The 107,915-nt window shown below is 48.0% G+C and overlaps 2 protein-coding genes across 3 annotated transcripts; one reads left to right on the top strand and one right to left on the bottom strand.

Moving 5' to 3' along the window:
* The first annotated feature begins 1,603 nt into the window (after positions 1-1,603).
* SCRN1 (secernin 1) lies at positions 1,604-66,994 on the top strand. Of its 2 annotated transcripts, XM_043589176.1 has the most exons (9): positions 1,604-1,803; positions 25,471-25,610; positions 26,073-26,232; positions 40,480-40,661; positions 44,793-44,995; positions 48,173-48,367; positions 51,077-51,242; positions 60,135-60,315; positions 62,881-66,994. In XM_043589176.1, exons 2-9 carry the CDS (start codon positions 25,600-25,602, stop codon positions 63,037-63,039), a joined length of 1,257 nt encoding a protein of 418 aa, XP_043445111.1. In that variant the 5' UTR covers positions 1,604-1,803; positions 25,471-25,599; the 3' UTR covers positions 63,040-66,994. The 2 variants fall into 2 exon arrangements, with proteins under 2 accessions (XP_043445111.1, XP_043445113.1); XM_043589178.1 differs by lacking the exon at positions 25,471-25,610 and having other exon boundaries at positions 1,622-1,803.
* A 3,612-nt stretch (positions 66,995-70,606) lies between these two features.
* Positions 70,607-99,194, bottom strand: WIPF3 (WAS/WASL interacting protein family member 3). The gene is given in 9 exon segments (XM_043589544.1): positions 70,607-72,863; positions 74,892-74,968; positions 85,558-85,659; positions 86,670-86,819; positions 89,759-90,200; positions 90,202-90,515; positions 95,555-95,686; positions 98,180-98,365; positions 99,068-99,194. Coding segments are annotated over 9 exon segments (1,554 nt in total). The 3' UTR covers positions 70,607-72,839.
* Positions 99,195-107,915: the final 8,721 nt, after the last annotated feature.

Raw genomic sequence — 107,915 nt, 5'->3', positions numbered from 1 at the left:
CTCCTACACTCCATTCACTCTTGGGGCAAACCACAAGCATAGGAATAACATTCAAAAGACATGAGAAAAAAATCCCCCTCCCTTCCCCGCGTTCCGCCACTCAGTTCTCTTTCCTGATGGCACCTACTATTACAGTTTATGATTCCTTCCAAAGATATTCCATGCATTTACAAATATGAGTACAAGCATATTTCTTTCCCACAGATAATAACACGTGATATTCTGCACATGGTCCTGACCCCCCTCCCCCCACCTCCCTTGGTATAGGTTGCAAATCTTTCATATCAGTGCATAGAGATAGACCTTCCCCATTAAAAAAAGAAAAAAATTATATGTGGGGGGGGGGGGAATGTGCAAGCAGGGGAGAAGGGCAGAAGGAAGGAGAGAGAGAGAGAGAGAGAGAGAGAGAGAGAGAGAGAGAGAATCTCAAGCAGGCTCCATGCTAGGCGTGGAGCCCTATTCGGGGGCTGGATCTCATGACCCTGGGATCATAACCTGAGCCGAAATCAAGAGTCTGTTGCTCGACTGACTGAGTCACCCAGGTGTCCCAGATCCTCCCCATTTAAAAAATTTTTATAGCTGGTTTGCATTCCATTGTACTGATGTGCTGTAATATATTTAACAGTCCTTTATTGATGGACATTTGCTTCCAGTCTTTGCTAGCACAAATAATGTAGCAATGGGTAACCTTGTACTCATATCATTTCACACCTGTATCAGTGTATCTATAGGATAAATTACAGAAGTGGAATCCTTAAAGACTATATATACATATTTGTTATTTGAGAAGATATTGCAAAATTGTCCCCCGTTGAGGTTATAAAACTTTATTTTTGCGAATCTGATGGATGGAAAATTCTGCCTTGTGTATTTGATTTGCAGTTAAGTGAACTTGAATTATCATTTCATGTGCTGAGTGTGCGTTTGTTTTCTTCTCGTGAATTCTCTCTTCGTAGCCTTTGAGTTGTGCTTTTCTTGTCAATTTATAAAAGGTAGCGTCTCTATTCTGGTAACAGACGATGGTCAGGTCCTGACCATCAACACACCTGTCACCTGTCTGTGGATCTATTAACCCTGGGATGGAATCTGGGCTTTACTACTACTGCCTTGTGACCTTGGGCGAGTTCCTTAACCTCTTTGGGTTTCCATGTCCAAGGACCCAGGGTAGGGTCTCGTTTATCAACATGACGCGGGACGGCACCTTTAAAACCGGGAGTCGGCTAGGACATGTTTGTCAACAAAGTACAGGGCACGTTTTTCCGCGGGGAAATTTTGCTTAGGCACCGAGGCCCGCACGTAGCAACCCAACCGCCGAGTCCGGGAGTGCGCTGCGAGGCGGGGGGGGGGGGGCTGGCTCCGTAAAGCCTGAGTTCCCCCTTTCGAGAGAGCCGCAACCCCGGACGTGACCGAGAAATAAAAATCGAGCAAAGAAGGAGCCACTTTCTGCGGCGACAGTCGCCCTCCCGGCCGCTCCTCTGCTCCCAGGCGCCCTCCCCTATCGGGCCGAGCGCGGCGCTGCAGTCCCGGCGGCCCAGACGCAGCGGGTGCGGCGCGGCCCCGGGGCCCGGGTGGGGGAGGCGGGGGTGGGCCCCGCGGTCACGTGAGCCGGGCCAGCTGTTAGCGGGGGGCGGCGGGCCCAGGCGCCGGGAGTCTGGGGAGGGGGAAGCGCCCGACGGCCGCCTCCGCCACTGCAGCTGCAGCCCCCGATGTCGCCGCAGTAATCGCGGCCGCGGCAGCACGCGTACCCTCGGCGGCCGCAGCATCCGCGCCGCAGAGCAGAGCCCGGAGCCCGCCGCCCCGCAGGTAAGCCGCGGCGGGCACGGTTGCGAGCGCAGGGCGTCCGCAGCCCCTTCTCCCGGAGCGTTTCGGCCGCGTCCGCCATCGCCGTCCCCTGTGCCTCGTCGCCAGCCCCGGCCCCTCCGAACCTGCGGGAAGCGCTACTCCGGGCGGCATTCCGGCGGGTGGTGGCAAGGGCCGGCTGGAGGCTCGGGGGTGGCGGACGGAATCAGGGGAGAGATGGCCTCTGCCCGGGTGGTGGATGACTCGGGCTAGTAGGTTGAGGGGGCGCCGGAGAGGGACGCCCCACCCCGGGGCGCGGGCAGTGCCGCTTAGTTTGAGTCCGTCCCCCAGCTCTACGCCCCAACCCCATCCTTTGCCCCGACCTCCGGGCGCTTTTCCTGTTTCCATTTCCTGAGAGCCAAGTTGCTGCCCCGCTGGGGTCTGTGCCCGCACCCCCCCACACACACCCCTGCCACCCCTCGGGCTGCTCCCGGGGTTCGCAGCTCGCTCGGTGGTGGAGCGGGCCTGGCACCTTCCCAGGAGGTAAGGCACCTGCTACCCGGGTAGCGCGAACATGGCTGCCTGGTGGGGCCCGCTGTCCTTGACCTGGCTCTGCGCCCACGTCTACCCGGTTTGTGATCACGAATCAGGTCCAGGGCACTGCGCCCCCCCCCCCCCCCCCCCATTTAGGGCAAACGCGCAGGCTGTTGCTGTCTGTGCGGGCTGCAGGACTTGCCACAACTTCCCTCCCCCTCCCCAAGCCACCTCGGGGAGGTTCTTGGGAGTGGGGGGTGTCAGGGTAGGTACGCCGCGGCGCCGGGACACTTATTGGTAGAAGGCATCCTTGTATTTCTGCTACGGTTATACACTTCAGCCCTCGCTTCGCTTGTCCGTCCTGGAGCCGTTTACTTGGCGACATCACTGGTGAGGTCTGAGACGAGGGTGGTTTGCAGAGCAGGAGGGACGCTTGAACTTTAGAGAATTGATGAGAACTCAGATTGAGGGGTTTAAAATGTCCATCAAACCCAAGTGCATCTAGGGAAGCTGTCATTTGCTGTGACTCAAAACCGACTTGGTAAGGGTTCTTTCTGGATTTGCTGTTTAATTCTGACTTGCAGTTGTCTTGAATTACACTTGTGTCCAGCCTCCCGGTGGCCTCCTGTGTTCCCCGCCTGACCAGAAGATGTCATGGGTTGCAGAAGAGACCTATGTTAATTTAAAATGGCAGCATGAAAAATCAGGCCAGGCAGCAGCAGTACAGACAGACCACAGCTAACATCAGCTACCCCTGACTGATGCCTTGGTGGGGAAATCTGCAGCAGGAAAGGCTCTCCGGGGTGTCGCTGTGGCTGATCCTAAGGGGTAGGGACTGATTCTTGCAGCAGGCTAAATTTTAGCGGGCGGCGGGGTCCTGGGGAGGTGAAGTGGCAAGTTTAGGAAGCTGTAAGTATCTTCTCTAACGTACCAAATGTGGTGCAAAGACCCAATTAAAACTCCGTGATTTTGATCTGATTTTCTCCAGGCTCCACTAAGGACGATTTATGTGGCTGCTTATGTCTGTTCGATGCATAACTTCTGTGTGTTTTGTACCTACAAGTGGCTCTTAAACGAGATGAGTGTCTAGTGTAAACATCACCCAGGAACAGTACATAACAAATGCCAGGTTTTTCAGAGCAAATTTCATTGGAAGAACTGATACAGCTCCATGAGCGAGCACCCAGGCACCAGAGAATGATACATTCTTGAAAGGTGACTCATTTTAAGATTTTTTTTTTTTTTTTTTTAAACAGCGTTTCTTTCCGGTTTCACTGCTGTGCCGTCAGCCATCTTCTCATTTAGGAAGGAGGGGATGCCTGAGGAAGCAAGTGTTTTCAGGGGTAACGGAATAGATGAAGATTAGTGCTCAGGTCAGGAATGGCGAGCTGGAAGCCACCTAAGAGAGCACTCTGCTGGCACCCCCCCCCCCCCGCCTTTTTTACAGCCTGGGAGGCTGATTCCAGCAGGGTGATTGGGCTGTGCCCAAGGTCAGATGGCTGGTTGGCAACTGGCAGTGAGGATCGAACTCCAGGTCTCATAACTGCCCAGGTCATATTTAAGCACCAAAAACATAAGTTAGGCATATTCTTTAAGGGGAGAGATGCGTTCTCGGATGAAAAACATGAGTGGCTTTGTTTGTGGAGAACGATTAGGTGAATTTCTTTTTAAAAGAAACCAAAGTGGGATATGTGATAGCTTTTGAATATGTCTCATTTTAAGTAAAAGGTAAATAACGAGCCTGTTTTAAAAGAATGTTGAAACGGCACTGGGTACAGAGGGTTTTCTAGAATCTGAATTTGAATTCTCTTGGTCATATACCAGTCGCCACATTGGGAAGTGTGCATGGGTAAGTATTTGCGCAGAGGTGGTGAGGATATGAAAAATACTTCTGGGCATTCCGTAACGTTAACCCAAAGATCTGCAGAAGGACAGGGTGCGTGTGTTGGGAACAGGGAGAATAGTTTGGGATGGTGAAGTGGATAGGAGCTAGGTATGGATAGATATGTGGAAATGAAGACTGATGACGATGCCATGCATGCTGTTTAAAAAAGAATAACTTACATTAGAGCATGGTTGTCAAGATTCATTCACTTAAATTCCCCTGGTATGTCAAAGATATTTAAAGTCAAGCGTTTCAGGGGCGCCTGGGTGGCTCAGTCGGTTAAGCATCTGACTTCAGCTCAGGTCACGATCTCGCGGTCCGCGAGTTCAAGCCCCGCGTCGGGCTCTGGGCTGATGGCTCAGAGCCTGGAGCCTGCTTCCGATTCTGTGTCTCCCTCTCTCTCTGCCCCTCCCCCGTTCATGCTGTGTCTCTCTCTGTCTCAAAAATAAATAAACGTTAAAAAAAATTTTTTTTAAAAATAAAGTCAAGCGTTTCAGAAATACGTAAACATGTGCAGTTTGTGTTTGTTGGAGAACAGTAAGCCAAAGTTATTTTATTTTATTTTTTTAAGTTTACGTATTTATTCTGGGGGGGGGGAGGGGCAGAGAGAGAGGCAGAGAGAGCATCTCAAGGAGGGTCTGCCCCAACAGCGGGGAGCCAGATGCGGGGCTCGAACCCATAAACTGTGAGATGGTAACCAGAGCCGAAACCAAGAGTCGGACGCTTAACCTACTAAGCCACACAGGCACCCCTGCCAAAGTTATTTTTTAAAAAGTCACTCATGATCTCTTTATCCAGCAATAATCAGTCCTTAGGAAAGTTTGGGGCCATTTTCATTGGAATGAGAGTCTAGGTCTGTGCTGTCCAATTCAATAACCACTAACCACTAGCTACTACCCACATGTGGCTGTTGAGCGCTTGAAATGTGGCTAGTCCAAACTGAGATGTGTGAACTATGCACCAGATTTCAAAATTTATATGAAAAAAAGAATTTAAAATACCTCATTAATAATTTGTATATTGATTATATATGAATTTTTTTTTAAGTTCATTCTTGAGAGATAGAGATAGAGCGCAAGCAGGGGAGGGGGAGAGGGTGGGAGAGACGCAGAATCCGAAGCAGGCTCCAGGGTCTGAGCTGTCAGCACAGCTCAGACACAGGCTCTGTGTCCAGCACAGAGCTGGACACGGGGCCCGAACTCGTGAACTGAGCGATCATGACCTGAGCTGAAGCTGGACGCTTAGCCAACTGAGCCACCCAGGCGCCCCTTGATTATACATTAAAATAATATTTTAGGTCTATTCCAGAGGGACTCTGGAAACATTTTGCCGAATTTTTTAAAAGTTCAACTGAACTTGGGAAACAAATGGATGGAAGAGCCAAGAAATGTAAAAGAGTTATTGGGAATGAGATAGGATCTGTACTTGCTTTACCTCTGAGGTAGATTGGCCACAACCCTGGAGCACTTTGCACCTGCCCTGTACCAAGGATAGACACGTCCTTTTCCATCATTCTGTGTGTCTCTTCTACCCTCACTGTCATCCTTACCCCCAGTTGGGGCCTTATATGGAACTCTCTTCTCTGCAAACTCTTAGGGATGGTTACAAAGCTCTTGTCAGTGGAAGGGATGGCTAAGATCAAGTGATCCCATTCCCTTTGTGACAGGGAAGCGACCTGGCATCCGAGACGGCAAGAGGGATGTAGCCATCAGTCACACCCTCCCATAGAAGCTCCCCACGTCACCAACCCAGTCTGGGATGGCGGTGCGCCACACTGGATGGAATGTCACATGGCTCAGTCAGGGTGGCTGGAAGGGGAGGGAGGTGAGAGCCTCCCGGCTCGAGCCTTACCTAGAGAGAGGGAGCTTGAGAAGGTCAGTGTTCCCTTCTTCTGTTCTTAATAGTTATATGTTTAGCCTAAGTCTATCAGTGCTTGATATCCTCCACGAAAGTGAACTGCACCTGCTTGAAAACTCCCATAAGCATCTGCAGTCATTATTTTAATTTGGGTTGCTGCCCTTCTCTCTCGGTTGTGTTTATGAGCCCCTCTTCTAGGTGATAAAGATCTTGAAAACATCATTTTAGTTCCGTTTTCCCTTGGGTTGGGCGTAGTGCTTGTAGGTGGTTAGGGGCTCAAGATGCATCTTGGTAATTCATCCGACTTCTTAAATATTCTAATTAAAATAATGTAGCGACCCAGGCTCTTCTGAGTATTTTTGTCCTCTCAAAGTAAAATCTTAGTGTATTTTGAAGTTGCGCTCAGAAGCGCCCTAGTGACCTGAAAGAATTAAATGAAATGTCTTTGTTAAGCACTAAAGGAATCAGAGTTTTTAGAGAATGAAAAACCCAATAAAGTAATATGAGCTTGCTATAAATTTAAAACGACATAACTAGATAAAGTAAAATTTAAAGCTTCTTGCTCTGTATCCCATCTTTATTTTCACTGCCAATTCTTAGGTTAAAAAAAATTTTTTTTAGAGAGAGCAGGAGAGAGGCAGAGGGAGAGAGAGAGTCTTAAGCAGGCTGCATGCTGCGCATAGAGCCTGATGTGGGGCTTGATCCCACGACTCGGGGACCATGACCTGAGATGAAATCAAGAGTCAGATGCTAAACTGACTGAGCCACCCAGACGCCCCTGTTAGTGACATATTAATCCATTAATCCTGGTCCTTTCCTTCATTCTTTCTTTCCTCCCTTCCTTCCTCTCTCCCTCTTTTGTATATACTTATATTTATATAAATGTATGTGTATACATATACATGTATATACACATCCATGCATATATTCACATATATGAATATAAGTTTCTTTTGATAATAAAATGGGATACATTCCCTAATGGTAAAACAGAGCAAATGGCTCTAGCATTAATGGGTATTTACAAAGTAGTTTTAATTTTTTTTAATGTTTATTTTACTTTTGAGAGAGAGAGAGCACGAGCAGGGGAGAGGCAAAGAGAGAGGGAGACAGAAAATCCCAAGCAATCTCCGAGCTGTCAGTGCAGAGCCCGGTGTGGGGCTCGAACTCATGAACCATGAGATCATGACTTGAGCCGAAAGCAAGAGTTGGGCTCTTAACCAACTGAGCCACCCAGGTGCCCCTACAAAGTCGTTTTTAAATCAAATTTTGCTAGACCTAAAAAAAAAAGTAATCTCTGGTTACCAGCAAGATTTAACTGTTATTACTTTATGCCTTCTGTAGAAAAGGAATAGTTAGCTAATTTGTTTTACAGGGACAGCGTGTAAATCACCATTTTAAGAATGATTGAGAAGAGTTTTTAAATCCCAGTTTGCAGAGTTAACAGGTACATATCAAATTACATTAATGGGAAAAGATCAGAAGAGACAATGCATTATTTAGATGGGAGAAGAAAACAGATGGTGGGAATAGGAAGGTCATAATTCAAAGCAACCTTGCCAAATTAGTGGACACAATGGCAGCAATGTTAGAAATGAGAACAGAAGGAAATGAAAGGATCCTAGATGCGGCTTGCTTAGTAGCTTCTAGGTCTTTCCCACGGAGAGTGCTTTTGGCAGCTCACCAGATACCTGCCTATCTCGCACACATTTTTCTTCCTTCATCTCCCTTATCATTATGTTTCAAGAACACTGTTCTTTAAGAACAAGTTAAAGGACCAAACCTTGAGTGTTTCTCTCTTCTAGATAGGCTGCATATATTATCTCATTTAATCTCATACCAGCTCATCTACATTTTATAGATGAAGACTTTTATAGACAAGAACTCCACTTTTAAATGGAAGAACTGTACCTGGAATTGGGGTCTGTCTGATTCTTTCTTAAAAAGCTTGGGGCGCCTGGCTGGCGCAGTCGGTTAAGCGTCCGACTTCAGCCAGGTCACGATCTCGCGGTCCGTCAGTTCGAGCCCCCCGTCAGGCTCTGGGCTGATGGATCAGAGCCTGGAGCCTGTTTCCGATTCTGTGTCTCCCTCTCTCTCTGCCCCTCCCCCCTTCATGCTCTGTCTTTCTCTGTCCCAAAAATAAATAAACGTTGAAAAAAAAAATTTTTTTTAAAAAAAAAAGCTATAACGTAACCTCTTAGAGAGTTTATCCTAACTGCACAGTCTCACCTGTATTGTTCATGCGATGCAAGCCATTTTCTTTCTTTATGTTACTATGAAAGATGGAAAACTTCATCCAACCTATCATGTATTGGAAAACATCTTCTTTACCATGAACTTGATCTGACTATCTTTTTCTAACTTGGCTAGCTTGAGCGGAAAATTAATCTCTCTTGTGCCGCGTATCTACTCTTTCTTGCATTAAAAAAAAAATTGTTGTATCCATGAGAAATAGATGCCATTCAACTAATCTCTCCTCTTTCCTTCCCTCTAAAATCCCTAAACGGGGGGCGCCTGGGTGGCGCAGTCGGTTAAGCGTCCGACTTCAGCCAGGTCACGATCTCGCGGTCCGTGAGTTCGAGCCCCGCATCAGGCTCTGGGCTGATGGCTCAGAGCCTGGAGCCTGTTTCCGATTCTGTGTCTCCTCTCTCTCTGCCCCTCCCCCATTCATGCTCTGTCTCTCTCTGTCCCAAAAATAAATAAAAACGTCAAAAAAAAAAAAAAATTTAAAATCCCTAAACGGGTTCTTCTTTTTTCTAGCTCAGATTTTCACTTAGTATCCAAGGTAGAGGAGTCATGATAGCCGCCAATCTTGCTGCCTGAGTTTTCTTTTAAGTGGTACCATATTTTATTTTTAAAAAATTTTTTTTTTCAACGTTTATTTATTTTTGGGACAGAGAGAGACAGAGCATGAACGGGGGAGGGGCAGAGAGAGAGGGAGACACAGAATCGGAAAGAGGCTCCAGGCTCCGAGCCATCAGCCCAGAGCCCGACGCGGGGCTCGAACTCACGGACCGCGAGATCGTGACCTGGCTGAAGTCGGACGCTTAACCGACTGCGCCACCCAGGCGCCCCAAGTGGTACCATATTTTAAATGCACCAGAGTGATGGACAGACCACTGGGTGTGGTGCAGTTTTTGAGATGGTCCTCGAATTCACGTGTGTCCCAACCTTGAAGGTACACAGACTAAATAATGAGCCATATATATCTGCACCACTGTTTTTCAAACATGTAAGGATTCTGTTGCCATTTAGTACATACAAATCCCTTGGAAGTGTTATTGAATTCATAACATATATTCATTATGTCTTTCCCAGCCAACTGCAATGACTGTTAGGTGAGAGTTTCCATGAACATTTCTTGACATTTAAAAGTTGGAAAACATCATATTAGAATATTTTCTATTGTAGAAAAATTCTGGAAGGATTTGAAGAATAATTTTGTAAAGTGTCCATTTTACCACCTAACTTACCTTATGGATAAATGCAGGTTTTGATGTACAACGTTCTAATTGACTATGGATAGAAAGCTCTGCATTTCCTTACTTATCAGTCTGTCACGTGAATCATTACGTTAGACATTTTGCTTTATTCATATTTCTCATTGTGACCATATATGGCAAATGAAGCAGAATCAGATGTGGCCCAAAGTTAAAATGAGTTCATTGGCCATGACTGAGCTGTAGAGTTCTCCCTAATTCCCAAGCCTCGGCCCTATTGTAATATCATATTTATTAGCTGCAGCGAGCTAGGATAATAGATTATTCTGGTTGCCACGCTTCCTTTTCTTTTTTCAAAAAAATATTTTCGTTACAAATTCTATACTTTTACATGGGAAATTTGAAAATGCCTGAATATATAGAGGTTAAGAAACTGTGGTTCTTGGGGCACCTGGGCGGCTCAGTCAGTTAAGCGTCTGACTTCAGCTCAACTCATGATCTCACAGTTTGTGAGTTCGAGTCCCTCATCGGGCTCACTGCTGTCAGCAAGGGGCCTGTTTTGGATCATGTGTCCCCCTTTCTGTCTACCCCTCCCCAGCTCGCACTCTGTCTCTCCCAAAAATAAACAAATAAGCATTAAAAGAAGACAAATTGTGATTCTACAACCCAGAGATACTGCTACTCTTAAAATTTTTGTTACATTTCCTTATGATCTTCTTGCAACATCTGTCTAGATAATATACGTAACTTGAATGATACCATATGTAATTTGCGTGACCTCTTTTCTTTCACCAGCTTGATTCTGTGTACTTATATGTTTTCCAGCTTTCTATGATATGTATAGATAGCCATTTACATGTCCTGCATCTGTTTCGTTTTGGTTTTTGATTCTTACGATCATCTAAGCGGCTGTATTTTGGGGGAAGGGAATGCAGCAGGGGCGGTCCATTAAATTATTAGGGGTTAGGATGAAGTCGAAAAGTCATTAATTACCTGAACACTTGGTTTTACAGGTTTTAAAAAATTTTTTTTAATACATTTATTTATTTTTGAGAGACAGAGCACAAGTGGGGGAGGGGCAGAGAGAGAGAGAGGGAGACACAGAATCCGAAGCAGGCTCCAGGCTCCCGGCTGTCAGCACAGAGCCCGACATGGGGCTCAAACTCACTAACCTCGAGATCATGACCTGAGCCGAAGTCAGATGCTTAACTGACTGAGCCACCCAGGCGCCCCAGGTTTTACAGCTTTTAAATAGACACTGTTTTCATTTTTTTCTAGCTAGTCGCCTTTATGGCAGTATTTTTGGAACGGATAACAAGTAAGTGTGTTTGGAAAAAATCATTCAGGAGATATTTCTTAGCCATCTTACCGACTTAGAAATATTCCGTTACTTGAAATGACATTTAATTCTTCTTTTTTTTCTGGCTCAGATTCTCACTTTCTGTCCAAGGTAGAGGAGTCCTGATACTCTCCAATCTTGCATCTATGTTAAATGAAGAACACTTTTTTTTTTAAAGGCATTTTCATTTTTTAAATTAAAAAAAATTTTTAAGTATTTTATTTTGAGAGGGAGGGTGGAGAGGAGCAGAGAGAGAGGGAGAGAGAGAATCCTCAGCAGGTTCCCCACTGACAGGCTCCACTACCCCCGGGATCATGACCTGAGTGGAAATCAAGAGTCGGACTTCTAACTGGCTGAGCCACTCAGGCGCCCCTAAAGGCCTTTTTAAAGAATTGGATGAAACTTTACTTCTTGAAAGTAGTAAAAATTGCAGGGGCGCCTGGGTGGCTCAGTTAGTTGACTGTCCAACTTGGGCTCAGGTCATGATCTCACAGTTGGTGAGTTCGAGCCCCGCGTCGGGCTCTGTGCTGATAGCTCCGAGCCTGGAGCCTGCTTCGGATTCTGTGTCTCCCTCTCGCTCTCTGTCCCTTTCCCACTCGTGCTCTATCTCTCTCAAAAATAAAAAAAATAAGAATGTTAAAAAAATTAAAGCGGTAAAAATTGCAAAACAGAACAGTTAACCATCCAGGTCTTCCTGATGATCATGTATTCTGATTTCTCCATTTTATTATTTATTTATTTACTTTTTATTTTTTAACGTGTTTTTTTTTCATTTTTGAGAGACAGAGAGACAAAGCACAAGTGGGGAGAGGGGCGGAGAGGGAGACACAGAATCTGAAAGCAGGCTCCAGGCTCTGAGCTGGCAGCACAGAGCCCCACTCAGGGCTCAATCCCATGAACCGAGAGATCATGACCCGAGGTGAAGTTGGACGCTTAACTGACCGAGCCACCCACGCGCCCCTGATTTCTCCCTTTTAAAGCTAGAGACCAAGAAACATAGCCTCCCACACCTCTGTCATACTAGGGAAGAGGAAATCCTGCTCTCGCAAGTTAACCAGGGATGGGGTTCACCCGCCTTCTGCCCGAAGGCAGAGCGTGTGGCCGCCATTGCTGTGGCTGAATTCAGCAACATGCAATTAAAATTAAGTGGTTTCTGGGGCGCCTGGGTGGCGCAGTCGGTTAAGCATCCAACTTCAGCTAGGTCACGATCTCGCGGTCCGGGAGTTCGAGCCCCGCGTCGGGCTCTGGGCTGATGGCTCAGAGCCTGGAGCCTGTTTCCGATTCTGTGTCTCCCTCTCTCTCTGCTCCTCCCCCGTTCATGCTCTGTCTCTCTCTGTCCCAAAAATAAAATTAAAACGTGGAAAAAAATTTTAAATTAAGTGGTTTCCTTAAAACTCAAATTGAGAAGCAAGAAGGCAGCAGGCTGATGGCCTTTGAGGCTGGTGGATGCCTTCAGGGGCTTTGCTGCACTGTTCTGTGTGTGCTGAAACACATGGTCAAAGAACCAGGCACAAGAAATGACGAATCCTTTTGAGGAGCACAGAGGTGAAGTAACCTGTACCAGTGGGTTTTGCACACCCGTTCTGGACTGGCTGCACCAGAATCACCGGGGCATGGGTTAGAAATACGCTTCCTGTGATCTCATACAGATGCACTGAACAGAATCTACAAGCAGGGGGGTGTCTAGGAATCTGCCATTTTAACAAACTCCCCAGACGATTTGGATGCGTGGTTAAATATGGATACCGTGGATTGAACCACAGCATGGGAGCACCTTGGCCAAATTACGTTTTCCTGCTCTTTTTCTCTCACTGAAGATTAAAATACAGCTCTGTCCCGTCCCCTTCGTTCATTCAACAGACATTTATTGAGGTCTTAGTAGGTGCCAAAGTGCCAGGGAAATGAGGGCTTATGTAAGAGTCCTTGCCTCGTGGGTCTTACAGTCTGACAGGTATTTTGAAACTTGAGGGAGAGAAATAAAGCAAGGTAGTGGGATCCAGGGGCTCACTCCCCCCACTAATATACCTTGCACTAGTTAATATACCATGGCAAACTAAGCTCCCTCCCCGACCCCCTGCTCCAGTGATCCTTCCTCAAAGAGGTATTTGAGCCTCAAACAAGTTACGAGTAATAACTCCAAGAAAATATTCCCTGTCTTTGATCAGTCCAGTGCTATTTCTAACCTTAACAGAATTTTAAACATCTTATCATGTGCTTTACTTTAAAAAGTTACTTATTGGGGCGCCTGGGTGGCTCAGTCAGTTAAGCATCCGACTTCAGCCAGGTCACGATCTCGCGGTCCGTGAGTTCGAGCCCCGCGTCGGGCTCTGGGCTGATGGCTCGGAGCCTGGAGCCTGTTTCCGATTCTGTGTCTCCCTCTCTCTCTGCCCCTCCCCCGTTCATGCTCTGTCTCTCTCTGTCCCAAAAATAAATAAACGTTGAAAAAAAAAAAAAAAAAAGTTCCTTATTATATGGGGCGCCTGAGTGGCTCAGTCAATTAAGCGCCTGACTCTTTTTAAAAATAAAAAAAAAATTTTTTAAATGTTTATTCATTTTTGAAAGACAGAGAGAGAGACAGAGCATAAGCAGGGGTGGGGTGGAGAGAGAGGGGGACACAGAATCTGAAGCGGGCTCCAGGCTGTCAGCACAGAGCCCAACTTGGGGCTCAAACTCACGAACCTTGAGATCACGACCGGAGGTAAAGTCAGCCGCTCAACTGACTGAGCCACCCAGGCACCCCGTGTCTGACTCTTGATTTCAGCTCAGGTCATGATCTCAAGGTTCGTGAGTTTGAGCCCCAAGTTGGGCTCTGCGCTGACAGTGTGGAACCGGCTTGGAATTCTCTGTCTCCCTCCCTGTCAGCCCCTCCCCCACTCGTGTGTGTGTGTGTGTGTGTGTGTGTGTGTGTGGGTGTGTGTGTGTGTGTGTGGGTGTGGGTGTGTGTGTGTGGGTGTGTGCGCGCGCGCGTGCTCTCTCTCTCTCAAAATAAATAAACTTTTAAAAAGTTACTTATTATACAAAGTTACAAACATATACAAAAGTAAAGAGAACAGTATAGTAAATCACTGTGTACCCATCACCCCTTTTCAGCCATTTTTGTTATATAGCCAAACTTGTGGCATCTGAATGTTCACCCTTCCTTCCCACCTTGGATTACTTTCATCCTATCATTTCACAGGGAAATACCCCAGATTGTATCTCTAAAAGATTTGGGCTCTTTTTTCAGACATAACCAGTGTTATACTGTCTAAAACAAGAATTCCTTAATGACATCAAATATCCAGTCAGTGTTCACATTTCCCCAATTGTCTTATAAAGTTTTTGTATCATTTATTTAAATCAGGATCCAAATAAATTCCAGTCAGTGCAGTTGGCTGATACATCTCTTAAGTAACTTTGTCTCTTAATCTTTTTTTTTCCCTTGCAGTTTTTGTTGTTGTTATAGAAGAAGTCAGATTTGTCTTTAATTTCTCATAGTCTAGACTTTCCTGATTGCATCCCTAAGATGTTATCTGCATTCTCTGTAAACTGATGGTTAGATCTGGAGGCTCTGTCGTCCTAATTTGATTTTTTTTTTATAAGCTTATTTACTTAGAGAAAGAGAGAGAATGAGCTGGGGAGGGGCAGAGAAAAAGAGAGAGAATCCCAAGCAGGTTCCACACTGCCAGCATTGAGCCTGATGCAGAGCTCGAACTCATGAACCGTGAGATAGTGATCTGAGCTGAAAGCTAGAGTCGGCTGCCTGTCCGACTGAGCCACCCAGACTCCCCCTGGCCCGAATCGTTAAGCACATTTTAGTTACACCATGGAACGTGTATCTGATGTGCCAGGGTGCAAACCACTGGTAAGAAAGGGTGAAGGAGCCAGAATAGGGATTGGCGTAATGGTGGCAGACCATCACCAGTGAGTAAGAGCGAGGAAAGTAAACATTTATTTGTAAATAAAAGTAAGCTGTGTACAGCCACAGGCCCCGGTGCCTTCTGTATGCCTGCACATAAATTGGAGTGCTGTGTTGTATGTGGGGTATTAGTCCCATTTTCACATGTGGAAACTCTGTTTCAGAGAGCTCATGACCTGCTTGTCTCTTACAGGTAGTGGGTGGATTCAGGATATAAACAAGGGCCTATTTATCTTAAAGTGTATCATTCTCTTGCCTGTGTACACATGGGGCTGCTGGGCCAAGCGGGCATTGTAAAGGAGGACAACTGACCTGACAATGAAAAAAGAAAGAACAAAAAAAGCAATAGCCCGTGGGTGATGCTAAGTGGCACTTTCATTGGCCTCCGTGTCAGGGAGTGGAGGGGACAGTGGAGAGGACCCCCTCCTCAGCTCCAGTCTTGATGTCACACGGGAATGTGTGCCCAGTGTTGGCAGATCTTTTCTGAGATTTCAGAAGTCAAGTGTCTGAATTTCTATGAAAAATCTCTAGAATTGAAAATGTTCTATTTTTTAGTTGTTTTTTTTTTTTTTTTGAGAGAGAGAGAGGGCACCAGTGAGTGAGGAGAAGAGAGAGAGGGAGGGAGAGAGAGAGAGAGAGAGAGAGAGAGAGAGAGAGAGAGAGACTTCCACGCAGGCTCCTGACTGTGAGCATAGAGCCCGACGTGGGGCTCAAGCTCACAAACCGCGAGATCATGACCTAAGCCAAAGTCGGATGCTTAGCCGATTGAGCCAACCAGGCACCCCCAGAATTAAAAATGTTAGCTGCAAATTCAGATTAAACAAACAAACAAAACAAAACACTATCTAGGACAACACCCTGGGCCAAACCAGACAAAATGTGCCGCCTGCCGCCCCTGTCCCTCCTCATGCTGCCCTAAGTATGTCGGTTGAAGATTGGTTCTGCAGACCGCAGCGGGCAAGTGTCGCAGGGACGAGTTGCCCCTGAAATTAAAGAAAGGGGATATTAAGTAGCTCTTAAAAGGCATCCACTGGCAACGAGGCAAATCTTCAACAGATGAAAGAGCATTTAATACTTCAAGGAAAAAGCCAGTTTCTGAAGTCTGAACAGATCAGACGTTAACAAAGGGACTGCCCTCCTCATCCGTGTACCTTTTCTCATCCTCGTGAGGCTCGAGCCCTTGCGGTGGCCCACATGGTGTTCTGAGCACTTGGTAAGTATTTGCAAGTCTCTGCTCATTTCAGCCCTCACCATAACCCTGTCGTTACCCCGTCAGAGAAAGGTGACACGGGCCTGAGATTCACACCAAGCTTGGCCCCGAAGCCTGCTTACTTAACAACCTATATGGTCTTTCTTTTGTTAAATCGTTCCTCATTCAAAGCACAGAGTATTAGAAGCTGGGATTTCCTGGCTCTGGACTCCCAAAGCATATGCCCCACTATCTTGAGCTTTCAACAAAACACTTAGTAGGGTATTTCTTCCAGGCAGAGCTCGATGAGCCTTGCATCAGCTTCTGTTAGCATTTACATCCAATGTCTAGCTAGAGAATTCCTTTCCCGAACACCTTATCTGTTCTTTACCATTCCCACAGTAGACACCCGACAGAAAAACCAATTTGTAAGCGATTATTAGCATTTGTCCTGTTTTCAGTTCAGCAAGAATGCCGATCATTTAAAAAATGAATTTATCAGGAAATAAAATAACATCATCAAATAAGGTCGGTCTTCTTGGCTTTTCTGGAAGCCGGTAATTCACAGACACCGGATTTAAGCCTACCCGGTCCGTTCGGGAAAGCTGGGAGCTTGGGGAGTAAGGAAGCCTGGCCGGACATTTGGGTTTCGTTTCTGTGTGCAAGTAAAGGCACTTTGTCACAGTTACTTGCGAGACAGTTAATAAGCTTCTAGCTTGTAGAGGTAGTCATTTTCTTCCTCTCAGGCAGTTTAAGCCTCTCTTATTACTGGGTAAGGTGACTGATGAGGGACACTCAGGAGCCTCATTGGGATAAAAGGGCAGGGCAGTCTGGCAGTCAGGCGAAGAAAACCCCTACCCGGGCTCAGAGCATTCATGCCCTTCAGTAACAACTCCCTGAACTTGAGGACAAAGACCTCTTCTCGCTTGCGGCTTCCTCCCTCCTTGTCTAGACATTCTGCAAGTGGTCTCCTAGTTACAGGGGTGCGGTGCGCCAGCCCTGCATGCCTGTACCCAGCCTGTGGGCACCAGCCAGAGGGTGAAGGTGCAGATTCCGCCCCCCCCCCCCGCCCCCACCCCCTTCCTGTGCAGTGAACTCCAAGGAAGCTCAAATATCTTGTTCCCACGAGGAACTCGGGACTCCTAAGAAAAGTTTGATAAGGAGGACAATGGTGGTTAGAAATTGAGCTCTGGGGGACCTCACCACAGCTGACAGCAGCAATCTCTAAAGCTGTGCACCTGCAGTACTGTGGCCTCTAGCCACATACGACCATTTAATTAAATCTTTTAAATTGTGGTAAGATACACAGAGCATGAAGTTACCATCTTAACCATGCTGTTTAAGCGCACAGTTCATTCGTGTTAAGGGTGTTCGCATTGTCGTGCAACCAGTCTCCAGAATTTTTTGTCTTGCGGGGCTGAAACCCTGAAACCCTATACCCATTCCCCCTCCCCCCACCCCTGGTAACCACCTTTCTCTATGAATGTGACTACTCCAGGGCCTCATATAAGTGAGATTATAGTGTGTGTGTGTGTGTGTGTGTGTGTGTGTGTGTGTGTGTGTGATGGGCTTATTTCACTTAGGGTAATATGGGCTACCTTAATTTTAAGTTATTTAAAAATTCAGCTCCTGACTTGCACTGGCCATATTTCAAGTACTCAGTAGCCCCATCTGGCTAGTGGCCACTGTATTGGACAGCACAAATACAGAACATTTGCATTATCGCAGAAATTTTTTACTGGACAGGGCTCGTCTGAAGGAAGACAAATGGCTTATACAGAGAAGTGGCTGGAGGCGGGGGCTGGGAAAAGTACCGGCTATTTTTTTTCCTTACCATTCCAGCTGGTGAATAATCCGACTCCTTTTCTCCCCCACAGAAACAATAGCAGCTACCTTCTGTTTTTTTTTTTTTTTTTTTTTTTTTTTTAAATTTTTTTTTCAACATTTATTTATTTTTGGGACAGAGAGAGACAGAGCATGAACGGGGGAGGGGCAGAGAGAGAGGGAGACACAGAATTGGAAACAGGCTCCAGGCTCTGAGCCATCAGCCCAGAGCCTGACGCGGGGCTCGAACTCACGGGCCGCGAGATCGTGACCTGGCTGAAGTCGGACGCTTAACCGACTGCGCCACCCAGGCGCCCCTACCTTCTGTTTTAATAGTTGCAGCTTGTACCCTTAGCCCAGCCTCCAGTCTTCCTGTAGCATAGGACATGAAGAATAATCCAGTTTGAGAAAATACACACTACAGACTACGGATAAATGTACTTTAAAACATTCTTAGCAAGTAAGCCTTAGGAAGCACCTGTCAGTTTAACTATCCATGGGAGTTAAATTGCAGTGTTTCATTAATCGGAACTATTAGTTTATCGCTTACTTGGCAAGAATCCTAATTGGTATTTACCACAAAGAAGCCTTATTCAGTAGACCTACCCTTTAAGCCTGTTGCTTTTAAAGATTTTTGCTTGAGACCCACAGTAAGAAAGAGAAATATTGTATCTCCTCCCAGTTTATGCACACACTTACATGTTTACATGTATATACCTGAACTTAAAGTTTCTTGTAACAACACTTACCCTTATTAAGTGTGATGCGTATATTGTTTTATTAAAAAATGTTTGTCTATTAAAAAAAACCAACAAAAAACCACTGATCCTATCCACTGAGTCGATTTCGTAACCCTCAAAAGGGCCACAACATGCAGTTTGGAAAACACGGCTTTAGGTACAGCTAGGTTCCATTTAAGGCCTGGGGTGAATGCTGCTCCCCATCTCTCATGGGATGACTCAGAAAGTGGCTAAGAATTGCATCTCAAGGGGCGCCTGGGTGGCTCAGCCCGTTGAGTGTCCGGCTTCAGCTCAGGTCATGATCTCGCGGCTCGTGAGTTTGAGCCCCGCGTCAGGCTCACTGCTGTCAGCACAGAGCCCACTTAGGATCCTCTGTCCCCCCCCCTCCGCCCCTCCCCACTCCTCCCCGCTCAAGGTCTCTCTCCCAAAAGTGAAAAAACATTTATAATAATAATAATAATAATAATAATAATAAAAAGAATTGCATCTCAAAACAAGCAAGATTTTTTTAAAAAGCCATCAATCAGGCTTTATTTCTGAGGAACCTCTGTCCACTCATTTTAATGCCGGTTTAAGTAGAGAGTAGTCATGATAAAAAAAAAAACCGTTTTCAAATGGTTATACTGTTTTCTAAAGCCAAATATAAACAAATGAACACTTTTTCATGCAGTAAATTTCTATATTAGCATGTGCAATTGGGAGTTCATTGAATTTTAGTTTACTTTTCTTTGTGGAGAGGAGTATCACATCATAATACTATATAAGGTTATTGAGGGGAAAGGCAAAAAAAAACCCCTTAGTTTCTGGTGTCATGCATGAAAAATTGAATAGTTTATAAAAAATCTTGTAAACACAGATGTCAAAACGCATGTTTTATACGGTATGTAGATGAGTTAACTTGTCCGATTTTTTTTTCTTTTGTCGTGTAACTCTCTGGTATGTTAACTAGTGTTTTTGACAGATGATAGGGACAAAATGGAGTTTCCTTGAATCACGTCCAGAAGCATTTCATCTCAGGGTCAGCAGAGAATTGGCTTCCTGAAGAGCCCGTTCTTCTTTTTGCCTCAACAGAGGGGCAACGCCGCGAGAGGCCTCCCCACTATTTGTGTGAATAATAGTAATGAAAATTTGCATGCTCCTTGAGGAATTCTGAATTAGGCAGGCTGTAGAAAAAAGTAAAAGAAAGTATCAGAGCATAATTATGATAATGCCGAATAAAACATACCATCCTTAGGGAATGAGGGATGGGCAAAATGGGTGAAGGGGGTCAAAGGCATGAACTTCCAGTTATAAAATAGATAACTCCTGGGAATGTAAGATACGTCATAGCAACTATAGTTAACAATATATATTATACAGTATTGCATATTTGAAACTTGCTAAGAGAGTAGATCTTAAAAGTCCTCATCACAAGCAAAAAAGATTCTATGTATGGTGACAGATGTCACTGAGATTTATTGTGGTGATCATTTTATAATGTGTCCACATACTGAATCATTATGTCGTATACCTGAAGTTAATATAATGAATGTCAATTGCACCTCAATAAAAAAATGTCGTCCTGGGTGCTTGGGTGGCTTAGTAGGTTGACCATTCGACTTTGGCTCAGGTCATGATCTCATGGTTTGTGAGTTCGAGCCCCACACTGGACTGACTGACTGCTGTCAGCCCAGAGCCTGCTTCAGATCCTCTGTCCCCCTCTCTCACTTCCCCTCCCCTGCTTGTGCTGTCTTTCAACAATAAATAATAAACATTTCTTAAAAATGTCATCCTGATAAGAATGTCATAACTGATAAGAATTTGCCAGTTTTGAAATTTTAGATGTGTCAGGACACAGAAGTAGAGACAAAGTGTTTTCTTTAAAATAAAATTCTAGGGGCGCCTGGGTGGCTTAGTCGGTTAAGCGACCGACTTCGGCTCAGGTCATGACCTCGCGGTCCGTGAGTTCGAGCCCCGCGTCGGGCTCTGTGCTGACAGCTCAGAGCCTGGAGCCTGTTTCAGATTCTGTGTCTCCCTCTCTCTGACCCTCCCCCATTCATGCTCTGCCTCTCTCTGTCTCAAAAATAAAATAAAACGTTAAAAAAAAATTTTAAAAATAAAATAAAATTCTAAAATCGGTACTGTCCCTTGGATTTATTTTTTAAAAACTCATTTTTGTGTGCGTATATAAAGTGTAAATACTTGTAGGAAAATCAGAAATTAAGGGAAAATATGAAAAAATTAGAAAGAATTCAGTGGTCAGGCTCCTACTATTAATATTTTGGGCACATTTCCTTTTAGTCTTTTCTAGGCATAGTTTTACATAATTAAAATAATTTATTTTGGATCTCCCTCCCCAGCCGTTTCTCCATGCAGTTAAAAATTCTTCGGGGCGCCTGGGTGGCTCAGTCGGTTAAGTGTCCTACTTTGGCTCAGGTCATGATCCCGCCGTCTGTGAGTTTAAGCCCCATGTCAAGCTCTGTGCTGACAGCTCGAAGCCTGGGGCCTGCTTTGGATCCTGTGTCTCCCTTGCTCTCTGCCCTGCTTGTGCTCTGTCTCTCTGTCTCTCTCTCTCTCTCTCTCTTAAAAATCAATGAACATTGAAAAACTTCACAAACATTTGTAATGGCATTGATGTAGCATGAGTTTTCAGCTACTGTGATGCTGGACACTTAAGTTTCAGTTTCACACCCGTATAAATACTGCTGTGTTGAACATTTTTGTGCATAAACCTTGTCCGTGTTCCTGATCTTTCCTTAGGGTGAATATATGGAAATAGAATTACTTGTCAACCCCTTCATTTACATCTAAGGAGCTCTTTCTGTCACAGCCAACTTCTTTGAAAAATTGCCAGTGTGCCCTGGCTCCACCTTCTACCTAAAACTCGGCTTAAAAGCCTCCAGTGGGTTAGACATCCGTGTCTATCATGGGATAGACACTGAAATCCTTGCCGTGGTCTTCAAGGCTTAACATGGACTGGCCTGTCTCCCTGCTTCTCCAGCCTCTTCCCCATTCTCTCTGGCCTCAGCTCTGGCTTTTTGATTTATTAGCTCCTTGCCCTTTCTCCAGCCGCAGGACCTTAAAAGCTGCTTATCATATGTCTGACACCGTCTTCCTCCCCCAGCCATCTCTTCTTTGTGGAGGAGGAGGTGAGATGTCTGCTCAGAGGAGGTGGTTGGAGGTTTGAAAAGAAGTGAAAGTCTCAAAAGTTCATTTAGGAGATAAAAAGTGGAATTGTTCATTTAGTTCATTTGGCGGATAAAAAGTGGAATTGACCAGAGAAGTATCCAAAAGATTTCTAGGCAGTAATGGGAACACACACATGGTGTTTTCAGGGTTAGGAATATGAGACTCACATCAAGGGAAATGAATTGGTACCCAGGGCTTTGATCACCTTCAGCTTCTTGAGAGCAAGTTTGCTTAAACTCAGTCCACCAGGTGAGTTCGGTAGCTACTTCCTAATGTTTGTTTTCTGGGGTCTTCTCGAAACGTGCTATCTCCTCTTTGGTAATTCCGTTTACATGGATGAGAGCATATTTTGTCATTAGAATATGTGGAGCGCTGCCCAAGGAAGCACTTAAGGGATTATTGGAAGGCTTAATGTGAAAATCTTCATTTCTGGGTTTATTGCGAGGTTATGGTGACGCTCTGTCCAATAGCATTCCTATTACTTGGTAATGAGCTGTGTGGCTAATTACATTTAAGCTAATTAAGGTTGTTAATAAAAATTCATTTCCTTAATCACACTAACGGTGAGGCTAATGGCCACCATATTGGACGCTGGAGGTAGGACATTTCCACCAATGTAGAACGTTCTTCCGGACAGCATTGATCTAGAGAGTGGAAAAGGATCCAGCAGAGTCATCTCTGGGGCTAGTAAGTGTCTAGAATGGTGATCCAGGAAAAATAAATGGACAATTACCCTTGGCTGGTTTGCTACTGGGTGTGTTACACACTTTGCTGGTTCATTTAGCATTAAAAAAAAAAAATAGGCATTACAATTCTGCGCCCTTCTGGCATTCCCAGTCTTTCACAAGATTCAGTGGAAAAGCCAGCCTCTCTGGGCCCACATACCCCTGGGCTTGTGTTGCCTACATCCCGGTCATGGTCACGTGACCCATACATCTCGCTGACCAAGCAGATGTCCTGACAGAAGAATAGAATAGGTGCTTGTCAAAGCCCTGTTTTATTTATTTTCTACAGATACAGCTCATAAATGCAAGACCAGTGCATTGCTACCATTTTTAAGGACCCCTGCTCATAGGGGAGACACCAGCACTTTTGAAATGACCCAATGATAGGGGAGGAAGGGGAGTCGTGTCACATAGGAGAGGCATGACAAACGCAGGTAAATGCATCCCTTCCCATCTTATCTTCCGGATTTGTTTCACTTTATCTGGCTCAGCCAGCAATTCTTCCCACCCTCAAATTCTAGCAACTCGCTATTAAAGCATTTTGTCTTCTAATTATTCTAGGTCTTTCGTACACATACGGAGTTTTGGTTAACTTCTCCCTGCTTCTCAAGTCTGAAGATAATGCAGTTCTTGTGAAAATAGAAAAGGATAATTGGAGAAGGAACTGGAATTTTTTTTTTTTTTTAATCTCCCCGCCGGTTCTTTCTCACAGCGTGAACGGGGTAGTGTTCTGAGCTCCGAGGGGATTATTTTAGAGCTCTGGGCTCCTCCACTTGTCGGTGCCCTCGGGTGCCCAGTGCAGGGAAGGACTTTGGATAGCCCAGGGTGTGCACGTACAGACGAATCTGAAGCAGCCTGGATGCAGACATAGCAATATGGTCCCTCACAGAGATGTTGCCGACTCTGCGACTGGGTAACTGCCCCAGTTATGAGTGAGGTGGATTTGACTGGCTTGACTGGTAGAAATTTTGAGATGCCGCTCTGTTTGAACAGTCAAAACCCAAAGAAAATAGCTTATGCTCACGTAGCTTTCACAGCTTGTGAAGTATGTTCTCAAGCATCATGTCATTTGATACAATAACCTTATGGCCTGGGGCAAAACAGTTGCAGAAGGGAAAACCTAGGCCCAGAGAGGGAAAGTGACTTGCTCAAGCTCACACAGTAGTAGGTGGTGCGGCTGAGCTTTGAATCCCAGTGGCTTTGCTGGGATCATTGCTTTACTTCTCACTTGCATTTGGAATCATTAAATGAAACACATTGACGACACACATATGACGGTTGGCTTAATAGATAATGTTTGTCGAGGGCCTATAGTAAGGGTTTGGGAAAGGGGCTGCTGTGGTCGGGTGGCCTGCGTCCTGCCCTCAGGCATCTTTATTTGAAACATTTGAAGCAGTACATTTACAGACAAATGCACATCATCTTAGAACAGACTGGAGGCCTTATGGATGCTGAGGAAATGAGAGCCCTTTGTAGAAGGCATCCTGAAAGGAAGGGATTTTGAATCCGATCCTGAAGGAAAGGCACAGACCCGGGCAGGGAGTCCCAGCCAGGTGCAGAGGCATGGTGGTGAGAAAGAGCCGTAGAGAGTTGGCTTCGGTTTTTTTTTTTTTTTTTAATTTTTTTTCCCAACGTTTTTTATTTATTTTTGGGACAGAGAGAGACAGAGCATGAACGGGGGAGGGGCAGAGAGAGAGGGAGACACAGAATTGGAAACAGGCTCCAGGCTCCGAGCCATCAGCCCAGAGCCCGACGCGGGGCTCGAACTCACGGACCGCGAGATCGTGACCTGGCTGAAGTCGGACGCTTAACCGACTGCGCCACCCAGGCGCCCCCATGGCTTCGATTTTAAGAAAGACGAAAAGAGCACTTGTTTCTCATTTTCTGAAAATCTACCCTGCAGAAGACATTGCGCACAGCTGGGTTTACGGCGCTGCAAGAGAGACGTGGTTCCCCTGCCTTCGTATTGCTTAGCCTTTGGGTGGAAAGACCGAGTGTTGATTGTTGGTAGTAAAACCATTACATAAAGATTTCAGGTGGAGATTTGCTATAAAGGAAGACGAGGGGATTCTGCGAGAGCATACAATACAGCGATGTAAATTCGACTGATGTTTGGCGCGCGAAGGAGTCAGTTCACTAGGCAAATGGTTTTGGTATAAGGAACAGAGAGAGGAGTGCTCAGGAACAGGGGTGAAGCATGTGCAAAGGCCGTGGGAGGATCGGAGGGGCTGGAAAAGGGTCTGTGTGCTGGAGTTGAGAGAACAGAGTGGCGAGTGGCATGAGATGGGGCTGGGGAGGAGGCATGAGCTTGATCGGATTTTGGTGCTTTATTCTAAGAACCATGGGAAATCACTGAAGGATTTTAAGCAGGGTGACACAACGGACATGATCAAATCTTCCTTTTAAAAAACCACTTTGGGAGCGCCCGGGTGGCTCAGTCGGTTGAGCGGCCGACTTCGGCTCAGGTCATGATCTCGCGGTCTGTGAGTTCAAGCCCCGCGTCGGGCTCTGTGCTGACAGCTCGGAGCCTGGAGCCTTTTCAGATTCTGTGTCTCCCTCTCTCTCTGACCCTCCCCCACTCCCACTCTGTCTCTCTCTCTCTCTCTCAAAAATAAACATTAAAAAAATAATAAAAAGATCACTTTGGCTGGCACGTGCCAGTGTTTTGGAGGGGGAATAATGGTGGCTATGCAGTAACTTCTTACTACTGGTGGGGATCCAGGCTAGTATTGGAGGCTTGGTGCAGAGTGGTGGTAGTGGAGATGGGGAGAAGTGGATACTTTCCAAAGAGATTTACAAGATCGAATCTACCGGTGGAATTTAGTGGTATGTTAGATAACAGAGAAGCAGATGATAAGGATAGTTCTTGAGCTCCAGATGTTCCAGTGACATGGATAGTTCATTGGATGGCCAATGAGATAGAGATCTGTGGGAAGGGACCCAGTTTAGGGAAGAAGAGGATGAAGCCAGCTTTGGGTATCAGGGAGGCATTGGGCCTATGGGTCGGGAGCTCAAGGAGAGAACTTGGCTGGAGTCAGATGTGCAGGTCATGGGCACCTAAGTGACCAATGGTCATGGATGAGTTTTTCCAGGAAGAAAAGAGCATTAAATGAGGAAGGAAGAATCAAGCAGTGAGGACGCTCAGTGGCCAGGTAGAAGCGCACAAGCCAGCCCAGAAACACTGGAGAGGTTGGAGGAAAACCAAGAGATCCTGGAGTGTTATGTCATGGAGGTAGAGTAAAAATATACAAAATAGGGGGAGTATCTTTCACTTTGTCTCTAGACCCATTTCCCCATCACCACCCCCAAATCCGTTACATCCCGAGAAGCCACACATCTCGAGCTCCAAGACAGTTGGGGAGGACACTGTTACGAGTACATTTAATGATTTTTCTATTACTGGGACAGATTGCCATGTGTGTTTTCTGCCGGGAACAATAGGCTCCTTTCCGTTCTCTTACATCATTGCCCTTCGGCTGCCACTGCAGATTGTAGCAAAACCGAGCTAGTTTAATCCCACGGAGCACTAACCGCTATCTGGTCTCCGCAGTTCTGCTCCAGGCGCCCTACCTTCCTGTGCCAGCTGGGATCTCTTAATGAACTAGCCGCACACAGTTCGACACTAAAACTGCTTTCACTGGTGAAACTGTCGAATGTTCCACCTTAGGGCTGTTTCCATTCTCTCCCTTTGCAGGATGGCTGTCGCTCCTCCAAGTTACTGTTTTGTGGCCTTCCCACCACGTGCTAAGGACGGTCTGGTGGTATTTGGGAAAAACTCAGCTCGGCCCAGGGATGAAGTACAGGAGGTTGTGTATTTCTCGGCTGCTGATCATGAACCCGACAGCAAGGTTGAGGTAAGTCCTGTGCTACAGTCTCTCGTTACCACTCACTCTTGCCTCTGGCTTTGCCCAGCACACTTTCCTTAAGCCTGCTCACCGGTCAGGACTGTCCTGTTAGTTCTGTTGATTCCTGTTCCCACGTGGCTTTGTTCATAGCCTTAGAAACCGGATCGCGTGGAGAATACCACGTTCATTGCTGTGACCCTTGTTAAGTAAAATATTTACATGGCTCCCAAGTCGAATGTACAAAATAAGGTATATTCGTAGAAGTCTAGTATCTATCTTTGTCTCATTTACTCTACTCCCTTTTTCTCCTATAGATGTTCCACGTTTTGAAAAATATTTTCGTTTGCGCATCTAAAACACTACATATGGGGGCACCTTGGTGGCTCAGTCAAGTCCCACTCTTTGATTTCTGCTCAGGTCATGATCTCGTGGTTTGTGGGGTGGAGCCCCATGTCGGGCTTTGCGTTGACTGCACGGAGCCTGCTTGGGATTCTCTCCTTCTCCTTCCTCTCTCCCCCTCCCTCACTTGTGCATGCTCTCTCTCTTGAAATAAGTCAATAAATTTTTAAAAATTTAAAAGAAATTATCTGTGTACACAGTTGTGCACACGTGCTTGCATGTGCGTGCGCGCACGCACACACACACACACACACACAGACACACAATTATCCCAGTTCCTCTCCTTTCTTGAATGGGTAGCATGCCCTGTACACTTTTCCCCACTTTGCTTTTTTTTTAACTTAAATCATATCTTGGAGATCACTCCATACGGTAACTAGGGGTAGTATTCATTACTCACTTAGAGCTGTGGAGCGTTGGAGTCTATGGATGTATCCTAGTTTAATCAGTCCCATGTTGCTGGACACTTGGGTTGCTTTCCAGCCTTTTGTTATTGCAAATATTTTCTTGTTTTTTGAAGTGAATAATAGCCCGGTGTATCTGTCACAGTATCTGGTCTTGGTTTGTGTATGTGTATCGTTGTTAAAAAATGATCTATCCATTCCTGCCTTGAGTGCTGAAAAATCAGTTTTTGTCAGTCCTTCTTTGGGATATGTGCCTAGAAATGGGACTGTTGGATCACATAGTAGATAAGTCTGTAATTGCTTGGTTATTATCACATTGCCTTCCCTAGGTGGAGTACTTGCATTCCTACTAGGAGGGTGACAGTGCACTTCTCCATATGCTCAGAGTGCATCGTCAAGCTTTCGTGACGGCTATTTTAGTCCTGCTGTTTCACTACATTCTTTCACTGGTTGTCTCAGCTTTTATCGTGCATTCTCTTGGGTGTTCCAGGTTGATTGTTATCAGCACCTGCGAATAGAGTCTGAGTGTTCTTACATCTCTGCTTTCTTGTCTGATGGATTGGCTGAGCTTGGATCCGACGTTAATATTTAGTGGAGATAGTGGGTATCTTTGTCTTTGTTTGTGACCTGAGTGAGGCAGCCTTCAGCGTCTCTCCAGTCACTAAGGGGCTGGCTTTAGGACAGAGATTTATACAGTTTTATTTTAAGTATTTTAGAAAGTATACATCAGTTTCTGTTTTTAGTGGTTAAGAAGAACCCCCCAGGAGCAGGTGTTGAACTTTGTTAAAGGTTTTTTGTTTTTTTCCAGTAACATGGATTTTTTTCTTTCAACTTATATGACAAATGGAACCATCTTGTGTTCACGGAATAAACTTCTTGGTTATGGTATGTTTATTTGCGTGTGTGTGTGTGTTTTAATGGTAGGGGTTTTTTTTAATTTTTTTTTTTTTTTGAGAGAGAGAGAGAGAGAGAATCTTAAACAGGCTCCATGCTGAGCATGGAGCCCAATGCAGGTCTGTATCTCACAACTCGAGAGATCATGACTTGAGCCGAAATCACGAGTCAGAGGCTTAACCGACTGAGCCACCCAGGTCCCCCAAGGGTGAAGAATTTAGAGAAAAAACTCTGGGCGAGTAAATTAACAAGCTGTTTCCACTGACACAACTTCTGCTCTTTGGTGTTCTGGGTCTTGGAAAATAAACTGATTTTTCTGCTAACTGTGCTGGGTTTTAAATGGGCATCCGTCAAGGCGTATTTTATTTTCTTACCCGAATCTTTGTCTGTTTCAGTCCTTTAAAAACAGCTAAGCAGCACCGGAGAGCAACAGAACTTTACAAGGAGCTGCTTATGTTGGGTGAATGGAAGAGGGGCGAGGAAGCGGCCAGGCAGCATGGGGCATGACTTGGCATGGGTTGTGTGCCGTGGGGGAGGTGCAGACCGTGTCCCCAGGACATTCACCAGAACCACTCGCCTCTCCTCTCGCGCCACTAACTGGGTCCAAGCATCTAAGCTTCAGTAGGACGTTTCTTTTATATAGGCGGAGAAAAACACTGGGTTCTCTGGCGACCGTGCTAGGTTTTTCGATTCCTGAATGTTTGACTGTCCGTGTCGTTTGGATTTGAATGTTTCTCTCTTCCCGGAACAGAGTGGACTCTGCGTGGATGAAGTTTGCAGGTTTGAGTTGTGACAGGTTTGACTTATTAGTGACCTTCCCTGCCTGTCTTCCCTAAATGTTTCTTTTTTTCCGAAGAGTCATACAGACTGAAACAATGCTTGGATTTTTCACGTGGGCAGATTTAATTTCCCAGAGATAGCTGCACCAAATCCCATCCTACGTGCACTTCTTACGGTGTCATGAACACTCCTCCGTGGAGAGGTGAGGCTGATGCCCCACTCCCCTGCCCTGAGTCTGGGTGAGGGCTTGTGTTTGCTCTGACCTGCGTGGCATGCTGGAAGAGAGTCTTTGTGACCTCCAGGGCTGGGTCACGAAAGGATTTGGCGCCTACACGTGTCTCTGTCTCTTGGGATCTGGCCCTGAGAATCCAGGCACCAGACTGGAAGGAACCCAAAACCAGCCCACATACAGAGAGCGCAGGGAGGGGCCCACATGGAGAGGAACCGGAGTCCTTCAGCCAGCGACCAGCGTCAGCTGCCAGATGTGCGAGTGAATGGCCCTTCAGACGGGTCCAGCCTCAGACAGTGTGGAGTGGAGAGTGTCGTCTCTGTCGTGCCCTGTGCGATCTCCTGACCCATCGAGTTCATGAGCATAATAAATGCTTGTTTTACACCACTGCATTTGGGGATCACTTGTCAGTAGCCATAGTAACCACAGCATCCCACAAAAGCCACTTATAAATATGTCTGAAATAGAGGTTTTAGAAAAATTTGTTTTCTTTTGGGAGGGATAGGCTAAATAACGCAATATTTTCCTTTCACGGGCACCTTCAAGTTTAGAAAATAGGCTAGATTTCTTTCCCTTGTTGACTCAGAGTATATTGCCACTCGCATGTGCTGGAGGTTACGTGATGTGGTTCGACACACATCAGAATCAGTTTCGAAGGCAGCCTGACCTCTTTTCTGTGCTGCCCACCTGTGTCTGGAGCTGCCTCTGTGCGTTTCCACATCCGTATCCTGTGAGTAATAAAATAACGTCACGGTCAAAAACCAAGCTCATCTTCCCCATCTGCTCTGTTCTTCTTCCTCTGTCAGCACCACCATTGTCTGCCCCGTAGTTTAATGTAGAAACCAGGGAAACGTTGACCCTCATTTTCCCACACGCCTCTGGATGCATGGGGACGGCTGTCGCCAAGTCCTGTGGCTTCCTCTGCTGTGTCCCCATCCCCCCCCCCCCCCCCCCCACGGCCCCTAGCTCATTCGGACCCACCGCCACCTCCCTGCTGCCGTAATCTGCTTCTTCATCCCTGGCTCTCTTTTTCCTAGATTCTTCAGCCTGCAGGGTCACCAGAATTTTCTTTTCAGAGCAAAACCCTGTCCCTGCCTTGTTTCAAAAACGGTTGTGTTTACAGGATGAGAGTCCAGGCTGATTTGTATGCATTTCAGAGCTCTCCCTGACTGGCACCCGGCTCACTTTCCCTTTGTGTTCTTTTCTTTTAAATTGGTAGACTTAATTTTTTTTTTTTTTTTTTTACTGCAGTTGCAGAAAAATGAACAGAAAGGACAGAGAGTTCCCATATAGCCCTTCACCCTTTCACCTCCCAGTTTTCCTTATTATTAACATGTTGCATCCGTGTGGTCCAGTGTTATAATCCATGAGCCAAGACTGATACATTATTACTAACCAACGTCTATCATTTGCCTCAGGGTTGGCTTTTCGTGTTGTGTATTTCCATGGGTTTCGACAGATGTAGACAATGACGTGTATCCACCATTATAGCCGGCATAAGGTATAGAAAATATTGTCTACAGAATACTTTCTCAGCCCCAAACATCCTCTGTGCTCCCCCGATTCATTCCTCTCTTCCTGACCCCTGGCAACCACTGATGTATTCACTGTCTCCACAGTCTTTGCCCTTCCTGGAATGTCATATATTTGGAATCCTACAGTCTGTAGCCTTGCAGATTCTTTCGCTTAGTCGTACGCATTGAAGGTTCATCCATACCGTTTCCAGGCTTGATAGTGCAAGTTTAGTTCTGAAAAGTATCCCCCTGTCTGGATGCACAACAGCTTAGCCTTCCGCTCATCTGGTGAAGGACATTTTGGCTGCTTCCAAGACTGGGCAAGTATGAACAAAGGTGCTATAAACATTTATGTGCACGTTGTGCTTTGTTTTGCCTTTTAGCCCTGCTCCCCTCCTATGTGCGGGTTTTTATACGGACATAAGGCTTTTAACTCCTTTGGGATACTTTTAACAAGTAAAGATGCTTTTTTAATGTAATTTTACATTTTGAATAGGTAATGTATCCGTGTGGTATTAAAAAGGTTTACTCTCGGGGCGCCTGGGTGGCGCAGTCGGTTAAGCGTCCGACTTCAGCCAGGTCATGATCTCGTGGTCCATGAGTTCGAGCCCCGCGTCGGGCTCTGGGCTGATGGCTCAGAGCCTGGAGCCTGTTTCCGATTCTGTGTCTCCCTCTCTCTCTGCCCCTCCCCCGTTCATGCTCTGTCTCTCTCTGTCCCAAAAATAAATAAATATTGAAAAAAAAATTAAAAAAAAAAAAGGTTTACTCTCGGGCGCCTGGGTGGCTCAGTCGGTTAAGTGTCCGACTTCGGCTCAGGTCACGATCTCATAGTTTGTGGGTTCGAGCCCCGCATGGGGCTCTGTGCTACCAGCTCAGAGCCTGGAGCCTGCTTCGGATTCTATGTCTCCTTCTCTGTCTGACCCCTCCCCTGCTCATTCCCTCTCTCTCTCTCTCTCTCAAAAATAAATAATAAAAAAAAGATTAAAAAAAATAAAAAAAATTAAAAAAAAAGGTTTACTCTCCCGTATTGCTACTCAGTCTGATTCCCATCCTGCATCACCCTTTTTAGTAATTACTTGCACATCCTTCCACTGTTTCATGCAAATGCAAACAAGTGTGAATACTTAGCCTTATTTTCTTACTTTTTGCCACAAAAGTAGCACATTATATATACTATTCTGAAACTTGATTTAAAACAATTTTTTTTAATGTTTATTCATTTTTGAGAGAGAGAGAGTGTGAGTGGGGGCAGAGCAGAGAGAGAGGCAGACACAGAATCCGAAGCAGGCTCCGGGCTCCGAGCTGTCGGCACAGAGCCTGACTCGGAGCTTGAACTCACAAACTGTGAGATCATGGCCTGAGCCGAGGTCGGATGCTTAACCGACTGAGCCACCCAGGCGCCCCTGAAACTTGATTTTTAAATATAAAATTTCAAATGCCCAAAAAAGGTCTACATTTTTTAAATTTAGTAAATCTTTTCTAAAGATTCTTCTACATTTGTACACAGAGATCATCTTATTATTATTTGTTAAGGATGCATAGTGTCCATTGTGGAGATATTCCGTAATTTTTCAATCAGTCCTCTATTGGTGGACACTGGGCCTGTTTTCTAGTCCAGAAGTCAGTCATGAAGAACCTTGTATGTAAGTCATCCTGTACATGTGCGGGTATAGTCTCTAGATACACCTGGCAGATGTAGGATCGCTGGGTCGTGGGGTAAAGTTTTTGTACTAATTGCCCTCCAGAAGGGTTGTACAATTTCCTGCTTGCTTTTCTGCCCTCCTTCTTAGTCTTCCTCTCCCAGCTTGCACCATAGGCTCCAGCTACATTGAGCTGCTCGTCATTTCTGGAACAAGTAACACATTTGCATTTCTTTGTGCTTTTGTTAAGAATGCCCTTCCTGTCCTCTCCTCTCCTTGGTAGATGCATCCTTCAGGGCCCACATACCAATATCCTCACCTCCCTCTGGCCCGCCCTCCTTCTGTGAACATGTACTTTGTGCCTGTTCTGCCATTATAAATCAATGGAAATTTACAATTGCCTGAAACCGGTGGGATGAGTCTGGCCTCAGATACAAGGGTCTTGGCTTCCAGTCTTGTCTTCCCCATTTCCTGCATCTTGGGTCTTTGAGTCTCTTTGAGACTCAGTTTACTCATTTGCCAGATGGAGATCATAACACCCACTGTGTCTGCCTTACAGACTTTTTGGTGAAACACATGGGAGTTGATATTTGAAAGTACTTTATAAACTCTAAGGAGAACATTGTAAAAAGAGATTTTTTTTTTTTTTTTTTTAAAGAATTGACTAGTGCTGAGAGCTTCTGTGACTCCAGGTCTCAGTTCCCAGACTATCTTTAGCATTTGGTTCTGAATCTGCTTTTCAATTTTACTCTTGCCTTCTCTCCGCCCCCCCCTTTTTTTTTTTCAACGTTTATTTATTTTGGGGACAGAGAGAGACAGAGCATGAGCGGGGGAGGGGCAGAGAGAGAGGGAGACACAGAATCGGAAACAGGCTCCAGGCTCTGAGCCGTCAGCCCAGAGCCCGACGCGGGGCTCAAACTCACGGACCGCGAGATCGTGACCTGGCTGAAGTCGGACGCTTAACCGACTGCGCCACCCAGGCGCCCCTCCGCCCCCTTTTTAAAGTAAGCTCTACGCCCAACATGGAGCCCAACATGGGGCTTGGAATGAAGACCCTGAGATCGAGACCTAAGCTGAGATCAAGAGTCAATCGCCTAACCAACTGAGCCACCGAGGTGCCTCTACTCTTACCCCTTTAATTCCTTCTGTTACTTTCCCAAGTACAGAATGGCGGGCTCTTTTCCATAGGTGGGGTTATGAGTCCAACAACTATCATGTAACTTTCATAAAAGCTCTCATTGGCATACAGAAATTATTTTTCTAAACTGTGAAGAGTGAGAACTTCCTGTAAACTCCCATCTATTTCTTAGCCATTTCATTTCTTCCCTAGAAACCTCATACTTGAGTTTTGAGGTTCCAGGAATTCATTTTCTGAGAATAACTGTGCACTAAAAGTCATCCTGATTACTCATCCACTGACCCGCCTACCCTTCCAGCTGGCCCGTCCTTCCAGGCGGTCCTCCCGTCCAAGTTGTCCACTCACGCACCCGTCCTCCTTCCTTCTGTCTGTCCATCAGTCTACTCAGCCACCATCTACTCTCCGTCACATTCTCTTTGCTTGAGACAAAGGATAAATGAATAAAGAATAGGATCCTTTAACAGAGTTCCTCCATTTCTAAAATTACACTGCATGTTTTTGTTTAGCTCCACAGTTGAAAGATTGGAGCATTTTTAAAATGTTCTTTAGTTTCTCTCTTTCTCTCTCTCTCTTTTTTGTTTTAACAATGTCCGTTTGTTTGCAGAGTAGCATGGATCCGTGTATATCCATTTGTGCTCTCTGAGGATGCTATACCACTACGCATCACAGAGCACATCTCGACTTTTCCTCAAGCCCTGCTCCTTTCCGTAGATAGGAGTGTTGAGGAAGCAGATGAGTAATTTCCTGGATCATGATGTTCTCTGTGTGTATGGGATGTGTGTGTGTGTGTGTGTGTGTGTGTGTGCGCGCGCGTGCCTGTAGGTGGGTATGTATGCCTATTTTCATATGGTTGGATTTTCTATTTAGGAAAAAATGGATCCAACATTAGAATACTGCTCCAAAAACCAATGCATTTCTTTGTTTAAAAAATGTTTATTTTATTTTTCAGAGAGAGAGAGAGAGAGAGAGCGCCAGCGTAAGTGGGGGAGGGGCAGAGCGAGATGTGGACAGAGGCTCTGAAGCAGTCTCTGTGCTGACAGCAGAGAGCCTGATGCAGGGCTCTAGTTCACGAACCGCAGGATCACGACCTGAGCCTAAGTTGGACGCTTAAGTGACTGAGCCACCTAGGTGCCCCATACAAAAGCCAGTGAATTTCAATTGAAGTTGACCTGATTTATATTTGGTGCCCAGAGTATAATTCTGTCACCATTTGTGGAGACAGAATTCTTGATAGCCAAGTCAGATTTGACACATCATGCTTTTTAAAAGAGTCTCTTATTATTATTATAGTAACCCTCTTCTCCATTTTCCCCCTTCCTTTAAAGTTTAAAGTCTTCATTGTTTCTTTCTCTCTTTTTTTTAAGTTAGGTTTAATTTATTTATATTTTCCTCTATATAAAGTTCTGTTTGGGTTCAGGACCCCCAGTGAGATTATACAACTTCCACAGTTTGGGGCAGGCTTTTGGTAGATCACTTCCTTTTTTCCTTGCCCAATGAAAATACTTTCAAGAAGAATAGAAAATTACCCATTAATGATAGCTGGTAACATTGTTAGTAACATTGTCCAGATGGCAGCTATATTTGTGGTTCGTGGGATGTGTGTGTGTTTTGCGGGGGAGAGTGTCTGAATTTCATTTCCGAAGATTCCCTCTTACGGTGGGAAAGCACGAGTTATTCTGGAATCAAAGAGAGCTGAACAAAGCTCCATGTGGCCACCGGGGGGGACTGGGTGCCGGTCTTCCTATCCGCTCTTTGTCCCCAGAGCAGGAACCTCCAGCCTTGTGTAGAGCAGGCGCGCGTCCCCCCTCACCTCAGGGGAGCGTGGCTTAGCAGGGAACTTCCTTCACCAGTCCCCTGTCCCAAGCCTGTTTCCGACCCCAGGCCTTTGCATTTGCCCATTCTCAAAGATCTTACGTCCTCAAGGGAGTATAAGGCCCTGCTTCTAAAATGTGGCTGACACTCTTTGTTTGGTCATTATTTAGAGTCATATGAACCTTAAGGGCACATTTTCAAAAACCGGCCAAGTCGCCGGCAAGACACTGGGCTAAAGAAGATAAAAACAAACCCCAAGAACCTCAGTGATCATGAGCAGTGCTGCTTTAGAGTTGCAAATTGTCTAAACCTAAAAATATTCCTCCAAAGCGTCCCATTTTCCCTGCTTTCCCCCCCCCCCCCCTCCACCCTGGGAAGTCTGGCTGAGTCATCAGCTCATTTCAGAGTGCTTTTTCACTGGTGGTGCCAGGGCTGTGTTCACCATCTGAGTACAGTAGGAAAGCACAATGGTTGCATTTCATTAATTGAAACGTCTATTGTGTGAGTGTCTCTGTTCCCCTTTCACTGGGTGATATCCAGGAAGGGTGTGCACCGGAACGTGCAAGGGGTAGGCACCAGCGTGAAGCTGATTTTGCTTTTTCGTTTTTGACCCAATCACAGAAAATAATAAAGGGCTTGCCCTGCAGGGGAATTGTCTTTTGTCGCCGTCCCCAGGGCTTTGTCAGGCAAGGCTCATCTTTTCTATCCTCCAACCTGGCACGTGTCCCCTGGAGCCACCTGAAAGGGAGACAGGCTCAGTGCAGGCAGTACCTTTAAAACCTCAGTGATCAGCAGCAGACAGTGCCGACGTTTACAAGCCTGCCTCACCGTGCTCCCCGCTCCAGGCAGCCTTATACTGTTATGTGGCCTTGGCACCCAGAAGTCACACAGCTGACAGATTTGTTTTATGCGAGGCTGGTTGGGAGTGGCCGTGGGCAGCAAGACAATTTGCTCATCTCTGTCTCTCTCTCTGCAAACCTCTTAAGCGGCTTAATCACCGAAGCTGAGGCCAGAACCATCCCTGTAAAGATTGAGCTTTTGCGTGGTGAACGTGTTCTTTCCCCTTTTTGTGTTGGGTAGGAATTCTGGCTAGGAATTTTGACTTGAGGAGCGAAACTGCTTTTGTCACGCTGAAAGAACATGTCTTTTGTCACGCTGAAAGAGCATTTAGGATTTTTTTTTTTTTTTTTTTTTTTGGTGAGACCTTCCCTGCTTCCTGAGACCCCACTCCCACTTACCGTCTGCCTCCTCAATAGTGATGTGGCCGTTGTGAAGATGAGTGAATTTTATTAAAAAAAAAAAAAAAGAAAAACGGTGACGGGGGCACCTGGGTGGCTCAGTCGGTTAAGCGTCTGAGTCTTGGTTTTGGCTCAGGCCATGAACTTGCGGTTTGTGAGTTCAAGCCCTGCGTCAGGCTCTGTGCTGACAGTGCAGAGCCTGCTTGAAATTCTCTCTCTCCCTCTCTTTCTACCCCTCCCTGCTCGCTCTCTCTCTCTCTCTCTCTCTCTCAAAATAAATAAACTTAAAAATAAAAAAGAAATGACTGCCTGCAGAGTTCATGTTCTAGATGGCTGACTTTACACAGTTTAGCTAATTACATCTTGTGTTAACGTTCCCTATTTACGAGGTTTGCTCCCAGACAAGGATTTTAGATAAGCAATGGTGACCATCCTCTTTGATCTGGGTGTGATTCGTCAGATTTCAAACACAATGGAGTGTGTGTGAATTGTAGCCACAGAAGGGTCCTTGTTAGGCCCAGGCTGCTGCAGTCCGTGACAGAGATGCCCTAAGAGTGTGTGTGTTACAGGCTCCGAAGGGCTTGGTGCACCGCGCCCCCCCCCCCCCATCTCCACAACCCCTTTGCTCTGTAGCATATGAGGGGGATCTGTCTGGTGCATTGGCTTTCCGCCTGGTGTTTAGGAGGGGCTGATTTGGCCCATCTGGCTACTTGGGCCTCTCTTTTCTTCCTCCTCCTTCCGAGTTTGGCTAAAAAGTGTCAAGTTGGCTGCAAATATTTTGAACTCCCACGAAGACCATATGGTCTTTTGGATTCAGTTCTCAACATTTTTATCAGTCAATACTTACTGAGCTTTTGCAGTGCTGTTACTCAATGCCTTCGCAATAGCTTCTGTGAGTGGCACAGAGCGGGGAATGTTCCTGGCCCCGTCTCTGTCTCTCTCTTCCCTGGCTCTTACCTCTCTGTCAGGAGCACCTCGATGTCTGGCCCGTTTTTTCAAGATCAACTCAGATGTCACTCATTTGATAAATCCTCTGGCCACTTAGATAATTTCCCTCTTGAACCTGTATTATGTCCCTCTGTTCTTTGTTATTCACTTCTTCCTTCCTTCCTTCCTTCCTTCCTTCCTTCCTTCCTTCCTTCCCTCCCTTGAAAAAAGATCTGTTGATGCCTAGTGTGTACCAGATTTGGGATATATCACTGAACTAAACCACAAATATATCTCCTTGCCCGTATGGAGCTTACCTTGTGGCTGGGGGAGATAACATACATAAAGAGTATATGCAGTACATAAGCCAATTATTCGGTATTTGGAAGGGGATAAATGGAATGGAATGTGGAAGAAAAAAGCAGGAATGGATTGCTCAGATGTACAAGGTTGAGGAGGGGGAAAGATGGATTACACATTAACTTGACAGGCCTCGGTGATACCTGCTGAGGTTGGCCTGGTGGTCATGGTAATTTGCATGTGTGCTTTCTCCTTGTTTCCCAACTGAAAGAACAGGGATTAGGCATCCTTCCTGATTTATTTTTTTTTTCAACGTTTATTTATTTTGGGGACAGAGAGAGACAGAGCATGAACGGGCAAGGGGCAGAGAGAGAGGGAGACACAGAATCGGAAACAGGCTCCAGGCTCTGAGCCATCAGCCCAGAGCCCGACACAGGGCTCGAACTCACGGACCGCGAGATCGTGACCTGGCTGAAGTCGGACGCTTAACCGACTGCGCCACCCAGGCGCCCCAGGCATCCTTCCTGATTTATCTGCAAACAGTGCTTAGCACAAAATGCCTTCTGTGTAGTTGGTGCTCTGTAAATAATTGGCGAAATGGAAACGAATGTGTAAAAACGAATTTGAGAACAGGTAAATGAACCCATTCTTCTTTTTGCTTCCTCCCTGCCCGTAAAAATAACTTTATGATACATCTGCGCGTAAGAATCTTAAATTCCTGGGGCGCCTGGGTGGCTCAGTCGGTTAAGCAACTGACTTCGGCTCAGGTCATGATCTCGCGGTCCATGGGTTCGAGCCCTGCGTCGGGTTCTGTGCTGACAGCACGGAGCCTGGAGCCTGCTTCGGATTCTGCATCTTCCTCTCTCTGCTCCTCCCCTGCTCGTTCTCTGTCTCTCAAAAATAAACGTTAAAAAAAAATTTTTTTTTTTTAAAGAATCTTAAATTCCTTCCATATTTACTCATTCTTTTCAAGACAGAATTTATCACTGGAACTGACTCAGTGTACACAGAGGGGTTTGGAAAACGTTGGTCGATGCCTGAACTGCTTTTTACATGAAGAATACAATTTTAAGATATAAACTGCTATCACATTTGGAAGAGCACAGAGGACCGTAGTTTGTTCATGGCTCTGGCTAGGTTTTTGCTGTAAAAGAAGCGTTTTTCAAAGTAAACAATGTTCAGGAACTAGGGGAAACATTTCAAGAGTGCATTTCATCATCAATTTGCCGTGAAAAAACTCAAGAGCCTCTTGACAGCCTCTGGATTTAATTAGCTTTCAGTCTTACCAGGATTTATCCAGTGAAATAACATCATCCCAGTGCAGAGCAGCACCTTCCATGGATTATGAAGATACATGTGTCGCCTGACCAATGAGTGTGCATGCTGCCCGCGTTTTAGCTCTTACCCGAGGCTTAGACGTTATGGAAAATCAATGCAGAATAACGTCCCGGGCTGTGTTCAGTCGATACAACTGGGTCGCGAGTCAGAAAAAGATCTGAGGCCACAGTTGAGCCGATGCTTTCAGTGCCCAATTTAAAATGTAAATGGTTGCTGCAGGTGACGAATTTCTCCCTTGAGAGCCAAGTAGCGCTGTGCAGCTTAGAGCCCTGGATTCCGTGCCAGAGTCAGCAGGCCCCTTATGGGCCACCCAGGTTAACGTTTTTCTCATTTCTCCAAGGGAGCTGTCTGTGCCGTGGGCCCATCGTGGGGAGGGAAAGGGTAGAACGAGCAGGCCGGGCTTTGAGTTAGCTGGTCCCACCACCCAACTTCCATTTGCCTCAACGCACTGTGACCGCTTTTACTGTCTTCATGCTTCTACGTAAGAGTTCGTGCGAAGGCAGGGTTCTAAGGCTAAAAATATTTCGAAAACCAAAATCGCTTGTTCTCGATTAGCTCACTCATTTTCCAGGTAAAGACACAGCAGCCTGGAGAAGGTAAGACATATAACACCACGTAGTGTGGGTCTTGCTGTCCTGATCATAGTTAGAAACATGCCCTTCTGGGACTCTCTTCCCCTGTGTCCGCTGCATAGGCTTAGTGTGAGAATCAGATGGGACAGACAGGGAGGCACAGTGTATAAGAGAGCATTTACTGCATTAGTTAAATGTAAAGTTTTATCATCACGTTCCCTTTTCTACCATGAGAGCAAACGTGAAGGTTATGAAACTAGGTTCCAGGGAGCCCTAGGGATCATTGCCAGGAGCATAGGGACCACCCCCCCTCGTCCCAGCCCCCATCTTCGTCAGGCAACACATTTTCCTTTAATCTGCTTTCTATGTTAGGCCTCCGAGTAAAGTTTCTTCTATAGTAAGGTTCAGTAACTTTAAAGCAGTTTGAAAGCCACTGATCTGGAAGGAATTTTGCAGATGAGAATAAATGGTTATGTTTGTGTGAAATGCTTGTGCCCTGAAGCACCTGTGCCTGCTGAAATGACCAGACAGCGTATTCAGGGCACAGATGGGCTGCATACCTGGTTCAAGAAGCTGATTGCTGGGGCGCCTGGGTGGCTCGGTCAGTTAAGCGTCCGACTTCAGCTCAGGTCATGATCTCACGGTTTGTGAGTTTGAGCCCCGCGTCGGGCTCTGTGCTGACAGCTCAGAGCCTGGAGCCTGTTTCAGATTCTGTGTCTCCCTCTCTCTCTGCTCCTCCCCTGTTCATGCTCTGTCTCTCTCTGTCTCAAAAATAAATAAACGTTAAAAAGAAAAAAAAAAAAAGAAGCTGATTGCTATAAATGCGAGAGCACTGTGGATAAACTGGGCTTGAACCGGAGACTGAAACCTGATTGGCACAACTGCACCTCACTCTAGAGACCTCTGAGCTTGCGTTGAGACCTGGGGTATCTTTTAAGTCTTGTGTTCCCAAGGCCTTTCATTTTCTGGCTCTGTTTGCAACTGATGTAGTGGTTCTGCTTAAGTACCAAGATGGAAACTGAGTGGTTCCTGACAGGTGATGGTCCTTTCTTTCCTGTCTTTGTTTTCTAGTGCACGTACATTTCAATCGACCAAGTTCCCAGGACCCATGCTATTGTGCTAAGCAGACCTGCCTGGCTTTGGGGGGCAGAAATGGGAGCCAATGAGCATGGAGTGTGCATAGCCAATGAAGCCATCAATGCCAGAGAACCAGCAGCTGAGACCGAAGCCTTATTGGGGATGGATCTGGTCAGGTACCACACAGTCATTCTTTGAAACAACCACTCAGAACAGGTGGGGGAATGGGAACGGGATTTGTTTCCCTCCGAACCTCATATTTTTATAACACGGTCCTCCCAAAGGAGACCTGTGTTTTTTGATAAGTTTGAGGTGATAGAAAAAAAAAAAAAGGTAGATTACAGTGGAATATTATTGAGCAATGAAAAATAACCAAGTGCTTACACATGCTTCAACATGGTGGGTTTTGAAAACATCGTGCTAGGGGCGCCTGGGTGGCTCAGTCGGTGGAGCGACCGACTTCGGCTCAGGTCATGATCTCACGGTTTGTGAGTTCGAGCCCCGCGTCGGGCTCTGTGCTGACAGCTCAGAGCCTGGAGCCTGTTTCCGATTCTGTGTCTCCCTCTCTCTGCCCCTCCCCCACTCATGCTCTGTCTCTCTCTGTCTCAGAAATAAATAAATATTAAAAAAAAGAAAGAAAGAAAGAAAACGTCGTGCTAAGTAACAAAGCCAGACACCGGAGGTCGCATGTTGTATGATTGCATTTACATGAAATGTCCAGAACGGGCAAATCCATAGTAGCAGAAAATAGATTAGTGATTGCCTGTGGCGGGGGTGGGAAAATGGGGAGTGATTCCTTATGGATATGGGGCTTCTTTTGGGGGTGTTGAAAATGTCCCAATTAGGTTGTGGTGGTAGATGTGTGAATGTACTAAAAATCACTGAACGGTGTATTTTAAGCGGGTGGTTCATGGTTTGAAATGTAGCTAAAATACACGAAAGAGGGAAGGCTGCATATAAAATACATAACATATCAAGGAAGAAAGAAGAGATATATGCCCCTCCTGTCCTTCTTCATCTCACTTGTCCTCTTCCCTTTTCCTTCTCTACCGGCCACTACATAACAGGAGGCAGCAGGCGCGTCGTGGGCTCAGTGGGATGGGGGCCTCTCCTTGGTCACCACCGTGCCGTGAGCACTGGGACTTGTGTGCCTGGCCTGCGGTGGCTGATCAATGACCGAGTTTGGAGTGAACCACCAAAGGCGAGGGTGGGTGGGACCGAAACGACACTCCGAACTGGCTTTCTTTTTTTCGGAGACCGTGAAATGCAACAGACTCATGGCCTCGTTGAAAGAATATTGGGCTGGGAGCCAGGGGCCTTGGTTTTCCGTGTGAGTACACCCAAGTTACAGCACCCCTCGGGGCCACAGTCTCCGCATTTATTCGAGGGAAGGCCTTAGATCGGATGACCTCTAAAGAACCTCCCAGAACCAACATCTTACACCAAGCAATCGCGGTTTTGACGCTTTGTAGGACTTGCAGGGAGAAAGTGTGCATTTACACAGAGACCTCTGTGGTCCGTAGCTTCCGCCAACCGATGGATAGGTCTATTGACCTTCCAGGAATGGGCACACTGGGCCTGACATACCTGCATGAGAGTCATGGGCTGCAAGTAGGGATCCTTACAAGTAGTTTTCATAAAACAAGAATTTGAACTTGGGTGCATCTGACTCCAAGATCCAGAAAAACGTGGACCGAGCTCATATGTTCAAAGGATCTGAACGGCACTGAAGGTAGATGTCAGAGTGAGACTCTAACCTTGGCCCAGCTAATTCCATCCCTTTTCCTGCCCCGGTCATGCCCATAGTGAGGTGACGCAGCCAAAGGGGCTGTTCTCATTTGGAGTCGTGTGAATTTGCCCCATCTATGGGGCCAGAGCACTGTGAAAGGCTTTGGAACGGGTCTCTTGATATCGGGTAACTTGTGGCCCTAGACTACTGTGGCCCGGGTGCACCTGTCCCCTCAGTCTTCCTGCTGTTTGCATCCCGATACAGTGGAGCAGGCTGTCCTGTCCTTGGCCCATGGCACAGAGGCTAAGTGGGAGTGGCCAGGTGTATCGTTTTCCTTGGTCCTGGCACAGAGGGTAGGAGGGTCTGATCAGAGTGGTGTCTGTGGATGAGTGCTGAGGTCCCGCTGCCGCCGCCATACGCAGAGGGCACTAAGGAACCTCCCGGAGCCAAGGTTCTTGGCTTGTGGGAGGGCAAGTGCGCGTACGGGCGCCTCAGTGTGGAATGCAGCGGGCAGAACGGCAGGAGAATGAGCTAGAAGCTGCAAAAGAGAAGTCACGGCTTCCAAAGGTGGTGTGCCCCTGGCTAGGTATTCCCACGCTCCTAGCAACTGTTTGCCTGGGCAGATTGGAGCCCTGTGAAGGCCCCGGGACAAGGCTTCTGCCTGGAATGCATGCATGAGGCAATGTGACCAGAGGCTGCTAGGCATCTGTGAAAGGAAGAAGGGGGCCCTCCTCGGGGCACAGCTCGGGCAGATCAGAGAGGTGCTCATATAGCATGCTTGTTTCCTCTGGATCCTCAAGAGCAGATGAGTGCTTGCTTTGTTGGTCCTCTTTGGAGAAGATGACACCCACCAACAGAAAAGTCTACTTAAGCCAACTGTCTCCTAAGTTTATTTTGTATCACTCTGCTAAGGTCTTAGGGTTCAGCTTTGCAAATCAGTGCCTTTTCACCAAGTCTTCCTAAATAAGCTAAAATTGAGAAATGCCCAATAAATGGATATATAATTATCTGACTACGAAGATAAGCCTGTCGCGAGAGCAAGTCTGTCGGGGCGCCTGGGTGGCTCAGTCAGTGAAGCGACCGACTCTTGATTTTGGCTCAGGTCAGGATGTCAGGGTTTCGCGAGTTTAAGCCCCACGTCGGGCTCTGCGCTGACGGCCTGGATTCTCCCTCACCCTCTGCCACTCCCCTGTTTGCATTCTCCCTGCCTCTCCCAAAATAAATACATAAACTTAAAAAAAAAAAAAAAAGAGAGAGAAATAAGTCTGTAGCATTATCTTTTCCTCTCCCTGGCAGGACAGTGGAGGTTCCTTCAGCAAGAATCAGGCTGGGTGAGTTTTAGAGACGATTGCTCGCATGATGAAAATTCCCACAGAGCTGGCTTATGCTGCCATCTTAGCGGGCACCGTCATCTCTGTTCTAAGGCGCTTGTGTTCCTGCCGCCAGAATTATGATTGGAAACAAGAGATGAGTCAGTGGACATTTACTGAGTACATTTCAAGTGCCATCCTCTTTCACATCAGCCCGAGAGGGGCGTAGTCCCGTTTTGACATTACAAATGAGAAAATCACGTTCCCGAAAGCTTATGTTACTTAAGGTCACACTGCCAGTGGGTGGCACACATAGAATTGGGAGCCAGGTCCCCGTATCTCTGAGCCATTGTTTTGCGGCCACAGCGTGCTGCCTCTCAGACCTACTGACCCCCTTGGTCCTGGACAGTTGTGTTTGTATTTTCACAGTCAGTATGTCGTACACCTGTCTTCATAGAGCCCAGGGATTAGGTACCTGTTTTATAGGTGACATAACGCGGAGTTCAGACATATTATGGGACTTGCCCGAGGTCACGCAGAGGGCCGTATCTGTGCCCTCTGTAGGGAGCCGATTATTTGGAAGGGCTGGGAGCAGACTGCTGTTTCATTTCAGAAGAAATAGGTACTTTTTGATAAGTGACGCTCTAAGCCACACCAGGAGAGGCAGGCTGATAGGTAGGAGGAGAGATACGCAGAAAAGGATAGATCACGTCCTACCAGGCACCCATTCCCTGTGAGATGACGGAGTAAAACCTATGTACCGAGGACAAGGGCTGGCAATGGAACCCTTTGTTACCAACCAAAATGCCTGGTGTAGAGTAACAGAGATCAAGGCTGCCCTGCGCACAGGTGTCCTTTTGCCCGGAGGCAGGAAGGAGAATAAGCCACAGAAAGGGGGTCTTGACACGGCTAGAGCTGAGCTGGCCGGCATCATGGGAGTCAGAGTCAGAAAAGAAACAGAGCGTTGGCTGAGCTGCCTTTCACGAGAGAGAAGCCACTGGGTTCCTGAGTCTTCTGTTTGTGTGTGTGGGGGGGGGGGGATGGGGGGGTGCCCAAAGACAGAAAACACCCCCACGATTTGGAACCGAATGCGTGAGAGACGCATTCTGAGCTCAAGTGCCGTGAATCTGCGGATCGGCCTGCATATTTCATACATTTACACGTGACGGCGTGCTTCATAACTCAGCTGCACCCCAGGCTTTGGTTACTGTGGTGAGAACCACAGCGTACGAAAGGACTGAGGGAGACTTCCGGTCTTCTTACTTCAGGCTTGGTTTGGAAAGAGGGACAACAGCCAAAGAAGCCTTGGATGTCATCGTCGCCTTGTTGGAGGAACACGGACAGGGTGGCAATTATTACGAAGATGCACACGCCTGCCACAGCTTCCAAAGCGCGTATCTGATTGTGGATCGCGAGGAAGCCTGGGTGCTGGAGACCGTGGGGAAGTACTGGGCTGCTGAGCAGATCACAGGTGAGCGGTGTGGACGGGCGGTGGGGGGGGTGGGCTTCGAGGGCAAGAGAGGCTCAGGCGGATGCTGCCTGGACTCGTAGGAGTCACTCTGGTGCGGCAGACCCCCTCTGTGCCGTATCTTCACTTCTGGGCTCTGCTTCTAGAAAGAACCTGGGCTGCAGAGGTGTCAACACTTGGGAGACACGCTCGTGACATTTCTTATTTTCCGCTTGCTTTCTGGGCAGGACCCGGCTGTGGCTACCGGCCGTTTCGTGACCCAAATGGTTACTCTGTGACTTGGCCAAAGGAATGGTGATTATCCCATTCCATTCAGTGAGTGAACCCCTACAACAGGGAGCTGCCCCTCATCACCCGTAGCCCTGTGGCTCCTCACACTTGGAATGTTCCTCGAAAAGAGGCGTTTGGATCTGTGTGAGGACCGTGGACTGCCTCTGGGACAAGCTCATTTCTCTGTGAGACAGTGTTTCTAGAAGAGCAGAGGCCTAGGGGATCCATTCGGAAGGATCTTGTGCCCACGCAGTTGTGGCTCTGTGCTCCCTGCAGCACTTTGTTCTGAGACAGTTCCGAGGAAGGAGATGTTAGAGGGGGTTGTGGTTGTCCTGTCTTACCACTTAGCAGCCTCATATTGGAGACAGGATGAGGTCCCAGCATGGGTTAAAGGGTTTCCGAGAGGATGAAGGAATTCTAGGAGAGAATCGGCCAGTGAAGCCCCCCTGACGCTCCTCAGGACTGGATGACAAGTACCTAGACGGTGTGCCGCCATTTCTCCCCTCCTGTGCCCACGGCACACGCGGCTAGTGGCTCGCCACCCTCTTCTCGGGTTGAACCTAAACTTGGGCTTCAGTTTCTCAACTGAATTTGTCAGGAAGTCTCTTCCAGTTCCTCAGAATTGATGATAGGGATGAAACCTGTTTTCCAGACCTACCTAAGGGGTGATTGGAACCAAAGCTGACCTGAGTTAGAAGCAGCAGATCTACTGCGATAGTTGAGAGTCAAGGTCTTCTGTGGCCTGAGTCAGTGCAGTGATGAGGGTTTCTGTGGACGAGGGGTGTGTTGGATGCTCTATGTGGCTGGCTTACGGCGCTTGCCTGGAGGAGGGTGGCTTCTTCGCATTCTCACAAGGGCACCGAATGGGCTGGTGGCACCCTTGCAACAGTCTCAGAGAGTTTCTTCACCCCCCTGTGCCCAGCATATACCTCCTGGTGCCTGTGCCCCATCCCTATGGCACTTACAGGACTGAGACAGCCGGTGTGGCTGCTGGATCACTGAGCCTGCTGCAGTGCAAGAACTTTAAACTTTTTTATCAAAAAAGTTCTAAGCTGAAGCCTTACTCTCCAGTGTTTCCGGCAGGAGGGCTAGTGGTCCATGCTGAAAAAGCAGTCATATATTGCTTTTAAATAGAACTTAAAACTTTTTGATCTAGACCTGCATTTCAGAAGCTCAGTTTCTCTTCAAGATACAGCTTAAAAAACCCATCTCCTCAAAATGCGTGCTTTCACGAAACATTGAAATAAAAGCTCAGCCATTCATTCCTTGGACTCATTGATCTCATGCCCTCTGATCCCAGCAGCAGTGTGATTGCAATAGGACTTGATGAAACTAGGCCCTGAATGCTAACATTCTTGGGCGCAAACATATATTATTTTTAATGTTTATTTCCGTACTTTTGAGAGAAAGAGAGAGAGAGACAGCGAGTTGCGGGGGTGGGGGGGGGGGCGGGCGGGGGGGGGGAGTGGAGAGAGGGAGAGAGAGAATCCCAAGCGGGCTCTGCACAGTCAGCACAGAGCCTGACTCAGAGCTTGATCATGAAGCGTGAGATCATGACCTGGGCCGAAATCAAGAGTCAGACGCTTAACCTACTGAGCCACCTGGGCGCCCCGAAAGCAAACATACATTATAAATCAGCCCTTTAGGAAAATAATATCTGTGGCATTGCTCACAGGATTTTTGTGGATAGCTTAGCATGAAGAATGCCAAAAGCCCCTTTTTAGGCCAAAGCTCCTTTTTATTTTTAATTTTTTTAAGTAGTTTTATTCTTGTGTTGTCCTCTGAAAAGATGAGCGGCAGAAGGCCAATGCCCATCAGCTAGGAATACTTATTTTGGAAGAACAAATCAGTGGAGCAGAACATACTGGAAGAACCCTGTCCAGCACTGACCTTGTCTCTAGAAACTGGTTTTTAGGCAGTAACGGCTTGCAGCTTGTGGTTTGATCTCTCTCTCTACTTCATTCTCCCAAGAATTTTTAAAAGATCAGCACGCTCTCTGGAAGCAGCAAGTACGGATGGCCTCTTTTGAGCTACAACTTATAACTTCTTAGTGTTCTAGACAGCATCTTGAAGAATGAAGTCATCCTCAGTGTATTTGCAGCTGAGGCTTTGGAAGAAGCCACAGGAAGCCTGCCAGCCGATAGGGGAGTTTCATCAAGCTGGAGTGCACTCAGCATTCATGCGCTCCCGACTCTAGACTCTTTTAGCTGCACTTATATTTTTATGAGAAAAAAATTCCCATAGAATTTCTGCACTCATATACACGTACACGCATGTACACACACACACACACACACACACACACTCATACTGATATCCTCAGAGACGTATATTCGCAGGTACATTCCATTCTTTTAAAACAATTCATTATCAGTGCCGCTGTGTTTTTCTAAATGTTGGGACCTGAAAAAAAAAAAAAGTTGAATGAAGAGGTGCCATCTTTGTATTTTCCAAAAGTGATGTTACTTGGGCAGAGGGTGGAGGCGTAAAGTGTTCCTTCAAGTGGAGGAAGCCTAAATTGGGGAAGAAGCAGGGCTATAGTTGTGATGCTCATAAGTCTTGTAAGTCGCGTCATGTCTCTTTCAAGAAACCTTTCATTTTTCCTATGGTTAATAGATGCCTGGGGTTTATTTAGCCCTAATGAGAGCTGCACAGGTTTCCTTCTGAGTGTGAGCTTTAGATCCAGCGACCATTGCTCCTTTAAAATGTGGTAGTGCCCGGTCAGGACTGGTCAAACCTTCTGGGAGGTCTTCTTACGAGAGGACCAAGGATTGTGTTTCTCTCTTCGAAAATAGTCATTTCCTCTCTCTAAAGTCAAATTGCAGAGAAGGGATTCGCTGTAAATTTCCATTTCTTGATTAAGTCCTTCTAAGTATCTTTCCAGCTAACCGGACTTTGCACTCTCTACAGAGGGAGTGAAGTGTATTTGCAATCAGCTTTCGCTCACCACTAAGATAGACGCGCAGCATCCTGAGCTCAGGAGTTATGCTCAGAGTCAAGGCTGGTGGACGGGAGAGGACGAGTTCAATTTTTCCGAAGTTTTTTCTCCAGCTGATGACCACCTAGACTGCTGTGCAGGCAAAGACAGCTTAGAAAAGAAAGAAGGTGAGTTAGTATATCCCTTATGATTCTCCCTCTCATACCTGTTGTCTTGCAGCTGTGTTTCAGAGAACTTGTCTGAACTTCGGGGGGTGAGCAAGGAGGTGGAAATGAGAACGGACCTTGTACATAGAGACGAACTTGTGTTGATGTCCCTGATGTGCAGGCAGGATGATGTATATCTATTGTTACAGGACGCTTCCTCATCCACGAGGTTTTTCCTCCTTCTGATTCAAGTCATTGTACTTGTCTTCGTGACAACTTACTGTAGCCCTTCCTTCTACCTCAGCGTTTGTGTATTTCACTCATTGCCTTGTCTTCCTGTATTTTCCTTTCTCAGTGGCCTGCTGAGCCTGGAGGGCAGGACGCTATCTTTCACTCATACTGGGATCCCCTCGTGGTGTCCATTATAGTCTTTTGCTCCGTGAACATTTGTTGACTTGGAACTGTTGTTCTGAATTCTCTTCCCGAACCCTCTATCTCGCACCTAGCTGTTGACTTAATCAGAATCCATGTTGAGGCAAACGTGGTGACTGGATAGCTTATTACTTCTGTGCCCGAGCGGAAACCCTTCCAAGTAAACCACTGAGGCCACATTTTATAGTTGCCAGTGACACATGCGTTTTGTAAGTTAGACCTGTGATCATTTAGAACAGGGGTCAACAGACTGGGACCTGCTGGCAATCCCCTATTTTGCAAATAAAATTTTACTGGAACACAGCCGTGCGCATTTATCTAGGTGCTGGTTATGACTGCTTCCATGCCATATTGGCACAGTTGCAGAGTTGCGACAGGTAGGTTACAGCAAGGTGGTGGGGCCCATAAGCCTGAAATATTTACTGTCTGGTTCTTTAAGAAAAAGTTTGCCGATGCTTAACGTAGAAGAACACGTCACAACTTTGGCTGTAGAACTTAATGTATTAAGGGTAGGAAGGTAGGACAGTGATCCATTTTAAAATGGGAACTTCATGGGGCGCCTGGGTGGCTCAGTCGGTTAAGCGTCCGACTTCAGCTCAGGTCATGATCTTGAGGTCCATGAGTTCGAGCCCCACGTCGGGCTCTGGGCTGATGGCTCAGAGCCTGGAGCCTGCTTCCGATTCTGTGTCTCCCTCTCTCTCTGCCCCTCCCCCATTCATGCTCTGTCTCTCTCTGTCTCAAAAATAAATAAACGTTAAAAAATAAAATAAAATGGGAACTTCAAAAAAAAAAAACTCCAAAAGTTAACAAAAAAACAAACCCAGCTTGATAAAAGTATATAATACCATGTATGAAGCAGTCTTGCCAGAACATCAAATCTAAATCTGATGAAGCCTCTGGACCTAGCTACGGGTTTACAGGAAATGCAGAGGATGGGAGGACATACTAAGTAACACCAGGGGCTGCTGTCTGCAAAGTGCAGACTGTGGGAAACTCTATAGGAGAAATGGCCCCACAAATAAAATGCAAGGGGATAGGGGCTCCTGGGTGGCTCAGTCGGTTGAGCTTCTGACTTCGGCTCAGGTCATGATCTCGTGGTCTGTGAGTTCAAGCCCCGCGTCGGGCTCTGTGCTGACAGCTCAGAGCCTGGAGCCTGTTTCGGATTCTGTGTGTGTCTCTCTCTCTCTGCCCCTCCCCTGCTCATGCTCTGTCTCTCTCTGTCTCAGAAATAAATAAAACATTAAAAAAAAAAAATTTAAAAAAAATGCAAGGGGATAAAGTGAGAGGCAGAGATTAAAAAAGATTTCAGCTGTTATCAACCAACTGGGTCCTGATTTAAATCAATAAACTCATTCGTAAGACAATGAAAAATGTTTAACACCGGGTAGTTGAAGAAATCAAGGCTTTATTAATCCTTTTAGGTATGGCATATTACAATTGGAAATGTACAAAGAGAACGTGAGTTGTGTTAGTGAAGTTTAAGGCACCTCTTCTTTGTGTGACGCTTTGATTCCATCTCTGTGAACATAGACGGAAAGAATAGTGTTTTAACGAATCATGATCAGAGGGAGAAAACGTAAAACCGGGGTCCTTTGTAGCCAAGGAGTTGTTTACGCATTTATCTAAAGTCAGAGCCGGTACTCAAAATGGCTGTGAATGTTCTGCATGTTTCTGTGTCTCTTTCCCACTGCAGAGAGGTCATTCTCCACATACAGTGCTGACTGTAGCCAGCAAGTGTGTATGAGAGAACTTGCTTAGTGGATTGTGCATAGATCGCACATACTTTCCTATGGATATCGTTCTGTTGCATACTGTACTAGTTGAGAAATTGCTAAGTGCTACTTAGCACAAAGAGACTCCAAAATAATATGGCTTCAAGAAAATGGAAGCTTATTTTTCTCCCGTGTTATGGTCTAGATGTATATGGCCAGTCCAGGGCTGGTGGGTTACCCGGCACCAGAGGACAGCCACACGCGACGTTTGACTTCCACCTGTGGTCCGACTTGCGGGCATGTCCTGGGCAGCAGAAAGAGGGGCAAACAAAGTGAAGGGCGAACCGTCCCTTGTATGGAGGTGACGAGGAAGTTGCACGTAGCATTTCTTCTCCCACTGGTCAGGATTTATCATGTGACCCCGCCCGAGCCACAAGGGAAGCTGGGAAATATAGTCTGTAGCTGGGCAGTTATAGTCCAGGGTACTGTAACTAAGAAGAAAAGGAAAAAATGGATTTTGGTTAACAACTTGCCGCTATTAAAGCTTCTCTCTCTCTCTTTTTCTCTTTTTTTTTTTTCTTTACAGAAAGCATCACTGTGCAGACTATGATTGACATCTTACGGGACAAAGCCAGTGGAGTCTGTATAGATTCCGAGTCCTTCCTCACCACAGCCAGTGTAGTGTCTGTTCTGCCTCAGAATAGAAGCTCACCGTGCATTCACTACTTCACTGGGACCCCAGATCCTTCCAGGTTTGTTTGAGACACAGTCGTGCTGGCAGGAAGTATGTGCTCCTCGAAAGCTCATCCAATGCGCCCGCGCTGCGTCCCTGTACCTCTCTTTTCTATAGCCGAGTCGCATTTTTCAGTTGACCCCAACGTGGCCAATGCAGCACAAAGAGCTTTGACAAAGGGGAGTTCTTGGCTGGAGTCATATCATTTTTATGACATCCGTGAAATCAAATTGGTTTAAATTCAACCGATATTTATTGAGTTGATATCATGGGCCAGGCGTTGTGCAAACATGCATGAGGGATGCAAACATACATAACACACAGTGAGACAGATGCAGGAATGCCCAAGATTGATCAAAACAATCAGTTCCTGTAAGTTAGAGGACAAAATAGCCCAGAGGCAATGCAGATTGAGGCAACGTCAAGGGCACTGACCACTTTCTTCCTTTCTTTCTTTCTTTCTTTCTTTCTTTCTTTTAATGTTTTATTTATTTCTGAGACAGAGAGAGACAGAGCATGAGCAGGGGAGGGGCAGAGAGAGAGGGAGACACAGAATCCAAAGCAGGCTCCAGGCTCCGAGCTGTCAGCACAGAGCCCGACGCGGGGCTCGAACTCATGAACTGCGAGGTCATGACCTGAGCCAAAGTCGGACGCTTAACCGACTGAGCCACCAGGCACCTCCGGGCACTGACCACTTTGTAAGACATTGTGTTTTAGGGAGTTGCTTTCTGCCTACGTTCAGCAAAGGCATTGTACTGCCCAGTGTTTAAGAACACAGCCTCTAGAATCACCTGTCAGGATTTTGAGTTCCATCTCTCTCACTGAGTGGCTGGTAAGTTACTTAACCTCTGTAAGCTTCAGTATGCTGTACAGACCGGGGGTCCTGGGGATAATGTCAGCTCCTACTTCGTATGCTTGTTGGGAGGATTAAATGAGATAATCCAAGTAAATAGACAGTAGGCTTAACTTTTCTTTTATTAAGACTATCTCTGATTTGCCAGGCAGACAGCAGCCCCACTCCCTGGTAACGTTCGGTCATATACGCTGCAAGTCATGGCCTCAGTGGCTTAGACACAGCTTTCCAGTGGTTTCTAATTCAGTTCATTATCAGAAGCACTTGGGGGAGTTTTTGAAAAATACAGGTGCCTTGACCCAAACCTGTTGTATCAGAATCTTTAAGGTGGGCTTACGAATGTGTCAGGTTAAGACTGACCCTCAGCCTGGAAAACCATGAAGATGCCCTATTCTGATAGTTTCGGTGGTATTTTTTAGGGGTTCTCTTGGCTGAAAACACTCATCATTGTTTGTATATCGGGTGTCAGATCTTTGACTGCTATCAGGAAATCTGCAGCTGTTCAATTTCATTCCCTTTTCAGCTAAACATATTTATTCTCCTCTTACTGTTTCAGGAATAGAAGACAATGATGGTGTCTAGCTAGGGATGGTTTCTTAGATGACTCAGGAAAAGCCGAGTACCTCTCTTGACCTGTCGGACTTAACTTTTAAACTACTGCCAATATCAGTAGATCCTTTTAGCGGGACCTGACTATTAAATTCAGTATAAGCTATTCCTAGTTTTTCGTCCACTCACGTATTCATTCAACAAGCATGTATGAAGCACCTACTGTATACCAGATATCATGCTTATTGGGTATTGGGGATGAAGTGTATGCAAGGTAACAGGTGGCTTGGAGGAGATGATGAAGGAGCACGCTTCACTGAGGAAGGATCTCTTGAGCGCCGGGCATTGTGGGAAGAGGAAGAGTTTGTTAGGAATGAAAAGCAGGAATGACATTTTGGGTAGAGAGACAGCATGGACACATGCAGAGAGCCATGAAACGGTACCCTGTTGTAGATTATGTTTCCATCTCTCCTCTCCCCGCCACCCCCACCCCCCACTCCTCCAGTAAACAAGCCTGGCCACCCTCTCATGGCCTCCCACAGTGAACCTCCTCTCCATGGTATTCCAGTCGACCTCCCGGGGTGCGCTCCTGGTTGACCCCGGCTGCTTCCTTTTGACCTTATCTCGAAGCTCTGGATGCTTGGTCTCATGGATGGCCCTGCTCCCGCCCTCTTGTCCGTCCACCAGCTCTGGGGCGCGTCCTTCCTCTCCCTGTTGTCTGGACCTCCCTTCATGGACTCCGACTTAGCTTGCCCCGAACGCTGGTGGCTCAGCTGCCTCTTGGGAGCGCTCTGTGCCGCACCACAGGGGTACACGTGGGCACTTAGAGCCCTTCTGTAGAGTGACTAGAATGCCCTGCCGTGTTCTTTAGCGGGCAGGAGCCTTTGAAGGAGTGGGTTGAGCTGAGGAAGGCCTGAAGTACCTGCCTTGCTCCTCACGTCTCAGGCAGCGGCCCCCGCTGTGCTTAGAAGACAGGGCTGTGTGAGGCCAGAACACTAACACAAAGGAATGCCATTTCCTAGACTGAAGTGCATGGCCCAGTACGGTTCTAAAAATGGGCTGGGAAATAGCCTGCTTATATTTAATCTGGAAGATTTCAAGTAATTTTAAAAGAAAGTTATTCATGGTTAAATTAATTGAAAAGACCTTAAAGAAGATTAGGGCATTCATTTTTTATCTTTCAGGGCTAAGGGAGCTGCGTTTCCTACTGTGACTGTTCGAACTGTCACAGAAGCTTTTCTCCTATTCACCATTTCAGTGTTTCTCTGTAATTGGGCATGTTTAACATTTTCTATTTTGTCAGCAGGAAGCATAATTACCTCCTCTTGGGTTTTTAGGTAGTAAATGGGGGAAATTTTAGCTGGCTTCTGCTGACGCTGGAAACAGTAGAGAGATGTTTTCAGGAAATCATTTCAAAGCAGGGGGCTCGCGAAAGATTATGATTTAAGAGCGGGACTGTGTTCTTTATCCCTCCCAATTAATGTTCGGAACCAAAGGACACCATCTGACTGTCGCTCTGTCTGCTTTGACACGTCTCTGCCCTTTGCTCGGTGGACTCATTACAGATCCTTCTCTGGAAATAACTTGTTCTCGCGCTCTCTTTTCCTCTTTCTCCGCCCCTTCCAGGATGGACCGGGTTCTGTGCAAGTTTGAGGGCTGGATGGAGGTGCAAAAGTCAGAGTTTGAGAGCTAAAGAGGGAGATGCAAAAGACCTTTAATTAATTTTATTGAGGAGGCAGATTCTGTCCCATTAATATTCCGTTGAGTCAGCTGGTGCCTCAGTTATCCACGTGGTGACAGCGACTGACTTCAGTGCTCTGGTTCTGACCTTTGGAAGCCATTTCCTTCGTGGAAGCTGGCACTTGCCAAAGCCTCACTGATGTGAAGAATTGGAGAGGGAAAGGGGAGAGAGGGACCTTAGCACATTGAGACTGTGAAGTTCGGGGTCCTGGAGCCCGTGAGAGCCGAGCAGGTGCGTCTCTTCCCAACCCTGTGTTCAGTGACGTCACACTGGTAACGTGACACGGGTCACAGTGGGCACATTCACACCACAGAAGCCGGCAGACGCCATGGATCGGGGCTTACTTTTTCAGATACGGTTGCCAAACCGGCACATCGCCAAGAGGCCCCCACATCTGAGAAAGCCCACAGAAAGCCCACTCGGGGTACAGGATGGAGAAACCAAGAGGGGGAAAAAATTAAAAAACTTTTCCATTTTAAATATTAGAAGGCTGTGTCCCAACCCATTTCTCTCATCGTATGAGGCTGTGGACTTCGGCCCAGGAAACCGAAAATAGGGAAGAAATTCTAGGAAAAGGGACGTTGGGCCTAATTTAACTAGCGGCCAATAGCTGGGGAGTTGCAGGGGACCTGGTGTGTGTGTGTGTGTGTGTGTGTGTGTGTGTGTGTTTGCTTCTCTTCTCCCAGTGTGCTAAGTTTGAGAGGCGAAGCTGAGTCAACTGAGACTTTCTCATCTGGTTAATTCAAATGTAGTGACGAGCGGCCTGTCTGTTGGTGGAGATAACACTTGACAAACGTTAGACGTGGCCGCATAGGTAAATACGATCCCTGGTGCTGTTCAGGGAACAACCAGCAGAGACGTACCCAGAGGTGAGGGCCCCGTGTGAAATAGCACCCCCGTCAATTTCACTCTGAATGCGTACAGCACCAGATTCCTCCTCTCTCCTGCCCTTTGACCTCACAACCTTCCAGAGCATCTGGATCCAGCCCGAAGCTCATCCCATGCCCCAAATGTACGAGTTCTCTTTCCCTTTAAAATAGAAAGGCCCTTCGCTGATAGGTCCTGCCCTCAGCCAGATGCGGCTGAGATCGTGTGATTAAAGTGACCGACAGTAAAGCTGGAGCGACCCATTCAAGAGACACCTGCAATTGAGAGAAAACTGGTTATTGTGGGTTATTTTGAGCCTGGTTGAACGTTTAGCAGATTCACCCACGCAGGAGCCTTTTGCTGCCCCGCTCTGTGCCAAACTCCCCTCAGTGGATCTGGGGGACTCCAGGGCACGGGATAAGCCTGGCTGAGTGGCTTGGGGAGTTTCTGCACCTTCCTAAGGATAGAGCCATATTTGAGGTCAGAAGTGCCGGCTGGCCACTGATGATAAAATCCCAAAGCACCAAAAGGCTTTTATTTTTCTGCACAGTGTGTATGAAGAACCAACAGAAGGTTAATATAATGGTGTGAGGTCGTGGGCGGAAAACTGACCTCAGTTTAGAAGACCTGAATTTAGTTCTCCATCTGCCACTTACTAGGAATATGCCTTTGGACCCAACACTTAGCTGCCGTGAGCCTCAGTCTTCTCATCTGTAAAATGGGATGGAAATGTTTTCCCTGCCTTGTTCATTGCTGTATCCCTAGTACCTAGAGTGGTAACGGGTACTCAATCATTACTCAACACGTATTTGCGTGTTGAATGGATAGAATAGAAAAGTGAATGAATAGAAAAATAGGGGTGCTAGGAGAACTGAATGCAAGCGCTTTGAAAGTTATGACACGCTATAAAACGTCAGGGGTTTCCATGGTAATTATGCTTTCTTGCCAAATGAGAAAACAAATGACAGGGAAACATTTTTTACCCTGGGTCGGCGCGTGCGTCACAAAATTCTGGAAGACAAAAGGGACAGATGAGGCCAGGACGCCTCCCAGGGAGCTGGTCTCTGGGCTCGAAGGCTAAGATTCTGCAGACTTCCGAGACAGAGCGTGGGAGACCACGCTCTGGTCCCTGTCATCAGACTGTGCCTTAGATTTGTCTCAGGGAGAGCTGAGGGTCGTGGTCATATGGTTTCCTTTATGTTGCTCATGGCTTCCTTTGTTTAATTGTCCCTCCTGACGGTGGATTGTCTCTGTAGAGTCACTCAGCCGGCCTTAAACCTCCTCATTAACCAGCTGATGGGAGACGCTTTGCCGCTGGAAGCACTTTCCCCTTTTGGGCCTGTTATCCTGTGTTCGTGTCACGGCACACAATGCAGGGGCCGAGTGACCCAGGGTGAATTCTGGGTTAGGAGGCTTCTTTGAACCGGCTTTCTGGAGCCCTCTCAGGTATGCCTCACATCAGGGCCATCCCTGGGACACTCTGGGAGGGTTCCACAAGTGTGACAAAGTGTGCCCTGTCCTGTCCCGGTGGCCTGGGAGGGGTGTGCCTTGTGACTCAGATGACAGTTTCAGCTTTGCCGCTGGCTGGATATGTGACCTTGGTCAAGTCATTTAATGTCCGGGTCGTTACTTAGCATACATTTGATGAAGTGGCATTTAAGAAGCTACCATCTGGGCTTAAAAAAAAAAAAGTTTATTTATTTTTGAGAGAGAGAGAGAGTAAATAGAGAAGGGGAAGAGAGAGAGAGACGGAGAGAGAAAGAATCTCAAGCAAGCGCCGAACCACCAGTACAGAGCCCGATGCAGGGCTCAAACTCACGAACTGTAAAACATGACCTGGAACGAAGTTGCACGCTTAACCCCCTGAGCCACCCAGGCACCCCCCTCGATCTGAACTTTAAGTGTGGGAAAATGTCAGAAATTCTCCTCACCTATTTGTATTGTTCGTGTGATTTTTTATAAGGCTTGGCGAGAAATCACAAGGTTTGGGAACCACTGAGTTACCCACATTCTGCTTTTTTTGGATACATAGGCACCAATAAACCCTGAATTATAATTCCCACATTCAGGTTTAAATAATTATTAGTGTTATTGCAATTCGTTATCAACAGTAGTTTTTATTTATTCAGTCTCAAAAACTCTCCCTTTAACCACTTGACAAATCTATGCTTCATGTTTGTAGCAGTTGAGGGTGCTGACTTCCTTACAGACTTTGGGGGAAAAATCCTTGGAGAGCTTTGGCTGCATTAGACTATTATGAGAATCCCATCGTATTTATTATTTATTTTGAGAAAGAAAACTGATAGATGGGATAACTAGTAAACATACGGTACTTTCTTGCTTTAGAAAAGCCACTGGGCACCTTTATTGAGGTGGAGTGGGTTGGCAATTCCATCAACTGGAATGTTCTGATTTTTACTACCCTGTTATCCTATGTATTGGATGCAAAAGACCATGACTGTGCTTAGCATGAACTTCTTGTTTTTAATGTTTATTTTTGAGAGAGAGAGAGAGCGCAGGGGAGGGCCAGAGAGAGAGAGAGGTGGACAGAGGATCCGAGAGAGAGAGAGAGAGAGAGAGAGAGAGAGAGCGCAGGGGAGGGGCAGAGAGAGAGAGAAATGGACAGAGGATCTGAAGCAGGCTCTGTGTTGACAGCAACGAGCCCAATGCGGGGCTCGAACTCACGAACCGTAAGATCGTGACCTGAGCCAAAGTCAGACGCTCAACCGACTGAGCCACCCAAGCGCCCCAGCATGAACGTCTTGAAGTCAGAGTCACAGGTTCATGAACTGCATGACATACAAATAGAAATTTGTAGGTTTGGAACCTGGAAGGGAACTTCGAGATCATTTTAGTCCCAGTCAGAGACAGGGAGCACGAGTGTCCCCACAGCTGGTCAGAGTAGAGAGGGGTCGCATACCCTCATTCTGAGGCCCAGCCCAGTGCCCTGAGTCAGGCAGATCTGGGATCCGTGCTCAGCCCGACGAGTGATACCAGACTGTGCCCCTCCTGGCCCCCCAGAACCGTGGTTCTCGCCCACGGGGCCACCGTGTCAGAATGGTCCTGAGATGTAAAGTAACGCCCTCCCAGTGACTGAGCCTGGCCACCTCATTGCCCAGCGTAAGCCTGCAGAGGTCACGACTCTGACCCTTTCTGGCCACGGCACAGACCCTGCGGCCCAGAGGACGTGAACTGTGCGGGCTTGGGGCTGCACAGCAGGAGCCTCAGAGCCAGGGTCCCACAGAAGGGTCTCTGCGCCGGGCCAGGAGGCTGCAGATTAACGTCTGCTGGCAGGCGGCACGATGGGCACCGACTTTTCAGGAACCCCTTGTGCTGTCGGGTCCTGAAGGATGGGATGCTTGCCTCCTGTGAGGCCGCTGTGTTGTAAGAGACCAGAAGGCCCCAGAAGCCATGTCTGTGCCGGACTCTTTGCTCCCCCCTGTTTTCCTCCCGCTTCCCCACCCTTCCCCGTCTGTTACCCTTTTCCTGGGACCCCTCACCCTGCAGCCCTTTTGCAGAATCAAACTGAATGACTAATTGGATAATGCAGCATTGTATTGAGCATTCAGTAGAAGGGCCAACGACCCATGGATGTTCAAGAGGCTGTAGGAGGTGGCACTTCGTGGTCCCTCTATGAAAGGCAGCCCCCCCCCCCATGTCCTGGGGAGGGAGGGTCCATGAACAGGGTACCTGGCGCCCATCCTTAACCAGGCCCACCCCACTTCCCCAGCTTGGAGTATGAAGGTCTCGCTGCTTGTAATAATCAAATCAACTTAGCCTGAGCCCGGTCTTGCAGAGTGAGTTCGGTGTCTTGACTCTCTTGAGCCCTCTTTCCCGTGACCTCCTCAGGGAACTAACCTAAGAGGTTACGTCTCATGACAGATCTCCCCCGCTATCCGCAAGTTCTTTTTCTGCCACGCCCCTTTTACGAAAGACGTGCGTTAGTACAGTACCTGTTTTCACTAACCGAAAGAAATCCCAAGAGGCTTCTCGCTCTTATGAAATGGTAACTGCTTCTTTGCTCTATACCATGTTGGCTTACGAGAAGTTTCATAGAACATTCTACCTCCAGAGAGCGGGCGTGGGGCGGTGGGGGGGGGGGGGCGCTTCAGATGGGGGAAGAGCCCGTCCTGTTGTCCCTGTAGCCCTGCTCCTCAGACTTGGTCTATCGCCAATCCCCCGGGGACCTTGTTGACACGCACATCCTGATTCAGCAGGATGGGGGCGGGGGCCTGAGGGTGATGCCGAAGCCCCGGGTCCAAGGACACAATTCGGGGAGCCAGGGCCCCCGGTTCCCCGTTCTTTTCAGACCGTGGCGCACCTGAACGTGTTTGTGTGGCACACTGGCAGGGCTTCCCTGGCCGCCTCGAGCCCCGCCACCTCAGGGCTGAAGGAGTCAATATCCCAGCTCACTGCTAACCCACTCGAAGCATGGTGGCCAGGGCACCGGCGTAGAGGGGAGAAAATAACCCGGATCCGACCCGTACACCTGGGGGTGTGTTTGTAGTCCCCTCTCTCCTATTCTTATTGCAGGTGCTGCCCCAGGGTAGAGAAAGGCAGACGCCTTTCCGTCTAGATGGATGGCCCGTTGCACCCTTTTCTCCAAACGCCATGTGTCTGTTCGCCTTACTTTGTACAGCCGAAAGGGGCCTCCCAAACGTTCTTCCAGGAACAAAGCAAGTCTGTTTTGATGTCTCCTTGCTGCTCATAGAAGAACTTGCAGCTGGCAAATGACAGCTTTACTAAAATATTTACTAAAATACGCAGTTGTGTCTGTCTCGGCCCCCACCCACCAGCCGCCGGGAGCTGGCTCAGGAAGCATTGGCCTAACGAAAGGACAGCCTCTGGTGTCCTCACGCCTCAAGCTCAGTTGGGCTGAAGCTCCTCTCCTTTCTCTCCAGGTCCATATTCAAGCCCTTCATCTTTGTGGATGATGTGAAACTTGTCCCCAAAGCACAATCTCCCTGTTTTGGGGACGACGACCCTGCCAAAAAGGAGCCTCGGTTCCAGGAGAAGCCAGATCGCCGGCACGAGCTCTACAAGGCCCACCAGTGGGCACGCGCTGTCATCGAGAGCGACCAGGTGAGCCTATGGGTGGGCTGGCGGAGGGGGGCGCGGTCTGCGCTCGAGGAGGCAGGAAGGCGTTAATCCCACACATCGTTTCCCTCCTCGCCAGTACGCCTCCTTCCAGAAACCCGGGGACCCGAGGCCTTCCGAGAAGGCTGCTGTTCACTTTTCCGGCCAGTCCCCTGAAACCTAACGAAATGAAGCCTCCACGTCTAATGTTGTCCTAGAACTCCGTGGGCTGGGAATAACCCTCTTTCATTTACTGTTTCCTTGGGGATGTTCCCTGGGAATAATAGATGTGTGCAGTTCTGGTGGGGGTGACTGCTTTTCTGCTGTCTAAAAGTCTTTGTGTACTTCTGGGGGTAAAACGTTGGTACGAGATGGCAAAACCTTAAAGATGCAATCATGTGTTGTTTAAAAAAAAAAAAGTAATCCTTCAAAAAAGTTCTGTAGGCGGGGGGGAGGGGCGGTGCACAGTAGTGTAAATGTCCTTATGCCACTGACCTCGTACACCTAAAAGTGGCTGCAATGGCAAACGTTGTGTTATGTGTATTTTACTATAATTTTAAAAGAGTTTTTCAAACAAGATTCTCAAAGTCCTAGTTTTTTAAATTGAATTCAATTTTTATCTGAGAGAGAGAGTGTGTACACGAGCAGGGGAGAGGGAGAAAGAGAGAGACAACCTCACGCAGGCTCCACACTCAGCTTGGAGCCCTCCACAGGACTTGATCCCACGACCCTGGGATCATGAGCCAAAATCAAGAGTCGGACGCTCAACCGACTGAGCCACCCAGACGCCCGAGATTCCTAGATTTAAAAAAAAGTTATTCTCCAAGGTGCAGCTCACCCGCCCCTCCCCGCAAAGCTTTGGCAAATAAAGTTACAAGACATCAATTCAAACGAGACCTACACCCAATATATGCCCACAGCAGCCACTAGTGACGGGTTGCGTATAAAATCCAAGACTCTGTTTTGCTGAAGGAGGGGAAGGAACGTGGCGGTTAGACGCCCATCTGCTTCCCAAGCATGTATTTGCCAACTTGCAACGAGTCTAGTTTGTCCTGAAGAAAGGGACACCTTGTAGGGAAATTGGCGTTTGCATTTGCGTGGACCGGGTGAGCTTTTTTTCTTGTGCTTGGCATGGTGGACTATATAAAAAGCATAGAAAGAAGGGCGACATCAGCAGTAAACCCAAGGGATTTCAGAAAGCATCTCAGAGAAGGGCAGCCTCACCATCCATAGGCTCTGCACTTCCGTGCCACAGAAATGTCCATTTTTTTTTTCAACGTTTATTTATTTTGGGGACAGAGAGAGACAGAGCATGAACGGGGGAGGGGCAGAGAGAGAGGGAGACACAGAATCGGAAACAGGCTCCAGGCTCCGAGCCGTCAGCCCAGAGCCCGACGCGACGCAGGGCTCGAACTCACGGACCGCGAGATCGTGACCTGGCTGGAGTCGGACGCTTAACCGACTGCGCCACCCAGGCGCCCCAGAAATGTCCATTTTGACATGTCAGAGTCACCTGGTGTTTTCATCTCTGTCTTCCCTGCCGGATGTTTCCTTGGAACCATGAGTGCTTCCGCTCCACTGCACTGACTTTTGTCTGGGGCTGTCTATTGAGGTTCCCAGCAGTGCCTGTCTTCCAGGTGGATGACAGTAAGCCCGGAGTGAAAATGCCACTCGGTGCGTCGTTTCGGGGCTCTCTGGCAACTAGAAGGCGGAGGTCGAGAGGGGCGTGTGTTTGAGCCCTTCTGCACAAAATGCCACGGAGATGAGACGGACGAGGGTGGGTGGGCTCTGACATTGAGACATGGCCGTTGCTTTGAGTCAAGGCCGTGTTAGGAAGTCGGGGACGGCTGCTGACGGCGGCTTCTCCATTCTGGGACTAACTGGGCAAATGGAAGCTTTTCACTGTCACACGCTCTGAGCGAGTGGAAGAAGCAATCTCAGCGGCTCAGAAGAAAGTACGTCGGGCGATGGACGCGGCACGTGTTTATTCACTGATCGTCCATTCAGCAAACATTTACGGGGGTGCCTCCTGTGTCCCAGGCGTTGAAGCCTGGTGATGAGCCCAGTTCTCACTCCCAGGAGATCGTGGTCCAGTGGGGGACACGGGCAAGGAGACAGACCCTTACAGGACAGGAAGAGAACAACCACGGCAGAAGTAAAGGCATGGACAGTGAGCCCAGAGGAAAGGTTCAAAGAGGCCCGGAGATGGGTGCGTGTTGACCAAGTGCCGAGGAAGGGCACGGTGGAGTATCATGGGTTGGAAGAATGCAATTAATTCAGTTTGGCTAAAGAGAAAGGGAGACTTTGGGGGGCCTGGCGGGAGGTGAGGCAAGCAAGAGCCTCGTACTCAGGTTACAAAAGGCCTTTCCTGAATGTCACTCAAGAGTCTGGATTTTATCCGAAAGGCAGTGAGGAGGTAGGTATGCCAAGCAGAGCAGTACCATAACCGCACTGGCATTCTAGAATGATCCCTGCGGCAGCCCTGGGGAAACAGATCGAATGGGGTGGGTAGGCCCCTGAGAGGCTTTCTTGTCCATCGTAGTGACTCTCGCTGTTCCCGCCCTTCCTCAGGAGCAAGGTCGCAAGCTGAGGAAGACCATGCTGGAACTAGAGAAGCAAGGCCTGGAAGCCATGGAAGAAATTCTGACCAGCTCTGACCCTCTGGACCCCACTGAAGTGGGGGATCTTTTCTATGACTGTGTTGACACTGAGATTAAGTTCTTTAAGTGAAGTAAGCATTCCCTCTCCCCTTCTTATTTAAACGTTCCCACCTTACTAAATTACCAGCAAAACAAACCACTCTCCTGTTTGAGTAAAACGAAAAAGGTCAGACGTGTGAAAGTCACACTCTTGTGTTCTGCCCTCAATCCCAGCAACGTCCCCTTCTTCCACAACGTAGCTCCCCCTTTGCAGTGTAACGTGTATCCATTTGCCTGTCTTTCGATTGTGTGGCTCCTTGTGGATTTTCAGCTGCTATCGTTGTATTTCAGTGACCGTGGACACACTAGCCTTCTCACGGAGGACGAGCGTTCGTCAGGCCTTCACAGGGGGCTCCACAGGGCTGAGTGTGCCAGAAAAGCAAAATCTATTGAAGTCTGAGTCATTCTTTCAGTAATGGTTCCTTTCAGGGTACCGAAGGGCCCGGGGCTTTTGTGTGTGGACTTGAGGGGGAAGCTTCCCGGCCTCCCCTTCACACGAGTGCAAGCCCGTCGTGCAGAACGCCTGCAGATGTGTCTGCTGAAGGACACAACCAATGGGAAGGAACAAAGGGGGCTCCTCTCTAGTCGCAGCTCATCCTGATTCTCGTGGTTCTAAGGGGTCTGTCCTCTGTCTGCTGCGCTTGTGCGCAGTGGACCCACAGACGGCTCCTGAGCACGGGAGAGCTGGTTAGCGGAGTTAGCTAGCACTGCCCGTGTTGGGAGATTCCGAGGCAGCCACGCGCGTGGCCTCCCCACATCCCCACGTGGCTCTCCCCAAAGGCCCGAGGCTCTCGCCGCACAGCAGCACGCCCACCCCTTGGCCTTGCGTAGAAACGATTTCGGGCCTGGTTATGGCCATCTACTCCGGGATTAATTAAATGGCCCTGTGGCATGGTTCTCCCCCCCCCCCCCCCCCGCCCCCAAAGCTGCGTATCTCTCCAGCTAATGAGGGAGAGAAAAGGAGAGACCGTTGGCCGTTCAGATGCTAGTTAAAGTAGCTGGAATCCGAGCAGCGACTACATTATCTCAGCGGAGACTTTAATTAAACTGATTTGTTTCCAGTGTCGCGTTCACACGAAGTATTTGACTTACCACCAGAGCACAGAAGAGCATGTGAGGAAGACCAGATGGGCCGGGCATCGGGGAGACAGAGGGCAAGGAGGTGGCAGATGGAGGCAGAAGCAGGTCGCCGCAGGGTAGCGATCCAACCCCCAGCCTTCCTGCCCGGCTTGTTATGTCCCGCAAGGCTATGTACGATGCACCTGGCTCTCCCTGGCCCTCCCTTCATTCCTCGTGCCCCGTGTCCTGGTAGCTGCCCTCACGGCGAAGGCAGCCGCGGTGGGCAAGGGTAGGGGGGGGCTCCCCTCCAGCTAGCGAAACTCTCACCCACTCCGGAGATGGACAGGGGGCAGAGATGACGAAGGGACGTATATGCGGGTCAGCAGCTCCTGGAAGAAGGGCAGCCCCACTATTCCAGCCCCACCCCCACCGCTGGGGCCCCGTCGTGCTCCGTCACTGGTAGGAATTTGCAAGTGGAAATACTGGGAGTGTCAGTAATCTTCGAAGTGACCTTGGGTTCGGGATTCTGCACCGACAGCGGTGCACGACAGGCAATAAGGGCCGGAGGGGACGTGGGTCTCACACACAGATGCAGGGTCACGGGTTTTATCGGGACACAGCTGGTTTCTCTACCAGCTCCCCTCCAAGGGTGTAGGTATAAAGGCACCACGAGCTTTTGGTCCAGCAGTTTTGTGAGTTCTGTACGTAAAATCACAGACGACAAGCGGTGGGAGATGGGAGGGACGTTTGAGAGCTGACAGGGTCAACACAGCCATTCGTGGCGGCTCGTAGCTGCCGTGACCCAATCAGGGCTTTCACGGGTGACGAACTCAGGGTCTTCTGGTAGATGGAGCAGCCGTTCTCAGAGCATCTGTCTACAGGTGCTAAGTTGGGGGAGGAGAGGTTTGGAGGTGATGTTTTCGGTGCCTCACCCCGCCCAAGTCCACCTGCTAGGTGGTTATTTAAAACAAGGGGATGTGTTAAGCCACCCTAAGATTTCACCAGGTGGTTTCACCTCTACCTATTATAGAAACATTTCATCGGACCTGACGTGCCTGAGATACCCAAGGTGATTTCGGGTTTACCAAAAGAAGTCTGGTGAGAATAGATTACACAGGGGTCTGCTTTCATTATTATGGGCCAAACATTATTGTGGGCCAGCCAGTCTATGCGATTTCCTAACCACCATGAAGTGGGAAATACAATGGCTACTTCTCTTAGGGGATGCTGACCTTTGTCCAGCGTCTCAAAGAAGGGCCAACCCTAAATGAGAACTGTCTGGGCTAATGGTGTACATCACAATTGTGGTGCCCCAGTCTTGGGCCACCATGGGCCATGGCAGCCCTCCATGGCTAGGCCGGGCAAGAAGTTCAACGGGGGCTGGGACGCTTCTGTCAGGCACAGAGGGGGTCTATGTACAGTCAAACCCCCAATAATAGCGTGGGTGAATTCTTTGTGCATTTGGGTGGTGTGGAGAAAGACGAGAAGAGAGTAGAGAATCTGTTGATGTGGCTGGACTCCCTTCTAGTGACTTCTTTCTCCTTACGTCCACTGCTTGAAATTCGCTCTTGGATTTTGAACAGGCTGTTGGGGGAAGGTATGTTTCTTTTTAAATTCTCCAAACAGACCCCGCTTTTGAAAAATGCTTATCATTACATGGATGAATTCTTGACCAGGGATTGCTTTTCTAAAGGCAAAATGGAGAAAATGAATATTCAAGAGGAACTAAGAAAACAATGGTTAAAGGTCAGTGTGTAAATAGCTTCCTGAAAGAACCATTCGTGTGTCCATTAAGACTTGGACGGGGGAGGTGTGCGTGCTTTGTGCAGCAAGAAGACATGGCCGTAAAGGATGGCATTTCTCCCCCAGTCCCATGCCCCGTAACCAACCATAAGCCGCTTAGTCTTGTCTAGTAGATGGCATTGCCGTAGATGAAGACAGCCCTCATCCTCTAAGGGAGCAGAGGCTCCAGTAAAAGTAAATTAGCGAAGCAGAGGTAGTAGTACTCTTCTTTCTTGGAGGTGGTTTGGAACTTTCAGTAGAATAAGCATATACTTGAAATTCTGGTGATTCTTTAGTGCCCAATAACATAAGACACAGTGTTCTTATTAGACGGTCTTCCTTACAAGCTAACAGAGCAGGTGTGTGCCTAGTAGATACTAGCAGTGAAGTTCCTTCACTATTGGGTGAATTGCTAGGTATAAAAAAAAAAAGAATTGCCAACCAGGCAAACTACTTTGCTCCCTAACTTATGTCATCCCGCACTGGTACAGGTGTCACACAGCTCTGGCCGGCCCCAGCAGGGAAGCCGGGTGGGACCAATGTGTCTGCTATGAAACCACTCACTGCATCCTTGACTAAAGAACTGCATCCTTGACTGAAGAACAGTCAAGTCATTTGTCGGGGAGGTCTTCAGCTGAGCTCGCAGGTTTAGGCAGGAAGCACACGGAGGAAGGAGGGAGGGGGGGAGCCCCCCTGGCTGGCCGTTCCCGTACGGAGGGGGTGGGGTGGCAGGTCACGTGCATCTGCTGTCCCAGCACCACCCTGTGCCTCCCTGTGGCTGTGGCGTTTCATTCTGCACGGTCCCAAGCCCCAGCTCTCCTCCTACGGTTTGTGCCAAACGTGCCGTATCTGACCGACTCCCAACATTCCGAGATGTCACCTGCAGATTTCTCATGGGAATGCATTACGTATGTGTTTGCAATCGTGCTGTGAGAAGTTCCATGTGTGAGCTGGGAAATGCTACTGGCAGGGAATACTGACAAAGAAAATCTTTCTGTTTCCTGCAGTGGGAACCGACCGTGTAGTCTTAACAGCCTTTTGTACAAATATCGACAAACCAGATAACTTCCCTATCCAGTGCTTGCCCTTGGAATTGTCTCTAAATACATCAAGCATACAATAAAAAAAAAAAATACTGAAATTAATGTCCTTGTGTTTCATGAATAAATGTGGGCATCGGTCACAAAAGAGAACATGTATGAAGGGGGATGTGTTTTTCTGACCGGACTCGTCATCAAACCCAGTCAGCTCAGTGTTTCCAACACGGTGTACCGTTTGGTGAGTAACTTCACTCTCTGCAGATAAGCACAAAAGCACAACCTGTCGGGTTGGCTACCATCAAAAAGCAGAAAATAAGCGTCGGTGAGGATGCGCAGACATCGGAACCCTGTATGGTACTGGTGGCCGTAAAAAATGGTGCGACCACTGTGGAAAGCAGTATGGCAGTTCCTCAAAGAATCGGAAAAATGGGATTAGCATATAACCAAGCAATTCTGCTTCTGGGCATATGCCCCAAAGAACTGAAAGCCAGGTCTGAGGTACGCTTCTGCCCGTGTTCACAGCAGCAACATTACGCCCAGTGGCCACGGTGTGGAAGCAATGTGAGTATCCATTGAGATTATTCTGAGTGAAACAAGCCAGTGTCAAAAAGGCGAATATTGGGGCGCCTGGGTGGCTCAGTCGGTTGAGCGGCCGACTTCGGCTCAGGTCACGATCTCACGGTCTGTGAGTTTGAGCCCTGCGTCGGGCTCTGGGCTGATGGCTCAGAGCCTGGAGCCTGCTTCCAATTCAGTGTCTCCCTCTCTCTCTGCCCCTCCCCCATTCATGCTCTGTCTCTCTCTGTCTCAAAAATAAATAAACGTTAAAAAAAAAAAAAGGCAAATATCGTATGATTCCACTTACATGAGGTCCCAAGAGCAGTTAACTCACAGAGCCAGGAAGTAGAATTGGCGGCTGCCAGGGGCTGGGGGGGGGGGGGGGGGTGCGGAATGAGGATTGTTTTCTGAGAGGTAGAGTGTTTTAGTTTAATTTAGTTTAGTTTTTTTTTTTAAGGTTATTTATTTATTTTGAGAGACAATACGAACAGGGGAGGGGCAGAGAGAGAGGGAGAGAGAGAATCCCAAGCTCTGTCAGTGCCGAGCCCGCTGCAGGGCACGGTCTCACGAACCGTGAGATCATGACCTGAGCTGAGATCAAAAGCTGGATGCTTAACCGACTGAGCCCCCCCCCCCCCCCCCCCCCCCCCCCCCCCCCCCCCCCGCCAGGCATCCCTGAGCTGTGCACTTAAACATGGTTATGGCGGTAAGTTTCCCCGACGCATATTTTACCACAATTCAACAAAACCACACTAGAAACGGGAGTCGAGCTCGTTAGAACGGCTGCCGCCTTCTGTGCCGAGCATCTTCGAGGCTAAAGCCAGAGCAGCCCCGAAAGAGGAAACGATGCCACGTAAGAGAAAGGCCAGCTCTCTCCACTCTTGCGACCTAGAAATGCCAGGTTGCTGCCATGATTTGGTCTCCACCGTGACAGGCAAAAAGCAACTGAGTGTCTTGTTTGTGAAAATAGGACTTAGTCACAGTCACAAGGTGACCTGTGTCAAGGTCAGAGTAGATGACTGCCTCATTGATACGACAAGGGACTGCTGGCTCTTTAACCTGTACCTCCAACTCTCGTCTTCCCCACAAACGCGACATTGTCCTGCAAAGCTCCGAGGTGACAGAGCACGTATTAGTTTGCTACGGCTGCTGTAACAAAGCCACCACGAACCGGGTGGCTTAAACAACGGAAGTTTATTGTCCCACAGTTCTGGAGGTGAGACACCCAAAACCCGGGTGTCGGTGAGGGTGGGGTTCCCTCGGAGGGCTGTGAGGGGGAATCTGTCCTATGCCTCCGCCCTGGCTTCTGGGGGTTTGCTGGGGGACATTTGGCATTTCTTGGCCTGCAGCATCTCCCCAGTCTCCGTCTTCGTCTTCACACAGCGTTCTCCCAGTGTATGTGTCTGTGTCCACGTTGCTGTTATTACAAGGACACCGGTCATACTGGATTAGGGCCCGCCCTGCTTCGGTACCCCCTTATCTTCAGTAGCTACATCTGCTACCCGATTCCCCCATCAATACCAGAGATGATGGAGCGAGGACTCCTCCATATGGATTTCTAGAAGACATCATTCAACCTATAACAGAACAGGTTGATGAAGGACGCCCAAAACACTGGGACGCGGCGTAAGAATTCAGATCTTGCTTCTGGAGTCCACAGCCCTTCCTATGAAGCTGCTTCCCTCACTCACCCTTCTAGGTACCACCTTTCCCACCCTGAAGTCTATCAGAGGTGCCTAAAACGACAGCTTCTTCACCTCTGCAGCCCATGGCTTTGAAGTTCATCATCCCCTTCGTCAAGTCTCTTCGGCCACCGCTTTCCTTCTCTACTCAACGCTGGCCCTTTGGGTCATTAAAGGGCTTATCTCTACCTCTACTAATAAGAGGGCCGATAAAACCAGTCAGGTCCTTCACTAATTCGGATGCAAAGTGTGTGTAGCAGCTAGCTTTGAAATTCGCTTCTAGATGAGATTTATTCCGGGAACGCCTAGGAATTCTAACGACTGCGCTCTCCTTGTTATCCAACGGCAGAGCCAAGGGAGCGTGGTCTTTGAGCTTCTTCGCTACCATCTAAGCCGAAGGGCTGGGGTGTGGGTAGCCAGGGACGGCTCTGTTTGTGACTCGGCAATGTAATGAGCCCACTGCTTGTACCCTAGAGCTGGGCTGTGCCGGTACCTGGGTCTCTTGGGACCCAGGGGTTAAGGGCTTGTCTAGGTCTAACGTCACTTCACCACTGTATGCTTAGGTACCTATTTGTGGCCGCATTTTACAGGTGAGGAAACTAAGGCGCAGACTGGTCACATAACTTACATCCTCCAACTCGTCACGGGCAAAACAGAGATTCAGCTCTCTGTCTGGCCCCCAGCCAGCTTACCTAGCAGGTGAACCGCATCTCCTCTGTGCCACAGGCCCCCTGAAAACACCACAGGGCACATCAAGGTGACACTGCCTCGTAAAGATTCTGCGAGGGGTTTGTGAGGTTGGGGGGCAGGCACTAAGTGCACTTAAGAGCCAAAGTGGTTTCGTTTTGACACGAGTCAGAGGAATTCCATAGGCAACGGTCTCTGCCCACTTTACATTAATAAAACAGTACAGTGTTACCGATTTTTTAGGGCAATGTGCTTGAAGGGCGCCTCGTGGCTCAGTCAATGAAGCGTCCCGGCTCTTGATTTCGGCTCAGGTCACCATCTCACGGTTCGTGAGATCGATCGAGCCCTGCGTTGGGCTCTGTGCTGTCAGCTCAGAGCCTGCTTGTCATTTTCTCTCTCTCTCTCTCTGCCGCTCCCCTGCTCATGCTTGCTCTCTCTACTTCAAAATAAATAAATAAATACATAAGCAGTGTTTGTTTGTTTTTTTTTTTAAAGGGAAAATACATTTGAGAAAGATTTTCCCTTGGTTGCTTTTCCCAAATACCCATCCGTGCCACTGAGCCACAAAAGCTAGGAAAACACCATGTCGTAGGTTAGTGAAAAGCGTCAGCTCAGAACAGAAAGGCCCCATTTCGGACACAACATGTTGCAGCAGGTGTTGGTTCCCGTGTGAGTATCTCCCGTTCCCTGTCATTCTTAGAATAGAAGCCCTTCTAACCCTTAAAAATGGTTGGCCTAGATTGGCACTGGTGTCCCTCGACGGGGTTTAATAACAAGGACACGAGCAGAAGCATTTCCACTTATTAAAGTTTATTAGGTACAAAGAAAGGAGTCTGCGGAGGGCACATCAATAAATACAAAATACGTATGAAACACGGGGTGGGGGTGGGGCACAGGCGACAGTGTTAGCGAGACGCTTGAGAGCAGTGAGGGTGCCGTGATTCGTTGCCTCTGCAAAAGTTGACGGTCAAGGGGCTTAACCTGTCCTGCCAGAGGCAGGCACCACGTGAGTTCGAAGGGTGTGAAATTCAGTGATAGGTCTCGAGGAGAGGTGTGATGCCAGATTCCTGAGATTTCTCCCTAATTGCAATTTTTGGTTTCTGCTCCTCCCTTCCCTGTGTCCTCGATGGCTTTATTTTTCATTTCTGTCCCAGTGGCGTGGAACATGAGTGTATAAACACCTCCTCAGGGCAGGCAGTCTACTCTGAGGGTGGAATTGTCTTTGGCCTTCTTAATCGTGATCATTAAAACCCTTGTAATTGTTTTACGCCACCGGGAGGGAGACGGAGGGCATGCCATTATAATAAAGACATTCTGACCTTTTGGAAAGCTTCCGGAGCCAGTAAAACAAATCGGCGATGCCCAGAGCCAGTGACCTGCAAAAGCTGCTTTTCCATTGATTTAGCAGTTACGGTTTGGCATGATTGATTCCCCAGAGAAGGGCACTTGACCTTGCTCAGTTGTAGGACGCCATCTTACACTTTACTCTGGACAACAGCTGAGTGTATGCACTCACGTCTGCCCAAACCCTCCTAACCGGAAACCTCTTTTGGATGGCTTGGTCTGGGCACGCTGTCCTTCAGGTCTGAGCACCTGAGTGGGTTGTTCTAGAGGACATTAATTTTTCCACTGCTCTGCCCGCCCTCTCCCTCTCGATTTCCTTTCATCTCCACCCGTTTTGAGCACAGACCCCGGGGTCGGTCTGTTTCCTTCTATGTTCTGTCCTTCTTCTGGGATAGCTTCCCCTCCAAGGACAGGGGGCATTTGGGGGTCAGGTGCAAGCAAAAACACACTTCTGTTCTCTTCCCAGCTCAAGAAAAAGGGTGCGAGAACAGCAGTCAGACAGAGCCCGTCCAGACCAGTTCCATATTCGGGGGCCTCTGTACTTCCACCCTTCTCCCCCACAGAGGGGGGGATTTGCTCTCAGACCAGTCAGGTCCTCTTGACCTCAGAAGGGAGCTGAAGAAGGGAAGGGAAGCCTGGCGGGTGCTTCCAGGGTCCCTAAGGGCGGGGGTGAGGCACCAGGTATGTGAGGCAGATATTTGCTAACATGCTTCGGTCTATACTTTCTCGTGTCATATTTTCCGTGGAAATCCTGCTCCCGGGGCGAAAGATAAAAAACAAAAACATCTCTGAGATAGACTTTGTAACTGACCATAATAAGGAGTCACGTATGTTTCCAACTTGCAGATAAAAATGCCCAAATCTCATAAATCTCGCCTTACCCTGGCTGCCAGGACTGGGGCTAGGGGCTTCGTGGGACAGGAGGAATGGGAACGGGGGTGGGGAGGGGCAGTGTAAACGGTAAAGAGCACTGGCTACTTGTAGGGTCATTCAGTTACAAAAGGGCCCTGTGGTTGGCATTGGAGGGGCCACGCCCACTCTTGCCTTAATTTTGCGTTATATTTACATTAGGCAGAAAAAAAAAAAAATCCCTGTACTGCAAAAACGGAAGCGAGATGTGGCATCTCGTTCACTGGAGGCTGTGTGGCATTGTCTGGGTGTGGGGCTACCCTACTCTCTCTGAGCTGCATCATTTATAAGGCATTATTTGGTTTGATTTTGCGGTTTGTACGATGAGGATATAGAATCATGCCGATAAGAAGCTGTCATGGATACTGCGACTTCGGGACTACTTGCAAACTAAGGAATCTTCTAGAAACGGTTCAGAATCTAGGAAGGGCCAGCCTGCACGCATATTTACAGTCATGGAATGGACACCACGGGGTGGGGGACAGGGCTCTGTCTGTACCGACAGATGGATGACAAGATGCGTCTCAAAAAAACTGGAGAAACATAATGTGTGTGTGTGTGTGTGTGTTTAAATTACTCAAAAGTCGACTACCATACTGACTTAAAGCCTGTGCAAACTACGTATTTACAATAAATAACTGCTCCACTCTGAGCTTGTGTGTCAACTGAATTACAACTCGAGTGTGGTGAGGACAGACACGTTGTCCTGGGGATGCCCATCTGGCAGTATGGAACCCCAGGTGGCTCACAGGACACGGGCTTCATCTGCCTTCTCACCGGAGGGTCTTTAGAGATAACTGCGGAAAGACAAGAACATTACCAGGTGGACCGAGAAGACGCCTCACACACAAACAACCCACCCTGGGACTGGGCACCAAAGCCTTTCTGCATCCACGTAAGGCTGCCAGGGCCTGATGCATCATACGCAAGGGGCTGATTTTTACCAAGGGGGTTGTGGGTGGACGCGGGATGAAATGGGACATGTAATTGATGGCAAACGAAGGCTTAATGCCATCTTGTAGACATTTATGGGACCAAACACCAGTACCTGACAGAAACTCAAGAAAAGCCAGGAACTTCTGGGAGATCCCAACACAAGGCAATGGGAAAGAGAGAGGGCCCCAGGCCTTCAGATTTCCAGCTCAGGTCTCCCACCCTCGAATGGATCGCTGGGGCCTCCTAGCTGGAAAAGAAGAGTGCCCCCTGGGACAGTTTGCTTTGTCTACAACCCTGTGATCCCTCCGGGTGATAGCTTTTTGTCTCACTGAAGTGAAAAGGAATTCACACGGTGTCCAGCTAGACGTAAAAGATCATCTTGACTACGGGATGCCCAAGAGAGACTTCCCAATCCATCCTGGACTAGACTTTCATGGGCTCTGGTGAGTTAAGTGTGTGCCTGCCATGAGGCCAGAGACCGGACGCTGCACCATGGTTAATCATTCTGGCTGTGCCTGAGGGTGAGGATAACTCCTATCCTGGTGATTCGAACACACCAGGAAAAGCAGAGAGGTATAGCGGGAGGAGCACCGCACAAGGAGTCAGAAGTCTGGGCATGTGACCTCGGGAAAGTTCCTTAGCCCCTTGGGGCTCAGTTTCCTTGTCTGAAAAAAAAAATGTCATTAAAGCCATCTCTCCAGCTTACATCAGAAGGTACCTAAAAGGATCAAAGGAGATCACATATGCAAGCGATCTGAAAAAATGTAAAGAACTGTATAATGTGGGGGCTATTATTTTGATTATTACTATATTTTTTCTGACCACAAGAGTAATGTAGTCTCTGCAGAAACTTCAGAAATTGCAGAAATGCGCTAGGAAGAAAAGTAAAAAATCAACTCTCATCTCCCAGGGTGCCTGCCTGTTAATTCTGTGCCTATTCCCTCTGTCTTTTGTCCTATGCATATACACTTCTCCCTTCACTGCAACCACACACCCAGTTTTGAGCCTGTGATCATTTGAGTGGTTATCACAATTCTTAGACGAGCCGTGGTTGGCTAGAAAAGGGGGTGCTCGTCCTCCTGCAAGGAAATCATCCCGGCATCCAGGACCTCCTTCCCCTTCTCACGTCCCTTGCCATGCTGTCCCATGTGGCTGCAGAAGGGGCCAGTTTAACAGGAGGCCACCCTCTTCGCCACACAGAACTGTGAAACAGGAGGAGGCCAAGGCAGGACTAAATGCTTGTTTGCAAAGTGATAAAGGGCCTTTAAGGATGAGAGCCTGTTGTGGGCAGTGAGAGATGTCACTTCCGCCCAGGGGCAGGAGATAGTCTGTCCAAGCTGCCTTGTGTGAGAAGGAGGGCGTTTTGTCAAAGACTCTCTTATCCCACAAGAACCTGTCTGGTTCTCTTCCCAGCTTTCCTCCAGCCACCAGGACTTGAACTGTGACTCAATTTGGCCAAAAGAAGCTATTTTGTCAATGGGAGAAAAACCCCGATGGGTGTGCTAAGATACCCTGCATTCTATGGACAATACAGAATCTGAATTCAATTGGATACATGTCATAGGGTTTTGTCTCCAGGCTTCTCAAGCCATTGGAACCAGGGAAGAATGAACTGGGGGGGGTGAATGGGGGCACTGTTGCAGAATGACTCGCAGGGGGTTCTGGGTTGTCAACCTTGCTTCTGGATGTGATGGGGATTCCCCCTTTCACTCTTCAGAGCTTGAAACTGTAAGCGTTTCATTCTAGCTGCAAACAAAGGTTGCACCAAATGGTCTTCCCTGAGGAAAAAAGAGTCTGTGCAAAGATGTAAAGTTTCAAGGAGAAAGCACACGCTCAGCATTTCTGGGGGCTCCCGGTTTTTACATTCAGAGACCCGAGGGACGCGTTACCTGAGAATTCCTGCCTTTGATGTCATCCGAGCTCTGCCCTGCCGCCTCGGCATGGAGCCAGGGACCAGGTGTCCGGCCTGAAAGAAGAACCATCTCACCGTCTCTTGGCCCGGGGACCGCCACGCACTACACGGAGAAAACGCAGACTACACGGGCGCTTAGAGCAACAGCAAAGGAATCAAGGGTAACACGAGCCCGTCAACCTGAAACCTTTGGGCTCCTGGCCCTAGACTGCGTTTCCACCCACTGCTTCCATGTCACAGACCGGATGCCCAGGCATCTCGACCAGTCTGCTGGAAGGAGAACCGGTTATGAAGGCCTGTCGTCTAAACGCACGCGAGTGCTTCTTAGCTCCAAACGAGCCACCCCCTCCAGACTCGCTCATTTGTCCAGTAGCCCAAATGTGCCAAGCACCGTGCTGGGGTTGGTAAAAAAAAAAAAAAAAAAAAAAGGAGTAAAAGGTAAGTATATGCTGAATAAATCAGGCTCCATTCCGTGAGGATCCAACTCGTTCTCTAAAATACACTTTGTTTAATCGCTTCTCGGCCTTTTGGCGAAGATCAAGTGTAAGATACACTTTGTTTAAATATTACACGAGTTACACATAAATATATTCTCATTAAAGGTTCAAAGGACATAGGGAAATAGGAAATAAAAACGCAAAACAACCTCAAGGGCGTCTTTGCCTGCCCTCCTTCTCATCCCATTTTCTATCCTGAAGTCACCACTATTTAACGCTTGGTGTTTATCCCGCTAGATTTTTTTTTGGCATTGACTTACATATATGTGTGTACGTGCATATATATGGGTTGGTTTTAAATCCACATTCCCAGGCCTTCCGGGACTTTTCCTGTGAGTCACGTGTTCCAAATGGTGTCCCTGATGCCTCTTTGCTGCATGAAGTACTAGGCTTTTCTGTCCTGCCTCTGTCACAGACTCCGAATTAAACAGGCATTGTCCCTCCAAACAATCCAGGCTGCTGTGCTTACTTACAAAGCAACTGAAAAGCAGAACTACTCATCACAGATCATTTATGGCAGTGAAATACTGATAACACCCTGTGTTCAACAAAACTATTTAGGAAATCCAGGGTTCACAATTTCGGACAGGGTATGAAGTAGCCATTTGAATGTTTACAAAGGCCCAAGTAATTTGGGGTGATGTTTGAAACTTAGGAGAAAAAAAGCAGGCTAGAAATTGTTTAAATAGGATGACCGGAACTATTTTAAAAATGGAAATAATATATTGATTCCTCCTGGAGGTACTATTTTTTTTTTGAATCTCTTGGGGGCGCCTGGGTGGCGCAGTCGGTTAAGCGTCCGACTTCAGCCAGGTCACGATCTCGTGGTCCGGGAGTTCGAGCCCTGCGTCAGGCTCTGGGCTGATGGCTCGGAGCCTGGAGCCAGTTTCCGATTCTGTGTCTCCCTCTCTCTCTGCCCCTCCCCCGTTCATGCTCTGCCTCTCTCTGTCCCAAAAATAAATAAACGTTGAAAAAAAAAAAAAACTTTAAAGTTTTCTACAATGAACATGTAAGTCATCTTAAGAATCTGTTAAGATACAGGTTTTTTGGGGGGCGCCCGGGTGGTTCAGTCGGTTAAGTGTCCAACTCTTGGTTTTGGCTCAGGTCATGATCTCACGGTTCGTAAGTTTGAGCCCCACGTCGGGCTCCTGCGCTGACAGTACAGGGCCTGCTTGGGGTTCTCTCTCCCTCTCTCTCTGCCCCACCCCCGCTCATGCTCTGTCTCAAAAATAAACAAACATTAAAAAGATTTTTTAAAAAATTAAAAAAAAAAAAAAAAGAACTAGTTTATATCCCTACCTGATCCCATGCGTCTAGGGCCCTGAGAGCAGCCTGAGTGACCACTGCTGAGGCCTCCTAGCAAAGAGATGGCCCCCAAGTTACTGACAAAGCTTTGTTTATTTCATAGACCAAGCCAGCCTGTGCCTTTTTGCAGGCATAGAGATACTTTCTTTGTCTTTTTTTTTGGGGGGGGGGGATGGTGGTTCCTGGTTTATTGTATACTAAAGGATAAAGATGAACAGTGAAATGAAGAGGTATGTATATAGGGTGAGGTCAGGAAGGGCCCAGGGAGCAAGAGTTTCTGTCTTCGTGGAGTTGGGTGCATCATGGATGCACCATTTTCCAAACACACAGATGTGTTCACCAACCTAGACGCTCTCCGAAGCCCCTACGTTTGGGATTTTTATTGCTGGCTTCACCTTGCAGGTGGACGTGATCGTTCATTAACACAACCTCCAGTCCCTCTCCCCTTCCAGGAAGAAGGGGGTTGGGGCTCAAAGTTCCAAGCTTCTAATGATGGCTTCATCTTTCTGACGACCCACCCCCACCCAGGATCCCACCAGGCATTGCCTCATTAGAACAAAACAGGTTCCTATCACCCAGGATATTCCAAGGGATTCAGAAGCTCTGTGTCAGGAACCGGGGTCAAAGACCAAATATTTGAACAAAAGGTGCTGGTAGTATTCTTATCCCTCAGGAAATGACAAGGGTTCTAGGAGCTTTGTGCCGGAAACTGAGGGCACAGGTGAAATATACATTTTCTATTATTTCACAAAATACAATTCAATCCATCACATTCTCCTTTCGAGAGCGGGCTCCCGGAGCTGTATTTATGCCAGTATAGCTGGGGAGGCCCAGGAAAGTCACATTTTTCAGGAAGGATGCCTTCGGCACAGAAATACTTTCACGCCAGAGGGGGGGGGGGGGATCATTCTGTAGCCAACAGGAGGCTGGACTCTGCAAGACCTGGAGAAGGGCCAGGGAGGATTTACAGACGGGGCTGGCCGTTCAAGCTGGGTCTCTCTGAGAGCCTTCCAGAACTCCGGCCAGCCTTGCAGCGACTCAGCATGCTGAGGGGGGTGGGTTAGCACAAGGGTGGACTCTTAGGAGAAGCACAACTAACTGGCAGCCTGGGGCCAGGACGGGCTCTCCAAGCTGAGGTCCACGTGGCACCAGGGGGAGAGGTAGGAAGGTGTGCAGAACACCGGACACGGAGCAGAGACCTCGGTGCGAGCCCCAGCTGTGACCAGGAGCAGGGCACTCGATTTCTGCCCGGGCTTCATCAGCTGTACGTGAAGGAGTTGGTCTGAATGACCTCAAAGGGCCCTTTCGTTCCGATGCTGGAGGCCTCTCACAGTCTCCAACCAAAGCAAATGACAGGTTTTGCTGGAAATGACAATTCTAGCATTTGCCAGATTTAAACCTTAGAAAGTGCATATCTGGCCTTTCCTCTCCTTCCCCGCCATGACGTCATGGTTGAGGTTGGTGTGAACCCCGCCACTCCTTCCTGGACCACATCCGCTTGTACAGAACTTAGTGGGGTCACCCTGTGTACCGTGGGGCCACACTTCCCCTCCACAGGTGCTCAGGCCAGGGACCGGCCAATCAGATTCTCTCCCCCAATAACCTGGAGTTCTTTTTTAAGTTTATTTATTTATGTATTATTTAAAAAAAAATTTTTTTTTAATGTTTTTATTTCTTTTTCAGACAGAGAGAGACAAAGCGTGAGCAGGGGAGGACCAGAGAGAGGGGGAGACACAGAATTGGAAGCAGGCTCCAGGCTCCGAGCCGTCAGCCCAGAGCCCGACGCGGGGCTCGAACTCACAGACTGTGAAATCGTGACCTGAGCTGAAGTCAGACGCCCAACCGACTGAGCCACCCAGGCGCCCCTATTTATTTTGAAAGAAAGAGAGAGTACACGAGTGCAGGAGGGGCAGAGAGAGAGAGAGAGGGAGAGAGAGAATCCCAAGCAGGCTCTGCGTTGACAGTGCAGATCCTGTGGGGCTCCAACTCAAGAACTGTGAGATCAGGACCAGAGCGAAACTGAGAGTCAGACACTCAACCGACTGAGCCACCCAAGCGTCCCTCCCAATAAACTGGAATTTTAAAATTAGCATTAATGCTCAAAAAGTAGTATTTGTTACAGGAAACTTGGACAAAACAGTGAGGCATAAGGACAATAAACACCACCCAGCATTCTACCTCTGAGTGCTAACCACTCTCAACACTCAGTGTATATGCTTCTGGCCCCTTCTCTCTTCTGTTGATTTGGTCAACAACTTATTCTCCCTCTCCATATAGATTCACAAAATGATTTCTGTTTAAAAAAAAATTTTTTTTTAATGTTTATTCATTTTTTTTTGAGAGACAGAGAGAGTGAGCAGGGGAGGGCAGAGAGAGAGAGAGACACACACACACAGAATCTGAAACAGGCTCCAGGCTCTGAGCTGTCAGCACAGAGCCCAATGTGGGGCTGGAACCCACGAACATGAGATCATGACCTGAGCCAAAGTTGGACCCTTAACCGACTGAGCCACCCAGGAGCCCCCACAAAATCATTTCTTAATTGAAGAAGATGATAAAGCAGAAGGAACAAAAGTGACAGGGCAGGGAGGGCTATCAAATAAAGAGTGGTCGGGGAAGAAGTGTCTGATAAAGCGCCATTAGATCAAAGACCCAAAGGAGGCAGGGAGGAAGTCTCATGGATATCAGGGGAAAGCGTCCCGCAGAAAGAACAGCAAGTACAAAGAACCCAGAGCCCAGAGGTGAGAGTGCGCTTGGAGTTTTCTACAAGCTCCAAGTTGTCTGTGCTGTTGGAGCTAAAGGAGGTTTTGTGGGGAGTGCGGCTGGTTGGGTGGGCACTTCATGTAGGTCTGATGAGCCAGGTGGGAATTTCTAATGGATATAGAACGAGACAGGAATTCAGTGGAGGATTTGAAGCAGATGGTGGCCTGACTAGACTTGGGCTCTAGACAAATCATGGGGCCTGCCGTATGGGGCAGGGAAGCCTGTTGGTAGGTCGCCTGCAGTCTCCAGATGAGAAATGACAGTGGTTTCGGCCGGGCTGAGGCGGAAGACGAGGCGACAGAGATCAGGTCGAAGATATACTTCAGAGGAGGAGCCCCAAGATTTTTCTGGTAAGTTGGATGTGGAGCAGAAGAGAAAGAAAGAAGCCAGAGAGGACTCCAAAGTATTTGGGGTGCCAAAAAATGGGGAGGCAGCAAGCACAAAGTGGAAGGAGGGAAGAAAGCAAGGGATGCCAGAAAATCTAAGTGAAGATGTGCTTCAGAAGGAGGGTGTGACGGACTGCGGCTAATACATCTGACCACTGGCTTTGGTGACATGGAGGTCCCCTGGAGGCCTTGCTAAGGTCTCTTTCCATGGGGTAGGGGTGGGGGAAAATGCCTGAAAGGGCAGAAGAGGAGGAAGAAGGCATGGCACTGTCTGTGAGCGGAGAAATAGCCCAACGACCAGAGTAGGCCAAGGGAGACGCTTTATAGGCACGATAACACCTTTGCCGGTTCAGAGGAATGAAGGAATAATCTAGAAGGACAGGAGTAGTAACAGAGTGGGATGTTGGAAGATAGCTTATGAACGAGTGAGGTCAACAGTGATGATCAGGCACAGCTAAGATTAAGCCCAGGGCAGACTCCTCACCGCCCTGCGGCCCTCCGCAAAGGCAGTAATAGATGCTCAGCTTCTGGCAGTGTCTACGGATTCTCTCAGTCTTGGGACATCTAATCCTTTGATTTCATGACATGAACCACCCAGTACTGTTAGGGCAGCACTTGGTGGACAAGTTTCTTTGCTAATGGAAATCGTGGTGGCTAGTTTTGCCATAAATGTAAAGTAACTCTTTTACGTATTATTCTTTAAAATTTTTTTAATGTTTATTTTTGAGAGAGAGAGATATCATGAGCAGGGGAGGGGTAGAGAGAGAGGGAGACACAGAACCCGAAGCAGGCTCCAGTCTCTGAGCTGTCAGCACAGAGCCCAACGTGGGTTCAAACTCACGAACTGTGTAATCATGACCCGAGCCAAAGTTGGGCACTCAACCGACCGAGCCACCCGGGCACCCCAGTAACTCTTTTAAAATAGGAACTGGATCATAACAAGGTACCACTTCACGACTGTTAGGATGGCTACTATCAAAAAAATGAATAAATAAGTAGAACAAAACACAACCCAGAAAATTACAAGCATTAGCGAGGACGTGCTGGAGCCCTTGTGTGCTGTTGATGGGCATGTAAGATGGAAATCAATATGGTGGTTCCTCAGAAAATTAAAAAATAGAGTTACCACATGATCCAGCAATTCTGGGCATATACACAAAAGAATTGAAAGCAGGGACACAAAGAGGTATTTGTATATCCATGTTGACAGCAGCGTTATTCACAATAGCCAAAGGTGGAATCCACCCAAGTGTCCATGGATGGATGAATGGGTGAACACATGCCATACGTACATACAATGGGATATTATTCAACCTTAGAAAGGCAGGGAATTCCGACAGATGGTACAAAGTGAATAACCTTGAGGACATGGTGCTAAATGAAAGAAGCCAGTCTCAAAAAGTCAAATATTAGAGGATGCCCCTTATATGAGGATGCCCCTTATATGAGGAACCGAGAGTAGTCCGATTTTAATGGGTTTACTGGGTACGAAGCTTCAGTTTTGCAGGATGGAAGGAGGTCTGGAGATGGGTTGCACAACAATGTGAACATACTTAACGCTGTCGAAATGTACACTCAGAAGTGGTTAAGATGGAAAATTTCATGTTTTGTATTTTCAAACCATGAAAGTTAAAAAAAAAAAAAGGAGTTGAGATGTAAGCAAATTTCTTTTCTTTTCTTTTTTTTTAACGTTTATTTATTTTTGAGACAGAGAGAGACAGAGCATGAACGGGGGAGGGGCAGAGAGAGAGGGAGACACAGAAACTGAAACAGGCTCCAGGCTCTGAGCCGTCAGCCCAGAGCCCGACGCGGGGCCCGAACTCGTGGACCGTGAGATCGTGACCTGAGCCGAAGTCGGACGCTTAACCGACTGAGCCACCCAGGCGCCCCGAGATGTAAGCAAATTTCTAACCAGCCACTTTCCCACTGACATGACTGCTGGGAACACCAGACTGAAATGTTGGGTTAGGTGTCTGCCTCTCCTCCCTTTCTCCATCAGAACGTGAATTTCTTGAGGGCGTGGCGGGGGATCATTTATCTGAATCTCTCTAGTGGGTAAGGGCCTCAGTAGGTATTGATCGATATAATGATAACTTCACTCTTTCTATCAACACTATGTTAATAAGCATTTGTGACCTATGCAATTTTCCCCAGAGATCCCTCCTGATGGCTTATTTTTTCTTACTTTCCTCTTATTGCACGAAAATGCACATAACGTAAAATTTGCCACTGATGGCCTTTCGTACCTTCACGATGTTGTGCAACCGTCACCTCTGTCTAGATTCAGGACGGATTCATCATCCCCAAAGCAAACCCATACCCATGAGCAGTCATTCCCCGTTCTTCATACCCCCAGCCCTTGGCAACTGCTAAATCTACGTTCTGTCTCTAAGGGTCTGCCTGTCTTGGGTGTGTCACACAAATGGAATCATACAGTATGTGGCCTTTTGTGTCTGGATTCTTTCCCTCATCATGACGTGTTCAAGGTTCATCCGGGTTGTGGAATCTATGGCACCTCATTTCCTTTTAGTGTCGAATAGCATTCCACTGTATGGCTATATACTTTCTTTGTCCATGCATCAGCTGATGGACATTGGGATGTTTCTCTCTTTTGGCTATTGCGAATAGTGCTGCTGTGAATGTGTGTAGGAGGTCTTGTCTGAACCCAGATCTTTTCACTGTATACCCAGGAATGGAGTTGCTGGGTCCTATGGTAATTACATGATTAGCTTATCGAGGAACCTAATGCATTAAAGACATTTTTTAGTGTTTATTTTATTTATTTTGAGAGAGAGAGAGAGAGAGAAGGAGAGACAGAGAGAGAATGCAAGCAGGGGAGGGGCAGAGAGAGAGAGAGAGAGAGAGAGGAAGAGAGAGCATCCCAGGCAGGCTCCATGCTGTCAGCGGGGAGCCCAGTGTGGGGCTCGAACTCACAAACCACGAGATCGTGACCTGAGCCGCAACCAAGAGTCAGACGCTTAACTGACTGAACCACCCAGGGGCCCGCTAATGCATTTTGAGAACATTAAAAAATTAGGTAAAATCACCCTGTCAAAGGAAGAAAACAGCTAACACCTTGCAGGGCGGAGACAGTGAAGAGAACAGGTAGAAAAGCTAAGCATCAGGGGATCTGTGGGCTGTGTGTGTGTCAGGAGCAGAGAGAGAAAGCGAGCAAGCGGGAGGAGACAAAGCCAGAATTGCTACAAAAGAGTGTGAAACAGAACCAACACCGTCCCCCAGACATGAAGAACGCGAATCTCGGGGAACCAGGTCAATGGGGAGAAGAAAGAAAGCTGTAAGGAGAGATGTAACCAGACAGGCATGAACTGTATCAGACTCACACTGATAGAATTAACAAGGTTCTACCCTACCGCTCACAGGGATGGCAGGAACATGCTAATTTAATTGTGCTAGGAAGCCACGGGAGTATTTTATGCCCGTCAATGCCTCATCAACCTAAAACCATATTTTATTTTTGAAACTGCAAATACCCTCTCTGGTCTGTGGGATGTCAGTTCGCTTTCTTCCTCGTTTCCTCTTTTTTTTTTAACTGCATCTTCCTGAGCCTCAGATTATCTTTTTGTGCGTGGGCACTGATTTGACCCTCTCTCTGAGATGAGAGGAACGCAGTGCAGACTGCCAGCTGTGTCCTCCTGCGGTGGCTTCTCTTCCATTCTCAGGGAGGAGACTGGGCACCCTGGGCTCAAAGTACGGCTAACGTTAGAACTTGCTGAGTCTGAAGGTCAAAGGACTGCACAGCACGCTACTGAGAAAGGCCGCACAAAAGAAGGAGATTTCGAAGAATCTGCTTTTCTGGAACAATTTAGTGCAGCGATCAGCGAAGCATGGCCGGCAGACCAAATCCAGCCAGCACCTGTTTTTGTTAATAAAGTTTTATTGGGAGACAGCCGTGCCCATCCATTTGTGTGTGGTCCGTGGCTCTTTTCAGGTCAAAATAGTAGGACCGAGTCGTGACCAAGAACGTGTGGCCTGCAGAGCCTCAAATATGTCGTTTCTGGCCCTTTAGAGAAAATGTTTGCTGACCTCTGGTTTAGGGTAGGGGCCACGTGTCACATTCAAGTGTTACAGTCCGGGTATAACAAAGAACGGTGGGATTTGGGGCAGGAAGGTGGCAGGTGAGCAAACTCTTGCTTAGGGAAAGGAAATGAGCCTTGTACTGACTTCATCTTTGGCCCTCCATTCTGTCCTGCTCTTCTCTTCCTCCTCTTTAAGTTCACAGCAGTAGACTTTACATATTATTTAAAAAGCACACAAGGCGGGGCGCCTGGGTGGCGCAGTCGGTTAAGCGTCCGACTTCAGCCAGGTAATGATCTCGCGGTCTGGGAGTTCGAGCCCCGCGTCAGGCTCTGGGCTGATGGCTCGGAGCCTGGAGCCTGTTTCCGATTCTATGTCTCCCTCTCTCTCTGCCCCTCCCCCGTTCATGCTCTGCCTCTCTCTGTCCCCCCAAAAAATAAATAAACGTTGAAAAAAAAATTAAAAAAAAAAAAAGCACACAAGGCCACTTCTGTCTAAATGTGCAATCCCACAGGCCAGCAGAAAAAGAGCTGCCCAGGCTGATTCCAAGGGCACAGGGCACCTGTGACCTGAGCAGGGCACAGGCTCGAGCTCCCTGGTCTGCCTGCAGGAAGGTGAACGCTGGAGAAGAGCCTTTGCCAAAAGTTCCTCTGAAGGAAGAGGTCAAAGAGCCCAGTTCACGGTCTCTTTGGGCTAACCCAGGACACTGACGGTTTTCCATGCTAGTCTACAGATGTCTGGGATTGGGGGCCTCACCCATGCTGTGGGGTGGGAAACATACGACCCTTACCCCATGTTGCCGTCTCTGTCCCCTCTTACCAGCTCCTGCCCAATCGGATTGGCTCAGCACTGGACCAGGTCTGGCTCCTATTAACTGACAGGCAGCATCACTGTGTGGTTCAACAACCCATCTTGCTTTTCTTGGCTTCCTGTTTTCCTAAAGTACTTGCCTCCCTGCCCTTTTGGCCCTGAGGGGCAGGCCAGACTCTTTCTCTTCCACTCTTCAGACTAAACAGGTAAGCAGAGTGCAGGCTTCTCCTTGGAGGCTGTCCACACGATGAAATTGGGAGAAGGCAGTTTCTCCCCAGGCTGAGATTTTTCAGCCTTGGCTGGACATTGGAATCACCTGGCAACTTTCAAAAATATGGACACCTGGATCCCACCCTGCATATTTTGATTTAGTTGGTGTGGGTGCAGTCTGGCCGTTGGGATTTTTAAAAGCTCTCTGGGTTGTTCTAATGTGTATTCAAGGTTGAGAATCATTGACCTAAGGACATTCCCCATTTCACAGTCTGCTAGAGTTCTGAATTGGGGTTTTTCAGAATCTTCTCTAGTTATTAATACAAAGCTCCTGTGTCCCACTTTGCTGTTGTCTCGGGGTGTTCAGCTCCCTTGTCAAAAGCCCTAAGGCGGGGAGGGACAAGTGGTGAATCTAGGCACTCAAATCCAAAGCCAAACAATCAATGCTGGAATAAAAGGCTTCTAAATGAATCCTTGGGGGCCAGGAAATGTTCTGACACTTCCAGAAGCATGGGTAGCACTGTACCCTTGGGTAGTGAAATCATGACGTCATCCTTTAGGCAGCCTGTAGCCCATCAGTCACACTAAGCACTTAAATCTGGGTATAAACCAAGAGGCTTCCCAAGGTGGTACTTACTTCTGGGGATCTTGCTGGGGTAACTCTTCTGGCATGGTTTATACTCATCTGGAGGAGGAAAGTCTTCCACAGTATGAAACGTGAATTTCGACTCAAAGTCATCTGCCCACGTGGAAAACAGCAAAATTACTCTAGTGATTGTGATGACCCAAGTTTTGAAAATTTCCAGGAGCACACAGGTTTGCCTGCCCAGTGCAAGGGTTTTAACGGCTGGGCGATCGCCCCCTAAGACACCCATCTACCTCTCCGTGATTGCTCTTTAGCTCGGACAAGGGGAATCAGGAAAAGCGAGGTCAACAGACTCTCCCTGATCACCCACTCCGGTTTGCTTTGACCAACATCTTAAGGAAGCTTCTGAAGGCAGAAGTGCCACAGGGCTATCGAGGGTCCAAAGTCAGAGGTGGGGAACGTGACAGCAACACGGCACCAGCAGAGTCCCTGTGGCCTGAAGCTCCCCCTGAGCCCCTGGGGAGGCCTTTGTTTGGGAGGGGCGAGCAGAACAGGAGTCCGCAGCCCGGCTGGTGGGAAGAAGCACGGCCTGTGTCTAGTCGGGGACGCGGGCTCCCCAGGCGGGGACGCGGGCTCCCCAAAGCGGACAGGATTTTCCCTGAGCTCCTGACTGCAAGAGGACAGGTGGCGTTCGACCCTTTCATGAGCTCAGTCCCTGCTTTGTGATCTAGGCTTTGTATCTGAGCCCAGAGAACCTTCCTTCCTATGTCCAAATTTTTGCCCTACCTCTCCCTCCGTCTAGTGGGCCTTCTATTCGTTCTTTCACCGTTTCCAGATCACTCTATTCTTTTTTAATCCAATATGCCTGGATTTCTCCGTGGAGACAGACACATGCACGCAGACACGCACAGTTCAAATGTCGGTATTCTTCCCTCTTTCTCATCTCAGACAGATGGTTAGAGGAATGGGTTCTGGAACCTCCCAGAAAGCCTCGCGAGAAACCCTGTTTCACCCAACCTGTGGGCTGTTTTGTGCTAGAGTGAGCTCCTGCCTGCACCCTGAAGCATGCACCCTGAAATGGTGGGCCGGCAACCCCCCTCCAGGGGCCAGGGAAGCCCCTTCCTCGCTGGCAGCCAGCACGGGCCGAGGGCGGGCCCACTTACCGATGATATGCAGGCTTCCGTTCCGCAGCTGACCTCCCGGCTGCGGTGTCGGGGTCCAGGCTGGGGCCTGCTGGCTTCTGCTGGAAAGCTCCGTGGTGGGTGACCTCGCAGGCGGTGCTGGGGGTGGATTTAGCTTTCCCCCACTGGTCCCTTATAGAGAATTCAGAGACAGGAATGGCAGAGGCTATAACTTTCGGTGGGAGGTGAGGCGCTGAGATCTCTGGATGTAGTATGCTACGGTGAATGAAAAGGCAGCCTCTGGAGCCAAACTGCTCGGGACCGAATTCCAGTTCTGTTGCAGGGATAATGACACAGCATCCTTGCACCTCAGTTTCCTCAACCGTGAAATGGGGATAACAGTACACCCACCTTCTAGGCTTGATGAGAGGGTTGAATGAGTGAAGTCAACTGGCGTGTAGGAAGGGCTCAATAAATGTTAGCTGCTGTGGCAATGTTAACGGTGACAACAACCTTCAGTATCAGACGGCACCGTTCAAAGAAGGGGAAACCGTTAGCCAGTCCGAAGAAAGGGAGGGACTGTCTGTGGGTGAGGTGCAGAGGGAGGTGGGACAAACAAGCTGTCGGGGCTTGCTCCTATCCCCGGGGTTCTGCTCGCGGGGGTTCCCCTGCACGGCAGACACTCTTTCTCCTTCCAGTCAATGCCTAAATCCACCCCACCCGCCAGGGCCCAACTCAAGTCCCACCTCCGTCATCAGGCCCTGATGATGCCTGTGGGAGGCTCGCTCTCCCTTGTCAGTACTCTGTGGAATGACTCATTGGCAATTAAGAAGGAGCACGTCAGTGTGGGTGTTCTACTCTTCACCTATTGAAACGATGACCACCACACCGCTATTACCTGTGACAAAATGCCCACGATTACAACCCCCTTCTCTGCCCCCCAGGTGGCCCGAGGCAGAAATTGCCCTCATTTTGTTCGTGGAAAACTAAGTTTCACATCCAAAGACACAAGGAGACGGGCCAGAACAGCATCTGCTCCTGGCCTTGGGCTTACCACCCCGGTCTTCCCTTTCTCAGAATCAGGACCCACTGGGATTTGCTGGCTCCCGTAAGCAGACTAAAGGGGTGAAGGGGCTACGGTGGCTGCTGACTCCTCTTCTGGAGGAAAAACTGTCCCTTCCTATGGTAAGGAGATGACACAGTGAGCCCCTGCTCTACACAATGCACTTCAGGCACATTCTCTCACTGAATATGCGTAACGATCCTCCATGAAAGGTGTTATCTCCATTTGCCACCCCCCCCGCCACACACACACACATAAAAGCAAGGTTCAAAACATTTAAAAACTGGCAAGAGATTACACGGGAGTGGATGGGGAGGCCAGGTTGAATTCAGATGTCTCTGAATCTAAGGCATTGTTGTTTTCACCATCCCATGAACGAATCATGGGCAGCTGTCTCACTACTAGGAATGCTGGCCTTATGGTGACCACTCAGTTGAAAACAGAATGCCTCAAACCTTCTCTCTCATGACCAAGAGCCTTACACATACGCTTGCCCTGGGGCGCCTGGGTGGCTCAGTGGGTTAAGCGTCCAACTCTTGGTTTCGCCTCAGGTCATGATCTCAAGGTTCTAAGAAGTCGATCTTAGGCTCCTCTGCCCCTCCCCTCCCCTCCCCTCAGAACACATAAATAAACTTAAAAACAAAACAAAACATATTCTTGCCCTTTGTATCAAGAATTCCTTATCAGGAACCTGTCTTTTCAAAATATACAAAAGGTAGGTGACAATTGCTACAAAAGTATTTCCTGCAATACTATTTACGATAAAAATATAGAAAAATATAGAAAAAAATAGAATCAACTTCATGCTAGAAATCTGGTATATACCGCTGATCATATCAATATGCTTCTGAATAAACTTCAATGGTTTGACAAGACTGCTTTCGATGGAACATTAAACAGAAAGAGAATAGAAATATTTGAATCATATATTCAAAATAGTATTAACTTTGTAAATACGTAGACATACTCAGAAAAAAAAAATGATGGGAAGTACACTGAAATGGGACAGCTTTTATTTCTGGGTGATGTTATTTTGGTGATTTCAGTTGCTTTCTACTTGTTCTACAATGAGCTTGTATTATTTCTAATTCGAGGAAACACATTTCAGAAAGCTTCTGCATCAAAAGATTTTCTTAAAGACCGAGGAATATGTATGTGTGCGTGTGGATGTGTGTTGGCGTGTGTTTGTGGATGGTGTTTATGAGCATGTGTGTATGTGTGTGTATGTGTGGGTATGTGCGTATGCTTTCCATTCAGAAAGACACCAGAGGTGAATGAAGCCTCCCCAGTATCTGGACATCAGTTAAAGGTACGCATACTCAATCTAACACCCTCTCTGTTAGATATGTGAAGGAATTAGTTTTACTATTTGGCTTGAAATGCAGACCTTTAGTTTTCTTGAGTCAGCACGAGAACCTGCCAGAAAGAAGGCAGAATGCTAATCCAGTCTGTGGAGGGCCAGTGCGGATTGTGGCTGGGGGCCAGTGTGTAATAACTCGGGCAGAAATTACAGCAGAGACCTGGTTCTGGAAACAAACTGCATCCACAGCCCCCTCCACCGCAGAGAGGAGATTTGGGTAAATGAGCGATGACAGTAAGAATAAAAAAACCCTTCTCTAGAGCTCAATGTTGCCAGGCCCTGGTCCAGCAACCACACAAGGTGGGAATTATTGCTAACCCCATTTAACAGATGAGGAGAAGAAAGCACAGAGAGGCTAAGGAATTGTTCAGGGTCACACAGCTAGTAATTGCAAGGTGATTAAGGCCAGAATGCCTGGCGAGGGGTTTGCACGACCTTGGACAAATTTTTCAACCCCTCTCCCCCTTGGTTTCCTGTCTCTAACATGAATACAACATAAAGTCCCATACAGCAAGTTTCATCGTGCTCCGCGAGGGGCATTGATAGCTCGGTTCTAAAACAAAATCCTAAGAGTTAAGACGTCTCAGGGTGTCCCCAAGTGGCTCCTAGAAGCAGGCCTCTGGCTGTGTCCCTAGCACCTCCATAATTACTGGCAGGGCTGGGTGATCCTCTGATATGGCCACCCTGGACCGGGACAGTGGTGCTTACCTGGGCCTCGTCCGGGCCTCTTCTTCTGCACGAACATCTGGGATCCCGGAGGAGCTGGAGGTGTAGGCAAGGCTTGAACGCTGGACTTGGGTGGCTGGGCCTGGAAGCTGGGAGACTTGGGGGGCAGCGGGGGTGGGGCTTCAATGCTGTTGTTAGCTCCTGGCAAAGGCGGCGCAGGCACAGAGGACCTCGGGGTACAGGAGGCATAAAGAGGGGGTGGGGGTGGTGGGGGCGGTGGGGCGGGAGGCTCCCGCACATCTTGGGCGGGGCTGGTAGCATCTGCACTGAGCCCCGGATACCCACAAGGTGGGAGGAGGGGGAGTGGGGGTGGGATGGGTGGTAGGTGCAAGGGGGTTAGTTGAGGCTTCACTGCCTTGTCACTGAGAACGGAGGCCAGGGGAAGGGGGGGTGGAGTTGGGGGAGGGGGGGGAGGGGGAGGGGGGAGGTACGGAGGGGAGAGGGGGTACAGCCCCTGGGGGGTTCCCTTTGGTGGGTGGGCCAGGTGGGGACACCAGCGGAGTTTTGGTGGGGGAGGAAGGGGGTAGGGGTGGGGGCAGGGGCGGAGGAGGTGGGGGTGGGGTAGGAGGCGGTGGGGCGGGCATGCTGGGGCGAGGAGGGACTGTCCTGGCAGCGCCGTGCACCTCAGAGGCACTGCCTAGCCTGGGAGATGCAGGGGGGTTCAGCGGGCCACTGATAGTTTTGATAGGAAGCCGGGGAGAAGGCGCCCGGGAGCCAGGGGCCTGCCCTGTCTTGCCACCTGGAAGTAAACAAGCTCTGAGTTAGGTCGGCCACAGAGGACGGAGGAACCCGAGTATGTGGGCGGCCGTGACAGATGCCGTCCAGCGTGATGTCAGCCAAATGCATGGTGGACGCTCTCTTCCTGCACGCTCACGGGGAGACCTCAGGTGCGGCAGCTGTCCCACGAGAGGGCTGGCTGGACCGGCCCCAAGGTCCTTGCAAGTGCCAGCCTTCCTGTTCCAGCCCATCTCTGCCCACACCTGCCAAGGGCCCACGAGTCTCCCAGCCCAGGGCACAGGGCTGCTCTGACCCTCTCTGCCTTCCCTTACCTCAAGGCCACCCTCACACTCATTCACCGTTACCGACTGGGTCAATCCAGTCGGGTACCCAGCCTTTACATCCTAGTTTGGATCCTCAGCCGTACCAACTAGAAGCTCCTTGCTAGGGAGGTTTTCCTCATTTCCAGCATTTTGTGAACAAGGACTTCGGTTTTGCATCAAGACCAGAAGATCCATCATTCCTCGAATATATAAGTAACTCAGAAGTCAGTGGGAAGACACACAGCCTTGGGGATCCAGGTCCGACGACCTTGAACCTCCCAGTCCCACGGCTCTGGAATTTCAAAGCCTCTTTTTCCGAAGACATGTCCATTTCCAGTGGGCTCTCGGTCTCCTGATGTCCTGGCTTCCTCGCCGCACAGATCCACGAACCCCAACTTGAAGCCCAATGCCTCTTTGGAAGTCAACAAACCTGGAGTAGCATGCTGCTCCCAGTGACGTGTGTTTGGCATACTTCATGGAAGACTGGGGTGGAGGTGCTCCCTAGGAGGGGCCTTGTCGCTCTCTGTGCGCCCTTTTGCTGTGCTTCTTATCCTTTTGTCCCTCACCGAGGACAAAAATGTTCCTCTCCTTGTTTAGTGCATGGAAATTCTGCAGCCACTGCTCTAATGTGTCTTCGGAGCATCCCTGTCCACTCAGAAGGCTCGTTAAAATACTCCTCTAAGTAAATATAGTGCTCTCCCTAATGGAATTCTAGGGAAGCCATATTTTCCTATTCTTGCACCCCTGTAATTTACAACCCCCTTGAAAACACGTGGCGAACGCTTGAAAAGATGGTTGCTTCTCAGACAGCTTCCTGGGTGTTGCAGAATAGGAAACACAGCTGCCGAATCAGATTATAAACCCCAGCATCTGGCAGCGGTTCGGAGCTTTCCTGCTGGTGCGTCCCCGGGTGTGTTCACCCAACCAGGCGCAAGATGGTACCCCAACGCACTTGACCCCAAAAGCCAGACCATTCAAAGCAAGGTGTGGTGGCGGCGACGCTGGGGCTGAAACTCGGTGGGCAGGATGACAGTATCGGGCTTTCCAAAAGGATGGTGACCCTCCTCTGGCTACGATGTGACAGTTACCTGGGCAGCATTGCTTTTACAAGTCTCAGCTACAGGATGGCTGCTCGGAAGGCAGGGTGGTGGTGCCATTATTCCTCTGCTGAGGATTTCCTTTGGGGGTGGTCGTGGAAGAGACAATGTCTTCGCACGGAGGCATCCACCCTGGCTGACTGGATCCCCTCGGGGCCTGAGGCAGGCACCGCCATAACACCCGGCTGACCGTGGCCAGGAGTGAGGGCCTCCGCCTGGCCTTTCCAAGGACAGGACCTACCGCCCCCTGCGATTCTAACATTAGACATTTCATGTGAGGTCTAGGGCAGGTGTCAGGCTCAGGGATGCCTGCCTTCAAGGTCTTAAGCCTGTTCCCATAGCACACAGAGATGAAGACAGAGGACCAAGGCAGGTCCCTAACCAGGCCGAGGCCTCCCTATATGTCTGCTTGCTCCCTGAACTTTAAAGGAATAGCAAGTTTGAGGAGGAGCAGATTTCAGCCGCTGAGTAACCAATCCTGACTTTCTAAGTGACTAAGGACACCATGTCTCCAAGATTCAGAAACACTCAGAATGAGTCAGTTAAAAACACAGGAGCCTCTGCTGACTAAGCGGCCAGGCGAATGAGACGTGGGCAAACCTATCTTTATTGTGACATGAACAGCAGAGGCAAGGAAGGCACAAATCCTCATTCGGCTTATGCTCATGCCCACTCCAGGATGAAGCAGACAGCTGGCAGCACACGTGTAAGGTGAGGCCCCCAGGAGAGAGGAATTAGCCTGCGTGCAGGCCAGGAAGCCAGGTAGCAGGGGGCCCGTGGAGACAGCCAAGGGGAGTAAGTGCCAAGGGAAGGAAGGAGGAGGTTTTCCTTCATAACATAGACGTTAACCCTGGAAATCCAAACAGAAACACAAAAGGAGGCCACAAAGCGGGCGGGGAAAGGCCAGCTGGAGTGCATCTAGAGCCTGGGGGGTTATCAAAAGATGAAATATGTTTTGGGGCACCCGGGCGGCTCAGTCGGTTGAGCTTCCGACTTCGGCTCGGGTCATGATCTCACGGTCTGTGAGTTCGAGCCCCGCGTCGGGCTCCGTGCTGACCGCTCAGAGCTTGGAGCCTGCTTCCGATTCTGTGTCTCCCTCTCTCTCTGCCCCTTGCCTGCTCATGCTCTGTCTCTCTCTGTCTCAAAAATAAATAAACATTAAAAAACATAAATTTTAAACAGATGAAATATGTTTTCCTTCTTCAACCTGTGGGTGTTTCCAGAAGATCTCGGACTGCATGGAAGTCTCATTACACGTTCCATAGTACCCAGTTTACTCATCCTATCTTATTTTAACGGCCACTCCTTCGGAGCGCTAAGCCAAGGCCACATTATGACTTTGGAAGACCTTTTAGGGACGTGTTGCTATAAAGACAAATAGAATCTTTGACCCTAAAAGTGATTTTAAAAGAAATCCAAACATTTTCACGGACTCCCAAAAGTACTGTGAGCACTAGACTCTGTGCTTTCTGGGCCTCATGGCTCTCTGCAACCATGCTACCTCCTTATGCATTCCACTCAACAAATATTTACTGAACACCTACCATACATCAGGCATTTTTAAGGCAGTGAAAAGAAACACAGCTCCTGCCTTCACAGAGTTTATATTTAGAGGGAGACGACAGAAATAAACTAACGAGTAAATACATATCGGATGGTGAAAAGTAATACAAGAACATTAAATCAGTGTAGAGGGGATATGGAGTCAGGGGGTGGGACTGATATTTTTTGTGGGCTGGATGCATAAAGCCTCACTGATAGGTTGATCAGGTGCCACATGAGCAGAGACCTGAAGGATGGGAGAAAATGAGCTATGTGGACACCTGAGGAAGAGTGTTTCCGGTCAAGAGAGCAGTCAGTGCAAGGGCCCTGTGGCAACAGCATGCCTGGTGTGGGCAAGAACAGCAGGGAGGAGAATGTGGCTGAAATGGAGGGCGTGTGCTAGCAAGAGCGGGAGGCAAGACCATGGAGAGGTAGCAGAGACTAGAGCCCTTCTCTCTGAATGGCCAGGAAGCTGATGGAAGTGTTTTGAGAGAGGAGAGCCACGGTCGGTCTTACTCTGACATGGCACCCAGCCCATGCATCTGTTTACTGTCTCTGTCTTTGAGATTCCATCCTGTAGCATGCATCATCGGTCACTTCATTATGGATTTCCATCTCCTCTACAGAAATCAATGCTTGTCTTCACAGAGTGGCTCAAACCCCACACACTTGTGTCCTACAGGAGACAGGTAGGAATGGAGACGACCTGGCTTCCTTTGGCCGGTCCCTGTTAAACCTGACTGGGTATTTCTCCTATCTTTTCTTCTGTGAAGAGAAACTAGTGGACATTTTATACCCTACAGGATGTTTATTTGCTACCACTCAGGAATTTGGGAAAAGAAAGCGGCCTTGAGAAATGTCAACTCTTTGCCAAGCCCTTAGCAGAAAAGAGGAAATGAAATGGCCTCTGAGAGGGTTTCAATTGGACCTCAAAGCACCCTAGTGCCCTTATCTTTGCTGGACTTTATCAGTAGGTGACAGCAGCAAATGCACCTCCTTATGTCAAACAGCCACAGAACCCCCCCCCCCCCCGCCCCCCACCACCAGCCAAAGGTTATTAGCAAAGCCACATGATAGAAGATTCTATGCCAGCAATGTTTGGGGCTTGATATTCCCTGATTAATGACATTCTTGGAGTTTATTTCAGCTTGCTGGCTAAAGAGAACAGTAATAGGAAAAAGTATTCCCATTACCCACAATAAATATATATTTGCCCAATTTTAATGCAATGCTTTCAAAACATCTGATATCCGCTAACACACAAATGGCTGCAGTAGACTGGTTGCAGAAATGGCCTTGCTTGTCCACTCCCTCCTGATTCTGTATCTTTGAAATGTGATTTTACAGATCCTGTCATCAAGAGGTGAAGTGTCTTTCTCCACCCTCGTTTCCGGGCCAGCCCTGTGGCTTGCTTTGGGTAAGAGGATGCGGTAGGAAGAGATATTGTGCCAATTCTCAGACTAAGTCTTAAGAGACGTTATATACTTCCGTCCTCTTTGTTGGAACCCTGCCACCGACGTGCACAAAATCCCAAATAGTCTGCTAGCTACCGAGAGACTGTATGGATCAGTCAGGTCTGTCGTTTCAGCTGAGGCACCAAAGAACAAGAACTGTAAGATTAGCCAAAGCCAATTACCCAAGCTGGAGCTAGTAGAGGGCGCCCAGCTGAGACCACCCTAAATGGCCAACCACAGAACTATAAGCGAAATAAGTGGCTATTTAAAGCCCGTAAGTGTTAGGCTATTTTGTTACACAGCAATGCCTAACTGATACAATGACTCACATTACAGTGATGTCACTATGATTTTCTAACGCGATTTATACCCTTCATCCGTACTTTGCCGTCTGAGCCCCAGTCACAGCTTTGCGAAACACTACACACTATGGCAAATCATTCTTCAGTAATTACAAAGGGATGACTTACAAGACCCCTTGAGCATGATGCTTTGGATACTTTCAGTACGTGCTCCCCAATCCATGCTATACGACTTTTCACTAAAAACACGTCACCACCCTCCTGGCACGTGAGGATCGCCCTGTTGGTTCCACACGTTAAGGAGGGAAAGACCACGAGGCAGCCAGTCTGAATTGTCCCTTACCTGCTGCATCCCTCTGGCCTGCTGGACGCAACACTGGAAAGCCACCGGCAAACAGATCTCCCAGGGCTGGGGGTGTGCTTCCGCCTCGAGAGTTTGCAGAACCTCCTCCTTCTTTGTTGCCTCCCTTAGAACCTTGGCAGAGAAGAGGCAGGTGGGTGAGGACTTGTGAGCAGAGCTGAGCCGCCAGTTGTCATCCCGGGCCCGTGGTCCAGCACCGCCTGGGGCAGCCCTCCAGCCTTCCCCTTCTAGTGGGCATCATTCCCAAACGCCCTCTGCCCGGATGCCCCGCAGACTCCTGGAGCTCGTGCTGTCTGCTGTTCCCTCTGGACCTAACCACGCAACTGACCATCAGCAGCCGAGTACCCTGAAGAGTGGCCGAAACAAAGGGGCCTAAACGCTGCCATTCCGTAGATGCCGGCAGGGGACCCGGCAGCACCTTTCGAATGAGAACGCTCACACACTGCAGGTGTGGCGCCGGCCCTATTTTCAACTCGACGGTTGTTGTGGGAGGACCAGACAGAGAAAACCCAGAGATTTAGTTCAGCCCGTAATTTTAACTTCTTGTCCGCAGAGTCTGGCCCAGAATGGCAAGCAGGAAGTGAAGGTCTGCAACGATTTGTGCTTTGGCATTTTCCTTCTCTGTCTCCCTGGCTCTCACTCCCTGAGCCCCTTACCCTTCCCTGAATCTTTTCTTCTACAGGAGAGAAAGCTCGTGAAACCCTGGGGGGCAGGGGTCACTAATTCCAGCCTTCCAGACGTGTGTGATGACCAACTGTGTACGATCAGAAGACGTTCGGCTGAGGGAAGAGTTCCTAGCAAGAAATGTTCAGAGCCTGCAGCTCACTTGCACAGAGAAATCAGGGCACAGTGCCCACTGGTGGATGAATGGGTTTAGATTATTCTGAGTATTCATATACATTTACCTATTCACTGGCATGATTAGGAAACGAGTGTTCCGATCAAATGGGTTTGTCTGGTAACTGGGCTTAACCAATTAGATGGCGGGTCCAACTGGAAACTAATTTTTCAATGCTTATTTATTTTTGGGACAGAGAGAGACAGAGCATGAACGGGGGAGGGGCAGAGAGAGAGGGAGACACAGAATCGGAAACAGGCTCCAGGCTCTGAGCCATCAGCCCAGAGCCCGACGCGGGGCTCGAACTCACGGACCGCGAGATCGTGACCTGGCTGAAGTCGGACGCCCAACCGACTGCGCCACCCAGGCGCCCCTGGAAACTAATTTTTATTGCAACTGCTGAAAGTACTCTAAAATAATTTGTCTATCCTTGTGTATTAACACATATAGTTACAGATACTAGATACAATTATACTTTTAGGACTATCCTTGGGAATTACCATCACGTGCATCATTGAAAACTACATGAAGACATAATAAGAGACGGCATTGGTGAATAGTTCCGCATGTATTATTTCAACCTTCAGCAATCTTGATGAAAAAAAGCAAAAAAGCAGGTATGGTCATCTTCCCCCATCTCGTAGGTAAGCAGACTGAACCTCAGAGAAATCCCCAGATTTGCCGGGTAGCAGAATCAGGCCTCAGCCTGGATCATCTCTACTCTATACATAGAAAGCTGCAGTCATCTGACCCTAGGAGAGAAATCTGAGTACATCTTTCTCCTCGTGAAAACAAAAACGTGGCATATTTTTATTATTATTATTATTTATTTTTGGGACAGAGAGAGACAGAGCATGAACGGGGGAGGAGCAGAGAGAAAGGGAGACACAGAATCGGAAACAGGCTCCAGGCTCCGAGCCATCAGCCCAGAGCCTGACGCGGGGCTCGAACTCCCGGACCGCGAGATCGTGACCTGGCTGAAGTCGGACGCTTAACCGACTGCGCCACCCAGGCGCCCCTAACGTGGCATATTTTAATGATGACACTTTAATTTTTCTCTCACTGAGTTTGAGGGCTATGAGGGTGCAGGGTAGGTGATCTTTAGAGGTTATCTCACGGTCAATAAACGCAAAGTGAAATCGCCAGACAGTGGAATATTAGTCAACAGCAAAGCATTGGCACGTGCTATGGTATGGATGAACTTTGAAAACAGCGTGCTAAGTGAAGGAGCCAGTCACAAAAGGCCACAGAGTGTATGATTCCATTTATAGGAATAGCCCAAAGAGGCAAATCCATAGAGACAGAAAGTGGATTTAGTAGCTGCCAGGGATGGGGGGAGAGGCAGAATGGAAAGTGACTGCTAATGGGTGCGGGGTTTCCTTGTGGAGTGATGAAAACGTTCTGAAACGAGACAGGGGTGATGGCCGCAACCACACTGTGAATGGGTCAATGCCACGGAATTGGACGCTTTGGTGCTTAACACGGTGAATTTTATATTATGTGGATTTTGTCACGGTTAAAAAGAAGCTATCCCACCACGTTTTTGTGTGTTTAGCGTTGGAACAGGGGTAGAAGATACACCATGGATCATCTGCCGACCTGGAAAGGAAGCTCCGATTCTCTCACCCACGTGGCCTGTGCATTGAGCAAGTCTGCTGTGGCCCAGAGTGGGTGCTGGGTAACTTCCCTGAGCAGGCCAGCGGTGCCTGGCTGAGCCTCCCGTGGCCTGCCCTCGCCTCACAGCAGGCCTAGCCCCGCCGCTCACTTACTCTCAATTTGTGGGGCACTGCGGTCATTGATCTGTGTGACTTTCCGTAGGCGAGTTCCCTGCTGGATATCAGCCAACAGAGCGCTCCGACCTTTGGGGTCTGCCTTTCTCAAGCTGGAAGCGTCTGTACCCACCTGTAAGGGAATAAGAGGGATCCGATTAGAACCGCATGTAATAACACAATCCGCTGTTTGCTAGTATAACTTCCTGCGTCGGCTCCTTTCTGCCTGTAAACGTCTTTCGATTTGCACAGCTTCTTGGGGCTCTCTTCTCTCTGCTGGATGGGATGCAGCCCAATTCATGGATCGCTGGATAAAATAAGATCTTTAGCATTTACTCTGTTGAATCTCGCCTCTTTTTTTTTTAAACACTTCCATTTTCGCGTGAGCTGCTGACATGGTAGGGGTCTCCATGGGCTTGTATAACCAGGGAGCACCAGAAAGAACATATGTAGGCTGGTGACAAATAAGAGGAGGGGTTGGGTTGTGCTGGAAGATAGAGTCCGGAGGAAACACAGTTAGAAGGTTTATACCATGTGAACCGAGATCTTGCTAAACATTTCTCAAAGCCAGAAATACTTCTTAGCTCTTGCTATTTGGGGGAGGCCATGTGTCTTCGGTGTTTGGCTTAAATAGCACCACTTCAGAGGCCTTTTTTGACCCCCCCCCCCCAGTCTAAGCAAGGCCACCCAGTGTTCTCTCTAAGGGTACCCTATTCCTTTTTCCTCTGCTAACTTCTATCGTCTGACGTAAACTTGTATCTGTCTCTCCTCGTGGAAAATTTCCATCTGTGGTTACGAGTTGAGGGTCCACCACCCCCAGAGGACTCTGTCAGGAAAAAGACCTTGTTCGTTTTGTTCACAAATTATTTCCAGAGGGTATAACAGGACCTGGCCACAGGTAGGCGCAGCGGCTACCAGACGAATGAATGAGCGCGTGAACTAGACCCAGGACGTAGAGTACATTGACCTTGCTTTCAAGGGCATTGTGGGCGTGCCAGGGAGACAGGGCACACATGCATGGAATTAAGCCATGACATGGTAAACATATGATGCAAGTCCCACAGAGAGGAAGGTCACCGAGAGTTCAGAAGTGGCCATATTTGCCAGGCTGCAAAGGAAGGTAAGAGACCTTGAGATGGTCCTCGAAGTAGAGACAGGATTTACAAATCCTTGCTGTAGCCATTTTCCGTTCAGAAAAGGACAATCCAGCTTTGTTGGCTATTTAGTCAGAGACTCTCCAGTGTCACAGACTAGAAACAAAGGCAATTGTGGTTTTAGCTAAAATGTGCTGAGGGTGTATTTTCACTGGCTGCCTCTACTGCCCTGGTGATGTATCTTCCATGGGCTTTGAAGGACATAAGCTTCAAAGTTGGGTTCTTGCTGCCCGGAAACATGCTTTTTGAACCCTTGAAGGGCGGGGGCTCATGGACAATAGTCAGTAACAGAGCTGAGCAAGGGGCCCCAGCCCTGATGATACACGTTTTTAGAAAGCATTATTAATGCACACGTACAGCAGGGCATTTCTCACACAACATGCTTTTAAAGCCTATCGATAGAAACCATTAATATCCATAAATCCTTTTAAACTGCCAAGTTTTGAAATCTTTTAGAGTTTCCTCTCATTTTATTTACAAGTAGTTCATGGCAGGAATAAAAGGCCAAGGGAAATATCATGACCCAGTCAAGAGGGTATGAAAACTTTTGCAAAAATCTAGCATCACAATCTCGACATGTATTATTTTCAGAGGTTAGGGAGAGAAAGCGCTTTGGAGCTTTCTTCCTAGTTACAAGATAAATAACACAGTGCATTATAATGATAGTCATGGCTCAACTCAGGTGACAGCCTTGGGGACGGCAAGGGTTAGAACGGTGTGTTCTTCTGTCAAAGAAGTAGCTGGGCCCAGGAACAAACCTTGTCGCTAATTATCCCGCTGTGGGCGAGTGGGTCATCTTATACAATTTTTTTTTTCAAATATTTATCTTTGGGAGAGCTCAAGCTGGGGAGGGGCGGAGCGAGGGGGACAGAGGATCTGAAGTGGGCTCTGCCCTGACAAGCTGACAGCAGCTAGCCCGATGTGGGGCTCGAACTCATGAACCATGAGATCATGACCTGAGCCGAAGTCGGACGCTCAACCAACTGAGCCAGCCAGGTGCCCCCGATCATCTCATCTAATTTAAACTTGATTTTTTAATTTATCACCAAAATGTATCCCCTACACCCTGATCTTGCCCATCCCAAACTTTTTAGGTGAGGGCTATGAAGAACATTAAGAGCCCTTGGGATAATGACTTTGAGTACCTACTTAGCACAGGCCTCAATATATTCTTGATGATTCCACATGCCAAGATTTTTTGATAAACATTTTCCAAGTCAGCATGAGGACATGGCGAGTCACCTCATGTTTACATGCTGCAGTTCAACTTGCGGGACTAAATGGAACATTCCTTCTTTGACTTCTTGGCTTTCTTTCCTGCTGTACTGTCTACCCTGATGATTTTCCACTAGAGGGCTCTCCCTCCCCTGATATGGATATGGCATCAGTCCGTCCTCTCTGGTGAGGTCCAGAATGAATAACTTCAGGGCTAAGGGGACCATGTAGATTGAGTCTTCATGGGTTTTGCACAAAAGGACATCTAAGGACATATTCATTTGCACACTGAAAACTGTGTTACTCAGTGGCAGTCGTTTCTACGCCATCTGCAATATTTATTAGCAATTCAATCATAATGTGCTTCTTAAAAAACCCTATGAAGTCTTGTTACTGTGGTTACAGGGCACAGAAACAGAAAAGGGAAGATTTCCAAATATTCACTGGTTCTTTTATTCTATGCAAATCCTGGTTATTAGCAACTCACTAAAAATATAATCAACAGAGAGAAAGCCACTCCTGGACACTTGTCCTGTGACAAATATAGCCACCAAACATGTCTCCCTCGCCCCACGTGCATGTGCAAGGATGCACGTGTGTACACACACACACACACACACACACACACACCCAAAACCAAAACATTCCTTCGATGTTTGCTGTTGTTCTTTCTTAACCTTGTTATTGAGTGTGGCAATTTCCTGAGTTCCACATAAACCTTTTGTGGACTCAGTTCCCCAGTAGTGAGCTCCAAATGGAATAGCGTGAACCCCAAAAAGATGCCACGTAGCAGAACAGCAATGCAAATTAGCCCATCCCGAGCCGTGCAAAGGCTGAAGAACCCAAGTGAGCCAGTAAGATCACAAAGACAAAAACAAAGACAGTTCTGACCAGGCCAAGGTGGTGAAGTGTCTGTCCTCCCCTCTCGATAAATTATAAAAGCTTTTGCATGTCCCTTTGTCATCTCAGCAAATGAGTCCATCAGGTTCCAGTGGGGTTTGGGCGGGGGTGGAGGGATGGGGTGGGGGACGGCAGTCCAGCCCAGATCAAAACCTTGAGCTGCATGTCCTGCTGTCTGCCGCTTCGCTGCCATATGCCATTACTGCATCTGTCTGATTCATGCCGATTTCTGTGAGAAACACCAATTAAAAAAACCCCAGCCAGTTAATCCAAATCTGGCAGGCTGCCTATCTCAAGGATGCTCTAAATCCTATCGTATTCGCACAATGTCAGCCTCGCAGCTTCCTAAAGGTACATTCTCCAATGTGGCTGCTAAACCTAAAATTAGTTCTCGGGTGTCCAGGCACATGGCCTGCCCATTACCTCGGCCCTCAGCCCACTCCCGCCTTCTCCAAACTTGGGGGCAGGCAGCTCTCAGCAGCCAGCGTCCTGGGATCCCGTTACCAAACCTGAATCCCCAGGACACTGCCCCACCTGCTGGGGAGGCACCACCCCCCCCCCCCCCAGCACTGCCTCCCACCTGCCATTACCATCTTTATGTGGGAGAACACAGAGAGCCTGGGATCCCAAAGAGAGACACAGAATATTTTCACAGAAAATTAACTGACACAATGTTCCTGACACCCCAAATGTGCATAAGTCAGGCTGTTCCAGAAGGAGGTGTACTGGGATCCAACAGCGGTAGGTCTCGTTTTCAGAAATCCAAATAGGCAATTAAAATCCACAAGCAAGAAGAATGGACTCTCTAACCTCCTTTACTAAAGTCTGGTTTCCTGAACCACTGCATGCAGACCGTGACTGGTCCCTAGAGGACAGAGGTACCTCGTGCAGGGCTACCTCCTTTAAAGGGAGGGCTAAGGGGCGCCTGGGTGGCGCAGTCGGTTAAACGTCCGACTTCAGCCAGGTCACGATCTCGCGGTCCGTGAGTTCGAGCCCCGCGTCGGGCTCTGGGCTGATGGCTCAGAGCCTGGGGCCTGTTTCCGATTCTGTGTCTCCCTCTCTCTCTGCCCCTCCCCCGTTCGTGCTCTGTCTCTCTCTGTCCCAAAAATAAATAAACGTTGAAAAAAAAAATTAAAAAAAATAAATAAATAAATAAAGGGAGGGCTAAAACAGCACAACAGGTCCCAAACGGAGCCACTTGTCCCCAAGAGAGCAGACCGAGACAAAACTGCAGTCTCAGCCCTTCCTGGGAATGTGAACTTTCCCCAGTCGATCTGGAATCATCCTACCAGCACCCATAAGGTAATTTGTGTGATTGATCCCTGCCCTTCCCTTTGCCCTTTGCTTGCCTGAAACATTCCTTTCCTTTGTTTATGACTTCCCTGTCCCACCCTCTTTCTGCCTTTACCACTTGGTACAGCTCCGCCCATCTCCTTTCTATTTGCTCTAAGGGATGCTCCTTGATTCCTGAATCACTGAATAAAGCCAATTAGATCTTTATGTTTACTCAGTTGAGTTTTGTGTTTTAACAGGCGGGAAAGCAGAATTAAAGGCCCCTTCGTTGGGGCTCTAGGTGTATCTGTTCCTATTCTCAAGCCCTCGGCGAAGGACATCCCCTGCAGTCATCTCCTCCCCAGGATGACTGACTGCTGTAGGCTGGCAGCTACTTTCTTGCCCAGGGGCCTGGAGGCCATCTCAGACCCTTCCCTTTTCCTCATTCCCAACAGCTACTCAAGTCCCAAGCTCCTACGGATTCTTCCTGAGTGATCTCTCTGGAACCTGGTTCCTTTTCTGCATCCCTGCGATGCTGACTTAATGCAGGTGATGGCATTCCTCCCAGGCTGCTCCAAAATATACCACTTTGGCATATTGATTATTTTGAATTAAAGGGACATAGGAAATCACCAATACAAGGACACTGACCGTCCTTTGTTCCCCTGTTAGCAGGAGATAAATTTCTCATGTGAATAGTATCCTCCTTGTACCAGGAGGAAAGGAGGCATCCTTATCGTCATCGATAGGGAATTCAAGGCTGAGAGGGCTGTGTAAACAAACCTTGCTACTTCTTTTCCAATGAACTACCCCAAGCCTAAACTTCCTTGTCTTGCTGATTCTTTACAAACATACTGTTTCTTCGTCTAAAAGGTCTACAAGCTGCCTACCTACCCTATGACTCAGCAATAGCACTGCTAGGAATTTACCCAAGGGATACAGGAGTCCTGATGCATAGGGGCACTTGTACCCCAATGTTTACAGCAGCACTCTCAACAATAGCCAAATTATGGAAAGAGCCTAAATGTCCATCAACTGATGAATGGGTAAAGAAATGGTGGTTTAGGGGCGCCTGGGTGGCTCAGACGGTTAAGTGTCCGACTTCAGCTCAGGTCACGATCTCGCGCTCCATGAGTTTGAGCCCCGCGTCGGGCTCTGTGCTGATGGCTCAGAGCCTGGAGCCTGCTTCGGATTCTGTGTCTCCCTCTCTCTCTCTGCCCCTCCCCCACTCATGCTTTGTCTCTCTCTGTCTGTCTCAAAAATAAATAAACGTTAAAAAAAAATCTTTAAAAAAAGAAATGGTGGTTTATATACACAATGGAGTACTACGTGGCAATGAGAAAGAATGAAATATGGCCCTTTGTAGCAACGTGGATGGAACTGGAGAGTGTGATGCTAAGTGAAATAAGCCATACAGAGAAAGACAGATACCATATGTTTTCACTCTTAGGTGGATCCTGAGAAACTTAACAGAAACCCATGGAGGAGGGGAAGGAAAAAAAAAAAAAGAGGTTAGAGTGGGAGAGAGCCAAAGCATAAGAGACTCTTAAAAACTGAGAACAAACTGAGGGTTGATGAGGGGTGGGAGGGAGGGGAGGATGGATGATGGGTATTGAGGAGGGCACCTTTTGGGATGAGCACTGAGTGTTGTATGGAAACCAATTTGACAATAAATTTCATATATTGAAAAAAAAAATAAAATAAAAGGTCTACAAGCTGCCTGCTTTGGCCACTTTCTTGAATTTCCTATTTCTATGAGCTTCTATACTTTCAAAATAAACTCATTTCTCTCCCGCTACTGTGTCTCATGTCAACTTAATTAGTACATCAGCCAAAGAACCTAGAGGGGGAAAAAAAGGAAAACTTTCTCACCCCTACACAGGCCACCATCACCTTGGGATTCCATCATCTGGTCTTCATGTCTCCTGTTTTCTTGCTCTCCTCCACTCAGCTCTCCGAATGAACTGTATAAGGGACATGTCGCTTGTCATGGCCTTCCCCACCACAAAACTTTCTGCTGGCTCCCCACGGCCCTCAGGATCAAGTTCAAATACCTTCACACTGTGCGAGGCCCTCCACTTCTCCAGCATTCCCTGCTGGAGCTCACCCCTGGGCCTTTGCTTGAGCTAATCTCTCTGCTCTTTTTACACTTGTCTCTTGGCTATATTCCAGGAGGACTTCTGATCCTGGAAGGCCAGGTGAAGAGTCCTTTTTTGTTCCTAGAGCAACATGCTCACCCTTAGAGCACCTGCCACCCGGATTACGTCACTCTGCTCAAAACTTGCAGTGTTTTTCCATCTCACTTGGGACAAAAAATTCAAAGCCTCCATTAATATGCTCTGCTGGGCTTAACTGCATTTCTGTAAGCTGAGTTTACCTATAAATGCCAGCATTTTCCTACCCACACCAGCTAAGCAGTTCCACTATATGGCAGTCCCTCCCTAATTATAAGCTTTACCTCTGGTGCTTGTTTTGGCAACACGGATAAGTTTGATCGTAATGTGAATTCCAAGTTCCTTCAGTAGGGAATAATCGGAAGAAAAACAGAAGAATACAGGTTGGGAAAGGAAAGAGTAGCAATAAAGAAATATGGAGAAAGAGGGATCTGAGGCGTGTATCAGCAGGGCCCGTGGGATGGGTTTCAGAGGCAGGGAGTAGATATTGAACTACACCGGAGCCATACATTTAAAAAGTCAGCCGACAGACGGATAGTGGATTGGACATTGGGCAAAAACACAGCTTTAAATTATAAAATAAAATAAAAAGCTATTTTATCCGCATCCCAGCAAAATGAATCTGTGAGTAGTTTACAGAAGTTGCTGGAGAGAGGGACCCTGAAAAGAGGGCAAACAGAAATAATAGAGCAAACGTGTTGGTTATTAATGTGACTCAATAATATTTAAGATCTGAGTGCCGACTCTGTGCCATTAGATTAGGAGTTGGGGACGCAGTATGGGTGAGACCGCCAGGATCCTGTTGTCAGGGAGTGTGTCTATGTGTGTGTGTTTACGTGTGTGTGTATATATATGGTTGTATACGTGTGTACACACGTATTGCATATACACATGCACATATACACATACAGGTATCCCCCACCGTTTGAAAGTCCCCACTACATCACTTTTACAAAAGACCTACATTAGCGCCTACTTTGACTAAATGAAAGAAATCGGAAAAGGATTTTTGCTTCCACGAAGCAAGGTGAAAAGCGAAAACAGCGCGCAGTGTTGGTTTTGCAACAAGCCTTACAGTGGCGGCGTGCACCCCGAGCGGCGAGAACCGCCCCGCCAAGCTCCGTCCCGAGAACCACACTCAGCATCTCAGCAGCAAGCCGCCACAGCTTTGAACTGTGCCTGTGAGCACCTGTGCTTTGTCTTGATTTATTCTGTGTGCCCGTTAGTCAGACGTGTCCTAAGGTATCAGAAAAGCCTAAGAGAGGTCTGGGAATGCTCAAAAGTGGCCCTATATACACGAATGGTAATTGGTGCCTCAGTTTACAACATTTAAATGCTTACAAAATGTTTCGAAGGAACTCCACCTTCGGATAGCGGGGTAAAACTGCATTCTTTGTTATTTATTTGCTGGATGTGATCCTCTGGTCTCCACAACTCAGATCCCAGTCTATTCAAGGCCGCCCTCAGATAATTGCATTTAAGGCACCCATTGTCTGACTCTCCTCAAAATGCTTCAGTGACTCTCCATTCTGCCCCAAATCAAGGAATCCAGCCACATTCCTCCAAGGACTCTTTCAACCTTCTTTTGTATTTCTCGAGGAATTAAAACTGCTCCGGATTTCTCCCGCATTCCTTTTCTACTTCCAAGGCTCTGCTCACGTTTCTGCCTCTTCTGGGAATGCACCCCTGGCCCCAGCCCTGCCATACCTCCCAACCTTGTGTTTCTCGTTTAAACTCTATATCAAAACCAAATTTACTTTACAAAATCTTTTTTCTTGTAAGCTTCTCCAAATCAATCTTTTCCTTATATGATCCACACATCCTCTCTAAAGCACACTGTAATTCTCTATGGCACTACTCAGGTCTTTCACATACTAAAGGCTTAAACAACTATTTTTTTTTAAGTTTTATCTTTTTATTTTGAGAGAGACAGAGAGAGAGAACATGAACAGGGGAAGGGCAGAGAGAGGGAGAGAGAGAACACCAAGTGGCCTCCATGTTGTCAGCATGCACCCCGATGTGGGGCTCAAACCCACGAACTGGGAGATCATGACCTGAGCCCAAATCAAGAGTTAGACGCTTAACCTGAGTTACCCAGGTGCCCCTCAAATATTAAAGTTTTTGTATACTGTTCTTTCCCCTCATTTATTTATTTACCTTTACTCTGGGATTCCATTCATATGACGTTCTAGAAAAGGCAAAACTAGAGACAAGGTCAAGGTAAACATATCAGGCATTCTTTGGAGCAGGGAGGCCCAATTGGTGACACATTTCCCAGATACTTTGATGACAGACAACTGCCTTTACGCATCTGTCAAAACCCACAAACTCTTATAGCGTAAACAGTAAACCGTACGGACACAAATAAAAATAGTCATTTAAGAAGTTGGGATATCCCAGGAAAGAATGCAGAATGTGACAAAATTATCCAACAGTATTATAAATGAATGAAATAATCTCACCGTGCGTCCTACGAGAAAAAAAAAAAAGACAGTGATACAAGTAAATGTGTAAATGAATCAAAACTTTTAAGAATTAAGGTCAATGAATTCTATAGAAATCCCGGACTCTATATGATAGTGTTATTTCCCACAGAGGGAGTGGCTAACCATTTTGAAACTGCTATCCATGCATACTGGTGTCCTGGAATTGGACAGTTTGTCGGTGACAAATGGTGGCTGTAGGCCAACTGGTCGTTGGAGTAGGAGGTTAAGGATAAGCGAGAAAAAAATGTCTGAAGGTCCAGATGAACACCCAGCAATGAGGAGGTGCAGGACGTAGTTCACTTTGGACACAGCATTGCCAGAATTTGCACGGAGGGTCTGGCAGAAGCTTGGGTCTCCGAATTCCCAGGAACAGGGCTGATGGCAGTGTTTGCTCAGCTGTTGTTTCTTTTCTCCAACAAGGTCAACGGCACCCAAATTAAAACAATAAAAATATCCAGTGCCAGAGTTCCCGTCACATCCTACTAAACTCTTCAGGTCCCAGGTACAGTTCTTGGAAATCTGTGTATCTGGAAAC

The sequence above is a fragment of the Prionailurus bengalensis genome, chromosome A2 (genome assembly GCF_016509475.1).
Source record: "Prionailurus bengalensis isolate Pbe53 chromosome A2, Fcat_Pben_1.1_paternal_pri, whole genome shotgun sequence".
Taxonomy (NCBI): Eukaryota; Metazoa; Chordata; class Mammalia; order Carnivora; family Felidae; genus Prionailurus; species Prionailurus bengalensis.
The sequence above is the reverse complement of the archived record's forward strand: the minus strand, read 5'-3'. Positions and strand labels throughout refer to the sequence as shown.

Coding starts and splice junctions, on each gene's coding strand:
- SCRN1 (XM_043589176.1), top strand. Junction 48,368..51,076: donor CAGCTTAGAAAAGAAAGAAG/GTGAGTTAGTAT, acceptor TTTTCTTTACAG/AAAGCATCACTGTGCAGACT. Junction 51,243..60,134: donor GGGACCCCAGATCCTTCCAG/GTTTGTTTGAGA, acceptor CTTTCTCTCCAG/GTCCATATTCAAGCCCTTCA.